The following is a 144179-nucleotide window of genomic DNA, read 5'->3' on the forward strand; positions in this document are numbered from 1 at the left end:
TTCCTCTTTTTGAAGTGAATACATATATGATAAGGAACAGTGTATTTTTCAGTGTAAGGAGTATATTGTTGGGGTATTGAAAGGGGGGGATATTAACTCTGGGGTAGGGTACATTTACTGAGAGCACTTTCCCCGCGTTGAATTCTGAATTTGGAATTGCTGCTTCAGGCAACTTGAGAGGTCTATCTCCACAAAAAGCCCATGCTTTCTCTATCAGTGCAATCTGTGCTTCCTTTGAGGGCCTTTGGAATTACTACTGTTGCTCATTTGGTGTTCAATACCCAGCAGGGGAACCAATGACAAAGTACACATATGAACTGACCACCATCATGTCCTCTTTTGTGTAACCTCAGGTCATTTCAGAAAGCACTGAAACTGGTATGTATTCTGGAATCAGTCTCTTGCTTAGCAAAAACTCTAAATAGTAAGGCTGATGGGGCAACCTTGCTGTCCTCAGTCCGGAGAGACACCCAGATTCCATGTTCCTGGGCCGTGGGAGTGTGTGAGATAGGGAGCTTTCCCAGGTGAGTAAATAGATGTATGTAACTACACTCTGAGGAAGTCAATGTATTCTCTGTGCGTGGAGTGAGTATGAGTGCAACAGGCTTCAGGGAGGTGACTTGTTGACTCCGTGCAGTGTGTGAGAGAGAGAGAGTGTGTGTGTGTGTGTGTGTGTGTGTGTGTGTGTCTGAGAGAGACAGAAAGAGGGAAAGCAAGACAGAGAGACAGAAAGAGAAGAAAGAGACCGATGCAGATGCAGAGAAATACAGAGTAAGTGAGAAGTAGAAAAAGTGAGGTATATTTACCAGTGGATGTCTCCCACTGACACCATAAGACAGACTCAGTAAACAGTCTCAAAAAAATCTCTCCCCACAGTACATTTTAGAGTCCTGAGATCATGGGTGGCCCAACAGGGCAGGTCAACCCATGATTGGTAACCAAGCTCCTCCATATTGTCTAGCCCTCCACTCATAATGAGCAATAGTCCCAAAGACACTCTATTTTCTTCAATCTTTTATTTATTTATTTGAGAGAAATGGAACAGAAGTCATGAGAGGGGGAGAGGTAGGGAGAGAGAAACGCACCATTTGCTGAGCAGGGAACCCCACCCTAGCCTCGATTCCAGGTCCCAGACAGCCTGACTTGAGGTGAAGGCAGACTCTTCAATGACTGAGCATTACCAGTACCCATACCTGAGTTATTTTGATGTGTTGACGGATTCTCTGTGTCCTTCTAGGTTTACCCCTGGATACGTTCATAATGAGAAGGTTCATAAAAAATATCAATGAGGAAGAACAAATATTGTTAAGGTGAGCTTGAGTATCATTAACTGAGGAGTGAATGTCGCTCTCTTGGTTTCTTTCCACACAAATTCTGATGAAAATCACACAGTGGCTATTTGAGGTGAAATACATAATCTTCCTGTTGGGAAAAGCAGTAGTCCTTGCCCCTTACCAACCATTACCTTATTTGAGAGCATCTTTGCCATTGGTGACACCAAACCTGGAAATAAACAGGGAGATGTGGTACATTCCCTCAGCAATGGTTTCTCCTGCTTGGTTGAGGGATCTTGTAGTTACCATCTGAATGAGCTGGAGAGATAAATCCCTCAGTAATTTCCTCCAGACATCCTGTCATTGATTTGGGCACCAATATGTCAAATATGATGATCCATTTGGATTGCTTAAGTCCTTCACAGCAGTAAAATCAGTGCAGACAGACTGTGTAAGAGGGAGCTAAGCCTCATGGTGTCCTATCTTCTGTACCTGCAGGTGGCCTCAGGAACTAGTGAAAGCAATACATATTCTGGAAGAAGTTTCTTCCTGTCTTTTGTCAGGAGCAATAACCTTATTCTGGGTTCTCACTGGAATGAGAATCAAAGATGTAGTGAAGAAAGCTAAAACAAAAACCAGAAAATGTGTCTTCTGTGTGGAGACCCATGGTCATGTTTTCACAAGCAGACAGTTAACATTCAGGTAAGGAGTTCATGTCCCTGGACATAGATGGATGTGGAGGGACATGGACTCCAGCACTCATTGAGCTCAGCAAAGGGATGGAGGCTGTTTACAGATTCAAGTGATCTTTGAAGCTCCCTTTTATTGCCCACAGAACATCAGTTTGATGGTTTCCCTGAAATGGCCTTAGATTCCTCATGTCCAAACTCTATCTGTGTCCTCATACTCAGGGTGACAGGAGTACTGACTCCGAGTGGTCAGTGCAAAGTTATCAGCAAAACCTCATTCTTTTTCCCTGCACTACTTAGCCCTGAACAGCCCCTGTTATAAAATCCATGGGTTAAGATCTAGTTCTGGGTTGTAAAAGTCCCTGCTAAGTTTGTCTGGGGTGTTGAGCTCCACATAAAACTGAGTACCTCCCCGGGCTCTAGCCTGCATCAGAAAAGCAAGGGCGAGGTCCTGAAGAGTGTGAAGTGTGCCCCCATCCACCTCATTCATCTGACTAAGACCAGCACACGTGTGTAGGTTATGGTCTCTGCTTTCAAGCAGCCACTCCTGGCATTACTCTAGGACCTGAGTATGGACTTTCTTCTCTGAGTGATACCAGGACCTCATGTAGTGCTGCCCCATGGATAGAAGCCCAGAGACAGGTGGAAATGAACAGTCATGTCAGGCCAGCAAATTCCATTGCAGGAGCGCCGAGAGCAAAGAGGTCACAGCTTCCTTAATTTTTCCCTTTTTTATTGGTGTTCAATTTTCCAACATATAGCATAACACCCAGTGGTCATCCCACCAAGTGACCCCTCATGCCCATCACCCAGTCACCCCAACACCTCGGCCACATCCTCTTCCACTACCCCTTGTTCATTTCCCAGAGTTAGGTGTCTCTCAAGTTTTGTCCCCCTCATTGATATTTTCACTCATTTCCCTCCTTTCTCTTTATTCCCTTTCACTAATTTTTCTATTCCCCAAATCAATGAGATGATATAATATTTGTCCTTTTCTGATTGACTTATTTCAATCAGCATAATACCCTCCAGGCCCCTCCACATTGAAGCAAATAGTGGGTATTTGTCGTTTCTAATGGCTGAGTAATATTCCATTGTATACATAGACCACAACTTCTTTATCCATTCCTCTTTTGAAGGACACGGAGGCTCCTTCCACAGTTTGGCGATTGTTGACATTGCCGCTGTAAACACCGGGGTGCAGGTGTACCGGCGTTTCGCTGCATCTGTATCTTTGGGGTAAATCCCCAGCAGTGCAATTGCTGGGTCGTAGGGAAGATCTATTTTTAACTCCTTGAGGAACCTCCACACAGTTTTCCAGAGTGCCTACCTCAGTTCAGATTCTCTCCAACAGTGCAAGAGGTTCCCCTTCTCCACATCCTTTTCAAAACTTGATGTTTCCTGTCTTGTTAATTTTCTCCATTCTCACTGGAGCCAGGTGTTATCTCATTGTGGTTCTGATTTGTATTTCTCTGGTGGCCAGAGATGTGGAGCATTTTCTCATGTACTTGTTGGCCATGTTTATGTCTTCCTCTGTGAGATTTCTGTTCAAGTCTTTTACCCATTTCATGATTGGATTGTTTATTTCTTTGCTGTTGAGTTTCATAAGTTCTTTATAGATCTTGGATACTAGCCAATTATCTGGTAGGTCTTTTGCAAATATCTTCTCCCATTCTGTTGTCTTTTCATTTTCTAAAAACTAAACGATTGTCTTTTAGTTTTGTTGACTGTTTCTTTTGCTACGCAGAAGCTTCTTATCTTGATGATGTCCCAATAATTCATTTTTGTTTTTGTTTCTCTTGCCTTCGTGGATGTATCTTGCAAGAAGTTGCTGTGGTCAAGTTCAAAAAAGGTGTTGCCTGTGCTCTCCTCTAGGATTTTGATGGAATCTTGTCTCACATTTAGATCTTTCATCCAATTTGTGTTTATCTTTGTGTATGGTGCAATAGAGTGGTCTAGTTTCATTCTTCTGCATGTGGGTGTCCAATTTTTCAAGCACCATTTAATGAAGAGAATGTCTTTTTTCCAGTGGATAGTCTTTCCTGTTTTGTTGAATATTAGTTGACCACAAAGTTGAGGGTCCACATCTGGATTCTCTATTGTGTTCCGTTGATCAATGTGTATGTTTTTCTGCCAGGACCACACTCTCTTGATGACCACAGCTTTGTAGTACAACCTGAAATCCGGCATTGTCGTGCCCCAGCTGTGGTTTTCTTTTTTAGTATTCCCCTTGCTGCTTGGGGTTTTTTGATTCCACACACATCTTAAGATGATTTGTTCCAACTGTCTGAAGAAAGTCCATGGTATTTTGATAGGGATTGCATTAAATGTGTAAATTGCCTTGGGTCGCATTGACATTTTTATAATATTAATTCTTCCAATCCATGGGCATGGAATATTTTTCCATCTCTCTTTGTCATCTTCGATTTCTTTCAGAAGAGTTCTGCCTCCTCATTTTTTGATCCTAGACCTGAGCAATCCAAAGTGGCAGCCGATAACCAGACATGCCTGCATATGTTGAAATTACTTGAAGTTCCTGCAGTTACACATTCCATCCTTCATCATACAACCACATTTCTGGTGCCCAGGGGAGCATGTTTAAAACACGGATCATTTCCACTATCACACATGGCTCTCCTGGGCAGCTGCTCTGAGTCTGGCACAGTGGCTGCACATGAAACCGTCTAACCTAGCTCTCACACATCAGGGGTATATCAGGTAATTCCATGTCCAAGTGAGAGCTATCATGATCTTGTGGAAATGGGAAATGCCAGTTGATGGGGAATCTTTCTCTCAAGGAAGATTTGCAAATGTGCTTCTTGTTGAAGGGCTCTAATGTAACAATCCCAAGGAAGGTCTGAGGATCCGGAGGAAGAGCAGATGTTGACAGGTGTTTGAAAAGTTGCCTCAGCTCGAGTAGCAGGAACAGGGGCCTCACTCTCTTCCACCTCACCCTCATGCTTTTGTCTTTAAAGACTGGGTAGTGGAGAATACTGAGGACAAAATTACTAATGATGAAGAATCCCCAGATAAGGAACTATAATGAGGTGGAAATCAACTGGAAAGGGTCCCTGGGAGCAGTTGGATTATACCTGATATTTGTAGACTGAGGTAGGGCGGGATGAAATAAAAAGGTGAAGCATAGAAATACAATTGTTTGGGTCTTTTTTTCTTTTACTTAAAGAGTTTTTATTTATTTATTTATTTATTTATTTATTCATTCATTCATTCATTCATTCATTCATTCATTTATTCACTTATTTCTTCTTTTTTGTTTATTTGACAGAGAGGGAAGGAGAAAATAAGTACAGGAAGGGTAGACAAACTGGGTTATTCAGACCCCGAAATGAACAGCAAGCCACACATGATCTTGGGATCACGATCTGAGCTGCCACTAGACACTTCACCTACTGAGCCAAGAAGGTGGTTTTCCTTGGTCTATTCTATCATAAATAGTATAGTATAAATAGTAGAAGCATTTCCTTGGTCTATTCTATCATAAATTGTATAGTATAAATAGTAGAAGCATTCTGTCCTGTGATTGGATTGCGCAGTTGGTCATATTATTATCTTATTTAATATATATCCTCCTGTCCCCTTTACTGTCCCCTATCCTTTCCCAAGACCACTACATACCTGTTCCTTGGTGCTGTACAAGGAAGATTTTCTTGGTGACTGTGAAGACTCATATCCTTAAATCAACATCCGGGGCAGCCCTGGTGACCCAGTGGTTTAGCACTGCCTTCGGCCCAGGGTGTGATCCTGGAGATCGGGGATCGAGTCCCACGTCAGGCTCCCTGCATGGAGCCTGCTTCTCCCTCTGCCTGTGTCTCTATCCTCTCTCTCTGTGTCTGTCATGAATAAATAAACAAATCTTTAAAAAAATCAACATCCATATGTAATTTATTTCCTCTCATGCATTTTATCCTAATTTGATTTTTAATAGTTATTTATTATATTTTGATAGAAAGAGAGCCTCTATGTGAGTGTGGAGGGGCAGAAGGAATGAGCAAATCCCATGGAGGCTGCCTGAAAAGACAGATATGGGACTCAAACTAGGACTCTGAGAGCAAGACCTGAGCCAAAATCTTTAATCGGACACTTACCCTAATGAGTCAAAAGGCACTACTATCCTTTCTCTTAATAACATGCTCCTTTTAGGACTGTTCTTGTGCAGTGTTTGCTCTTACCCAGGCACTTGAAGTCTTTGGTCTTTAAATGTATAATATCTCTCTTCAGCCCTGCTCAGCAACTTCCTTAGCATTCTCTTGGTTGGTGGTCCAGAGTCAACTTTGAAAATTGAAAGTATAGGTACACCATAGAGAGATAGTTCATTTAGAGAGATTTCTGACACACAGACAGTCCAGGAACCAATCCATTATCTTGCTGTCAGTCAAGGGAGAAGGCCTCATCTATATAAGACAGAGGGTAGGAAGTTTGGCGGCTGTATCTAGCACCTTTTGCATGGTTTACACAAGAACCCTTGGACCAACTGGATCAGGCTTCTGCCCCATAACCCTTATTCCACTCTAGCCTCAGGCCCAGGATTCTACACCATAACCACCATACCAGGATTCTACACCATAACCACCCTACCACCATAACTGAGAGCTTTCCTAAGTCTTTTCTGCATTAGCTACCTAGGACCCACTAGTCAGAAAACATCACACCTCACAATTTCATACAATGCCTCACTTATCAACAGCTCACTATAACCTCTCCGTGCAATAGCTTCTCATCAAAGCATAACCGAAGCCTTCAGTTTACCCCCTAGAATGAGTTTGCACCCTTCTGTCTGATGCTGGGGATCTGACCAACACCAACAAGACTGGCTAACTCCCTTGCTCTAACAAGTGCTGAGTTAATATTCTTTGCTTGTTTTTATTTGATTGGTCATTGTTCATTGTACAGGCAATCACAAAGGATCCAGAGGAAACAGACAGAGCATCATGATGCTTTGAGCAGGGGTAGTGCTCACAGAGGCCCCCTGTGCCTTGCTCCAGGCCAATATCCAGTCCATGATGACATGAAGAGGGAGCCCAGGATCTGAAATGTGTCCTCTGGGGCAGTTCCAAGGCAGTTTGTACTCAGTCTGGCATCGGTGTCCTGTTTGTGTTCCCACTTCTTTGGTCTCTTTGTTGGAATCAGAGTATTCCTTTCGGTACCCTTATACTGTCTTGTTTTGTTACCATTTCGTGCTGTGCTATGCTGTGTAAAAGTGGCGTGTGTCATAAGAAGTATCTGAGCTTAGAAGTAGTAGTGGTACCCTGTGAATCATCTGTGAGCCAGCCTCACAGAGCAGTGAGCTTCAGGATCTCACAGGACTGGTGTCCACCCCAAAGCAGAACTTTGCTGAGGCTCACCAACCAAATCAGTTGAGGTTCTACAAATTACCTCAGTTTTGTATCCTGAGAGTATTCACTCTGGGGTTCTGACTGCTGGAGTGGACAGATTGTTGGCTGTGTGTTCTGAGGTATTCAGTTGTCATTTTGGGGACTCAAGGAACCAGGTACACAAATATTATATTTCCATCAACTGTCATCAACCGTCCTGGTGTCATCTAAACCTAAACCCTCTCCTATGTCTGAAAAAATGTATGTTTCTCCTGTGTCTGCCTCTCAAAATCTTAATTATTGTTGTCCACCTCTTCACCAATGCTGATTTGGGTCCTCCAGGCTAACTCTGGATCACCAGATCTGAGAAAATTCATTCCCTAGAGAAATCTCTTAGAAAAGAAGAAAAATGAAGGGGCAGCACCATTGGTTGATATGCTGGGGCCTTGCAAAGGAACTCTGAATCAAAAGTTGTTTCATTTCCAAATTGTTTGGCCAAAGGTATTGAATAATTTGACAACACTAAGCAAGAATAAACTAGAGGCCACTCTTTAGTAAATGCTCCCTCTCTCCTTTCTGACGCTTTGTGTCTGCCCACACTTCTCCTCTTATTATCCTGGTGTCTCTCCCTCCTATACATTCTTCCCACTCTTCGCTTTCTCCAGATACCTCATTTTCCTCCGACAATGCACCTGAAGCACCAAAGTGCCATTTGCCTCTAAAAATAGACCCCATCCATAGCCAGGTGTGCAGGAAAGAACATACTATTGAATCCTTGAACCTGAGGTTAATGAAGAGATATAGTTATAGATTTTTCTAACCCAAGGAGAGCCAGGACAAACTCCTATGCTATTTAGAATTCTTTGAGGTGTATATATGACCTGGTGTTATGTGACCAATGTCGGCTTATGCACACACCTGGTTTGGTCCCCCATATGATCCATTTTGAATGACAATGCTGATTGGACTGATCTCGAAAGACACCTACAAGACCTCTTTTCTATAGTAAATTAACAGAGAAAGATATATGCTTTGACTAATAAAGTCTCTTGGGCAGAACCGGCTGTGCCTTAATAAAAACAAAACAAAACAAAACAAAAACTATTTAGCCTTCAGGTTCATTCCCATGGCTTCCAGGATTTGTTCTCTTGGTTTGGGTTGGGCAAATGGGGTTCCTTATTTTGAGGCACATTTTAGGGACTCTTAACGTGTTCTTTGTTTATTGGCTTTCATAGTGGTTGTAGTTCTGGTCCATTGCATCCTACCTGAAGCCTTAACTGCTCCATACATGAATAGTCAAGGATATCTTCCAATCAGTTTAATATGAAGATGACTAGACCATGTACAGCAGGAAAGCATGGGATCTCTAGTTTTCTCTGAATGTGTCAACCTCTCACAAGTGAAATAAGGACCAGAATGGGGGACTGTGAATCGAAGACAGAAATCAGCAACTCTGTGACTAGATAAACTTGAACTCTGGCATGAAGTCGTCAGCAACCTGCCAAGAAAACCAACCAATTATCCATACTTTCTTACCTGTGGGAAGTCAGAACAGTACCTTGGGCAAACAGGCCAGGGAGCTTAACAGTAACCCCTCTCATAATTGATTCCAAAGAACTGGGACACGGTTTGTCCATGATACACTCCCTGATTGTGCTCACTTGGCAGCAAACTACAAGCAGATAAAAGAGCACATACCATGACATGGGATGTCTGCAGGAAGTGTTGACAAGAATTTTTACACTGGGGAGCTGATAGGTGACACCTTCCTCCCATGACACAAGGGGAGGAGGCTGGGAAGATGAGGTGGAATTGTAGAGCTTGATGGAGGGAGAGGAAATGAGAGTGAGAAATGGAGGATAAGAAGGTCAACCACCATTTTTGCTATTTAGATTCCTAGTGTGGATGAGAAAGAGAGGTGATCTGGTCAGTCCCACATTTTTCAGAGAGTGTATGTAGAACAGAATATTTTCCAGAGATAGTTCACATAACCAAAGGTTCAAAAGGTCAAAAATAAGCACTCAACTTGCTCTGTTCCCAGATTAGCTACTTTAGCTCACACAGGATCTTGAACAGGTTGTAATGGGAACTCCATTCCCAAACTCCGATGCCAGTGACTTGACCACCACACTGACCCACTGTCCAAGGAAATTGCATTTACCGAAATCCTGGTGTGTATAGAAAATTCATGCTATCGGCACCTTCTCATGGGTCCTCTACACTGGTAAACTTTAGGATAGATCCAACATGGCATGATCATCTAATTGAGCATGGCACACAGTTGGATCATATTTGATGTGGGCTGAATAAATGCGTCCTCACCAACCCTTCCTTGATTTATTCCTTTAACTCCAAATTCTTCACATTTCTTCTTCTAGGATGTTTTTGCTCAAATCTGCTTTTTCTTCTCCTTCTCTTAAAGAGTTTATAACGGAATTCTTCATACCTGAAAAGAAGGAAGAATGAGGCATTTCAGAGCCCACCAGGGAAGGATAGCCCTCACGTGGAGGGAGCTCAGCAGAGCCTGAGTTTAGACGATAGCCCATGTCGCAGTGGTGACTGCAGAGGCCCTTCTGAATCCCAGCCCTCATCCCTGCCCACCACTCATGGCTTCAGCGACATTCATTTGTCCAAACTCATGTCAGGGTGATGCCAGTAGATCAGGTGAGTTGAGCAGGGTTGGATACAATATAGAAACTGGAGATGCAAGGTGCACCAGCAGCAGTTTGGGACTGCATTCTCCAGAATGATAATCATCCACGGGAGACCCACAGAGAGAGGCAGAGATACTGGCAGAGGCAAAAGTAGGTGCAAGGCCCTGATGTGGACTGGATCCCAGATCCTTTGATCACGCCCTGAGACAAAGGCAGACACTCAACCACTGAGCCACTCAGGTGTCCCCAGAATGAAAGTCATCCAACTTTAGAACAGGGTAGAGCCACAGAGGGAATTTATTTTTAAGCACGAAATAGAAGAAAGAAGTGCTAGAAGCAAGATGTAAGTGTCATGTATATGGCTGTGGCCTGTGTCCTAATCCTCAGTATTTGGAAGACAAGTCCATGTACATCGCAGCAGTGACAGAGACAGGATGACATTGGAAAACAGGGAATGGAGTCACAGGTGATGAAAGAACTTGGGTCACTCTTCCTGGGAGTGTGTCCCTGAACCTAGAGCACCGCTTCTGTCCTCAGCCCTGCATTCCCATAGAGACGAGGATCCCTTATCCTGGGAAGGGGAGGAGAGGATCCATATCTCTGGGCCCTTCCTGTCTCACATTTCATAACTGAGGTAAAAAAGAAGCCACTGAGCAATCCTGTCCATCCAAGAGTCAGTCACTGTCCCTGTGACATTGTGTTGGGCACTTGACTGCCTCCCTGCCCCCTCCCTGACAACTGATTCCTGTCTCCTGATTCCTGCCCATTTCTCTTCGTTAAGTTGGCCAACACATTTGTGTTTCTCTCCAAAATCATAAGAGCAGAGTGGAGTGATCATGGATATATTACCACACTCCCTTGCCAAACAATCATCAAGGAATGAATCCTGCCAAATCCAGGGACACCTTCATGGTTTGCAAGGGTCTTAGGAGAAGGAAAAAAACTGCATAACCTGTCAGCAGCCTATGGTTTCTCTGACCTCAGAGTCTCGGGATACAAGGGAGTTTCCCCCAGTCCCTTCCTCCACATGGCACCTCTGGACACTTTGAGAGGTGAATACGACATTAGAAGTAATCTGTCTTGTTCAACATCCCCAAATCTATAGGTGAAGTAAGGGAAATACACAGCCTTTTCTCCTACCCCTGGTCAAGGCCTACCAAACTAACCCAGCCTTAGAAGTATTGGAGAGACCCCTAGCAGGCAATAGGGAAGTTCAAAGGTGGGGCCATGAGCCGGATGTTGGAAAAAGATCCATCACTCACTAGATAGAGTAGCAGGATCACATGGGAGCAGAGAACTTGGCCCTTAGTCCCAGAGCCTTAATGTGGTTGATCCTAGAAAGCCAGCTCTTTGGGAACATGAGAGAATTTGTGGCTACATTAATAGGGGTCACACAGGCCTCTAGAATCCTAGAAGGAGGATCTTGGAGAGGCTACACTTGGGTCTGTCTAGAAAGCAAGATGGAAAGCTACTACATACCTAACAGGCTACAGTGTAGTGTAAACATAACTCTTCTATGCATTGGCAACAAAACATGAACCCATTTAACACAACTTATGGGGACATTTGGTTCATTATGTTAGTCTCAACAGAACCCACCTTCTCTCAGACATCTGCCTGTATCATTGTACAGACCACCATGGCAAGCCTTGAATGAAGATGCTGTACTCTTGACCTTAAAACCTTGGAATTGGTCATGGACCAATTGGTAATCCATGGTTTACAGTGCTTACTTGTAGGGATCAGGTGTGCACAGACTTCTCACCTATAGCATCCCCATTGCACAAGGAGGAGCACAGGTGTCTCCTGGACAATCAGCCACAACACACACACTCCAGAGCTACTGCAGTCACCGAATGTCCTCCCGACTCCACTGACACAACTTCCTTCCTTCCTTCCTTTCTTCCTTCCTTCCTTCCTTCCTTCCTTCCTTCCTTCCTTCCTTCCTTCCTTCTTGCCTTCCTGCCTTCCTTCTTTCCTTTCTCAAGACTGAGGCTGCAGCCTAGGGTTCCTCTCCTCAAGCCTCACAACGTCTGATGGTGACATCCATGGATTCAAATAGGCTAAAGCTTCTCTCTGAAATGGTTAGCCTTTCCCAGGACTAGCCCTGTACCCTACCACAGTCACAAAGTGGATGTAGGACTAGCCTGGCCACTGTATTAAATGCTGTAACCACCAGAAGACTGGTGCCCGCTCAAATCTCCTTCATTTCTATTTCTACCATGCTGAAGCATTGCCTCCACCCATGACCAAATGAGGCCAACTTTGATGTGCACCTGGCAGGTTCACAGGTGCTTTGAGTTTCAGTGGGATGGGAGTGGGTGCTTCTGCATGCTCTCTTGACTCACCTTATTGCTCCTATCAACAAATCCCCAAGTTAACCTGGCAAGTGACTTTACCAAACGATGTACCATTGGAGTTCCAGAAAATTAGCCACTTACCACTTAATTATTTTAACCAATTCCCTCCTGTTGCCAATAAAACTAAATTGTAAATAATGTGTCCAGAAGAGACAAATGTATTGTGACAGAAAGTAGATTAGTATTTGTCAGGGAGTGAGGCTTGGGGGGCACTAGGATTGGCAGCCAGATGGTACAGCACAATGAAAACTAGGGCAGTTCTCAGAACTCTATACTGATGAAGGGTTGGCTGGAGTCTCAGATAAGTCAGTTGTCATCACACAGTCACTTGCCAATTCCTTTCAGGTTTTCAACTTTATGATTAGAGTAATATTTTGCCATTAACAAAATCTATTTCTTATTATGTGACTTAAAATGTCATATGCTGTATATTTAGTTGGGCTTTCTTTATAATAGTAGGTAGCACTTATTGACCAGATGAAAGCGCTACCTTCACGTCACCACGAACTGCACTAAAAACCAGCCTCATCACTTGCTATGTGACCCTAAGGAGAGCTGTGTAAACTGGGACAAGAGATCCAAATCTGCCTCAGTTATTTGTTTATGTGTAAATTGGGAATATGGTAGCACTGATATCATCAGGCTTTTGTGCAGTGCTGAGAACAAGATTCATGTTTAGTATCAGCTATTTTTCTTTCTTTGCTAAGTGTGGCAAAATTTAGTCCTGCTTATTGTTAACCTCTCTGCCGCCAACAAACCAGTATATGGCCTAATTTATCAGTTCTATTTATTGTTTCATTAAAAATATATGTAATTTTAAAAAATTGTAATTAACGAGATTTCCTGGGATCCAAACCTAGGCCTCTCCCATCATTATCTCTTGGCCTAGATCCCTATAACTGGGTTGCAGTGATGTGTAAGTTTCTAGTTGGAAGTCATTTTTTTAAAATGATATTTGTTGTGTCAGTCTTTTCTGTTGATTGCTTCCAAGTTTCTGTCATCATTTGACATTTTTTAAAATCGTCAACTATTTAGTTTTTATGTTTGTATTACTTTGCATTTAAACCTTTGATGCACACACTGGATGGCCATTTCATTTTGTTTTTTAAGTGTTTTATTTTAATTCCAGTTAGCACACAGTGTTATAGTAGATTCTATTGGGCACTCACTTCAATTAAGAAACTTTTTCTCAAGTAATCCTAATACTGCCTGCTGCATTGAAGTCCTATCATGATTCTACAGGAATCTGGGTGCTCCCTTAGACATAATTCCAAACTCAGTTCTTCATTATCTGGTGTGCCCATAACACAATGTTTTGTGTGCTCTATCTCGAAAATATTCTAAAGACTGGAAAAGCCAAATGACTTAATGATTGCATTAAGTTCCAGAATATGATACATTCTATCGACCTGTTACTTTGTGGTTAGGTTGAATTTAGACAATGATTTACTTCTTCTGAGTTGCAGAGCCCTCCCTAAAATTTTCCTGGAAAATTCTTGTGCTCATAAGTGATTCCAAGGAAGATGTTTGAGGGTGTCCACGTTGCTGTGTAGATAGCACCATAGAAACTGGCCAAATTACCTGCTGGATAGTGGCCATAACTAGTGCATATTATGGTTTGCTTAAGATTTTGTTTTTTGGGGACACTTGGGTGGCTCAGCAGTTGATACACTGCCTTATGCTCAGGGCGTGATTCTTGTGTCCTGGGATCAAATACAGCATTGGGCTACATCACTGCTTATGCTTGGTGTTGACCAGCAGAATGTAAGGGGCTCGAGGAAAGTGACTTGGGTCTCTCCCTTCCCCGCTCTTTCTCCAGTAGATAGGATAGTGTTTGGCCAAAACTCTGTGCTTAAGTTACATGTCAAAACACAATGGATGGATGAATGGTTCAATTTTGTGATGAATCCAATGTGAAATGTGACTGATTTATAACTCATAACCATCCCAAAATGCCAGAGTGGATCTGATTATCATGAGGTTCCTGATGACTTAGAAGAATATCCCAGTGTTTTCTCTGGGGAAACAAAAAAACAGAGGGGAGGCGCACCTACCTGGCTCAGTTGGTCAAACCGTGGCCTCTTGGTTTGGGGCTCCTGTGACTGAGTGCTGCACCAGATTCCACAGTCCATATGGACTCCTTTGAGATTCCCTCTTCCTCCCATGCACTCTCTCTATCTCTCTGTAAGATAAATAAATAAACTTTTTTAAGGAAAATGAGGGGAGGACATTTGGAGAGAAGGTGGTAACTTTAAGTTGGATAATTGGGGATACAGAGGCAAAATGTGATAGATAACTAAATATAATGTGAAGAAATATTTTGTAAATATCTTGTATCTACACATACATTTATATGAATTTACATATGTATGTATTTACACTTGCATTGAGAAAACACAGTCACACATCAAAATAAACACTGAAAGCCAACCGATGGAAAAGATCAATGAATATAGAGGTGTACAAATTGCAGACTAAAGAGGTGGCTCTTTAAGATACCAAGGTAGTTGGTTTCCTGCCAAAGTACCCTCAGCCTAATTAAGACAGAAAGCTAAGAATCTTTGAAAAGAGGATGAAGAAATAATCACAGAGAGGGGAAAGGGATGTTGAGAACATAGTTAGCATGCCCCTTCACATTAATAGAGAAACCTGGGGAATGGTATTCTACATCACCCTGCATAAAATCACCTCGACTACTCTTTTCCTCCTGCCTTCATGTACCCTTCACTCACCTTGCACCCTACCTCTCTGCAGCCAGGAAGGTAGATCTCATGCTAGATGCTCCCACCCAAATAAGTAAGTAAATCACCACAAAGGAACACAAGGACATTTCTGGAGATGATGGATACTTTTAGTACACTGGATATAGTGATGGTATCACAGCTATGTGCATAGGACCAAATCCATCAAGATCAAGATGTATATATGAAATGTGTGCAATTTGTTGTAAAAAGGGAGAGAGAACATAAAGTGAATGCATTTCAGTGGAAAATATACCAGGATGCTTTTGTTGTGCTAAAGCAAAAAACTTACAGGGGTAAGTTTCAAAATATGTCAAAATTAAGTTACTTAAAATGTTTCAAGTGTCTACAGATGGCTCTTTGTATATATATTGTAACCACTCAGAGAAGAGGCAAAGCCAAAATTGTATCACAAGTAGGTAGTTGGTGTCTCAGAAATACAGTTTCCAGAGCAGAGATTTGGGCAGTAACCCAAAGAGTCTGGGTAAGAACAAATGGCAAAAGAAATGTAGTCTAAATCAAATCTCCTTACAGCTTGCAGCCCACTGATATGTGAGACATGCAGACCATAACATTCCTCAAGGAATTCATGGTAGCCTTAATGCCTTTATGTTTATATTTCATTATGTTATATTTCATTCAAGTATAATTTCATTATATTTCAACAGTAGAAGTGTCTTTATCTTGACAATAACCAAACCTTCAAGGTCCTATAAGACCCTGCTTTCAACATGCAGAAATTCCTTAGAAACCTACATTATGTCTACCACTGTGCCCTCGACAACACTTAAAATATGGTATCAGCCACCTGTCACACTTGCAGGTGCAGCTCTTTCTTCCTCAAGGATCTTGTCCCCGTTGTATAATAAAATCACCCTTTGCACATAAAAAATTTCTCAGGAATTATTTCTTAGTCATTTGCTCATGAACCCAAAACTTCAAATCATATCATTTACATCCCTCATCCCCAGGGAACAAAAGTAAAAGATTTAAAAAGAAAAGATTCTATGTAATTATTTGGGAGAGCAATGTAAGCCTGAAGAAGGGGAGAGGCAGAGGGAGAGGGAGAAGCAGACTGCCTGCTGAGGAAGGAGCCCCAAATAGGGCTCAAGATTCCAGGACCTGGGGATCATGACCTGAGCTAAGGGTCAGGCAGACCCTTAACTGACTGAACCAGCCAGGGGCCCCCAGAGTAAAAGGGCTTTACGGACAAAGGAAAAAAGGGAATTCTCACATACTTTGTTTACAAAGAATTCAGATACAAAGATTGGTGTTGGTAGCAGAGAACTAATCTTGGCTGCACATATCTGGTTTTGAAGGCTATCACTAAGCAAACTATCTACTATAGCAAGATAGCAAGTTCCAGGTGTTTGGGCTGAGTCCCCGGAATATTTGCAGTTTGGCCCAGTTCAGACATTCATGAATCTCCTACCAGTGAGGATGTACATGAGGCCTGTCTCCTGACTGGCCTCCTCTTCCATTTTAAAACAACTTGACATAAGTGATTATTTCATTTCACCAATGAGTGTAATATGTTGAAAAAGATAATACTATTAAGATGACAAAAATAAAGCTTGGGCTCATGTCTATGTTATGTTACAGCAACCAAGGTCCCTTTCAAAGAGGAAAGTAAAAAGGATGGACATGCACTGATGCTATCACCTGTACCTTGTAGTGTAAATATACATGATTTATAAGTGAAGCACTTGTTCCCACCAGCTCATAGCTGGATGATGGCAAAACCATCTTGTGTCCAGCTGAATTACCCATCATTAACAGGAGCTCTTTGGATTGTTGAACCCACCTGTGTAATAAATATTAAAGGGTTCTGTATCCCAAGAGATTGGTGGAAAACCTCAGGTCCAATTCAAAAGCTATGGGTGTGTTGGCAACTAAAACACCCTCAGACTGGAGTTTCTGAGACAATTCAGTGCAGCTCCCTATGACGATAGCTGAATATTTGGATTAGAATACTTCCTGATTCCAGGGCTGGATGGCTGGATGTGATCTCTTAGGCATGTATGTAATTGGCATAAAGGACCTCAGGTTATAGTGAAGCCTCAAGGAACTATTAGGCCTTGAGTGACATTGAAAAGTCATTCTAGAAAGATGTGTGTGACAAAATCAGCCTATCAAATGACATATTGCTAAGAGTGGTGGTATTTCTGGAAGAATGCAAGCAGATCAAGTCTCTTCCTCAAGGATTGGTAATAGAGCAACCTGAAGACCTACCTCCATTGTGGAGCCTAATGTTCTAGACCTTGTATCTTTCCCATACTGAAGCAAAGCAACACACTTAGCTCTGAGGGAGTTGTCATATGGCAGGATCTCATCTCAAATTTCGCTATTTGCTCTGTGGATGGTAGGACTAGTTGATATACATAAGATAAATCTGTGCAATGGACAAGGCCAAGAGCAGTATATATGGTAGTGAAGGAAGAACATGATTTTCCCCAAAAGGGTAACATTTGGGTAAGCAAAAATTCCTCAGTCCAATAAGGACCATACCACATGGTCAAACAACATATTGATAAATGTAGCTAAAAAATACTCTGGGGCAGCCTGGATGGCTCAGCAGTTTAGTGCTACCTTTGGCTCAGGGTGCGATTCTGGAGACATGGTATCAAGTCTCATGTTGGTTTCCCTGCGTGGACCCTGCTTCTCTCTCTGCCTGTGACTCTGCCTCTCCCTCTCTCTCTTCCTCCCTCTGTCGCTGTCTCTCTTTCTCTCATGAATAAATAAATAAAACCTTAAAAAATACTCTGGTGTAGGGACACTTGTGTGGGTCTGTAGTTGAGCATCTGCCTTCTGTGCAGGATGTGACTCCCTAGTCCCGGGATTGAGTTCAACATTATGCTTCCTGCATACAGCCTGCTTCTCCCTCTACCTATGTCTCTGCCTCTGTGTGTGTCTGTGTGTCTCTCAGAAATAAATAAATAAAATATTATTAAAAAATACTCTGGTGTGATATGGTTCCCATAAAACTTCTGAAATGCAGTGAATGTGGGCCACATAATTGCCCACCAGAATAATAGACCTCCCTGAGGCTAGGATGCCAAAGTGGGTGCCTTTGCTCAGCCTCTGAAGGTGATTGCTTATGTAAGTGAGATAAATAGGCATAGAGGCACCCAAGACCTCTAAGGACAAAGGGATCTACTCCTCAGAACCAGACAGTACATATTGACTGAAAGTGTGGAGAAATCAAAACCCCTGATTTATCTTGAGAAAGAGCACTCTGGATGAGGATGTGAAATGGTGCAGCAGCTGTGGAATACAGGATAGATATTGCTCAAGAATTTGAAACTAGAGTTACCATAGGATACCACAATCCTGCTTCTAGGAATATGTCCCAAAAACTGAAACCAGGATCTCAAAGAATTGGTATCTGCACACATGTTCCTTGAAGCATTATTATTCACAATTATCCAGAAGTTGGAAGCAAACTACACGTGTCTCAACAGATGAATGGAGAAAACAATGTGGTATACACGCGCAATGTGACCATCCTGATACTTATGAATTTATATTTTATTGTGGTTTTGATTCACCACTTCCACTAATGACTAGAGGTGTTAGGCTTCTTTTCATATGCTGCTGGCTGTTTGTATATCTTCTTTGGCTTTCCCTGCAGGGCTGTGGGCGGGCCTCAGTCAGAGTCTTGGACATCCAATGAGCCAACCTGAAAGCATCTCATGGTGATTCTTACAACGCAGAGCCCAGATCCTTGGACTTTTGTTCTTTGAAGCAAAAGCCCAAGGACAGGAGAACTTACCTCAGTGGGAAGGACCCAGTCAGGCATCTGCTTCAGGCCAGTGGGGATCATATGATTTTGATCCCAAGGGATTTATGACATTCTTTGAAAAATGACATGGTGAGTTGCCTGTGTTTGGGACTCCATTGTTTGGCATTCCCTGTTCTAGGCACCTGGTAACATCTCTTAAATTTTTTATTAAAAATTTGATTTACTGGGATCCCTGGGTGGCGCAGCAGTTTGGCGCCTGCCTTTGGCCCAGGGCGTGATCCTGGAGACCCGGGATCGAATCCCACATCGGGCTCCCGGTGCATGGAGCCTGCTTCTCCCTCTGCCTGTGTCTCTGCCTCTCTCTCTCTCTGTGACTATCATAAATAAATTTAAAAAATTAAAAAAAATTTGATTTACTGATTCATGAGAGACACACACAGAGAGAGGCAGAGACACACAGAGAGAGGCAGAGACACAGGCAGAGAGAGAAACAGGCTCTAGGCAGGGAAAAATGATGTGGGACTCAATCTCAAGACCCCGGATCACACCTTGGGCTGAAGGGAGACGACCAAACGCTGAGCCCCCCAGGTGTCCCTACATCTATCACTTGAATGATACACGTTTGACACATAATTACCTTCTCTTCTTCCAGTTCTAGGGCCCTTTGTTAGCATTACATTCTTCCACTTGAATTCTGGCTTTCATTATGTGGCTACAGAAGTTACACCATGGCTGGTGGAAGTGAACCAAATTGCAAAATCTGGGCCAACCCTCCTCCGGGCATTGACTTCCTACAGTCTCAGAATCTGATTCTGAGGAGGAGGCTCACCTGAGGGGTATCCTTCATCTCCAATCAACTGCACTCTGTGCAAACACTGTAAAAATTAGCCTAAAAGCCACCTCCCTATGAGGTCATGTGACCACAGACCTTGGCTCTTTAGGCATCTTGAGTGGTGATGTCCCAAGATCAAAAACACAGGGAACATTGTCTGAGGTATGGAAGTGTTGAATCACTATGCTGTACACCCAGAAGTACCTCAACATTGTTTGTTGACTATACTACAGTTTAAAAAAATAGGGATCCCTGGGTGGCGCAGCGGTTTATTGCCTGCCTTTGGCCCAGGGCGCGATCCTGGAGACCCGGGATTGAATCCCACATCAGGCTCCCTCTGCCTGTGTCTCTGCCTCTCTCTCTCTCTCTCTCTCTGTGTGTGTGTGTGACTATCATAAATTAAAAAAAAATAAATAAATAAAATAAAAAAAAATAATTAGGGAGGTGGGGAAGATGGCAGAAGTGTAGGGTCCCCAAGTCACCTGTCCCCAACAAATTACCTAGATAACTTTCAAATCATTCTCAAAATCTATGAATTCAACTTGAGATTTAAAGAGAGAAGAGCTGGAATGCTAAAGTGAGAAGAGTTCACGCTTCTATCAAGGTAAAAAGACGGGAAAAATGATAGAAACAAAAGGCACCCAAGGGGGAGGGGCCCCAGGAGGAGCCGAGCTAAGGCCGGGCAGCGAGTACCTCCAGGACGGGAAAGCCCCATCCAGGAGAAGCAGGAGCTTCACCAATCTTCCTGGAAGGTATGGGGCCAGCAGGGAGTTCAGGCAGGATCCCAGGAGGTGTGGGGATGACCTCAGGCTCACATGGACACTAAAAAAGGAGGGGTGCCCCAGGTGAGTGGGACACACTCTGTGGCTGTGCTCCGTAAGGGGTGCAGCACGTGCCTGGCTGGACACAGGAAAAGTCCTCTGCTTATATTGTTTCATTAATTTGGGGAATATAAATAATAGTGAAAGAGAATAGAGAGGAAGGGAAAAGAAATGGGTACGAAATATCAGAAAGGGACACAGAACATGGAAGAATCATAACTCTGGGAAATGAAATAGGTGTGGTGGAAGGGGAGCAGGGCTGGGGTGGGGGTGACTGGGTGGCAGGCACTGAAGGGGGCACTTGACGGGATGAGCACTGGGTGTTATTCCGTATGTTGGCAAATTGAATACCAATAAAAATAAATTTATTATATAAAAAAGAAGAAGAAGAAGAAACCATATGTATTCTACTAAAGCACTTTGGAAAGATAGAAAGAAATGGAATACTTCCAAACTCGTTCTATGAGGCTAGTATCAGCTTAATTCCAAAAGCAGACAAAGACCTAACCAAAAAAGAGAATTATAGACCAATATCTTTATGAACACGGATGCAAAAACTCTCTACAATGTACAGCCAATAAGATCCAACAACACATTAAGAAGATTATTCACCATAACAAAGTCTGACTTATCCCCGAGATGCAAGTCTGGTTCAGCACTCCTAAAACAATCAGTGTGATTCATCACATCAACAATAGAAAAAAACAATAACCAAAGGATCCTCTCGATACACGCAGAGAAAGCATTTGACAAAATTCAGCATCCATTCCTGATCAAAACTCTTCAGAGTGTAGGGAACATTCCTCAACATATTTTTTCCCTCATTCCTCAACATCTTAAAAGCCATCTACGAAGAGTCCACAGCAAATCTCATTCTCAGTGGGGAAACACGGGGAGCCTTTCCCCCTAAGATCGGGAAAAAGACAGGGATGTTGAGTCTCACCACTGCTATTCAACATAGTACTAGAAGTCTAGTCTTAGCAATTAAACAACAAAGAGGAATAAACACATTCAAATTGGCAAAGAAGTCAAACTCTCCTTCTTCGTTGATGGCATGATACTGTACGTAGAAAACGCAAAAGACTCATACAGCAATTTGACAGTGTGGCAGGATACAAAATCAATATCCATATCAGGGGCATTTCCATGCACTAACAATGAGAATGAAGAAAGAGAAATTAATGGGTCAATCCCATTACAATTGTACCCAAAACATTAGATACCTAGGAATAAACCTAACAAAAGACGTAAAGGATCTATACCCTAAAAACTACAGAACAGTTCTGAAAGTAATTGAGGAAGACACAAAGACATTGAAAAATATTCCATGCTCATGGCTTGGAAGAAATAATATTGTGAAAATATCAATGTTACCCAGGGCAATTTACACGTTTACTGCAATCCCTATAAAAAAAATACCATGGACTTTCTTCAGACAGTTGGAACAAATCATCTTAAGATATGTGTAGAATCAGAAAAGACCCCGAGTAGCCAGGGGAACTTTAAAAAGAAAACCATAGCTGGGGGCATCACAATTCCAGATTTAAGGTGGTACTACAAAGCTGTGGTCATCAAGACAGTGTGGTACTGGCACAAAAACAGACACATAGATCAATGGAACAGAATAGAGAATCCAGACATGGACCCTCAAAGTTATGGTCAACTAATATTCGACAAAGGAGGAAAGACTATACACTGGAAAAAAAGACAGTCTCTTCAGTCAGTGGTACTGGGAAAATTGGACATCCACAGGCAGAGGAATGAAACTAGACCATTCTCTTGCACCATACACAAAGATAAAATCAAAGTGGAAGAAAGATCTTAATGTAAGACAAGATTCCATCAAAATCCTAGAGGAGAACACAGGCAACACCCTTTGTGAACTTGGTCACGTAACATTTAGCAACATACATCCGTGAAGGCAAGAGAAACAAAAGCAAAAATAAACTATCGGGGCTTCATCAAGGTAAGAAACTTTTGGACAGCAAAATATACAGTCAACAAAACTAAAAGACAACCTACATAATGAGAGAAGATATTCGCAGATGACGTGTCAGATAAAAGACTAGTATCCAAGTTCTATACAGAACTTATTAAACTCAACATTAAAGAAAAAAACATGAACCAAAATCTCACAGAGGAAGACACAGACATGGCCTAAAAGCACATGAGCAAATGCTCCACATACTGACCACCAGAGAAATACAAATCAAAACCACAATGACACACCACCTTACACCAGTGAGAATTTGCAAAATTAACAAAGCAGGAAACCACAAATTTTGGAGAGGATGTGGAGAAGGGGGAACACTCCTGCACTCTTGGTGGGAAGGCGAACTGGTGCAGTCACTCTGGAAATCTGTGTGGACGTTCCTCAAATAGTTAAAAGTAGATCTTCCCTATGACCAGCAATTGCACTGCTGGGGATTTACCCCAAAGACACAGATGCAATGAAACACCGGGACACCTGCACCCCGATGTTTATAGCAGCAATGTCCACATAGCCAAACTGTGGAAGGAGCTTTGATGTCCATCAAAAGATGAATGGATTAAGAAGATGTGGTATATGTATACAAGGAATATCACTCAGCCACTAGAAATGACAAATACCAACCATTCCCTTTGACCTGGATGGAACTGAGGGTATTATGCTGAATGAAATAAGTCAGTCAAAGAAGGATAAATATTATATGGTCTCATCCATTGGGGGAATATAAAATAATGAAAGAGAGTAAAGGGGAAAGGGGAAAAATGAGTGGGAATTATCAGAAAGAGAGAAAGAACATGAAAGGCTCCTAATTCTGGGAAATGAACTAGGGGTGGTGGAAGTGGAGGTGGATAGGGCTGGGGGTGACTGGGTGACGGGCACTGAGTTGGGCACTTGAAGTGATGATCACTGGGTGTTATTCTATATGTTCGTAAATTGAACACAATAAAAATATATTTATAAAAAGAAACAAACAATCCAATCATGAATTGGGCAAAAGACATGAATGGAAATCTCAGAGGAAGTAATAGACATGTACAACAAGCACATGAGGAAATGTTCCACATCACTAGCCATCAGGCTAATACAAATCAAAAGCACAATGAGATACCACCTCACACCAGGGAGAATGGGGAAAAATAACAAGGCAGGAAACCACAGATATTTTTTTTATTTTTTTTTAAAGATTTTATTCATTTATTCATAAAGACACACACAGAGAGAGAGAGAGAGGCAGAGACACAGGCAGAGGGAGAAGCCGTCTCCACGCAGGAAGCCCGACGTGGGACTTGATCCCAGTTCTCCAGGACCAAGTCCTGGACGTAAGGCAGCGCTAAACTGCTGAGCCACCCAGGCTGCCTGGAAACCACAAATATTATAGAGAATGTGGAGAAAGTGGAACCCTCTTGCACTCTTGGTGGGAATGTGAACTGGTGCAGCCACTCTGGAAAACTGTGTGGAGGTTCCTCAGAGTTAAAAATAGATCCGCCCCATAACCCAGCAACTGTTTTGTTTTTAAAGTAGTTGATTACTATATTTTGAGAGATAGAGAGAGACTCTGTGGAGGCAGGGGCACGAGGTGAGAGAGATCCCCACAAAGATTTCCTGGAAATCTTGCTATGAGCTCAAACCAGCTCCCTGAGATCAGGAGCTGAGCCAAAATCTTGAATAAGACACTTAACTGGGTAGCCCCAGTGGCGCAGCGGTTTGGCGCCGCCTGCAGCCCAGGGCGTGATCCTGGAGACCCTGGATCCAGTCCCACGTCAGGCTCTCTGTATGATGCCTGCTTCTCCCTCTGCCTGTGTCTCTGCCTCTGTCTCTGTCTCTATGAATAAATAAATAAAATCTTAAAAAAAAGACACTTAACCTACTGAGTAACCAGAGACCACTATCCTCACCCTTAATGATATGCTCCTTGAAGGATTCTCATCTTGCAACATTTTCTCTCATCCAGGCACTTGACAACGTGGGATTTTTACATATATAATCTCTTTCTTCAGCCCTGCCTAACATTTCTTTATCCTTCTCTTGGTAGGTGGTCCCCTGTCTACATGGTAAATTGAAAGTATAGATCATTGCCAGATAGTTCATTCAGAGAGATTTCTGACCCACAGCCAGCCAATCCTTGAACCAGCTCATTATCTTGCAGGGAGTCAGGGTCAAGGGAGTCTATACAGTCAAGGGAGAAGGCCTTGTCTGTATAAGATAGAGGGTAGGATATTGGGCAGCAGCACCCGGTGCTTTACACCAGAACCTCTGGTCCAATTGGTTCAAGCTTCTACCAAATGAACCTTATAAACTCCAGCCACAGGCTTGGGATTCTACACCATAATTACTGTCCCACCTACACCTCTCTATAACTGAGAGCTTTCCTAACACTTGTCCAAATTTCCTAACTCAAACCCACCAATCAGAAAGGATCACCATTCAGAATCACATAGGGTGCCTCACTTCTGGACAGACCACTATAGCCTCTCCATACAATAGCTTCTCCTCAAGGCATAATTAAAGCTGTGGGTTGGATTCTTGCTCCCTCTGTGCAGCCACCTCTCCATGTAGCCTAGGCCCCTCCGAGCTGGTCCCAGAGCTGCACAGCCCCCTCTGCGGGGGACTCTTCCTCTACCGGAGCCGTTGCTGCCAAGCTGCTGCCGTGGCCACACAGCCCCCTCTGCGCAGAGCCACCACCCGAGCCCCTCCGAGCTTCTCCTGGGTCAATGCTAGGCGGCTGCAGCCTTAGGGAGCTCGGTGCACTGTCCTGGGTGCACAGGTGTTTGTTAGTGTCCCAGGGAGCCTGAGGGCATCCCTGCCCTCCTGGGGTCCTGGTGTAATTCCCTGTGGGTGCCTTTCTGCCCAGGAAGATTGGTGCAGCCCCTGATTCTCCGGGACGGGGCTCTCCTGTCCTGGGGACACTCACCTTGGCCTTAGCCCAGTTCCTCGTGGGGCCCCTCTCCCTTGAATACCCTTTGTTTCTTTATTTCTTTTTCCCCATCTTCCTACCTAGATAGAAGCGTGAACTCTTCTCAGTGTAGCATTCCATCTGGTCTCTCTTTAAATCTCAGGCCGAATTCATAGATTTTCAGGATGATTTGAAGGTTATCTAGGTAATTTGGTAGGGACAGGTGATTTGGGGACCCTACTCTTCCGCCATCTTGTCCCTCCTCTCAAGATCCCCTTTTCTACAGTAAATTAACGCTCAAAGATGTATACAGAGAACAAGGGAGTGGTCAGATCTTTGATTTTGCCTTGTTTCATGATCTCAGGCTCCTGGGCTCAAGCACCTCCTCAGGCTCCATGCAAGGATCTGGCTAAAGATTCCGTTCATCCTCCTCTACTCGCACCCCTATCCAGTCTTACACTCCTTCCCTCTATCAAGAAAAAAATAATAAAGCAAAATAATAAAACAAGAATGAAATAAAAATAAATGAGCTTTCAAGCCATTCAAAATACCTCAATAAATGCTACATGTACTCATCAAAATAAAAGAGGTGTGTATGAAAAAGCAATAAGGTTCACGATTCAAAGTATATGAAATATTCAAAAAAAGAAAGCTATAGAATGTGAAATATATCCGTGTGTTTGCCCTGAATCTTCACCAGAAGTAATATAGAGTTCAAAAGAAATTATAATTTTGCTAGAACACAGTTCATAGTTCATCTTATGAATACAAAATAGCCTATTTAAGGACAGGAAAATTGTTTTCAGTTTTACACTTAAATAGTAAAAAACTTTCAGAATCCTGTGAGTTCCCTTGGTGCAAGTAGACACTAGCAAGGATGGTTATCTAGTCCATTTCCTTCGGTATTACTTGTTATCTCACTGTAAATTCGGAGCTGGAATATTTGTGAATCTAGGAAATTCAGCACCCAGACTAGAGGACACTACTTTGTTACATGCAGAGATGGTAACATCTTAAAGACCCCAGGATATTACCCATGTTTTTCACCACCAAGGTAATGCAAATGCTCCTCAAATTTTCATAGCAGCCTTGTCCTCCACTTCAACTGGAGATGTTTCTGAAGGAAGAGACAAATGTGAAAAACTTCCCTGACACATCACTGAAAGGGGCCTTATGAGGCCTATGTAAAAAAGAGCAATGAAACTCTAGGAGGTTCAAGCTTTTTTTTTAAGATTTTATTTATTTATTCATGATAGTCACAGAGAGAGAGAGAGGCAGAGACACAGGCAGAGGGAGAAGCAGGCTCCATGTAGGGAGCCCGACGTGGGATTTGATCCCGAGTCTCCAGGATCGCGCCCTGGGCCAAAGGCAGGCGCCAAACCACTGCGCCACCCAGGGATCCCTAACTAACTTTTAAAACAGTCAGAAGTGGACAAAATAAGAAAGCTACTGAAACAGGCACCTCAGCCATCTTCTGGAAGCAATCAGTCATTGGAAAAAGGCATTGACCCAAGACTTTCAGCACAGACAAGTGATGGTAGATATTGAACAGCTTCCACCCAAGATAATGGGAAAAGTTTCTCATCTAATTCATTTCAATTTTCTCTTAGCTCAGTTAAAATAATTCTCTCTTTCCTCAGACCTCTTGTGGCCCTTCATCCAGAATGACACATTGTTCCCATTTTCTTCTTATTATTCTTGCTATACTAATAATCATTGCCAGATCAGAACATAGCCAAACAGGGTCCATGCCTCCCTGTTTTTCTGACTGCTGGATATGGCATTCATCACTGAAGCTCATGGTAAATCCCTCTGGGAAATGTGGATTTCATTCAATAAAATGAATCACCAAGGATGGAATTTCCAACTATGTGTGAATTTCCAAATAAGGCCACTTTTGTTTGTTCAGGCACAAGACTCGGAGGAATTTTTATTTATGTGAAAGATTAGAAAACTGCTCCCATGGTAAAAAAAAATTGCACCAATCAAGAAACCAGAAAAGGAGTGATCTCTAATTATGCAAATGCTACTGGTAATACAATGTATATCCCAGACGGAATACGGATCAGTTGAATCCTATTGGGATGAATAGAGAATGATGATCACATTGCCCTAGATATCCTGTTAGCTGGGTTTGGAGGAATCAGTGTCGTTGTTAACAACTTCTGTACTTGGACCAATAAAGTCGTGTAGGCTGAACAAGCTGTGAGGTGCATTAAGGAAGGATCTGTCTAGCTTTCAGGTTGATTCTCATGGCTTCCAGGATTTTTTCTCTTGATCTGGTTTGGGCAAATGTGGCTCCTCATTTTCAGGCACTTTTTAAAGGTATTCTTAACTTGTTCATTGTTCATTAGTTTGCTTTCATAGTAGTCATAGCCATGGTCTATTGCATTCTATCTGGAGCCTTAACGGCTTCTATCCAAATGATCTAGCGTGACATGAATGGTCAAGAAGATCTTCCAATTCAGCTGAATATGAAGATGACTAGACCATATGCAGCAGCACATGTGGATCTCTGTTTCCTCTGAGTGAGTCAGCCTCTCCCAAGTGAGACAAGGACCAAAATGGGAACTGCAAATAGAAGATACACACGGGCATTGCTGAACAAAGATAAATTTGAACACTGGCATGAACTCATCAGTAACCCGCCAAGGAAACCAGCCAATTCACTAGGCTTTCCTACTTACAGGAAGTCAGAACAGTATCTTGTGTAAGCAGCCCAGGGAGCTAACCAATAGCCTTTGTCATTATTGATCACATGATTTGTCCATGAGATAGTCCCTGATTGTTCTCCCTTGGCAACAATCCATCAGCAGAAGAAAGATCCCAAACCATGACAATGGAAGCCCTGCCATCAGACACCCAACCCAGTTCCCTGCATACCACGCATGGCTGATCAGTTGCATTCAGTAATACAAACGCAGCTCAGAAGTCAGGGGGACACCAGTAGATTAGGTGAGGTGATAAGCACTAGGTATACTATAGAAACTGGAGGTGCCAGGTGCAAAACATCAGGTTGGGACCGTGTCCTCCAGAATGATAATCATCCATGAGACACACACAGGGAGAAGCAGACATACAGGCAGATGGAGCGGCGTGCTCCAAGCAAGGTGCTCAATGTGGGAATCAATCATGGCTCCTAAGATTGTGCCCTAATGAAGGAAAATGCTCTACTGCTGAGCCACTGAGGTGTCCCTGGAATGATAATCATCCAAATGTAGGATGGAATAGAGGCACAGAGGTAAATTAGGGTTATGCAAGAAATAGAAAAAAAGAATGCTTGATGACAGATGTAAATGTCATTCATATGGCTGGGGTCTCTGTCCTAATCCTCAGGATTTGTAAGACAAACTTCTGTGTACATTGGGCCAGTAACAGACACAGGATGGCCTTGGGAAAGAGAGAATGGAGCCACAGGTGATGAGAGAACTTGGTTCACTGCTCCTAGTATTGTGTCTCTGAACCTGGAGTACTACTCTGTCCTCACCACTGCATTCCTCCAGGGACCAGGATCTGTTTCCCAGGAGGAGAGGAGAAGATCTATATCTCAGGATGATTTTCTCTGATTTCATAAGTGAGGCCAACAAGCAGCCTCTGAACTGCCCTGTCCCTCCAAGAAACAGTCCCACTGTCCTCAAGACATTATGTTGGCTTATTGACTGCCTCCATGCTCAACCCTCGCTCCACGAACTCATTCCTGTCACTTGATTCCTGCCCATTTCTCTTCTCTGAGTTGGCCTACACTTTGATGTTTCTCTCTAATATCAAAAAAGCAGAGAGGAGTGGTCATGGGTATGTTGACATACTCCCTTAACAAACAATTGATCAATTAATAAATCCTGCCAAATCCAGGGGCACCTTCATGGTTTGAATGCTGCTTGGAGAATGAATACAACTATGCACAACCTGTCACTAGCCTGTGCCTTCTCTTTCCGCCGCATCTTGGAAGACAAGGATCTTCACTCAACCCTTCCTGCCCATGGCACTTTAGCCACGGAGAGAGATGAATACATTAGCAGTAATACATCTTGTTCAAAATCCCCCAGTCTGCAGGTGAAGTGACAGAAATGTAAAGCCATTCCTCCTGCCCCTCGGAGGGCTACCAGTCCTTTGATATCCTTTTGACACTGTGTTTCTTTTTCCTCTTAAGGTGTAGCCCACAGCCTTACACTCCTTGATCACCCATGGAATCCATCGGGCATCTGTCTCTAGATACCTAGAACCCTCACTCTTCATATCACTCATTTAAAAAATCACATGCAGGGATCCCTGGGTGGCACAGCGGTTTGGCGCCTGCCTTTGGCCCAGGGAACGATCCTGGAGACCCGGGATCGAAAACCACGTCGGGCTCCTGGTGCATGGAGCCTGCTTCTCCCTCTGCCTGTGTCTCTGCCTCTCTCTCCCTCTCTCTGTGTGACTATCATAAATAAATAAAAATTTAAAAAAAATTTAAAAAATAAAAATAAAAATAAAAAATCACATGCAGCCTAGGTTTCCAGAAAGCACCACTGGGGAAACCACGATGTAGATATCAAGGATTTCTGGTAACAAGAAGTATGATTCTGAGGAAAGTAATTGCTGTTTTCAATGAGGCAGCATATCTCTCACTCCATGGGGAAATATCAACATCTGTATTGCAATCCAGTTCAATTGAAAGAGTATGTGTTTCATGCAGGAGTCATATTGCAGAAGGATCCTCAAATCATGATTGAGAAAATTAATTGATATTATTCTTAATTCAACTAAAACAACTACCCTGAATTGTTTCCTTGTAATGGTCTCCATGATAAGTCAAGAATCCAATTCTAATCGTAGGCCCTCCAGGATGTGAACGGCTATCCTGCTATCACGTACTGAGTGTCTGAGCCTTATACCATGCCACCTTCCATCTGCCCTCCTAGGTAGGAACCCAAATACCTACCCTGACACTTATATCATGGACAAGACCTTGTGCTTCTCTTCATCTGTTTCTTGTCCCATCACCCAGAGACAACAACTGGCTTGGTGATAGCAAGCAGCCTTTCCTTAAGGGAAACATTTTTCCGACTTTTGGCCACGTTTTCTGAGGCAAAATATTAGACCATGGTGGGTGAAATCTGGACAGAGATTGCTCCAACTCTGTCTAGATAGCCTTTCTCCTCTTTGGATCACTCCAGAGATGGGCATGGAATGTAGCTGCGACTGGAGCTGCATGAAAAAGCTCTCTGAAAAAGGTAGAGGATTCTTTCTCAAGATCCTTTAGTCAAAAGGTTTGGGAACAAGAGGAGGGACAGGAGGGAAGTATCAGGGGGAAATATCCATTCATCCTGAAGGAACTGATAAACCAAGTATCCTGGTATCAGTGTAGTTTCCAGTGTGCAGAGTCCCACATGTGGAGGATCAGGAACAAGGCTTAAAAGTATTACTGATACCAAACCTAACGTATAAGTTTAGAGTCTCCCCCACAGAACATAGAGATGTGGACAAGGTGCATTGGATTGTGTGTAAATGGTCTCGTCCCATCTACTGTCACATAGTTATGAAATTCTCAACATACTTCCAGATTTGGGCCAGCAAAACCATTATTTTGGAGATAACCAAGTATATACTATACAAATGATTCAATGGAAGATACCATGGAGATTCATTCACTGAGTTGATTGAGGATTAAATATTCTAGCAGTACCTGGGTGGCTTTCTCACTTAACTGTCAATGGCCTGGTTTCTGGCAATGTAATATCACAATGGTCACTTTCCTTCTGGCCTCATTTTAATGGGGGCACCACGACGAGGTGGAAATGTTCCAAGATGCAGACATGTTCATCTTCTGTAGTGAAACTGGCCAATTGTTTCCTGTTATATTTAGAATAAGACATAGTTGCCTCATTCTGGCCTCTGAGGGCCATAGCCTTCACAATGGATCCCACTAATCCTGACGGGTGGCATAAGTATCCCACTGTAACCCTGAGGTACTTAGTGACTGGCTACTTACCTATACGATATGGCCAACACAATGGCATGTCACATCCAAGTTCCAATTGGAACTATGCTTACGGTTGGCTTTAGGGTTAGGGTTCGGGTTAGGGTTACGGTTTAGTGTTAGGATTAGGCTTTGGGATAGGGTTAGGGTTTAGGCGGAGGGTTATTGTTAGTGTTTAGCGTTTAGGGTTATGATAAGGGTTAAGGTTTAGGGTTAAGTTTAGGTTGGGGTTAGGTTTCAGGTTCTGTTTCTGGCTCTGGGTCGGGATGGTTTAGGGTCAGGTTAGCGTTCATGTTCGGTTTAGGGTTAGAGTTGTGGTCAGGTTTCTGTTTCAGGTCTGGTTACGGTTCAGGTAATGGTTTGTGTTCAGTTTAGGATTAGTGTTCATTTTCGTGTTAGGGTTAGGTTTCGGGTTCTGGTTAGTGTTAGCGTTCATGTTACGTTTGGGGTTAAGTATTGGTTTTGGGTTGGGGTTCGGGTTTGGGTTAGGATTCGGGGTAGGTTTAGCGTTAGGTTTAGGAGTGTTAGGGTTCGGGGTCCAGTTAAGGGCAGAGTAAAGGTTCAGGTTATGGAATAAGGTCTGTTTAGGGTTAGGGTTTGAGTTCAGATTAAGGACCCCATCTGCTACTGCATATGACTCATTTGTCTCTTCACAGGAAGCCCCTAAAATGATGCCATCCCAATGGAAATCAAGAGACCTATGAGATCCAGGGCTCTTAGAGTTGCTCCCCAGTAACAGCCACAGGAGTCTCCCAACGTGCTCTGTGGAGGCATCTGTGGAGATGTGGAGGCATCAAGGTTCTCCTAATGGATCCAAAGACCGATCCGAGTTTTACTTGATATTTTACAATCATTTTGAAGGGAAATTATGAATTTCTTGGAGAGAGAAAAACAGGATAAACAGGATGACCTGCAGAGTGAGTGGAAGAAGCAGGCCTCCAACTGAGCAGGGCCCCAATGTAGGGTCAAAGCCACAGGCCTGGGATTATGACCTGACCTGAAGGTATAGGCCTTACTGACTGAACCACCCAGGGCCCTTAATCTCATCGTCCAAATGTGGGTGGATTCAGTATTCTCATGAGGCAGACATGATGATGTCACATCTATACAACTGGATATGCATTCCTACGATGGGTAGAGTGATTGACTCCCTGACACTGTGATTAGACTTGAGACTGAGTCATGTTATTTATTTAATGACTTCAATAACCTTAGTGACTAGAAATCTGTCTGTAATCATAGGTGCTTAAACTATATTATTGGATGAAGGATTCCCAACCTTCATCCCAACCCCAGCATTTTCGGTATATTGAGTGCACCTTGAGCTGTTCTGCATTCACCCAGTCCTCTCTACTGGGCGGATAAAGGACAAAAAACAGGGCCAGTTAGATGGAGTCCCAGAAGTCCTTTGCAAACAGGAAAACTGCCTGCTTTCCACAGGCTCCTGAGGGTTGATGTGGGAGCTTTCATGCTGGGCAGAGACAACTGCTACACATGAAGACGCCCAGCATCCCTTTTTACAAGGCCTGGCACCACATAAGCAGGAGAAGGACAAACAGTGTAGTTCTCATTCATTTGGGGAATATAAATAATTGTGAAAGGGAATATAAGGGAAGGGAGAAGAAATGTGTGGGAAATATCAGAAAGGGAGACAGAACACAAAGACTACTAACTCTGGGAAATGAACTAGGGGTCGTGGAAGGGGAGAAGGGCAGGGGGTGGAGGGGAATGGGTGATGGGCACTGAGGGGGCACTTGACAGGATGAGCACTAAGTGTTATTCTGTATGTTGGTAAATTGAACAGCCATAAAAAATAAATTTATTTAAAGAAAAACAAAAAAACAAGGGTCCTGAAAGGCTGAATCACTGTGGCATACACCCCATTGATGGAGTATTACGAAGATCTATAAAGACACACGTCATAACCTGTTGGGCCTACATTGATGTGGTGTGTTCTGACAGATGACACCTTATAGTCAAACATATAGAATGGCTTATTCCAATCCCTCTTTTGTGTTAAATCACCCTCTTTATTTTGATGACTTGTAAAGACTCGGAAATGTTGTGCAAGGACAGTGGAGCTGCGTTCTACACAGGATATCTTGGACACAAAGGTGAAATATCAAAAAATAGCAGTAAAATGCAAAGATACTCATTGCTCTGACTGAAACAAAGAAACCTCCCTACTCCTCTGAAACCTAAAATATATTCTGCAGCATTCCAGCATAAGTGAAGAGTGTCTTCCCACCTCATACATACCTGGAGTTTAGGAGTGGAGGTTCAGGGATCCCTGGGTGGCGCAGCGGTTTGGCGCCTCCTTTGACCCAGGGCGTGACCCTGGAGACCCAGGATCGAATCCCACATCGGGCTTCCGGTGTATGAAGCCTGCTTCTCCCTCTGCCTGTGTCTCTGCCTCTCTCTCTCTCTCTCTGTGACTATCATAAATTAAAAAATAAATAAAAATAAAAATAAAGGAGTGAAGGTTCAGATCTCTTTGCAGTTGGGCCTGTGGTGTACTCACATAGAAACACTATGGGAGAGCCCCAGGCTTCTCCCCATGTTTGTGTGGGGGGCCATATTTTGTTGAGATCCCTCATCCCATTCTCGCCTCAGAACAGTAGTGATCCTTGTTTCTCTGATGCACCTGAAAATTGTCTGGGAGGTAGAATAGTTGAGGCCACAGACCATCGCCTCCAAGAACTCCTGGGTGAAGCTTTGTAAATACAGTGCCCCGAATATATACAGGGCCAAGAGACATTGTGGTCCTCCCTCGACATCACCCCATGGGACAGGCAAGTAGTAATCATGTTCTCCAGTTCAGACCACAAAGGTAGCTGAAGAGACATGTGGCAAGGAGGAAGCCAGATGAAAAAGACTCTTGGGTTCATAACTAACACATTCAAAATTGTGCTTGGTCCTCAGCACTCACAATCACATCATGCCTGCTACATCCTGGGGTCTGAACACCAAAGATGTGTAGGCTTCCAACACCTGGCAATTGGTTTCTGTCCAGGAAGGTCATGTTACTCTTCTCTACCCACTCTACACAAGCACACACACACAAACACACACATACACACACACACACACAATGAGGAGTACAGAGGTCTGAGCCGCCTCAGCTGAGATCACAGTGTGTTCTGCTCTGCATGGGCTGCCACAAGTTGCCTTTTGCTCCCTGTTGAGGTCTCCACACGCTACCAGCAGCATTGGAGATGAGAGATGAGCTGACGTCAACAGCAATATGAACATTTTTCTGTCTGGACTCTCCTGAGCCCAGAGATCCTGAAAGCAAGACAACAGTAACAGAACATCATGTTCTCTTGACCATCTCCAGTTATGTGAGCTCGGAAGTGGGAATTTCTAGAATGCAACATCCTGGTTACCAGAGTTCCAAGACAGTTGTGGGTCTATCACCATGGAATTGAAGTCCCTTTTTCAAGATTCCAACCTCTGGGCCCCTTCCTTCAGTCAGACCTATCCAGGACCCCTTCTTGTCAGATGACTGCTTACCATTGCTATCGCCTTCACAGTACATCATGAGCCAAAAATGCCATAGCTACAACTCTCTATCCTAATATTGTGGTGATGGAGCTGAATTCAGAACTTTATTTTTCTACTTGCTTTCCCAGTTCTGTGTCCTCTCTAAGCCACGGTGTCTCTCACATAGTCCCCAGTTTCCCAACCTGCACGGTGGGAGAATCAGGCTATAGTCTACTTCCTAGAGACATCATCAGGGGTCTATTGATGATATTTATTTCGTGTGTGAGCTGGCATCCTGTGTATCTGAGGTGCAAATATAAGGATGGAAAATTGAAAAGAAGCACTCGTATGTGGCCTGGAGTGCCACTAGAATGTGGTTTGGGTTCCAACAATGTAATATGACAATGATCACTTTCCCTCTGTCCTCAGTTGAATCGGATCACCACGATGCGACCATATAGCTGCCCATAATATATTTTTAAAATCGTTTTTATTTCCTTGGTGTTGGTGGCGATCTCTCCTTTCTCATTCATGATTGTATTAATTTGAGTCTTTTCTCTTTTTCTTAAGGCTGACTAATGGTTTATCTATCTTATTAATTCTTTGAAAGAACCAACTCCTAGTTTTGTTGTCTTGTTCCACAGTTTCTGGTCTCTATTTCATTGAGTTATGCTCGAATATTTATTACCTTTCTTCTGCTGCTGGGTGTAGGATCTATTTGCTTTTTTTTTCTCTGCCCCTTTAGGCGCAAGTTTTGCTTTTGTATTTGAGTTCTTTCCAGTTGTTGGATGGATGCTTGTATTGTGATGTATTTCCCCCTCAGGAATGATTTTGCTGTATCTCAAAGATTTTGAATGGTTGTTTTCATTCTCGTTAGTTTCCATGAATCTCTTAAATTCTTCTCTAATTTCCTCATTGACCCATTCATCTTTTATCAGAATGGTCCTTAACCTCCACATGTGTGAAAACCATCCAAACTTCTTCTTGTGATTTAGTTCTAATTTCAAAGCATATGGTATGAAAATATGCAGGGCACCATCCCAATCTTTTGGTATCAGTTAAGACCTGATTTGTGGCCCAGTATGTGGTCTATGCTGGAGAAAGTTCCATGTACACTTGAGTAGAATGTGTATTCAGTTGCGTTTGGATGTAAAGTTCTGTAAATATCTGTGAAATCCATCTGGTCCAGTGTATCATTTAAAGCTCTGGTTTCATTGGAGAAGTTGCACGTAGAAGATCTGTCAATTGTAGAAAGTGCCACATTCAAATCACCAAGTTTAAGTGTATTATTATAATAGTATATCTTATCTTTGGTTAATAATTGATGACATACTTGGCAGCTCCCACATTCGGAGCATAAATATTGAAGATTGCTAAATCCTCTTGTTGGATAGGTCCTTTAAGTATGATATAGTGTCCCTCTTCATCTCTCACTATAGTCTTCAGGATAAACTTAATTTATCTGGTATAAAGATGGCTACCCCTGATTTCTTTTGAGGACCATTTGAATGGTACATGCTTCTCCAACCTTTTATTTTCAGGCTGTAGGTGTCCTTATGTCGAAAATGAGTCTCTTGTAGACAGAAAATAGATGGGTCTTACTTTTTTATCCACACTGAAACTCTGTGCCCTTTGATGGGGTCATTAAGCCCATTCACGTTCAGAGTTACTATTGAAAGATATGAATTTAGTGTCATCATGGACGAATCCAGTCCCTGTTTCTGTAGATTTTTTTTCCTTGCACTTTTTCTATTATAGAATCCCCCTTAGTATTTCTTACAGAACTGGCTTGGTGGTCACATATTATTTCAGTTTCTGCCTGTCTTGGAAGCTTTTTCTCTCTCCTTCTATTTTGTTTGTTTGTTTTTGTTTTCTTTTTTTAATAATACATTTATTTTTTACTGATGTTCAATTTACCAACATACAGATTATCACCCAGTGCTCATCCCGTCAAGTGTCCCCCTTGGTGCTATCACTCATTCACCCCCATCCCCCGCCCTCTTCCTCTTCCACCACCCCTAGTTCATTTCCCAGAGTTTGGAGTCTTTGTGTTCTGCCTCCCTTTCTGATATTTTCTACCCATTTCTTCTCCCTCCCCTTCTATTCCCTTTCATTATTATTTATATTCCCCAAATGAATGAGACCATATCATTTTGTCCGTCTCCAATTGACTTAATTCACTCATTATAATACCCTCCAGTTTCATCCACCTCGAAGCAAATGGTGGGTATTTGTCATTTCTAAAGGCTGAGTAATATTCCATTGTATACATAAACCACATCTTGTTTATCCATTCCTCCTTTGATGGACACCGAGGCTCCTTCCACAGTTTGGCTATTGTGGATATTGCTACTATAAACATTGGGGTGCAGGTGTCCCGGCGTTTCAATGCATCTGTATCTTTGGGGTAAATCCCCAGCAGTGCAATTGCTGGGTCGTATGGCAGGTCTATTATTAAGTCTGATGCTCTCAATTGACCAACCCAGTCCCTGTTTCTGTGGATTTTTTTCCTTGCACTTCTTCTAGTACAGAATCCCCCTTATTATTTCTCGCAGAACTGGCTTGGTGGTCAAAATTATTTCAGTTTCTGTCTTTCTTGGAAGCTTTTTATCTCTCCTTCTATTTTGAATGAGAGCCTTGCTGGATAAAGTATTCTTGGCTGCATATTTTTCTCATTAGGATCCTGAATATATCCTGTCAAACCCTCTGGCCTTCCAGGTCTCTGTGGAGATTTTTGCTCTTAATCTAATAATTCTCCCCATTAAATTTTGGGATTTCTTGTCTCTTGTTTCTTTCAGGATCTCTTCTTTATCTTTGGAAATTGCCAGCTTCACTATGAAAAGTCAAGGTTTTTAGTGGTTTTTATTGATTTTATGGTGGGATCTCTCTATTTCCTGGATCTAAATGCCTGTTTCCCTTCCCAGATTAGGAAAGTTTTCAGCTATGTTTGGTTCAAATACATATTCTGGCCCTCTGGCCCTTTCGGCGCCATTGGGAACCCCAATTAAACGTAGATTTTTCTTTCTGAGGCTGTCATTTTTTCCCGTAATGTATCCTCATGATCTTTCAATTGTTTTCTCTTTGCCATCAGCTTGTCTGTTATGTCACTCACTTGTTCTTCTACTTCATTAACTTTTGTCGTTAGGACCTCTAGTTTGGATCGTATCTTATTTAATTGATTTTTAATTTGTGTCTGATTAGATCTAAATTTGCAGTCATGAAGTGTCCTGATTCTTTCCTGCTTTTTTCTAGAGCCACCAGTAGCTTTATAATAATTCTTCTGAATTGGCTTTCTGACACTGAAGTATAATCCAAATTTTGTAACTCTGTAAGTGAGAGGACTGTTTCTGATTCTTTCCTTTGAGGTGAGGTTTTCCTTCTAGTCATTTTGTGCAGTGCAGGGTGACCAAAACAAGTTGTATTGGAAAAAGGAGAAAAAGAGAAGAGAAAAAGAAAGACAACAAAAAGAAAAAAAAAGAGAGGAAAAAATAATAGAAGAAAAGAAGAAAAAGGGCGGGGGAAGCAAACAAAACAAAAAACAAGGCGTGGTATCCTATGATTCTATATACTGTAAATCCTTTGACTTCTCCTGCGCTGCTTGCTCAATAACTTCGTTTTCCCCTACCCATGTAGCTGGTCTTCTGGGGGACGGTCCTGCTGTGAAGATTCTCAGGTGTAAGTACTGGGGGGAGCTGCTCAGCCCCCTGCCTGGTGTACTGGTCAGTAAAACTTGTTTATCCTGTTTATCCTGTGAAGCCACTGTGAGGCTAAGTGGGGGTCATTTATCCTTGAGGCCCCAGGAGGAACAACAGTCCAGATATCATCTCTCCAGGCCTGGAGTCAGTTCCTGCAGTAAATACTACAGCTCTTAGTCTGCAGGGGCCTGGATGCTATGGGGGTGGGGTCACTGATCTGAACACCTTGGGGCCACCCAGTGGCAGGAGCGTCCTTGCTGTCCTGTGCCTCCCGGCCTCCGCCTGTCCACAAGGAGTGCCAGATTCTGGGTTGTGTGCCCTGGCACCCTGGGCTCTGGGGCCTACACTGCTGGAATCGCACTCCAGGTGCTGCACAACCCCCTCCATGTTATCGCCACAGAGTTGCTCCCGTACCCAGTGGCCCCCATGCTGCAGCATTTTAGGGAGCTCAGCCACGGTGTGTGGTTCACTCTTCCCCAGGGTGCATGTTCTCCGATAGTGCTCCTGGGACCCTGAGGGTATCCCCACCCCTCCTGTGATCCTGCTCCAACTCCTTGTGAGCATATTTCCTTCCTGGAAGATTGGTGAAGCTCCTGCTTCTCCAGGATGGCGCTTTTCCATCCTGGGAGAATTTGCCTTGTGGCCTTAGCCCGGCTTCTCGCTGGGTCCCTTCCCCTTGGATGCCTTTTATTTCTTTATTTTCCTCTCTTCCTACCTTAATAGAAGTGTGAACTCTCCTCAATGTGGCATTCCAGCTGTTCTCTGTTTAAATCTCAAGCCGAATTTGTAGATTTTCAGAATGATTTGAAAGTTATCTAGGTAATTTGCTGGGGACAGGAGACTTGGGGACCCTACTTTTCTGCCTTCTTCCCCCTCCCTCCAATATAGATTCTTGATGAAGGAATCCCAACCAACATTTTCCATATACTTAGTGGAGCTTGAGCAGCTCTCCCTTTCCACAAGGACCTCTCCTCTGGGCACATAAAGTAAAAGAGCAGCAGTAGTTAAATGGTATCCCAGCAGTCCTTAGCAAACAGGAAAACGGCCTGCTTTCCATGTGCTTGTCTAAACCCACAGTGCCATAGGCCCATGAGAATTGATGTGGAGAGATTCTTCGCTGGGGAGAGACAACTGCTACACATGAAGATGCCCAGCAGCCCTTTCTAGGCAGGCACAGATAAGTCTCTGCCATGTTTTCTCCCAGGACTTCCTACAGTAGCCCCATGGGGTTCATCCTCTTGCCACAGCACTTTAAAGAGGAACAAAAGGAAGCTCAAAGATGTGAAGTGACAATCCCAAAATATACAGTTAGTAGAGGTGAACCTCAAACCCTGAGCTGTGTATAGGGTGGTTACTCACCTGTGGAACTGCTTGTCCAGGACATATTGGGGTCTGGTGAACACCTCGCAGAAACAGGAAATGATTGTGTTCTTTGAAAGGGGTCTCCCCTAGAAGGATGGCACCAGGGACTGCATAAAATTGTCCATTCTGCCTTCCTTGAGAATCAGCATGATCGAGGCCTCACCCAGGGACACAGTTGATGATACCTTTTCACACCAGAGGCACAGGAGGGACAAGGTAGTCAGTTTCCAAACCACAAAACACTGGGAAGATCAGGGTCTGGCGCTCAGGAAAAAGACAACCATCCCTTCGTGAAGTTGTACAGGACAAAGGACTTCAGTGCTGACACAGAAAAAGGTTCTAGGTTTCCAAGTAACATTGGTTTGAGGGGATACATGGAAAAAAGGTGGTAACTTCAACACACTCTGTTAGCTGAGCAACAACAGCATTTCTCTCAACTAAGAGCTTTTACACAGACCAATATGCCATGGAATCATCTGTAAACATCCTTAATCCAGATAGAACACAGAGGGTTAGAAATTCAAATGCTGCTGAAGATCACATATGTTGGGCTTGAGAAGAGACCAAAGCATGGGCCACATGGCATTTCCCCTAAGCTAACATAGCTTGGTCTGTTACTGACATAGAGAGGAAGGGTCAGGGGAGAACCACCTTCTTTGCAGGCCCCATTGGAGCCAACTGTTTCTAGGCTGGTTGATTGACTTGCCCTTATCAAATGGATCTTGACCTTGACTATGAATGTGACCTGTTTTCAGCCCAGACCCGCAACTGATTTAGTTGGTGGGCTGATGCACTTGTGCTTGTCTGTGGGAGATGAAATAATCTATCCCTTGGAGCAACTCATTAAAGATTTCCTGTGTGGATCTCTACAAAAAGTCAGAGCCAGCTACTTGGGTCAGGAGTAATCAGAGGCCTTTCACCTAATCTGCAGCTCCAGGATATGGCGGATATAGCAATATAACACTCTGGGCGTCACATAAGCTCTTTCTTGCAGCACTGCAGAAATGAAAGAGAATGGTATCAGGTAAAGTGCCAAGGACCTTGCAAGGCTGAACGACTTTTGCAGACTGCCCCATTAATGGAGTACTATGAAGATCTATAAGGGCATAGCTCATGACCTGCAGGGCCTACAAAGATCTGATGTGTTCTAACAGATGACAAAGGATAGAAAATATATTGAATGGTTTAATCCTACCAATCCTTTAGTGTTAAATCACCCTCTTTAGTGTGATGTTTATTATGGCTGGAGGCATTCTACAAGGATTGTGGAGCTGTGTTCTACACGGGATATCTGGGATGCGTAGGTCCCAGATATTAGTTTGTGTTCTTTTTTACTACTATAAAAATAGTAGTAAAACTCAAAGATACTCATTTCTCTGAGAGAAACAAACACACCACCCCACTCCTAAAAAACATGAAATATGTTCTGCACCATGCCAACATATGTAGAGTGTCTTCCCACTTCATACGTAGCTGGAAGTTAGGAGTGGAGTTTCAGATCTATTTGCAGTGGGGCCTGTGTTACACTCACATGGAAACACTACAGGAGTGCCCCAGGTTTCTCTCCATGTTTGTGTGGGCTTCATATTATTTGGAGACCCCTCTTCCCCTTCTCACCTTAGAATAGCACTGATCCTTGTTGGCTTGGTGCACCCGAACATTCTCTAGCAAGTTAGAATACTTGAAGCCACAGACTATCTCCTCCAAGAACTCCTGGGTACAGCCCTCAAAAGACAGTGCCCTGTATATACAGGGCCAAGAGACATTAGTGTCCTCTCTCAACATCACCCCAAGGGGACACCCGCATTAGAAATCGTGTTCTCACATTCAGACCACATGGGCAGTTGAAGAGACATCTGGCATGGAGTAAGCCAGATTACAGAGACTCTTGTGCTCATAACTAACATATTCGAAGTTGAGCTTGGTCCTCAGCACTCACCTTCTCACCTTGCCTGCTAAGTCCTGTGCTCTGAACACCAAGATGTGCCAAGTTTCCATCACCTTGTAGCTGGTTTCTGCCCAGGAAAGGTATGTTCCTCTCCACTGTGCCCCCTACACATGAACACACAAACACACAGAGAGACACAAAACACTCACAGACACACACAAAGACACCTACAATGAAGGGTAAAGTGGTGGGAGCCTGCTCAGTTGAGATCACAATGTGGTCTGCTCTTCAGTGGGCTGCCCCACTTTGCCTGTGTTACCTGTTGAGGTCTCCTGACACATAACCAGAACCTTCAGAGAAGGGGGCTGAGCTGACATCTACATCGAAATGAAAAACTCTCCATCTGGACTCTCCTGATCCCAGAGCGCCTGAAAGTAGGACAACAGCAACAGAACATCTTGTTTTCTTGACCGTCTCAAGTTAAGTGAGCTGAAAAGCAGTAAGTTCTAGAATGCAGCTTCCTGGTTGCCACAGTTATAAATCAGTTGTAGTCCTCTCACTAAGGAAGTGAAGTCTCTTTTTCAATATTACAGCCAGCCTTGGGCCACTTCTTTCAGTCAGACCTATCCAGAGCCCCTTCTGAGAAGATGACTGCTTAACCCATGTCATCTTAACTGTATATCATCAGCCAAAATGTCAGGCACAAGTCTCAGAAAATGCAAGTAACATCCTAACTTTGAGGAGATGGAGCTTAGTTGAGACCATTATTTCTCTGCTTGGTTTCCCAGTTTTGTGTCCTATCTAACCCACAGTGTCTCTCACATAGTCCCCAGTTTGCCAACCTGCATGGTTGGAGAACCAGGCTAGAATCTACTTCCTAGGGACATCTTCAAGAGTCTATGGATAATATTTATAATACATGTGAGTTGGTATCCTGTGTATCTGAAGAGCATATTTAAGGATGGAAGGTTGAGAAGAAGAGGGGAATGTGGCTTGGAGTACCACTTGAAAGTGGTCTGGGTTACAACAACTTATTATCACAATGGTCAGTTTTCCTCTATGGCAATTCAATGGGGGCACCACGATTGGATGGAAATGCTCCAAGATGCAGGTGTGGTCATCTTCTATAGTATACTGTCCAATCGTTTCCTGTTACATTTAGAATGAGACCCAATTGCCTTGTTTTTGCCTCTGAGGACATCAGCCTTCACAATGGCTCCAAGCGATCCTGAGTTGTGGCATAAGTATCCTGTGTAACCCGGAGGTGCTTAGTGACTGGCTCCTGAACAATACAATACAGTCAACACAATGGCATGTCACATCTAAGTTCCAATTGCTACTATGCTTAGGTTTAGTGTTAGGGTTAGGGTTAGGATTGTGATTTATGGTTAGCTTTACTGTTAGGATTAGGGTTAGGGTTTAGGGTGAGTGTTAGGGTTAGGGTTTAGGGTTAATACTTAGGTTTAGGGTTAGGGTTCGGTTTCCAGTTCAGGTTCAGGATTGGGTAAGGTTAGGATTCGGGTTAGGGTTTGTGTTCCCATAACAGTTGTGTTCGGGTTAGGGTTGTGTTAGGGTTAGAGTTATGTATAGTGGCATAGTGTGTTCTGGGTGGAGATTAAAGTTAGGGTTAGGTTTCAGGTTAGGGAATAGGGTGTGTTTAGTGTTAGGGTTCGCGTTTGGATTAGGGAACCCAACTACTGCTAACTTTGACTCATGCGTCTTTTCATAGGAAGCCCCAGAAAGGAGCACTCCCAGTGGAAATCAAGAGATCTGTGAGATCCAGGGCTCTGGGAGTCGCTCCCCAGCCACAACCCCTATAGGCTCCCAATGTGTTCTGTGGAGGCATCAAGGTTTTCCTTCTGGGTCCAAAAACCAATCCAAGTTTTACTTGATTTACTTGTGTTACTGCACCTCTCTAAGATTTATTTTCCTCCTCTGAATGTCACTGCACCTCTCTAAGGTTTCTTTTACTCCTCTGAATCTCAGTGCACCTTCTAATATTTCTTTTCCTCCTCTGAAAAGTTTTGTGCTAAGAGGATGAACCTCATGGGGCTACTGTGGGAAATTCTGGGAGAAAACCTGCATTAATCTTATCTGGAGCCTGGCCCTGTAGAAAGGGCTGCTGGGCATATTCATCTGTAGCAGTTATCCCGTCCCAGGAAGGAAACTCTCCACATCAACCCTCATGGGCCTGAGGCACTCTGGTTTACAGAAGCACGTGGAAATCAGGCCGTTTTCCTCTTTGCAAAGTTTTTCTTGGATTCCATCTAGCTGGTCCTGCCACTTGTCCTTTATGTGCCCAGAGTAGAGGTCCCTAGTGCAGGGCAGAGAAGCTCTGGTTCTCTCAGTATATGGAAAGGGCTGGTTGGGATTCCATTATCCAAGACAATAGTTTAAGCACCCAGGATTTCATACACATTTCTAGTCACTAAAGTCATTGATGGAATAAAGTAGATACAGTGTCTCAGTCTCAAGGTTAATCAGAGTGTCACACAATCACTCTACCCATTGGAGGCACGCATGTTCCCAGTTTGTTCTATGTGACATTTTCATGGCCGCCTCATGGAATGAGTGGAACACCCACATTTGTACCATTAGGATGGACGAAAAGATCAAGTAAGAGCATTCTGTGCCTCAGTGAGGCCTCTGACTTCATGTCAGGTCATGATCCCTGACCTTCAGGTCAGGTCATGATCAGGACCTGGGTTTGAGACCTACATTGGACACCCTGCTCAGTGGGGAGCCTGCATCTCTCACTTCCATTGCAGCTCCCACAACTTTTCCTCTCTCTTTCTCCAAGAAATCAGCAAATTTCCTTGACAATTTTTGGAAAATATGAAGTAAAACTTAGATTGGTCTTTGGATCCAGAAGGGGAGCCTTGATGTCTCCACATAGTACATTGGGAGACTACCATAGTTGTTGCAGTGAGTGACTGTCAGAGACCTGGATGTTATAGATTTCTTGATTTCCATTGGCAGGGCTTCAGTTTGGGGGCTTCCTGTGATGAGCATATGGGGTCCCTAACCCAAACCCGAACACTCACCCTCAACAAACCCTATTCCCTAACATGAAACCTAACCGTTAACTTAACCCAAACCCGAACCCTAACCCTACACCTAAACCTAACACTACACCTAACCCAACCTCTATCGGAACACAAACCCTAACCAGAACACAAACCATAACCTGACACTTTCCTGTCCCAAACCTGAACCTCATCCCTATCCCGAACCCTAACTCTCACCCTAACCCTAACCCCAACCCAATCCGTAACCCTAAACCCTAACCATAAACCCTAATCCCCAACCCTACACTCACCCTAAAAACTAACACTAATGCTAAACCTAAACCTAAACCGTAATCCTAACCCTAACCCTAACCATAAAACACACTAACCTTATCCTTAAAACAAAAGCTAACAAGAACACAAACAACCCACCCCAACTGGTCCCATAATGGAACACGAAACCGAACTCTAACCCAAACCCTAAACCTAACCCTAAAACGAACCCTAACCCTCATGTGAACGCAAAACCTAACCCGGCCTTAACCTGTCCCAAACATGAACAGAAACCCGAACACTAACCCTAAACCTATCCCTAAAAAATAACCTTAAACCCTGTCCTGAAACCATAAACCCTAACCTTAATACTCAACCTAAACCCTAACCCTCACTCTACCCATAACCCTAAACTGTAATCCAAACCCTAAACCTAACTCTAGCTCAAACTATAACGCTAACCCTAAGCAGAGTTCCAATTGGAACTTAGATGTGACATGCCATTCTGTTGGTCAAGAGTCAGTTGCTTAGCACCCCGGGGTTACCCAGGGATTCTTATGTCACAGCTCAGGATTGCTGGGAGCCATTGCGAAGCCTACAGTCCTTGAGGCCAGAACGGGGAATCATTCTAAATACAACAGGAAACATTTGGACAGTTGGACTACAGAAGATGAATATGTCTGCATCTTGGAGCATTTCCACACCATCGTTGTGCTCCCATTGAAAGGAGGCCAGTGGAAAAGTGAACATTATAATATTATGTTGCTAGAACAAAAGCCACATTCAACTGTTACTCTGCGCCACATCCAACCCCTTCTTGTCAAAATTCCATCCTTAAATTTGAGCCTCAGATATACATAGGATACAGCTCACATGCGTTATAAATGTCATCCAAGGACAGTGATGATATCTCTAGGAAGTAGAATCTAGTTGATTCTCCCACCATGCAGGTTGGCAAACTGGAGACTCTGTGAGAGACACCATGGGTTAGGTAGGTCACAGAACTGGGAAACCAAGCAGAGAAATAATAGTCTCAATTCAGCTCCATGTCCTCAATGGTAGAACTTACTTGCATTTTCAGACTTGGGACTATGGCATTTTTGGCTCGGGATGTACAGTTAAAGAAATGACATGGTGTAAGCAGTCATCTACCAAGAAGGGGCTCTGGATAGGTCTGACTGAAGGAAGGTGTCCAGCGGCTGGAATCTTGAAAGTGAATTCACTTCCTCCTAGGTTAGAGACCCACAACTGATTTAGAACTGTGGTAACCAGGAAGCTGTGTTCCAGAACTTCCCACTTTTCAGCTCAATTAACTGGAGACGGTCAAGAAAACAAGATGTTCTGTTGCTGTTTTCCTACTTTCAGGCGCTCTGGGCACAGGAGAGTCCAGACAGAGAGATGTTCGTGTCACTGTCGATGACAGCTCGTCCCTGTTCTTTGAAGCTTCTGGTTATGTGTCAGGAGACCTCAACAGGTACCACAAGGCACCTTGGGGTAGCCCACTGGAGAGCAGTCCATCCGGTGATCTCTGCTGAGCCGGCCCACACTTCTTTACCCTGCATTGTGTGTGTATCTGTATGTGTATGTGTGAGAGTGTGTGTGTGTGTGTGTATGCGTTTGTGTGTTAGCATGTGAATGTGTAGATGTTATAGAGGAGAGGAACATGCCCTTTCTGGATAGAAACCTGCTGCAAGGTGTTGGAAGCCTGACACATCTTTGGGATTCAGACCCCAGGTCATAGCATGCAAGTAGAAAAGTTGAGTGCTGAGTACCATCTCAACCATGAATATGTTAGTCTTGAGGAAGAGTCTCTTTCACTTGGCTTCTTCCATGCCAGACATCTCTTCAGGTGCCCTTGTGGTCTGGACTGGATAACATGATTACTAATGAGGGTGTCCACTTGGGGTGATTTCATGGGAGGACCATAATGTCTCTTGGCCCTGTATATATAGGACACTACATTTACAGAGCTGCACCCAGGACATCTTGGATGAGACGGTCTGTGGCTTCAATTGTTCTAACTCCCTTGATAATTCTTGGGTGCAAGAGACAAAGAAGGATCAGTGCTATTCTGAGGCGAGAATGGCATAAGGGTTCTCCATACAAATACGGCCTCCACATAAACATGGAGAGAACCTGGGACCTTCCCGTAGTGTTTCCACATGAGTGCCTCACAGGTCCAACCTCAAAGAGATCTGAACCTCCACTCCTAACTTCCAGCTATGTATGAGGTGGGAAGACACTCTTCACCTATGTTAGGATTGTCCAGAATATATTTAATGTTTTTTAAGGAGTTGATATTATTTGTTACATTCAGAGCAATGAGTATCTTTGCATTTCACAACCATATTTTAAAATTTCACCCACGCTTCCCAGATATCCTCTGTAGAACACAGCTACACTGTCCCTGCAGAACTTCTCCAGGAACTTGCAAATTATCACAATAAAAAGGGCGAATTAACACAAAAATAGGGGTGGGAGGAAGCCATTCTGTATGTTGATCTAGCAGGTGTCATCTGTCAGCAAACATCAGATAATTGTAGGTCCAACAGGTCATGAGCTGTGTCCTTATAGATCTTCATAGTGCTCCATCAATGGGGACGTCTGTAACAGTGATTCAGGCTTTCAAGACCCTTGGCACTTGACCTGATACCATTGTCTTGCCATTTCTGCAGTGCTGCAAGGAACATTTTATGTATCCCAACGTAAAATGCTAGATCTGCCATAACCTGGAATCCCACATTAGGTGGAAGGCCTCTGATGCCTCCGGACCCAACTAGATGGCTCAGTCTTTTTTGTAGGAATCCACACAGGAAATCTGGGATGAGTTGTTCTAAGGGTTCAAATAGTCCATCTACCTCTGACAAGCACAGGTGCATCAGGACACACAAATAATATCAATTGCCAGTCTGGGCTGAGACGCGGTTACTTTCATGGTCAAAGTCAGGACACTGAGGTGATCATGGCCAGCCAAAAACTCAGACTAGAAACAATTGACTCCCCTGGGGCCTGCAGAAGAAGGTGATTCTCCCCTGAACCTTCCTCCCTATGTCAGGAACAGACCAAGGTACATCAGCTTAGGGGAAATGCCATGCAGCCCATGCTTTGGTCTCTTCTCAGGCCCAACATATGTAATCTTTAGCATCATTTGAGGTTCTAACCCTCTGTATTCTATCTGCAGTGGGAATGTTTATGGATTACTCCATGACGTTCTGGTCTTTGTCAAAGCTCTTAGTTGAGAGAAATGCTGTTGTTGCTGCTAAAGAACGTGTTGAAGCTACCAATGGTTTACCATGTCTCTCCTAAAACCAATGTTACTTTGAAACCTAGAACCCTTTTCTGTGTCAGCACTGAAGTCCTTTGTCCTGTACCACCTCACGAGGGGATGGGTGTCTCTGGTCTGAGCACCAGACCCTGAACATCCATTGGTTCATTGTTTGGAAGCTGACTACAGTGCCCCTCCTGTGTCTCTGGTGTGAAAAGGAATCATCAACCATGTCCCTGGTGAGGCTGGGACCATGTTGATACTCAAGGAAGGCAGAATGGATTCTTTTGTACATCCCTGGTGCCATCCTTCTGGGATAGAAGCCTCTCAAAGAACCCAATCATTTCCTGTCTCTATGAGGTGTTCATCATAGCCCAACATGTCCTGGGCCTGCAGTTGCACAGGTGAGTGACCACCCCATACACAGCACAGGGACTGAGTCTCACCTCTACTACCGGTATGCTTAGGAAATATCACTGTACCCCTCTGAGCTTTATTTTCCTCCTTTGAAACTTGCTGTGCTAAGAGGATGAAGCTAATGGAGCTACTGTAGGAAATCCTGGGGGAAAACATGACACAGACTTATCTGGTGCCTAGACGTGTAGAAAGTGCTACTAGGCATATTCCTGTGTAGCAGTTTTCTCTCACCAGTGAAGAAGCTTCCACATCAACCCTCATGGACCAGTGGCACTCTAGGTTTACTGAAGCACCTGGAAAGCAGGCCGTTTTCCTGTTTGCATAGGACTTCTTGGATTCCATCTCACTCTTCCTGCTACTTGTCCTTTATGTGCCCAGAGTAGAGTTTACTGGGGGAAGGCAGAGCAGCTCAAGGTCCACTCAGTATATTTAAAGTGCCGGTTGGGATTTCTTCAACCCACAATATAGATCAATCATCTAGGATTGCAGACACATTTTTAGTCACTAATGTCTTTGAAGGTATACAGTAGATACAGTGTCTCGGTCTCAAGACTAATCAGAGTGACTGTCAATCCCTCTACCCATGGTAGGCACGCAAGTCCATAGTTGGTTTCATGTGACATCTTCATGTCCGCCTCATCAGATGAGTGCATCCACCCACTTTAGAATCATTACCTGGACGATAAGATCTAAGAAGAGCATTGGGTGGTTCAGGTAGTGAGGCTTCTGCCTTTAGGTCAGGTGATGCCAGGGTCCTGACTTTGAGCCCTTCATTGGGCTCCCTGCTCAGTGGGGAGCCTGCTTCTCCTGCTCCCTCTGCAGCTCACCTGCTTATTCTTTCTCTCTCCAATAAATTTCCTGAAAACTTCTTATAAAATACCAAATAAAACTTGGATTGGTCTTTGTTTTTTTGTTTGTTTGTTTGTTTTGTTAATAATAAATTATTTTTTAATTGGTGTTCAATTTGCCAACATACAGAATAACACCCCATGTTCACCCGCACAACCAGCCCTCATCCCCTTCCACCACCCCTAGGTCATTTCCCAGAGTTAGGAGTCTCTCATGTTTTGTCTCCCTTTTGATATTTCCTACCAATTTCTTTTCTCTTCCCCTCTAATCCCTTTCACTATCATTTATATTCCCCAAATGAATGAGATCATATAATGTTTGTCCTTCTCTGATTGACTTATTTCACACAGCCCTTCAGTTCCATCCATGTCGAAGCAAATGGTGGGTATTTTTCATTCATAATTGCTGAGTAATATTCCATTGTATACATAAACAACATCTTCTTTATCCATTCATCTTTTGATGGATGCCAAGGCGCCTTACACAGTCATGGACATTGCTGCTAGAAACATTGGGGTACAGGTGTCCCGGGGTTTCATTGCATCTGTATCTTTGGAGTAAATCCCCAGCAGTGCAATTGCTGGGACATAGGACTGATTTATTTTTAAGTATTTGAGGAACCTCCACACAGTTTTCCAGAGTGGCTGCACCAGTTCACATTCCCACCAACAGTGCAGAAAGGTTCCCCTTTCTCCACATCCTCTCCAACATTTTTGGTTTCCTGCCATGTTAATCTTCCCCATTCCCACTGTTGTGATGTGGTATGTCATTGTGATTTTGATTTGTATTTCCCTGATGGCAAGTGATGCAGAGCATTTTCTCATGTGCCTTCTGGCCATGTGTATATCTTCCTCTGTGAGATTTCTGTTCATGTCTTTTGCCCATTTCATGATTGGATTGTTTGTTTCTTTGGTGTTGAGTTGAATAAGTTCTTTATAGATCTTGGAAACTAGCCTTTTATCTGATATGTAATTTGCAAATATCTTCTGCCATTTTGTAGGTTGTCTTTTAGTTTTGTCGACTGTATCCTTTGCTGTGCCAAAGCTTCTTATCTTGATGAAGTCCCAATAGTTCATTTTTGCTTTTGTTTCTCTAGCTTTAATGGATGATTCTTGCAATAAGTTACTGTGGCTGAGTTCAGAAAGGGTGTTGCCTGTGTTCTCCTCTAGGATTTTGATGGAATCTTGTCTCACATTTAGATATTTCATCCATTTTGAGTTTATCTTTGTGTGTGTTGCAAGAGAGTGGTCTAGTTTCATTCTTCTGCATGTGGATGTCCAATTTTCCCAGCACCGTTGTTTGAAGAGACTGTCTTTTTTCCAGTGGATATTCTTTCCTCCTTTATCGAATATTAGTTGACCATAAATTTGAGGGACCACTTCTGAATTCTCTATTGTGTTCCATTGATCTATGTGTCCGTTTTTGTGTCAGTACCACACTGTCTTGATGACCACAGCTTTGTAGTGCAACCTGAAATCTGGCATTGTGATGCCCCCAGATATGGTTTTCTTTTTAAAAATTCCCGTGGCTATTTAGGGTTTTTATGATTCCGCACAAATCTTAAAATGATTTGTTCCAACTCTCTGAAGAAAGTCCATGGTATTTTGATAGAGTTGCATTAAAAGTGTAAATTACCCTGGGTAACATTGAAATTTTCAGAATATTAATTCTGCCAATCCATGAGCATGGAATATTTTTCCATCTCTTTGTGTCTTCCTCAATTTATTTCAGTAGTGTTCTATAGTTTTTACGTTGTAGATCCTTTACCTCTTTGGTTAGGTTTATTCCTAGGTATCTCATCCTTTTGGGTGTAATTTTAAATGAGATTCACTGCTTAATTTCTCTTTCTTCAGTCTAATTAAACGTGTATAGAAATGCTATTAACTTTTGGGCATTGATTTTGTATCCTACAATACTGGCAAATTGCTCTAAGAGTTCTAGCAATCTTGGGATGGAGTCCTTAAGGTTTTCACTCTAGTGTATCATGTTATCTGTGAGAAGGGAGAGTTTGACTCTTCTTTGCCAATTTGAATGCCTTTTATGTCTTTTTGTGGCCTGTGCTGAGGCTAGGAATTCTAGTACTGTATTCAATATCAGCCTTGAGAGTGGACATCCATATCTTGTTCCTGATCTTAGGGGAAAGGCTCCCAGTGCTTTGCCATTGAGAATGATATTTGCAGAAGAGGGGCAAGATGGCAGAGAAATAGGGTCCCCAAGTCACCTGTCCCCACAAAACTACATAGATAAACTTCAAATCATCCTGAAAATCTATGAATTCGACCTTAGATTTAAAGAGAGAACAGCTGGATTGCTACAGTGAGAAGAGTTCACACTTCTATCAAGGTAGGAAGACTGGGAAAAATAAATAAAGAAACATAAGGCATCCAAGAGGGAGGGGCCCCATGAGGAGCCAGGCTAAGGTTGGGGTCGGTGTCTCCAGAACAGGAGCTGCACCAATCTTCTCGGGCAGAAAGGCACTCACAGGGAGTTAGACCAGGACCTCAGGAGGGGTGGGGATGCCCTCAGGCTCCCAGGGACAATAACAGTCACCTGTACCCCAGGGAGAGTGCTCTGAGCTTCCTAAAGGGTGGCACCATGGGCATGGCTGGAAGCAGGAGCAGCTTGGAGGGGCTCGGGCAGAGGCTCAGTGCAGAGGGGGCTGTGCGGCCTGGGAGCAGCTCCGTGGGCCCAGGCGCTGGCTGCACACAAGGGCGCTGCGTGGCCTGAGCAGCTGGGAGGGGCACAGGCAGTGGCCTCAAGTAGAGGGGACTGCCGGGCTGGGAGCAAGAATCCAACAGTGCAGGCCCTGGAGCACAGGGCGCCAGAGACACAGCCCAGGATCTGACCTCCCCCCAGGACAGACAGAGGACAGGAGGGCCCAGGACAGCAAGGACACTCCTGCCTCGAGCTGAGCAGATCAGAGGCCCTGCCCCTGGATCATGCAGTCCCCTGCAGATGGAGAGCTCTGTAGTTACTGTGGGAGGTGAATCCAGGGCTCCCGAGCTGGCCACCACCACCGTGATATTTCCTCCTGGGGCCTCATGGGGTGAAAAACTCCCACTGAGCCCTGCACAAGGCAGGGGGCAGAGCAGTTCCCCCAGTGCTAACACCTGAAAAACAGTACAACAGGGCCCCCCCCCAGAAGCGCAGCTAGATGGGCAAGTTCCAGGGGGAAGTAAAGGGACGTGAAGTATACAGAATCAGAAGATACTCCCTCGTGTTTTTTCTTTTTGTGTGTGTGTGTTTTTTCTTCTTGATTTCTGTTTGCTTCATCCAAACTTTTTTCCTTTCTTTCTTTTTCTTTCTCTTTTTCTTCTCTTTTTCTCTCTTTTATCTTCTTTTTTTTTCTTTTTTTCTTTATCTCTTTTCTTTGCTTCTTCTTTCTCTCCACTCCTTTTCTAGTTTTCCAAATACACCTTGTTTTTGGACACTCTGCACTGAGCAAAATGACTAGAAGGAAAACCTCACCTCAAAAAAAAAAAAATCAGAAACAGTCCTCTCTCCCACAGAGTTACAAAATCTGGATTACACTTCAATGTCAGAAAGCCAATTTAGAAGCATTATTATAAAGCTACTGGTGGCTCTAGAAAAAAGAATAAAGCACTCAAGAGACTTCATGACTGCAGAATTTAGATCTAATCAGGCAGAAATTAAAAATCATTTGAATTAGATGCAATCTAAACTGGAAGTCCTAACGATGAGGGATAACGAGGTGGAAGAACGAGTGAGTCACATAGAAGACAAGTTGATTGCAAAGAGGGAAACTGAAGAAAACAGAGACAAACAATAAAAAGACCATGAGGATAGTTTAAGGGAAATAAACGACAGCCTGAGGAAGAAAAACCTATGTTTAATTGGAGTTTCTAAGGGCGCCGCAAGGGACAGAAGTCCAGAATATGTATTTGAACAAATCATAGCAGAAAACTTTCATAATCTGGAAAGGAAAACAGGTATGCAGATCCAGTAAATAGAGAGATTCCCCCCTAAAATCTATAAAAACTTCTCAACACCTCGATATTTAACAGTGAAGCTTGCAATTCCAAAGATAAGGAGAAGATCCTTAAAGCAACAAGAGAGAAGAAATCCCTGACTTTTATGGGGAGGAGTATTAGGGTACCAGAAGACCCCTCCACAGATACCTGGCAGGCCAGAAAGGGCATGCAGGATATATTCAGGGTTCTAAAAGAATAACATGCAACCAAGAATACTTTATCCAGCAAGCCTCTCATAAGAATGGAAGGAGAGATAAAGAGCTTCCAGACAGGCAGGAACTGAAAGAATATGTGACCTACAAACCAGCTTAAGGGGGACTCTTAAAATTTCCTTTTAAGAAGAAGTCCAGTGGAACAATCCACAAAAACAAAGACTGAATAGATATCATGATGACACTAAATTCATATCTTTCAATAGTAACTCTGAATGTGAAAGGGCTTAACTACCCCATCAAAAGGCACAGGGTTTCAGACTGGAAAAAAAGGAGGACTCATCTATTTGCTGTCTGCAGGAGACTCATTTTAGACAGAAGGACACCTACAGCCTGAAAATAAAAGGTTGGAGAACCATTTACCATTCAAATGGTCCTCAACAGAAAACAGGGGTAGCCATCCTTATATCAGATAAACTAAAATTTACCCCGAAGACTGTTGTGAGAGATGAAGAGGGATGCTATATCATACTTAAAGGATCTATCCAACAAGAGGACTTAACAATCCTCAATATATATATACCCCAAATGTGGGAGCTGCCAAATATATCAATCAATTAATAACCAAATTAAGGCATACTTAGATAATAATACACCTATATTTGGCGACATCAATCTAGCATTTCTACACTTGATAGGTCTGAATGCAACATCTCCAAATAAATGAGAGCTTTAAATGATACACTGAACCAGATGGATTTCACAGATATCTACAGAACTTTACATCCAAATTCAACTGAATACACATTCTTCTCAAGTGCACATGGAACTTTATCCAGAATAGACCACATAGTGGGTCACAAATCGGGTCTGAACCGATACCAAAGGATTAGGCTCGTCCCCTGCAATTTCCCAGACCATAGTACCTTGAAATTAGAATTAAAACACAACAAAAAGATTGGAAGGACTTCATAAACATGGAGGTTAAGGACCATCCTGCTAATAGATGAAAGAGTCAACCAGGAAATTATGGAAGAATTTAAAAGATTCATGGAAACTAATGAGAATGAAGACACAACCAGTCAAAATCTTTGGGATCCAGCAAAAGGAGTTCGGAGAGGAAAATACATTGCAATACAAGCATCCATCCAAAAACTGGAAAGAACTCAAATACAAAAGCGAACCTTACACAAAAGAGCTAGAGAAAAAACAGCAAATAGATCCTACACCCAGCAGAAGAAAAGAGTTAATAAAGATTCAAGCAGAAATCAATGAAATCGAGACCAGAAGAACTGTGGAACAGATCAATAAAACCAGGGTTGGTTTTTTGAAAGAATTAAAAAGATAGATAAGCCATTAGCAGCCTTATTAAAAAGAAGAGTGAGAAGACTCAAATTAATAAAATCATGAAAGAGAAGGGAGAGATACGACCAACACCAAGGAAATACAAAGGATTTTAAACATATTATGGGGATCCCTTGGTGGTGCAGCCGTTTGGCGCCTGCCTTTGGACCAGGGTGAGATCCTGGAGATGCGGGATTGAGTCCCATGTCGAGCTACCAGTGCATGGAGTCTATGCAGCATGCTTCTCCCTCTGCCTGTGTCTTTGCCTCTCTCTCACTCCCTCTCTCTCTCTCTCTGTGTGTGACTATCATAAAAAATATAATAAAAAATAAAAAAAATATTATGAACAGCTATATGCCAATAAATTAGTCAATCTAGGAGAAATGGATGCATTTCTGGAAAGCCACAAACTACCAAAACTGGAAGAGGAAGAAATAGAAAACCTAAACAGGCCAATATCCAGGGAGGAAATTGAAACAGTCATCAAAAACCACCCAAGACACAAAAGTCCAGGGCTAGATGGCTTCCCAGGGGATTCTATCAAACGTTTAAAGCAGAAACCATACCTATACTACTAAAGCTGTTTGGAAAGACATAAAGAGATAGAGGACTTCCAAATTCGTTCAATGAGGCCAGCATCACCTTAATTCCAAAACCAGACAAAGAACCCATGAAAAAGAATTATAGACCAATATCCCTGATGAACATGGATGCAAAAATTCTCAACAAGATTCTAGCCAATAGGATCCAACAGTACATTAAGAAAATTATTCACCATGAACAAGTAGGCTTTATTCCCAGGACACAAGGCTGGTTCACCACTCATTAAACATTCAATGCGATTCCTCATATCAGCAAGTGAAAAACCAAAAACCATATGATCTTCTCATTCGATGCAGAGAAAGCTTTTGACAAAATACAGCACCCATTCCTGATCAAAACTCTTGCACAGCAAATATTCTTTTTTTTTAAATAATAAGTTTATTTTTTATTGGTGTTCAATTTGCCAACATACAGAATAACACCCAGTGCTCAACTTTCAATAGTTCATTTTTGCTTTTGTTTCTCTTGCCTTCGTGGATGTATCTTGTAAGAAGTTACTGTGGATAAATTCAAAAGGGTGTTGCCTGTGTTCTCCTCTAGGATTTTGATGGAATCTTGTCTCACATTTAGATCTTTCATCCATTTTGAGTTTATCCTTGTGTATGGTGCAAGAGAGTGGTCTAGTTTCATTTTTCTGCATGTGAATGTCCGATTTTCCAACCACTTTTGATTGAAGAAGTTGTCTTTCTTCCAGTGGATAGTCTTTCCTCCTTTATCGAATACTAGTTGCCCATAAAACTCTTTTTTAAAGAATTATTTATTTATTTATTCATGAGAAACACACGGGGGGGGCAGAGATATAGGCAGAGTGAGAAGCAGGCTCCATGCAAGGAGCCCGATGCGGGACACAATCCCGGGTCTCCAGGATCACATCCTGGGCTGCAGAGAGCGCTAAACCGCTGCACCACTGGGGCAGCCCTGAATATTAGTTGTCCATAAAGTTGAGGGTCCTCTTCTGGGTTCTCTATCCTGTTCCATTGATCCATGTGTCTCTTTTTGTGCATGGACCATACTGTCTTGATGACCACAGCTTTGTCATACAACCTGAAATCTGGCATTGTGATGCCCCCAGCTATTTTCTTTTTTAAAATTCCGCTGGCTATTCAGAGTATTTTATGATTCCACACAAATCTTAAAATATTTTTTTCACAACTCTCTGAAGAACATCCATGGTATTTTGATAGGTATTCCATTAAACGTTTAAATTGCCCTGGGCAACATTGACATTTTCACAATATTAATTCTGCCAACCCATGAGCATGGAATATTTTGCCATCTCTTTGTGTCTTCCTCAATTTCTTTCAGAAGTGTTCTATAGTTTTTAGGATATAGACCCTTTACCTCTTTGGTTAGGTTTATTCCTAGGTATCTTATGCTTTTGTGTGCAATTATTAATGGGATTGACTCCTTTGTCAGTCTCATTGTTAGTGTATGGAAATGCCACTGACTTCTAGGCATTGATTTTGTATCATTCTACACTGCCAAAACGCTGTATGAGTTCTAAAAATCTTGGGGTGGAAGCTTTTGGGTTTTCTACGTAGAGTATCATGTCATAGGTGAAGAGGGAGAGTTTGACTTCTTCTTTGCCAATTTGAATGCCTTTAATGTCTTTTTGTTGTCTGATTCCTGAGGCTAGGACTTCCGGAACTCAGTTGAATAGCAGTGGTGAGAGTGGACATCCCTGTCTTGTTCCTGATCTTAGGGGAAAGTCTCCCAGTGCTTCCCCATTGAGAATGATATTTTCTGTGGGCTTCTCGTAGATAGCTTTTAAGATGTTGAAGAATGTTCCCTCTATCCCTACACTCTGAAGAGTTTTGATCAGGAATGGATGCTGTATTATGTCAAATGATTTCTCTGCATCTATTGAGAGAATCATGTGGTCCTTGATTTTTCTCTTGCTGATGTGATGAATCACATTGATTGTTTACGAATGCTCAACAAGCCTTGCATATCAGGGATAAGTCACACTTGGTTATGGTGAATAATCTTCTTAATGAGTTGTTGGATCCTATTGGCTAGTATCTGATTGAGAATTTTTGCATCCATGTTGATCAAGGATAAGGTTCTCTAAAAGTTTCCCACACAGTTCTCCAGAGTGGCTGCACAAGTTCACATTCCCAACAACAGTGTAAGAGGGTACTCTTTTGTCCACATCCTCTCCAACATTTGTGGTTTCCTGCCTTGTTAATTCTCCCCATTCTCAGTGGTGTGATGTGGTATCCCTTTGTGGTTTTCGTTTGTATTTCCCTGATGGCAAGTGATGCAGAACATTTTCTCATGTCCCTATTGGCCATGTCTATGTCTTCCTCTGTGAGATTTCTGTTCATGTCTTTAGCCAATTTCCGGATTGGATTGTTTGTTTCTTTGATGTTGAGTTGAATAAGTTCTTTACAGATCTTGGAAACTAGCCTTTTATATGATATATCATTTGCAAATATCATTTGCAATTCCTTCTCCAATTCTGTAGGTTGTCTTTTAGTTTTGTTGACTGTATCTTTTGCTGTGCAAAAGCTTCTTATATTGAAGAAGGCCCAATTGTTCATTTATGCTTTTGTTTCTTTTGCCTTCATGGATATACCTTGTAAGAAGTTGCTGTGGCCGAGTTCAAAAAGGGTGTTGGCTGTGTTCTCCTCTAGGATTTTGATGGACTCTTGTCTCACATTTAGATCTTTCATCCATTTTGAGTTTATCTTTGTGTATGGTGCAAGAGATTGGTCTAGTTTCATTCTTCTGCATGTGAATGTCCAATTTTCCCAGCACCATCTATTGAAGAGACTGTCTTTCTTCCAATAGATAGTCTTTCTCCTTTATCGAGTATTAGTTGACCATAAAGTTCAGGGACAACTTCTGGGTTTTCTATTTTGTTCCATTGATCCATGTGTCTGTTTTTCGCCAGTACCTCACTGTCGTGATGACCAACTCTTTCTAGTACAACCTGAAATCTGGCATTGTGATGCCCTCAGATATGGTTTTATTTTTTAAAATTCCGCTGGCTATTTGGGGTATTTTCTGATTCCACGCAAATCTTAAAATGATTTGTTCCAACTCTCTGAAGAACGTCCATGGTATTTTGATAGGTATTGCATTAAACGTGTAAATTGCCCTGGGTAATATTGACATTTTCACAATATTAAATCTGCCAATCCATGAGCATGGAATATTTAGCCATCTCTTTGTGTCTTCCTCAATTTCTTTCAGAAGTGTTCTATAGTTTTTATGATATAGATCCTTTACCTCTTTGGTTAGGTTTATTCCTAGGTATCTTATGCTTTTGTGTGCAATTGTAAATGGGATTGACTCCTTAATTTCTCTTTGTTCAGTCTCATTGTTAGTGTATAGAATTGCCTCTGTTTTCTGGGCATTGATTTTGTATCCTTCCATGCTACCAAATTGCTGTATGAGTTCTAGCAATCTTGGGGTTGAAGCTTTTGTGTTTTCTAGGTAGAGTATCATGTCATTGGCAAAGAGGGAGAGTTTGACTTCTTCTTTGCCAATTTGAATGCCTTTAATGTCTTTTTGTTGTCTGATTCCTGAGGCTAGGACTTCCAGTACTATGTTGAATAGCAGTGGTGAGAGTGGACATCCCTGTCTTGTTCCTGATCTTAGGGGAAAGTCTCCCAGTGCTTCCCCATTGAGAATGATATTTTCTGTGGGCTTCTCGTAGATGGCTTTTAAGATGTTGAGGAATGTTCCCTCTATCCCTACATCCTGAAGAGTTTTGATCAGGAATGGGTGCTGTATTTTGTCAAATGCTTTTGCTGCATCGAATGAGAGGATCATATAGTTCTTGGTTTTTCTATTGCTGATATGAGGAATCACATTGATTGTTTAATGAGTCGTGAACCAGCCTTGTGTCCGGGAATAAATCCTACTTGTTCATGGTGAATAATTTTCTTAATGTACTGTTGGATCCTATTGGCTAGAATCTTGTTGAGAATTTCTGTATCCATGTTCATCATGGATATTTGTCTGTAATTCTCTGTTTTGGTGGGTTCTTTGTCTGGTTTTGGAATTAAGGTGATGCTGGCCTCATGGAACGAATTTGGAAGTACTCCATCTCTTTCTATCTTTCCAAACAGCTTTAGTAGAATAGGTATGATTTCTTCTTTAAACGTTGATAGAATCCCCCTGGGAAGCCATGTGGCCCTGGACTCTTGTGTCTTGGGAGGTTTTTGATGACTGCTTCAATTTCTTCTCTGGTTATTGGCCTGTTCAGGTTTTTTATTTCTTCCTGTTCCAGTTTTGGTAGATTGTGGCTTTCCAGGAATGCGTCTATTTTTTTCTAGATTGCCTAATTTATTGGCATATAGCTGTTCATAATATGTTTTTAAAATCGTTTGTATTTCCTTGGTGTTGGTAGTGATCTCTCCTTTCTCATTCATGATTTTATTAATTCGAGTCTTCTCTCTCTTCTTTTTAATAAGGTTGGCTAATGGTTTAACTATCTTATTAATTCTTTCCAAGAACCAACTCCTGGTTTTGTTGATCTGTTCCACAGTTCTTCTCGTCTCTATTTCGTTGAGTTCTGCTCGAATCTTAAGTAACTCTCTTCTTCTGCTGGGTGTAGGATCTGTCTGCTGTTTTTTCTCTGGGATTTTTGGGTGTAAGGTTAGCTTTTGTATTTGAATTCTTTCCAGTTTTTGAATGGATGCTTGTATTGCAATGTATTTCCCCCTTAGGACAGCTTTTGCTGAATCCCAAAGAATTTTAACAGTTCTATCTTCATTTCATTAGTTGCCATGAATCTTTTTAATGCTTTCTTAATTTCCTAGTTGACCCTTTCATCTTTAGCTGGATGGTCCTTAACCTCCACGTGTTTGAAGTCCTTCCAAACTTTGTCTTGCGATTTAGTTCTAATTTCAAGGCATTATGGTCTGGGAATATACAGGGGACGATTCGAATCTTTTGGTATTGGTTCAGACCTATTTGTGATCCACTATGTGGTCTATTCTGGAGAAAGTTCCATGTGCACTTGAGAAGAATGTTTATTCATTTGAGTTTGGATGTAAAGTTCTGTAGATGTCTGTGAAATCCACCAGGTACAGTGTATCATTTAAATGTCTCATTTCTTTGGAGATGTTGTGTTTAGAAGACCTCATGAGTGTAGAAAGCACTATATTGAAGTCATCAAGTATATATGTATTATTTTCTAAGTATGTCTTAACTTTGGTTATTAATTGATTGATATACTTGGCAGCTCCCACATTCGGGGCATATATATTGAGGACTGTTAAGTCCTCTTGTTGGATACATCTTTTAAATATGAAATAGTGTCCCCCTTGATCTCTCACTACAGTCTCTGGGGTAAATTTTAGTTTATCTGAAATAAGAATGGCTACCTCTGCTTTCTTTTGAGCACCATTTGAATGGTAATGGTTCTCCAACCTTTTAATTTCAAGCTGGAGGTGTCCTTCTTTCTAAAATGAGTCTCTTGCAGACAGCAAATCGATGGGTCCTGCTTTTTTATCCAATCTGAACCCTGTGCCTCTTGATGGGGTCATTAAGTTCATTCATGTTCAGAGTTACTATTGAAAGATATGAGTTTAGTGTCATCATGATATCATCTATTCAGTCCTTGTTTTTGTGGATTGATCCACCGGACTTCTTCTTAAAGGGGAATTTTAAGAGTTCCCCTTAAAATTTCTTGAAAATCTGGTTTGGAGGTCACATATTCTTTCAGTTCATGCCTGTCTGGAAACTCTTTATCTCTCCTTCCATTCTGAATTAGAGCCTTGCTGGATAAGGTATTGTTGGTTGCATGTTCTTCTCATTTATGACCCTGAATATATCCTGCCAGCCCTTTCTGACCTGTCAGGTATCTGTGGAGAGGTCTGCTGCCACCCTAATACTCCTTCCCATAAAAGTCAGGGATTTCTTGTCTCTTGGTGTTTTAAGGATCTTCTCTTTATCTTTGGAATTTGCAAGCTTAACTGTTCAATGTTGAGGTGTTGAAAGGTTTTTATTGATTTTGGGGGGGGGATCTCTCTATTTCCTGGATCCGAATGCCTGTTTCCCTTTCCAGATTAAGAATGTTTTATGCTATGAATTGTTCAAATACATATTCTGGTCCTCTGTCCCTTTTGGCGCCCTCAGGAACCCCAATTAAATGTAAGTTTTCCTTCCTCAGGCTGTCGTTTATTTCCATTAACCTAACCTCATGGTCTTTTATTGTTTGTCTCTTTTTAATCAGTTTCCCTCTTTGCCATCAACTTGTCTCCTATGCCACTCACTCATTCTTCCACATAATTAACCATCATCATTAGGTCTTCTAGTTTGGATTGCATCTCATTCAAATGATTTTTAATTTCTGCCTGATTAGATCTAAGTTCTATAGTCATGAAGTCTCTTGCCTCCTTTATGCTTTTTTCTAGAGCCACCAGTAGCTTTATAATAGTGCTTCTGAATTGGCTTTCTGACATTGAACTGTAATCCAACTTTTCTAACTCTGTGGGTGAGAGGACTGTTTTTGATTCTTTTGAGGTGAGGTTTTCCTTCTACTCATTTTGCTCAGTGCAGAGTGGTCAAAAATGTATTGGGAATCGATAAAAAGAGAGGAGAATAAAAAGAACAGAAAGAGATAAAGAAAAAAGGAAGGATAAAGAAAAAAGAGAAAGAAAAAGAAAGACAGCAAAAAGAAAAGGGTGGGGGAAGCAAACAGAAATCAAAAAGTTTGTTCATTAAACATATTCCTGTGATGTGATGGTATTATTTTCCTTGAATTTCTGTGGTGGACCTGGTAGACAGTATAGTGTACTTAATTAAACTCTACAACAAGATGAATTGTGACGTATGTGCCTTCAGTGTAATGGATATTCAGTTTCGTCTGTCACTTTGGTTACTTGCCCATTGATTCAAATGCCTATGGGTCTACTACATGATCAATTTGCCCAAGCTATGTCAGCGAGGTGTCTTGTCCTGGGCCTCTAAGTGAAAGACCAAGTGTAGGAAGAGGTGGTTGTGACATGAGTCCACTGACCTGCAAAGAAAAGAGGGATTGTAAACCTTCTCAGGGCACACCTGGGTGTGTCTTTGTAATACAATTGATATTGTAAATATAGCACTTTCCTTAGTTCCATAAATTAGTTCTGAAAATTACTGAAACTGAGTGCCTCTGAGAACCCCTGAATATACAGCCAGCCTGTAAGAGAGTGTGGGTTGCCTAGGCATTGCCAAAATGCATCTGGTGTCTTTTATAAAGACAGTCTTGTTGGATCTTTTCCCTTATCTTCTGAGGTTTCATGCTGACAGAATGCTCATCAGAAACTACTGGAATATCCACAATCAGGGGGAGACAACAAAATACTTCATGTCAGAAATCGGGTATGCTCAAGGCCTGGCTCACTGAGGCATGTGGATTGGGAGTAGAAGTGATGAGACTGTGTGTAGGAGATTCGTTTGATTCCTGTGTATTCTGAAGGTCTTAGATGCTACTGACAAGCGGCTTTGTCTCATTCATTTACATACAACCAAAGTTAAAATGAAAAGTAAAGGAATTTGGAAATGATGGGTCCAAGTCCTAGGGAGCTGGCATAGTGGAAAAGTGTAAGAAAGGTTGAATAATAAGGAAATACTTAAGTATGCACTCCCTTGCTCATGATTATCAATAGGAGCTAAAGGACCCAGAGTCGTGTCAGATCTCAAGGTCAGACGAAGCTCTGACTTTCCTCATTCTTAAACCTCCACTCAAGGAAATAATAAACTTGGCCAACAAAGAGCACTTCTGAGATCTCTGGGCTGCTAAAGGCATTCCAGGTTGTGGGGATGATCAAACCAAGAAATTACGGAAAGGAAGAGGTAGAGTGTGATGAAGATGTCCCATTTTAAGCATGCGTATCCTCAGCTCCCTGATATTTATTAAAAAGGAAAGTGAGGGTGACTCATTTGGGGGCTGTGTCCTTGGTTTGGAAGGCTACAGATTGGAAGGGAATATTTGCCTCCATTCATTGCCCACATTCAGTACAGAACAATCACAGATGCTGTACAAGGTCCATACATACTGCAGGTAACTGCTAAGGACACCAAGCAGCCCAGGGACTGGACAAAAGGCCCTGTTGGTTTTTTGTCCTCGGGGAGTTATGGGCTTCTCAGTGCACCAGAGCAGACAAAAGAGAACTATCTTCCCTTCCCTCTGGGACACGTGAAACCTGGAAGGGCTCAAGGCAGTTAAACCTCTCCTCTTGCTAGGTACCCTTCAGTTTGAAATATCAGTGCCCCACGCTGGCCTCAGGAAGGTCTTTACTTGGAGCCCACAGTTGGGAACACATGGAGATCACCTCCATGTGGAAATGTCACCACAGCCATCCTTTTCTTTCATCTGTGAGAGTCACAGCCTCTCAAGAACGAAGGTGTCATGGGACAAACTGCTCTATGTGGAATCTGCCACCTGGCAAGAGACTGGGCATCTCCCCACAGGCACAAACACATGAGAGTCACTGCAGCAGGCCCCTCCCAATATGGGCCACAAGAAGAACATGGGAACAGTAGTTTTACTGAGCAGCACTGGAAAACACCTAGGCTGAGCCAAAATAGTATAGAGCTCAAAGATTTTTCCTTATAATTCAATTACCTGTCAGATTAAAACTTTCCAATATTGTTTCTATTTTCCTGCCTTACCTACAACACGATAACAACTGTTTGTTTTGAGATTTTTTTCCTTTTTGATTTTCACATTTCTACACTTACCTGTCTGAGATATATTCTTCATTTTCCAAATCCTCCCAATATACCGAATGGAATTTCGTAGATATATGGGTTATCAGTTTTGGACAGGTTATCTTTTTTCATTTCATAATTGTGGAAGTGAGCATCTTCTAAAATACTGACCAAAATACATTCAGAACCATGTGTAGCCTTGTGTTTATTATTCTACAGGATTATATTATCTCTTCCTTTTGATTCCACCCCTCTATTTTATCTTGGTAGTGCCTTTGTGATTGCTGATTAGTCTCTATGTAGGTTTTGCTGGTTTATATAAATTTGGATTTAGCACCTATTATAATACAGAACATCATACACTGAGAATGGAAAGGATCAACCTCTGGGTCCATTCTGTGATATTATATTCTCTCCCCTGCATCACAGCCTCTTCGCCCTTTCTTTTTAAGTTATACTCTCTTCTAAATTTGTTTTTCCCTTTTGTTGTCTTTCTGTTTTCTCTGGGTTTGTTTCTCTTTTTTCCATTATTTTCCAGTCCTAGACATCTTTGGAATTATCTGGGTGTATTTTGCTTAAGTCCTGGTTGATATTTTTGACTCCGCTCACTCATGAAGCGATTCTGCACTATACAAAAAGAGCAGAATTGACAACAGAAAGAACCAGAAATAATGGTCTTAAGTTTCTGCCTAAAACATAAGGAATATCAATTTCAGTAGCATCTTTGAGGTAAAATTCAGAGACAGAATGTAAATCTAATGATGGCTCTTGAAGAAAGCAAAAGGACTCCAGCGATTTCCATACTGCAGAATTGGGAAAATCAGGCTGAAATAAAAGTCATTCCATGATGTTCAATTTAAACTGGATGCCACCACTTAGGGATAAAGACGTGGCAGAGACAGTGAGTGATGTGGAATACATGTTTGTGGAAAGGAAGGGAGCTGGAAGAAAGAGAAAGACAATTCAGAAATCTCGAGGGCAGATATCAGGATACAAGTGATATTTTGAGGAGGAATAATATTCATCTTACTGGGATTCCAGAAGTTATGTAGTCAGAGACAGAAGAACACAAAGCATATTGGAATGAATTATACCTGAGATCTTCCCTGAACAGGCATTCATAACCACGAGACAGATAGGAACCCCTCCCGAAAATCACACAAATATGATCAACACCCCAATATATAATATTGGAGCTTGAAATTTCAAGGATCAATAGAAAGTCCTAAAAGAAGATGGAGACAAGATATTATGAACTTCTATGGAGAGAAATGTTGATTAAAGGCACACCTATTCAACACGTTCTGGCCTGTCAGAAAAGTCCTGCAAGTTATATTCGGGTACAAATGAGAATAACATGCAGCCAACAAGCATTTATCCAGCAATGCTGCAATTGGGTAGAAGACATGAACAGACTTTTCAGTGAAGAAGACTTACTGTTGGCTCAAAGCACATGACAAAATGCTCCATAACCATTGCCATCAGGTTCATATACATCTAAACCACAATGACATACCAGCTCTCACCACTGAGTATGGTATCATTGACAGGACAGGAAACAACTAATGCTGGGAAGGATGTGGAGGAAGGGACCACTTTTGCACTTTTGGTGGGAATGCAAGCAGGTGCAACACTCTGGAAAAGAGTGGAGTCTCATAAGGAAGATAAAAATAGAGCTAATCTATGGCCTAGCATACACTATTGAGTATTTGTCCCAAAGATACAGATGTGATGAAGTGACAGGACACCTGCCTCCCATGTTTATTTTATTTTATTTATTTTCTTTTATTTCTCTTTACCGGCAGCACTAGGATTTATTAAATGGGTAGTAAAGGCGCTGGGTTTTGCTCATGGTGTTCTTATGTACAAAGCCTGGATGTTCTGCCAATTCTTCTTGAGTGTGGACACCAGGAAATTGACAGTTAAGTGGATGTGTTACACGAGCTCATCGTGCAACATCTCTACATGGCCAACAGCCATTGCCAGACATAGCACATTCTTCATCTGGAATTTGATGGTGGACTACACTTCATCTACTTTGGCCACCATGTTCTCATTGTGGCTCAGGAAGGAAGGGAATTTGCCAGCTTTATTCAGGTCTGGATCCAGGATCCATGGGATTTGCTTGATCAGAGATTTGAAGCCAAAAAGGCATCATACTTCTTGACTAAATTCTTAGCTAGTTTTTTTCTTCTTGTTGAGTTTCTTCAGGCCTCAATGTCCATGTGGGGAATATCCACTGCCTTGGCCTCATCACAATGCTGCTAGTCCCCCAAAACACACATGGAGAACTTGGGGCAGGGGGTGGACTAAAGTCTGATGGTGTCTGAGAAGCATTTGTCCTTCTGAAGGTCATAGTTCCTCAGTCTCATCTGTAGCTCTATAGATATCCAGTGCTTGTGCTGCTTCCCATGCAGGGCCTCCCACACAGCCTTATACAGGTGTCATGGGAGACTTTGCTGCTCATGGTAGCTCATGCCCAGTAACCGGAAAAGAGAACCCAACATTTGTTTTATAGCACAAATGTTTACAACAGCCAAACCATGGAAGGAACCATCATGTCCTTCAACAGATGAAGGGATAAATAAGATGTGGTCCTGTAACACATCGTAAGAACTGATTATTTCTCATGGGTGGAAAAAAAAGTATACCTGTCATTTTCTCAATATGAAAGTATCTGTAGAGTATTCTGGTGAGTTGAATAAGTAAATCAGAAAAAAGTCAATCATTGTGGGGATCCTGGCTCAGGATTCAATCTCCAGGCTTGAAATCATGTCCTGTGCTGAGGTTATCACTCAACTGCTGAGCTACCCAGGTGTCCCAATAAAGACAGAATATAGAAACTTCTTTATTCAGTTACATCAGATTAGGGATAGGTGAAAATGACAGACAGAAATGTATGGTACACTTGATATATTTACACTGCTCAGATAGGCAAAGAAATGGAATATGTACTGCAGACCGGGTGGCTCAGCTGTTTAGTGTCTCCTCCAGCCCAGGCTGTGATCCTGGAGACCAGGATCAAGTCCCATGTCGAGCGCCCTGCTTGGAACCTGATTCCCCCTCTGCCTCTGTCTTTTCCTCTCTCTCCCTCTGTGTCTCTTATGAATAAATCAATAAACTGTTTTTTAAAAAGTAATGGAATATGTAAATAAATTAGGGAAAGAATGTGAAACCTGAACTAGAAGGTTGTATGAACTAAATTTCCTCCAAGAACAAAATATGGAGAATGGAAGAGAGAAAGTATTAGAAGACAGAACAGTGGAGCATTTCCTTGTTCACAACCATGTATATTTTCTCAGGATTATGGGACATTTTTTGGATGAACATTTTGGAAACCTATATGAGGAAAAGCCTAGTGAAAAAGAAACACAACTGAGGCATTTAAATAAATAGTAAGCCAGATAAACATGGAGTCCTAAACCGCCTTCTGTCTTTAGAAGTTCAATGCCACATAACAGTTGACCCACATAAAGGGAAGGATTCTGATTCTCACCTCCACCAGCAACTAGATGTGTGGATTCAGACAAATCACTTGCCTTCTCTGGACATTGTTTTCCAGATCTGTCTTTGGGAATAATAACACCACCTATCACTTGGTATGGTGAGACCTAAAGGAGAGTCCACATAGCAAGCCCTTGTAGCAAGTCCACCATAATAATGAGTTATGTGAATTGACATGAGATCTCCCTCTGCTACGTGACACCAGTGCATTGCTCTGTGCCAGGAGGAAGTAGGTGCTCAGATTGCTGAAGGCACCAAATCCATTTCTGTTGGGCTCTGGGCCCAGGGATCTGGAGCATCTCCCAGAATTCCATCCTTGCTGGGCTGGCTCTGAGGTTTTTCTCCATTACACTTCCCAAGGAGGTGCAAATGAAACCATGACCCTATCACAGCCTCTGTGCTGAGCCTTTAGGAGATGGGCCAGTAACCTCACCTCCAGGGATAACCTCTCCACAGGGCCTAGAAAGGAAGTAGGGAAATTTGAATGTGAGTGGAAGTACCTCCAGTGAGAGAACTGTTAACCAATGGAAGGAAGCTACACAGATCACTATTCTTCACTTGGTGCCTGTGGACATGTCACTACACCTCTCTGAGCAATGGTTCTTGGACCAGGGGCTTTCTATAGCACTGGTGCCCCTGAAATTGTTGAGAAGACAATGAAAGCTGGATCATACAGTTTGCACTGGATGAATAGACCAAGCACTGCTGTCTCCATTTTGGCAGTGAAGCTTCTGCCAAAGAAGAAGATGCACAATTTCAGCCTCAGGGAGGCCAGGGACATGTCCAATTTCTCACAGGATGAATCTTGCTGGATCCATGTGTGACCATAGCTATTCTCGTTGTTCTGCCCAAAAACAACCAGCAAGGCTGTCCTTCTGATTACACCAGATAGGGGTCTCCTAAGCCTGAGGAGGAACTTGGGAGGGGTGGGAAAAGCAATAGTTATAGGTCATTACCCAGTGCCTTGTTTTCTCATTTAATCCTAAGAACTTCAATGAGTGCTATTGTCCCCATTTAGCAGCAGAGGGACCCTGGGCACAGAAAGGTGACTCTCACTTACCAAGAATACATTGGAAAAGGGAAGTTCATACTCCCTGCCCCAGGAGGCCCTTGCCCACAGACCCAAGTAAGCTTTTGGAAGAATGTAATGAGAGGGTACAATACAGGGACATACAGTGAGTCCTTAGGCTTCAAGAGATCAATAGGCCTTCCTCAATCTGGAGAAGATAAGAGGTCAAAATGCCAGCATATCTAGGCCCTGGGAGTCTTTATAAGACTCAAAGCTCCAGAGCGGCAAGCCTCATGCCACCTACCCAACCAAACCACCTCTGGTTGACAAAATCCTTCCATGCCTTCCTTCAGGAGGAGTACCTTGGCTTCAGGATGCCAAAAGATTTCCAGGGGCAGGTTGAACCTGCATAACCTTTCTTCCACTCACTCCACAAGGCAGCACATAGGGGCTCACCAGGCTTTCTCCCACAGGCTACCAGGTTGGCTCCAGCCATCCACACAGGGATGTAGAGACTTAGCAGTCCATGTGGCCTTTGAGGGTCCTCTCCTCCCTGCCTGGAGGAGAGTGTGTCTCTCCCTTCTTTGTGTCTCCTGCACCCTGTGGCTCCAGGGTGAGGGTTTAGTCTTTGGGCCCTGTGTGCCTGCCACCCTCTAAGTGCAATGTTACCATTGTGCCCCCAAGGGAACACTGGGAGGCTCTTAAGCCCCCATTCCCCCAGGGAGGACCCCTATTCCCAAGATCCAACAGGAAGATCCACCTCTTCATTGGAAAGACAGATTCCAGGGAACAATATCTTTGGGTGGAAAATTCATTTTCCTACTGCTCATGTCTCCTCTGACCCTCTCTGAACCTCGGTTTCTTTAACTCTGCCACGGGTGATTGGACTTTCTCCTTCCACCCCTAAAGCTCAAAGATCTCAGTCACATACTTGGAATTTTCAGTCATTTTGCCCCCATACCTTCTTCTACACCAACTGTTTGTTCCTGTAGGAACTCCATGCTGTGGAAAGGAAGTGGATCTATGTGGATACAAACCTGGACCAAACAACTTTATGGTTGGAGAAACACAAAATACAGTGAGTAAAAACTTGTTGGTAGGTTGGGCTACATGTTGAGGGTGGAGCATCCTTAATATTCTCTTTCCCCTTTCCTCTACCCCTCTCCCCTTACACTTTTCCTTTTGCTATTGCAACAAAAAAATCATTCTTCTATTCTAATCAGGATACCATACTGAAAAAAAATCACCCTAAGCCATATTATTTATGTTTCATTTGTGAAATTCATAACTTAAGTGGTCAGTCATGAGTTAATACCCAAAATAATAAAGCTGCTTTTACCAATCAAATTTGGTCAGATTAAAAGGAAGGTGTTGTAAAGCTAACATTTGGACACTATTGTGAGTAAAATATTAACAACATAAAATCTCTGATTATGTTTCATTAGTCCTTATTACTAGATTAGGGTCAAATTGATGTCATAACGCAGAATATAAGTTGAAAATTCCCTTATCACCCTATCTCTTGGCACACAATTCCCATAATCATGCATGCCTACTTTAGCATGGAAATTTTATCACAAACAAGAAACTAGTGTAGAGTCACTATTATTATTGAAGTTGACCACATATATTAATGACTGCTCCATTTTATGCATTCGTGTGGGTTTTGACAACTGCATAATATTATGTATCCAAGGGCCCTGGGATCATGATATGATCCAAAGTAGGTGCCCAACCAAAGGAACCAGCCTAGTGCCCACATTTTCACTGTTTTCCTTGAAGTTGATATGGCACACAGGTTTATATCAGTTTCAGGTGTACACATAGGGATTCGATAGTTATATAAGTTCATACTGTGCACATCACAAGTGTAGATACCACGTGTTCTCATAGAGCACTGTTACAATTCCATTGATCATATCCCCTATGTAGTACTTTTGATCTCTTTGACTTCTTTAATGCATAATGGGAAGCCCGTCCATCCCACTCCTTTTCACAGCTATCACTATTGGCAAATGGTATAGTTCCAGTAGTTAAATCGCCCCCGGATGGAATATTTTCATCCAAACTGAATAGTGGCGTACCTGGTTTTCTCACTGGTTTTGTATCTGCCTTTGGCTCAGGTCATGATCCTGTGGGCCTAGGGTCATTCCCTGCATCATACTCCATGGGGGGGAGCCTGCTTCACCCTCTTCCTATGTCTCTGCCTCTCTCTCTCTGTCTCTTGTGAATGAGTGAATGAATGAATGAATGAATAAATAAATAAATAAATAAAATATTTAAAAAAAACCTGATTAGTGAATAAATACATTAGAGTACTATACTAAATAGAAATAGCATATGTCCATGCTTCTACAACACTAGGAAGCTAGTGTGTTCCCCTTGTGTTGTGGTTGTGAGTACATGAAGTTCAGGGTTGAGTGATTGATTTATACCTGTGCAGTGTGACAGAGTTGTGAATGCTTGTGTTTGTGACACTGAATCAGTGAATTGAGAGAAAGGGAGAATAAGACTCAGATATAGACACAGAAATACAGAGAAAGAGAGGAGAAAGAATAAGAGAGTTCTCCAGGACATATATCCCAGTGACACTGCATGATGGTTTCTCTCATTATTCTCAAAAATAAAAAGATGTCATAACTCAGGATATTTTATAGTCGTAACACCATGAGTGGCTATACAATGCAGGTTTAGCCCATGATTGGTAACCAAATGCCATCATGTTCAGCAGCCCTCTACTCATAGTGATGCACAATCCCAGAAGTACTCTTTTATTTTATTAAAATCATTATTTATGTATTTGAGAGTGAGCAGGAGAGGTGAGAGAGGTAATTGGACAGAGGAAAAAGAAACCTCACTGATAAAGGATACCCACATTAGGCTTGATTTCAGGTCCCAGAAAGGCTGAGATGAACCAAAGGGAGACTCTTAACTGACCAAATCACACACCCCTGCCTGAGTTATTTCTTATCTGTATGACCAATGTGCTGATGGGTACTGTGTACTTCTGCTAGAAGCACCCTATCATCCCTTCTTGTTTTAAAATAATTTTTAAATTTTATTTATTTATTTATTTATTTATTTATTTATTTATTTATTTATTTATTTATTTATTTATGTGTCACAGAGAGAGAGGCAGAGACACAAGAGAGGGAGAAGGAGGCTCTCCGCAAGAAGCCTGACACAGGACTCAATCCCCAGACCCTAGATCAGGCCCTGAGGTGAAAGAAGATGCTCAATCACTGAGCCACCCAGGCTTCCTCCTATGATTCCTTCTTAAAAAAAGTGTTCATCAAGAGCATCCCAGAAGGAGATCAGATAAATATTGTCAAAGTGATCTTGAGTATCTTTGACCGAGGAATGAATGTCATTTTCTTGGTTGCTTTCCACACAGATTCTGATGAAAATCAGACAATGTCCATTTAGGAAGAGTGCTGAGTGGTTGTCTCTTGCCAAGATTTCCTTATTTAAGAGGATGTTTGCCATTGGACAGCGAAGCTTGTTATAGATTGTGATGGGGTACTTTCCCTCAACAACAGTTTCTCCTGCTTGGTTGAGGAATATTGTAGTCACCATCCTGAATGGACTGGAGAGTCACATCCTTCGGGAAAAACACCTTCTTCCAGGTGTCCTTTCACTGACTTTGTGAGGCATTATCTCAAACACAGTTCCATCTGGGTTCCTAAAGTCATTCAGAGTAGTAAAGATCACTTTTATTCTAGGTAATACCATTTATTGATTAAAGACAATAAGAGACATATATTTGCTAACGTTTTACAGTAGATTAACATCCAAATATTAGATTCACAATAAGTACTATTAGATGACCATATTTGATTTGTAGGGACTAGTGGAAACAGCCACTTAATTGTCAAACCTACAGAAAGGGCATGATCTCATGTTAAGGATTCACTCCATGTTGTGCTCCCTCCTCATGAGTAGCTTACTTCTTCTAACCCTCTCCCCACTCACGTTCTCTCTCTCTTCCATTCTCTCCCTCTAATAAATAAAGAAATCTCTTCCATTCTCTCTCTCTCTAATAAATAAATAAATAAATAGATAAATAAGTAAATTAATTAATTAATTAATTAAATCATTACTAAAATTTACTGAACTTTATTTGTAAGGGAATCAAATTAAGAAAGAAAGTAAATCTTAAACATCTTGAAGAGTAGAAAGAGTTTATTCCTGGTTTCTCAAAATCAAGACAATGGAAAACTCTTTACAAAACTCTTTACATTGAAAAACTAATTAATGTCTGACCTTCCTTCAGAGTATTAAAAATTAATCAGTTCACAAAGAAAACTCAAAATATCCAGATTATGGATATTACTGACCAGAAGCTCAGTAAATTCTGTCCTACATATGACAAAAATCTCAAAAATTTAGATACTGTCACCCCTGAAGTCACGTGACACATTCCTTTCTAAACTATGGCTAAGAAAGAACCAATTTCACTCTTCTGCGTTAGAAGGAAGACTGATGTCTATTTTACTTGTTGAATAGAACTTATTAGAGGGATGCCTGGGTGGCTCAGCAGTTGGGCTTCTGCTTTTGGGTTAAGGGCATGATCCCAGGATCCAGGATCAAATTCCACATCAGGAGCTCTGCGAGGAGGAGGAGCCTGCTTCTCCCTCTGCCGGTGTCTCTGCCTCTCTCTCTCTCTCTCCCTCTGTCTTTGATAAATAAATAAATATCTCTTTTTAAAAAAGGATTATATTAGATAAAGCACTCTTGTGGGGTGCTTAGGTAGATTAAACATCTGACTCTTGATTTCTGCTCAGGTCATGATCTTTAAGGTCATCTGTTGAAGCCCTATGTTAGGCTTTGTGTCAGGGGGGAGTCTGCTTGTTCCCCTCCCTCCCCCTCTTCTGCTCCCTAACACTCCCCAGACACTGCTTGTTCTCTGTTAAATAAATAAAACATTTGTGTGAGAAGTGATCTATGGAGAAGTGATCAAAGACCAAGCCATCAAAATAAGTAAATAAATAATTCAGAAAGAAAAAAAAATAATTCAGAAAGAGGTGGTACACAGATGGGAGTCAATACACAAAAATGTTATTTTCTGAGTTTTGTGATGCCATCAATATTTCAAAGTTTCTTAATTCTGCAGATTGCCACTTTTGAACCAACACTTGTTTTTGAAGTTTTAATTTTTTCCTTAAAGAAGTCAAAAAAGAGGATCCCTGGGTGGTGCAGCGGTTTGGCCCCTGCCTTTGTCCGAGGGTGTGGTCCTGGAGACCCGGGATTGAGTCCCACATTGAGCTCCTGGTGCATGGAGCCTGCTTCTCCCTCTGCCTATGTCTCTGCCTCTCTCTCTCTCTCTCTGTGTGACTATCATAAAAAAAAGAAGTCAAAAAAACCTGGGGAAGATTCAGACCCTGAAAAATGAGGATTGGCACTTGGGAGCCAGACATTACTTCATTGGGGGGCCCACCCCATGTCTCAGCCAAACATGTGTTCTTGTTCACCCCGCAGGCCCAGGGGCCCCACAGTGTTCCATACCTATGTGCCCAACGAATAACTAAACTTTTGTTATTATTGGCTGTTATTATTCTTATTAGCAGCAAAAATGAGAGGAAGAGGTTTTTGACATTCTGCTGAGGAAGTTAGGATGAGGGTTGTTTTGAACTTGTAACACAAACAGCAGCTGAGTTTGCATGTCTCTAGGATATACTCTGGAGCAGAAGTACTAAGGAACCTAAGAGTCATCCATGCTTATCTTGGATATGCCTGCTACAGAAGACTCTAATTGAGAGGCCTGGAGGGAGAAAAGCCCAGGCACCCCCAGGGAGGTGAGAATCTACAGAAGCCCCAGAACCCAGTCTGAGGCTGTGGTCTGAGAGCCCAGGTGTTACTCCTACTTCCCTGGCCTCCTAACTCGCCTGGATATTGCAGCTGTCCCTTGTGGTCCCCAGCACCTGGTGTGATGCACAGCACATGGCACCAATTTATAAGACTTTGCTGATTGAATAACCCTCCCCTTCCCTTTAGGAAGTGATTCTGTTGTCTTGAGACGTCTGCAGCCTCCAAGAATCCTCTTCAGCAGAGACACTTAATTTCAGGTTTAAGAAGGCCTGGAAATGGGATGCAAAAGGTAGGTTGAAATGTATTTTTCATGGGAAGGCATCTAGAGAACTTAACATATTCTGCACAGGGTTAAAGGCTCCAAAGAAACCTAAGAACATGGAGAAAATGAAGAAACATGTGCCACTGGAAAAATCCTCATAAAACACCATTTTATAAAGAGTAGTACTCCAGTACTGGAAGGGACAGTTGGAATGGCCCAGTGGGGTTGAGCCAAATGGCCCAAAAGAAAGGACTCAAAAAGATGCCTGGATAGGACAAATATGAAATCCCCTGACATTCTCAGTGCTCTACAATCCCTGGAATGAACCACAGAATGTCTGACAGGGTCACCTGAGTGGCTCGCTGCTTGAGCATCTATCTCCAGCTCAGGTCATGATCCTGGGAGTCTTGGGATCCAGTCCCACATCTGGCTTCCCTCAGGAAGCCTGCTTCTCCCACTTTCTCTTTCTGTGTGTCTCGCATGAATAAATAAATACAATCTTATTTAAAAGAAGAAAGTCTCTGACAGAAGTGCAAATCATTTTTTTCCCATAGAAACTGAGGCCTTACTCTGTGCCAAGCTGTGTGCTAGATCATGGAGAGAAATGGGGACATGTTTCCCAGGAGAGTGGACCCAGCACAAACCATTCAGAGTGTGACTCTGTCACATTTATCTCTGTATTCTCCAGCACATCATAGAAACTCAATAATTAGCAACTGCCTTGGGGAATGGGTCAGGAGAGTTGTTAAGTCTATGGCATTTGTAATCTGGGGACCTCAATTCAAATCACGACTTCTCTACCTATGGGCAGTGTGACTCTGGAGAGGTCATGTCATCTCCCTGATATTCTATTTCTCAGCATGTAGGGTGAGAACAAACTTCAAGGATCCTGGGGTCAGTTAAGAAACTAATTGGTGAAGGAGTGCCTGGGTGCTTCCGCTGGTTGAGTGTTGGACTCTTGGTTTCAGCTCAGGTCAGGATCTCAGGGTATTGAAATTGCACCAAGTCAGGCTCCCTGCTCACCAAGGAATCAGCTGGAAATCCTTCCCCCTGGCTCCTCCCCCCATCTCTGCCTCAGACTCTCCACACAACCTACACTTGTGCACACGGTCTTCTCTCTCTGAAGTAAATAAATAAAATCTTTTTTAAAAGTGAGGGGATCCCTGGGTGGCGCAGCGGTTTAGCACCTGCCCTTGGCCCAGGGCATGATCCTGGAGACCCGGGATCAAATCCCACATATGCCTCCTAGTGCATGGAGCCTGCTTCTCCCTCTGCCTGTGTCCTGTCTCTCTCTCTCTCTGTGTGACTATCATAAATAAAATAAATAAATAAAGTGAGAAAGCTACTTGGTAAAATGAGCCTGACACACGCTGAGTGCTCCACAAGATATAGCTGTTTAATACTGTCACCTTAACGTCAATGAGCTCAGGTAAACACTCAGAACTACATTTGGCTTCTGGAGAATGAGGAGGGCTCACCAGACCTTCTCTCTGCCTTGTCCACAGTGGGACTGAGGAATCAGAAATGTGGGTTGTTGAAGTGGCTGTAGAGCAGCATCTAGGGGAAGGAAAGGAAAGTGACAGCATCACAGGGACATTTGGTATAGAAAGTTCTAAACACAGGGACAAAGGTTGGCAGAGATGCCAGGGAAATGACCCATACATGCAGGGGAGGTCAGGCATGATCTCCTTGACAGGATCCAGGACTCAGGGCCAATGGAGGAGAGACACTCTCCCTCCCTCTCTGACCTTATTGAAGCTGGTTCTCCTGATTTGTTGGCTCAGAGGCCCTTCTTTCATGTTATGCTCCATCTGTGCTGTGTTCTGCTAAGGATGCTGCCTCCACTGCCCCAAGTATCCACAATCACGTTACCAAGGAAGTAGAGGGCTCGATGCAGGGCACAACCAGGGCATCTCCATGGTTCCAGGCCACTCATCTGCAGCTGGGCCTGTGTCCCTCTGACTCCAGGTCCTTGGGTTTCTGGCTCTGCAGGATAGTCATCATACTGTCACTTCCCTCTTGCCTCATCCTCCTGCCTTTCCTGGTGCTTCTGCCCACAGCTCAACCCCCTCCAACTTTGGGTGAAATAATCCAGAACAAACCGGCTTTCTCCCCGGTCCTTGTCTGCCGCCAAGAGCAGGGATTCAGGCACACCAACACCCCAGGTGACTGCCACAGTGGTGGCAGGTAGCAGGCTCCCTGTCCAGCGATGATGCTGACTCTCCCTCCCCCTCGGCTGCTCCCCCTATTTGTTCTCTGGCTTAGAAAAGAATAGTTTTCAAAGAAGTGTAAAACAAACATGACTGAATTGTTTGTAGTTAAATCTCCCTCCCACTCACTAGACCCACCAACAAAGAGGAGAAACGCTACACATGTACAGCTAGGACATCAACAGCCCTCACGAAGCCCAGTCAAAACTCTCAGGATGCTGTCTGACCTGCTTTTTCTATCAATTCCCTCCATATGTTGGCATCAACTTCAAGGTCTCAGAGGGAGTGACTTTTCTGTCCCCAGAGACTCTGTTGTGATCAGTCTATGGCTGCCCAATTGAAGAGTTTCACCACTTCTTCAGCCAATGAAAAATTTTACCCATTTACATGAGGTTTACACCGGGAATCCACCTACGCTCAACGCCAATAGAGGCCCATCTTCACAGATGCACCAGAAGACAGATCACCAGAATTGCCATCGCTGCCATTTTGCAGATGTGAAAACCAAGACATGAAGTTAGGTAAGGAAGGCTGTTCAGTGGACAATGACAATGGAACCAGGAGCACATCATTAAGGACACATGGGGCTCACATGGATCCCCAGAAAGAAATATTTTTTTCATGTGCTCTCTTGGCCTCCCAAGGGAGACACCCACAGCTATGGACTCATTCAAGGGGGCCTCCCTCCAGCAGTCTTGGGAACAGCAATGACCACAGAAGCAGGTAAACTCTGCCCTCTGGCTGCAGTTTATTGGAGCAGATGTGGTCACGTGACCCAGGGCAGCCTCAACTCTTTGGCTGGGCTAGGCCATTCAGAATTGTGAGGTCCGCATTCTAGAGGGTCCTATTTCTGGAGCATTTTCTAAATTTTGGGAATGACACCAAGGTTGATCATTGTTGTCCCCATTTATATACAAGCAACAAGGCCAGGAATCATAAGGGTCAAGATGAAGGTGACACAGCGAGGAAGTAGCAGGGATGAGGTTCAGTTATATGTATGTCTGACCAGAGTCTGTGATCCTAACCACCACGTGGTGTTACCTTTCTTACTGGGCTCCACATCTCCCTAGGCCACCCCAGTATCCCACACCCCAATATTCAAGTCTTTCCACAACATGCAATTTTCCAAATGCATCATGCTGGTGGTTGCTTCTGAGGCCCTCGTGTGTTTTTCCTTCTGTTTTGTGTCCTCCCTGACTCTGTGACCTCAGAAATATCAGTTCTTACTCCATGTCATGGACCTCAGTTTCCTTGTGTACAGAGTGAGAAACACACTGATGGTCATGCTTACCTAATAAGGTCCACATGAGGTGCAATTGATGACTGTGACAGCAGTTGGTAGACTTTCCATTCTTGTAGCGCATCAGTGAGTGCAGTACAAAACTGGACAACTAAGGTCCCAGACAGGAAAGATAAAATGGGCTGCTGTGTTGAAGTAGTAGCACGGTACTTACCTATAGTGTAGTGTCAGAAACAAGCTTTATAAAACTACAAATAAAAAAAGAGCAAGGGATGCCTGGGTTGCTCAGCAGTTTTGCGTCTTTGACTCAGGGTATGACCCTGGAGTTCCGGTATTGAGTCCCACATCAGTAAATTATTTTCTGTCCTATTTAGTCTATTACTCTATTGTATTTATTCTCTAATCTATTGTTACAAAGTCATCCAGTATGTGAGAGATTTTAAAGCTGAATGTATATCATTTACAAATAGTCATAGTTGTGAAGAAGAGTACAGGGTACAGGCATCCACATATCCATTAAAAAAGTGAGAGGGTTAAAGGTACAGCATAGAGAATATGATCAATGGAATGGTAATAGTGCTCTATGGGGACACATGGTATCTGTGTCCAGTGAATGCATTTCAATAAACATAAGTGACAATTATAGGTGGTATACCTAAAACTAATGTAACCTAGTGGGTCATCTTGACCTTAATTAAAATCAGTAATATGTGGTAAATAGGGTGGCTCCTTTGGACCAGCAAATACTTTTGGCTCAGCTCATGTTCCCAGAATTCTTTTTTTTTTTTGTTCCCAGAATTCTGAGTTACATACTACTATGCATATGTCAAACATTCCCTAATGCAAAGCAGTCCTTAAAATAAGTGGTCAATGTCAATGTTGATAGTATCTTTACACCAGTTTGTTAAATGTGATAAATGTTTCACACTGATGTAGGTGTGAATAATTGTGGAGATTATGTGCCAAGGGATAGGGTGATAGGGTGTTTTTAATATATGCTGCATTATGACATCACCCTAACCCCAATGTCAGTAATATGGTCCATTTACTAAAACATAATGAGAGGTTTATTTGCTAACATTTAAAACAGACTAAATATGCAAATGTTAGCTTTACAACACCTACCATTACCTCTGATCAACATAGAGTTCTGAATGCCATTTTACTATTTTGGGTATAAACTAATGACTGACCATTAAATTAAGATTTTCAAACAAGAAATATAAAGTATATGGCTTAGTATATATGTCTCCAGAATGGCACCCTAAGCAAAATTGCATAATAATTTTTTTTTGTAGACAGAGTAAAAGAGAAAGTGTGAGGAGGAGAGGGGCAGAGGGAAAGGAATAGAGCATTCTAGGTAGGCTCCATGCTGAATATGGGTTAATATGATAACCTTGAGATCATGACCAGAGCTGAAAACCAGGAGGTGGAAACTTAACTGACAAAAACACTTAGGAACCCCTACGACAATATTTCTTGAGTCAATTTAACGAATGAATTTTCATTGTATCTTCCATTGACAACTTTGATGGGTGAATTTTTCTGTTTCTGAAAACTTGAAATATTTTCGCTCACTTCTCAGTTCTGATGTACCCAGCTGGTTTCATAAATCGTTTTTGTTTTGGGTTTTTAACTCTATATCCTGGGAAATGGATGACCATAGAAAGAGCTGTTGACATCTTTGTATTAGAAAAGCATCCAAGATGAGTGATAAGTTTATCAGAGTTTAAAATTTGATTCCATTACTGGTCATTTGCCTTGCAGAGAAACCCGAGTCACAGTGGGGTGAAGATAGGCCTATGAGAAGCCATATTTTTAAAGTATCCAACTGAGAGTCTAAACAGATAAAGTCACGATGAAAAAAAACATGGAGACCCCCCTCCAATATTTAAAACGATCTGTCATATAATCTAGTAATCTGATTTTTGACAAATATGTAGCAAAGAGTTGAAATCTGAAACACACAGAGTTATCTGCACATGATCTGCAGCACCATTCATAACACGCAAGAAAAAAAGAAAGGACTTCACTTCCATTGATGAAAAAAAAGGATAAAAAATTTAGTCTATCTCTCCAAGGAAATATTATCTCACTTTAAAAGGAAGGAAATTACAATAATAGTGATAACATGGATGGGCCAAGAGGCCCGTATGTTAAGAGAAATAAGCAGGTAATGTGAGACAAATACTGCATTATACTTATGTGTGGAACTCACAAAAGTCAATACACAGCATCAGAGAATAGAGTAGGAGCCTGAAGGAGGGACAGAGAAGAAATGTTGCAGGTAGGGTACAAAGCTTTAGTGATACAAATTCAATGTGTTCTGGAATTCTATCTGCAGACAAGGGGTTGTGATAAGCAATGCTTTATTATATGTTTGAAAATCATGAAGAGATTAGATGATATCAACTGCACATAATGTCATAAAACAAGAAAACAGCTAGTAGAGGATCCCTGGGTGGTGCAGCAGTTTGATGCCTGCCTTTGGCCCGGGGCACGATCCTGGAGACCCGGGATCAAATCCCACATCGGGCTCCCAGTGCATAGAGCGTGCATCTCCCTCTGCCTGTGTCTCTGCCTCTCTGTCTCTCTCTGTGTGACTATCATGAATAAATAAATAAAATCTTTGAAAAAAAGAAAACAGCTAGTAGGCACTATGTGGGGACATACCTTTCTTTAGGGGAGACAATATAGAAAGAACAACACAGTCATTAGAGCACAAGACATGGTGTGATTACTTGCCAATAGTTACAAAAGTGATGAGGCAGGGGACTGAGACATGATGTGAGTTAGATAGCAGTGGAGAGAGATCCATGAACACAGAATTGCATAATGTCCCAGAGATCATGCTCCTCCACCCCCCAACCAAGGACTGCCTCAGTCTCTTTCTCAAATCCTCCTGCCTAAGTTCCCTGGGCATGACATTTCATATCATGGAGACTACCTGAGAGAATAGTAAAATACACATCCTATCTGAACCATTCAATCTGGTTTCAATCCCTGACCCAAAACACAAAGCAGTTGCCCCCAAGTCAAGCTCTGGAACGGCAATGGGAACCTAAAATGTGATCATCTCCCTAAGCGTTCACACTGCCAGTTGTCTCAAATGGAGCATTCCTGGGCACCCGGGAACCAACCTCAATTACAAGTGGACTGCTCTCAAGTTGATTCAGAACCCAGGAGCATCCAAGCATACTGTACCATGAGGGCTCTGCCAAGACATAGCTTCCCTTAAACTAACCAACCATGATGAACACTTATTGTGAATTAATGCCATTCAAGCATGTTTTAGGTCTCAGGGTGAATGTATTTTCAAACATATTACCACATGTGTTTGATACTTTTGTTTTCTTAAGAAGTCTCCATGCCCAACATAGACAAGGGCTCATGACTCTAGATCAAGAGTCGCATTCCACATCAATGAACCATCCACACTCACCACTCTGCTTCCAATTCTTAGTATTTTAATATTTTTGTGCGATGTCCTGAAGTCAGACCATGCCATGACACTGAGTGGCCAGGCATTGATCAGCATTGTATCTCTGCTGTACAAGTGAATAACAAAGGGGTGTGGATACCAAGCTAACCATAAACTGCCCCATTTTCTATCTTTCATTGTCCCAGGGGTATGCTCCCAGGATTTCATCCTTACTAGTGTTCACCATACAGAAAAAGCCATCATGAAAGAAATTCCTTGATTCTCAGCAGATCGAGATCACATGCTGAGGAAGAGCTCAACAATGGTGAAGACATCCTCAGGCTCCCTGGGACACTAACAGAGCACATGCACCACTGGGAGAGCATGCCACACCCTGCAGTCTAGCTCCCCAAAGGGCTGCAGCTCATGCATGGCTGGACCCAGGAGCAGCTCAGGAGATGGCTCTGGTAGAGACTCCAAGCAGAGGGAGCTGCAAGGCTCTGGGAGCAGCTCGGAGGTGGCTTCAGTGCCTGCTCCACGTGGAGGGGGCTGCGCAGCCGCAGGAACAGCTCAGAGGAAGCTCGGGAAGATGCTCTGCACAGTGGAAGCTGCACAGCGTGGATCCCGATTCCAACAGTGCAGCCCAGGAGCACAGGGCGCCAGGGACACAGCCCAAGATCCCGCGCTCCCCCTGGACAGGCAGAATCCAGGAGGGCACAGGACAGCAAGGACGTTTCAGCCTACATGTGGCCCCAAGCTGAGCAGATCAGTGGCCCTGCTCCCAGTGCATCCACACCACTGTGGACTAAGAGCTCAGTAGTTACTGTAAGAGCTGACTCCAGGGCTCAAGAGTGCTGGCCACTGCTATTATTGTTATTTCTCCTCTGACCTCACAGGATAAACAACCCCCACTGAGACTCACAGTGGCCTCACAGGATAAACAAGTTAAACATCTTTCACTGAGCCGTGTACAGCTGAGCAGCTCCCCTAAGTGCTAACACCTGAAAATCAGCACAGCAGGGCCCTCCCCCAGAAGACATGCTAGATGGACAGTGAAAAACAAATTATTGACCAAGCAGCACTGGTTGGACAAAGCAATGAAAGTTCTAGGGGAGGTCGACAGATTTACAGTATACAGAATCAGAGAATACTCCCCATTGTATTTTGTTTTTTTGATTTCTGTTTACTTCCCTCCCCCCCTTTTCTATTCTTCTCTTCTCTTTTTTCTTTTTTTCCTCCTTTTTTTCCTTTCTCTTCTCTCATTTTCTCCTTTTCCCAATACAACTTGCTTTTGGCCACTCTGAACTGAGCAAAATGACTAGAAGGAAAAACCTAAAAGAAAGAATCAGAAACATGCCTCTCTCTCACAGAGTCAAAAACTTTGGATTAAAATTCAATGTCAGAAAGCCAATTCAGAAGCACTATTATAACGCTATTGGTGGCTCTAGAAAAAACGTGTAAAGTACTCAAGAGACTTAATGACTACAGAATTTAGATCCAGTCAGGCAGATATTAAAAATCAATTAAATGAGATTCAATTAAAGCTAGATATCCTAAGGATGATGGTTAATGAGGTAGAATAATGAGTGAGTGACATAGAAGACAAGTTGATGGCAAAGAGGGTAATTGGAGAAAAAACAAACAAAAGAAGATCATGAGGATAGATTAAGGGAACTAAGTGACAGCCTGAGGAAGACAAAACTACGTTTAATTGGGGTACCCAACAACGCTGAAAGGGACAGAAGTGCAGAATACATATTTGAACAAATAATAGCTGAAAACTTTCCTAATCTGGGAAGAGAAACGAACATTCAGACACCAGAAGTAGAGAGATCCCCCCATAATCAATAAAACCCGATCAACACCTCGATATTTAATAGTGAAGCTTACAAATTCCAAAGATAAAGGGAAGATACTTAAAGCAGCAAGAGACAAGAAATCTCCAAGATTTTGGGGGAGAAATATTAGAATAACGGCAGACCTCTGCACAGAGACATGGCAGGCCAGAAAAGGCTGGCAGGATCTATTCAGGCCCTAAATGAGAGGAACATGCAGCCAAGAATACTTTATCCAGCAAGGCTCTCATTCAGAATAGAAGGAGAGAAAAACATCTTCCATGATAGGCAGGAACTGAAAGAATATGTGACCACCAAACCAGCCCTGCAAGAAATTTTAAGGGGACTGTTAAAATTCCTCTTTAAGAAGAAGTCCAGGGATCCCTGGGTGGCGCAGCGGTTTGGCGCCTGCCTTTGGCCCAGGGCGCGATCCTGGAGACCCGGGATCGAATCCCACATCAGGCTCCTGGTGCGTGGAGCCTGCTTCTCCCTCTGCCTGTGTCTCTGCCTCTCTCTCTCTCTCTCTGTGACTATCATAAATAAATAAAAATTAAAAAAAAAAAAGAAGAAGTCCAATGGAACAATCCACAAAAACAGGGACTGAATAGGTATCATGATGAAACTAAACTCATATCTTTCCATAGTAGCTCTGAATGTGAATGGGCTTAATGATCCCATCAAAAGGCACAGGGTTTCAGACTGGGTAAAAAAGCAGGACCCAGACATGTACTGTCTACAAGAGACTCATTTTAGACATAAAGACACCTCTAGCCTGAAAATAAAAGCTTGGAGAACAATTTACCATTCAAATGGTCCTCTAAAGAAACCAGGGGTAGGGATCCCTGGGTGGCGCAGTGGTTTAGCGCCTGCCTTTGGCCCAGGGCGCGATCCTGGAGACCCGGGATCGAATCCCACGTCGGGCTCCCGGTGCATGGAGCCTGCTTCTCCCTCTGCCTGTGTCTCTGCCTCTCTCTCTCTCTCTCTCTGTGACTATCATAAATAAATAAAAATTTAAAAAAAATCTTTAAAAAAAAGAAACCAGGGGTAGCCATCCTTATATCAGATAAACTAAGTTTATCCCAAAGGCTATAGTGAGAGATGAAGAGGGACACCATATCATACTTAAAGGATCTTTCCAAGAAGAGGACTTAATAATCCTCAAAATATGTGCCCTGAATGTGAGAGCTGCCAAATATATCAATCAATTGATAACCAAACAAGACACACTTAAATAATAATACACTTATACTTAGTGAATTCAATGTAGTGCTTTCTACAGTTGATCAGTCTTCTAACCACAACATCCCCAAAGAAACAAGTGCTTTAAATGATACACTAGAACAGAGGGATTTCAAAGATATCTACAGAATTTTACCTCCAAATGCAACTGAATACATTTTTTCTCAAGTGCACATGGAACTTTCTCCAGAATAGACCACATACTGGGTCACATATTGGGTCTTAACCGATACCAAAAATTGGTATCATCCCCTGCATATTTTCAGACTATAATGCTCTGAAATTAGAACCTAATCAGGATTTAGTTTGGAAGGATTTCAAACACTTGGAGGTTAAGGATCATCCTGCTAAAAGATGAAACGGTCAACCAGGAAATTAAGAAAGAATTAAAAAGATTCATGGAAACTAATGAGAATGAAGATACAACTATTCAAAATCTTTGGGATACAGCAAAAACAGTCATGAGACAGAAATACATCGCAATACAGGCAGCCATCCAAAATATGGAAATAACTCAAATACAAAAGCTAACCTTACACCTAAAAAACCCAGACAAAACAGCAAATAGATCCTACATCCAGCAGAAGAGGAGAGTTAATTAAGATTTGAGCAGAAACCCATGAAATCGAGACCAGAAGAACTGTGGAACTTTCCATCAGGGAAGCTGATTTGTAAATACAAATCAAAACCACAATGAGATACCACCTCACAAAAAGTGAGAATGGTAAAAATTAACAAGGCAGGAAACCACAAATGTTGGAGAGGATGTGGAGAAAAGGGAACCCTCTTACACTGTTGGTGGGAATGTAAACTGGTGCAGCCACTTTGGAAAACTGTGTGGAGGTTCCTCAAAGAGTTAAAAATATACTTGCCCTACGACCCAGCAATTGCACTGTTGGGGATTTACCCCAAGGATACAGATGCAGTGAAACCCTGGAACACCTGCATCCTGATGTTTATATCAACAATGTTCACAATAGCCAAACTGTGGAAGGAGCCTCAGTGTCCATCGAAAGATGAATGGATAAAGAAGATGTGGTTTATGTATACAATGGAATATTACTCAGCCATTAAAAATGACAAATACCCGCCATTGGCTTCAATGTGGTTGGTACTGGAGGGTATTATGCTGAGTGAAGTAAGTCAATCGGAGAAGGACAAACATTATATGTTCTCATTCATTTGGGGAATATAATAGTGAAAGGGAATATAAGAGAAGGGAGAAGAAGTTTGTGGGAAATATCAGAAAGGGAAAACACACATAAAGACTACGTAACTCTTGGAAAGGAACTAGGGATGGTGGTAGGGGAGGAGGGCTGAGGGGTGGGGGTGAATTGGTGATGGGCACTGAAGGTGGCACTTGACATAATGAGCACTGGTTGTTATTTTGTATGTTGACAATTTGAACACCAATAAAAAATAAATTTATTATTAAAAAATTTACGTGGTTGACTTCAATGATAATAATGTCTCTACACTGGTTTTCTTTGTGATAAAATTTTCACACTAAAATAGGCATGTAGAATTATCAGAATTTTGTGCCAAGAAATAGGGTAATAAGTGAATATTTAACTTATATTCTGCATTATGACTTCAATTTAACCCTAATCCCAGTAATAAGGACTATTAAAACATAATCAGGGATTTTATGTTTTTAAGATTTTACTCACACTAGGGTCCAAATGTTAGCTTCACAACACCTCCCTTTTAATCTGACTAAATTTGAATGGTAACAGTGGTTTTATAATTTGGGGTATTCCACCATTTGCTTCATCATGGATGGAAGTGGAGGGTATTATGCTGAGTGAAATAAGACCATTGGAGAAGGACAAACAGTATATGGTCTCATTCATTTGGGGAACATAAATAATATTGAAAGGGAATAAAGGGGAAAGGAGAAAAATGAGTGGGAAATGTCAGAAAGGGAGACTGAACATGAGAGACACCTAACTATGGGAAAAGAACTGGAGGTGATAGAAAGGGAGGTGGGCAGGGGGTGGGGGTGACTGGGTGACGAGCACTGAGGGGGCACTTGGTGGGATAAGCCCTGGTTGTTATACTATACCTTGGCAAACTGAACACCAATAAAAAATAAATTTATAAAAAGATAATATAATTTTGGGTTAACTAATGACTGACTATTTAAATTATGGATTTCACAAATGAAACATAAATAATATGGCTTAGTGTGATCTTTTTGGTATAGTATCCTGATCACAGTCAAATATTTTTTTTGTTACAAGAGCAAAAGAAAAAGTGTAAGGATGAGAGGAGTAGAGGAAAGAGAAAGAGAATATTAAGGAGACTCCACCCTCAATATGTAGTCCAACCTAGGATAATCTGATGACCTGAGGTCATGACCTGAGATGAAACCAGGGGCACACACATACCTGAATGAACCAACTTGATGCCCTTAGAATAAGTTTTCTTGAATCAACTTAAGGAATGAATTTCCATGCTACTTTCAATTGAGTCTTTTACTCATATTTTGTTTTTTCTCTAAGCATGCAGTCGTTTGGTTCAGGTTTGTATCCACAGAAATCCACTTCCTTTCCACAGCATGGAGTTCCTACAGGAACATGCACTTGGTGTAGAACAAGGTATGGGGGCAAAATGGCTGACAATTTTACAAGTATGTAACTCAGATCTACAAAACTCAGAAAACACTCACGTTGACACATTTTAATAAATCTGCTAACAAAGGGGAAGAAAAATCTTGAAAGTAGAGGAAAGAGACACATTCACCATAATAGAATATGAGTTCAAAGGACCATGAGTTCTCAGAAAACAGAGGTAAAAAGATACTGCAATGGTGACACAAAGTGTAGAAAGAAAACACCTCTGAACCCAGGACATTATGTTCAAGATAGCTTTAAAGAATGAAGGCAAAAGGAAAATGAAAATGGGAACAAAAAGTCTGCAAACAGGTGGTAAATAACTGGAAGAAACTATCATTGGTGCATATTTACATATTTTTTTTCTTTTTTTAACAGATATATTTTTATTGAAGTTCATATGTATTATTTTTAATGTAGTTTCATTGAAGGAATGGAATTTGGTTATGAATGTGCTGAGGAACCTCAATATTTATAGAAGCAATGTCCACAATAGCCAAACTGTGGAGGGAGCCTCAGTGTCCATCAAAAGATGAATGGATAAAGAAGCTGTGGTCTATGTATACAGTGGAATATTACACAGCCATTAGAAACAACAAATATGAGGCGGAACAAAATGATGGAAGAGTAGGGTCCCCAAGTCACCTGTCTCCTTCATGTTACCTAAATAACCTAAAAATCATCCTGAAAACCTATGAATCTGGCATGAGATTTAAAGAGAGAACTGCTGAAATGCTACAGTGAGAAGAGTTCATGCTTCTACCAAGGTAGGAAGACAGGGGAAAAAAGAAATAAAAAACAAAAGACATCAAGGGGGAAGGGCCTCCAGAGAAGCCAGGCTAAGGCTGGAGCAAGTGCCCCCAGGACAGGAAAGCCCCGTCCTGGTGAAGCAGGAGTTCCACCAATCTTCCTGGATGGAAAGGCACTCGCAGGGAGTTGGAGTAGGATCCCAGGAGGGGCAGAGATGCCCTCAGGCCCCCTGTGACACTAACAGAGCACCTGTGTTGTGGGAAGAGTGTGCCATACCCTGCAGCTGAGCTCCCTAAAGGGCTGCAATGCACGCCTGGCTGGACCCGAAAGCAGCTCGGAAGCAGCTCAGGCAGCAGCTCTGCAGGGAGGGGACTGCACAGCCCCAGGAGCAGCTCAAAATTGGCTCAGGTGGCGGCTCCATGTGGAGTGGGCTATGCAGCCTGGGAGCAGCTCAGAAGCAGCTTCCTGGAAACAGCTCAGAAGTGGCTTTGACAGAGGCTCTGTGGGGAGTGAACTGTATGGCCCAGGAGCAGCTCAGAGGCAGCTCTGGCAGAGGCTCCGTGCAGTGGAAGCCAGGAGTGCAATTTCAACAGCACAGGCCTGGTACCACAGGGTGCTGGGGACACACCCAAAATCCAGCGCTCTCCCAGGAATGGCAGAAGCCAGGAGTGCACAAGATAGCAAGGATGCTCCAGCCTCCGGGTGACCCTAAGCTGAGCAGATCAACAGCCCCAGCCCACGGAGCATCCAGGCCCCTGTGGACTGAGAGCTCCATAGTTACTGCAGGAGCTGAATCCAGGGCTCCAGAGCTGGCTGCTTCGACAGTTGTTCCCCCTGGAATGTCACAGGATAAACATCCCCCCTGAGTTTCACAGTGGATTCACAGGATAAACAGGTTAAACAACTTTTACAGAGCCCTGCACCAGGCAGGGACCTGAGCAGCTCCCCAAAGTGGTAACACCTGACAATCAGCACAGCAGTCCCCTCCCACAAAAGACCAGCTAGACGGACAGGGGAAAAACATATTATTGACCAAGGAACACTGGAAATTTCCAGGGTAAGTTGAGGGATCTACAGTATACAAATTCAGAGGACACCCCCCTTGTTTTTTGTTTTTTTTATTTCTCTTTGCTTACCCCCCTTTTTTTCTTTTCTTCTCATCTCTTTTTTTCCTTCTTTTTTTCCTTTTCTTTTCTTCTTTCTCTTCTCTCTTTTTCTGCTTTTCACAATAAAACTTGTTTTTGGCTACTCTGCACTGAGCAAAATGGCTAGAAGGAAAAACTCAACTCAAAAAAAGAAACGGTCCTCTCTCCCACAGAGTTACAAAATTTGGATTACAATTCAATGTCAGAAAGCCAATTCAGAAGCACTATTATAGAGCTACTGGTGACTAGAAAAAAACATAAAGGACTCAAGTGACATCATTACTGTAGAATTTAGGTCAACTCAGGCAGAAATTAAAAATCAATTGAATGAGATGCAATCCAAACTAGAGATCCTAACAACAAGGGTTAATGAGCTGGAAGAACGAGAGAGTGACATAGAAGACAAGTTGATGGCAGAGAGGGAAATTGGGGAAAAAAGAAACAAACAAAAGAATATCTATAGGGATAGATGAAAGGGAAATAAGTGACAGCCTGAGGAAGACAAATCCATGTTTAATTGGGGTACCTGAGGATGCTGAAAGGGACAGAGGTTCAGAATATGTTTTGAACAAATAATAGATGAAAACCTTCCTAATCTTAGAAGGGAAACAGGCATTCAGATACCAGAAATAGAGAGATCCTCTGCTAAAGTCAATAAAAACCGTTCCACACCTCAATATTTAATAGTGAAGCTTGCAAGTTCCAAAGATAAAGAGAAGATCCTTAAAGCAGCAAGAGATAAGAAATCTCTAACTTTTATGGGGAGAAAAATTAGATTAACAGAGTACATCTCCACAGACCTGACAGGCCAGAAAGGGCTGGCAGGATATATTCATGGTCCTAAATCAGAAGAACATGCAGCCAAGAATACTTTATCCAGCAAGGCTCTCATTCAGAATAGAAGGAGAGAAAATGAGCTTCCAAGATAGGCAGGAACTCAAAGAATATGTGACCACCAAACCAGCTCTGCAAGAAATTTTAAGGGGGACTTTTAAAATTTCTCTTTAAGAGGAAGTCCAATGGAACAATCACAAAAACAGGGACTGAATAGGTATCATGATGACACTAAACTCATATCTTTCCATAGTAACTCTGAATGTGAATGGGCTTAATGACCCCATCAAAACACACAGAATCTCAGATTGGTAAAAAAGCAGACGCAACTATTTGCTGTCTACAAGAGACTCATTTTAGACATAAGGACACCTACAGCCTGAAAATAAAAGGTTGGAGAACCATTTACCATTCAAATAGTCCTCAAAAGAAAACAGGGTAGCCATACTTATATCAGATAAACTTAAACTTATCCCAAAGACTGTAGTGAGAGTTTAAGAGGGACATTATATCATACATAGAGGATCTATTCAACAAGAGGACTTAACAATCATGAATATATTTGCCCCAAATGTGGGAGCTGTCAAATATATCAATCAATTAATAATATAAGTTGACATATTTAGATAATAATACACTTATACTTGGTGACATCAATGTAGCCCTTTCTACACTCGATAGGTCTTCTAAGCACAACATCTCCAAAGAAACAAGAGCTTTAAATGATACACTGGACCAGATGAATTTCACAGATATATACAGAACTTTATATCCAATCACAACTGAATACCCATTCTTCTCAAGTGCACATGGAACTTTCTACAGAATAGACCTCATATTGGGTCACAAATCAGGTCTTAACCATACCAAAAGATTGGAATCATCCCCTGCATATTCTCAGACCATAATGCTTGGAATTAGAACTAAATAAGAGCAAGAAGTTTGGAAGGACTTCAAACACTTGGAGGTTAAGTACCATTCTGCTAAAAGATGAAAGGGTCAACCAGGAAATTAAAGAAGAATTAAAAAGCTTAATGGAAACTAATGAGAATGAAGATACAAGCATTCAAATCTTTGGGACACAGCAAAAGCAGTCCGGAGTGGGAAATATATCGCAATACAAACATCCATCAAAAAACTGGAAATAACTCCAATACAAAAGCTAACCTTACACCTCAAGGAGCTGGAGAAAAAACAGCAAATAAACCCTACACCCAGCAGAAGTAGAGAGTTAATAATGATTCTAGCAGACTTCAATGAAATAGAGACCAGAAGAACTGTGGAACAGTTAAAAAAAAAAAAAAACAGCAGCTCGTTCTTTGAAAGAATTCATAAGATAGATAAACCATTAGCCAGCCTTATTAAAAAGAAGAGAGAGAAGACTCAAATTAATAAAATCAGGAATGAAATAGGAAAGATCACTATCAACACCACGGAAATACAAATGATTTTAAAAACATATTATGCGGGATCCCTGGGTGGCGCAGCAGTTTGGCACCTGCCTTTGGCCTAGGGCGTGATCCTGGAGACCCAGGATCGATTCCAACGTCGGGCTCCCGGTGCATGGAGCCTGCTTCTCTCTGCCTGTGTCTCTGCCTCTCTTTCTTTCTCTGTGACTATCATAAATAAATAAATTTTTTTAAAATAAAAAAATAACATATTATGAACAGCTATCGCCAATAAATTAGGCAATCCAGAAGAAATGGACACATTTCTTGAAAAACACAAACTACCAAAACTGGAACTGGAAGAAATAGAAAACCTGAACAGGCCAATAACCAGGGAGGAAATTGAAGCTGACATCAAAAACTTCTCAAGACACAACCATCCAAGGCTAGATGGTTTCCCTGGGGAATTCTATCAAACGTTTACAGTAGAAACCATACCTTTTCTACTAAAGCTGTTTGGAAAGATAGGAAGCAATGGAATACTTCCAAACTCGCTCTATGAGGCCATCATCACCTTAATTCCAAAACAAAAGACCCCACTAAAAAGGAGAATTATAGACCAATGTCCCTAATGAACATGGATGCAAAAATTCTCAACAAGATACTAGCCAATAGTATACAACAATATATTAAGGTAATTCAACATGACGAAGTGGAATTTATCCCCAGGATGCAAGGCTGGTTAAATACTTGTTAAATAATCAATGTGACTAAAGAGGACCTACACTTGGCCAAAAGGCATGTGAAAAAAAAAGGCATGTGAATGTTCCACATAACTTGTGAACAGGAAAATACAAATCAAAACCACAATGGGGTGGACACTCATCTATGGTACTGCTGCCTCAGGACCTGTTTGGTTGTGGTGAACACCTGGTAAATACAGGAAATTATTGGGTTGTTTGAGAGGATTCTATTCTGGAAGGATAGCACCATGGACTGTACAAAAGTATCCATTCTGCCTTAATTGACATCAGCATGGTCCAGGCCTCACCCACAGACAGAGTTGGGGATTATTTTTCACACCAGAGACACATGGAAGGGTAGTGTAGTCAGCTTCCAAACCACAAGCCATGGGAAGATCAGGGTCTGGCACTCAGACAAGAGACACCCATCCCCTCAGGAGATTGTACAGGACTTCAGTGCCCACACAGTAAAATGTTCTAGGCTTCAAAGTACAACTGGTTTGAGGGGAGACATGGTAAACCACTGGTAACCTCAACATATCCTGTTACCTGAACAATGACAGCATTTCTCTCAACTCAGAACTTTTATGAGGACCAGTATGCCTTGGAGTCATCCCTGGACATCTCCACTGCAGATAGGACACAGAGGGTGAGAACCTCAAATGGTGCTCAAGATCACATAAATTGGGCCTGAGAAGAGACAAGCAAGGGCTTCATGGCATTTCCCCTAAGCTGATGTAGCTTGATCTGTTGCTGACATAGGGAGGAAAGGTCAGGAAAGAATGACCTTCTTCTGCAGGGCCCTGGAGAGCCAATTGTTTCTAGTGTGGGTTCTTGACTTGCCCTGATTATCTCTGTGTCTTGGCGTTGGCCATGAATGTGATCTGTTCTCAGTCCAGACCAGCAATTGATGTAGTTGGTCTCCTCATGGACCTGGACATGTCAGGGGGAGATTAAGTAATTGAACCTTTGGAGAACCTCAACCAAGATTTTCTGTGTGGATCTCTACAAAAAAGACAGAACCAGCTTCTTGGATCAGGAGGCATCATAGGCTTTCCAACTAATCTGGTGTTCCAGGTTATGGCAGATTTAGCAACTAAAATAGTCTGTGGGGACACATAAGGTGTTCCTTGCAGCACTGCAGAAATGGCAAGGAAATGGCATTATGTCAAGTTCTAAGGGCCTTGAAAGCCTGAATTGCTGTGTCAGACTGGCCCATTGATGGAGTACTATGAAGATCTCTAAGGACACAACTCATGATCCTTTGGGCCTACAATAACCTGATGTTTGTTGAGAGACAACACCTTAGAGATAAGCATATAGAATGTCTTCATCCCAACCCTCCTTTTGTGTTAAATCACCCTCTTTAGTGTGATGATTTATAAGGGCTTGGAGACTTTCTGTAAGTGCAGTGGAGCTGGGTCCTACACAGGATATCTGGGATGCATAGGTGAAATAATAAAAATAATAGTAGAACGCAAAGATACTCAATGCTCTGTGAAACAAACGAAACACCCCCACTCCTCAAAACATGAAATATATTCAGCACCATTCGAGTTCTCTAGTTCAAATCACAGGGGCAGCTGAGGAGACATGTGGCAAGGAGGAAACCAAGTGAAGACTTGGGCTCATGACTAGCATATTCGAAGTTGAGCTTGGTCCTCAGAGCTCACCTCATCTTGCCTGCAATGACCTCGGTGTGAACATGAAGATGTGTCAGGCTTCCAACACCTGGTAGCTGGTTTATATTCAGGAAGGTCATGTTCCTCTACTCTGTCCACTCTACATACATACACACACAGACACACACGGACACAAACACACAAACTCACACTCACACACACAGAAAACAAACAATGAAGGGTAAAGATGTGCGAGCCTGCTCAGCTGGTATCATAGTGTGGTCTGCTCTCCAGTGTGCTGTCCCAAGTTACCTTGTGGCACCTGTTGAGGTCTCCCGACACATATGCAGAACCTTCGGAGAAGAGGGCTGAACTGACATCGATAGCAACATGAAAATCTCTCCGTCTGGACTCTCCTGTGCCCAGAGCGCCTGAAAGTAGGACAACAGCAACAGAACATCTTGTTCTCTTGATGGTCTCCAGTTAAGTGAGCTGGAAAGTGGGAAGTTGTAGAAAGCAGTTTCCTGGTTACCAGAGTTCTAAGTCAGATGTGGGCCTGTCACCAAGGAAGTGAAGTCACTTTTTCAAGATTCTAGCCCCTGGGCTCCCTCCTTCAGTCAGACCTATCCAGAGCCCCTTCGTGGTAGAAGAATGCTTACCCCATGTCATCTCCTTAATTATCCATCATGATCCAAAACTGCCATAGCCAAAACTATGAAAATGCAAGTAAGGTCCTATTTTGAGGACACAGGGCTGAATTCAGATATTTATTCCTGCTTGCTTTCCCAGTTCTGTGTCCTATATAACTCACGGTGTCTCTCACATAGTCCCCAGTTTCCCAACCTGCACGGTGGGAGAATCAGGCAGAATCTACTTCCTACGGACATCATCAAGTTCTATGGATGATATCTAAAAACGTGTGTTCACTGGTGTCCTGTGTATCTGTGGTGCAAATTTAAGGATGGATATTGACAAGAAGGAGTGGGATGTGTCTTGGAGTACAATTTGAAAGTGTCCTGGGTTCCTACAATGTAATATCATGATGGTCACTTTCCCTCTGGCCTCATTTCAATGGGAGCCCCACGATGGGGAGGAAATGCTCCAAAATGCACACATCAACATCTTCTGTAGTCAAACTGTCCAATTGTTTCCTGTTCTATTTAGAATGAGACCCAGTTGCCTCGTTCTGGCCTCTGAGGTCCGCACCCTTCACAATGGCTCCCAGCGATCCTGACCTTTGGTATAAGTATCCCTGTGTAAATGCAAGGTGCTTAGTGACTGGCTCCTCGATAATACAATACAGCCAGAACAATGGCATGTCACATCTAAGTTCCAATAGCAACTACGTATATGGTTAGGGTTAGGTTTCTGGTTTGGGTGAGGTTTAGGGTTAGGATTATGGTTTAGGGTTAGCATTAGAGTTAGGTTTAGTGTCAGGGTGAGTGTTAGGGTTAGGGTATAGCGTTTAGGGTTAGGGTTTAAAGTAAGGGTTCAGGGTTAGGGGTAAGGTTCTGGTTCTGGTTCATGTTCAGTTTTGGGAGAGGTTAGGGTCAGGTTAGGGTTCATTTTCAGGATAGGTTTAGCATTGGGTTAGGGTTCCGGTTAAGGTTAGCATTAGGTTTAGGGTTAGGGAATCGGGTTTGTTTAGAGTAAAGGTTCAGCTTTGGAATAGGGGGACCATCTGCTGCTCCCTTTTACTCATTTGTCTCTTGACAGGTAGCCCCAAATATGAAGCCCTTCAAATGGAAATCAAGAGGTCCCTGAGATCCTGGGCTTTGTGAGTAGCTACCCAGCCAAAACCCCTGTATATTCCAAAAATGCTCTGTAGAGGCATCAACGTTCTCCTGCTGGATCAAAAGACCAATCCAAGTATAACTTGATATTTTACAAGAGTTTTTAAGAAAATTTATTAATTTCTCAGTGAGAGAGGGAGAAAAAGTAGCATGAGCTGCAAGGGAGAAGCAGGTTCCCTACTGAACAGGGAACCCAGTGTAGGGCTCAAAGTCAGGACCCTGCCATCATGACCTGACCTGAAAGCTGAGGTCTCACTGACTGAGCCACCCAGAGACCTTACTTGATCTTATTGCCCACCCTAATTGTCCAAATGAGAGTGGATCCATTCATCCCATGAGTCGGCCATGAAAATATCACATGGAACCAACTATAGACATGCATGCCTACAACAGATACAGTGATTGTCTGACACTCTGATTAGACTTGAGACAGAGACACTGTATCTACTGTATTCCTTCAATGACTGGAATGAATAGAAATGTGTCTCCAATCCTAGATGCTTAATGTATATTCTGAGATGAGAAAGCCCAACCTGTAATTTCCAGGTACTGAGTGGACCTTGTGCTAATCTGACTTCCCACAGTGACCTCTACTCTGGGCAAATAAAGGACAAGTAGCAGGACCACTTAGAATGAATCCTAGATGTCCTTTGAAAACAGGAAATCTGCCTGGTTTCCACATGCTTCTGTAAACCAAGAGTACCACAAGCCCCTGAGGGTTGAAGAGGAAAGTTTTCACTGGGGAGTGGCAACTGTTACACAGGAAGATGCCTAGCAGCTTTTTCTACAGGGCCAGATACCAGATAGAACTATATCATGTTTTTACCCAGGATTACCTACAGTAGCCCCATAAGGTTCATTCTCTTAACACAGCCCTTTTCAGAGGAGGAAAAGGAAGCTCAGAGAGGTACAGTGACATTCCCAAAACATACCAGTAGTAGAGACAAGCCTCAGCCCAATGATGCATATGAGGTGGTCACTCACCTGTGGAACAATTGTCCCAGGACCTGTTGGGCTGTGGTGAACACCTTATAGGTACACTATATGATTGGTTGTTAGAGAGGCTTGTATCCTGAAAGGATGGCACCAGGGACAAAACAAAAGTGTTGAGTCTGCCTTCCAAAAGTGTCATCATGGTCCAGGCCTCACCCAGGGACAGGGTTGATTATTCCTTTTCACAGCAGAGATACAAGGAGGAGCACTGTAGTCAGCTTCCAAACCACGAACAACTGGAAAGATTAGGGTCTGGCACTCAGGCCGGAGATACCAATTCCCTCAGGAAGATCGTCAGGACAACGGAGTTTAGTGTCCATACAGAAAAATGTTCTAGGCTTTAAAGTACCACTGGCTTGAGGGGAGATATGGTAAACCATTGGTAACTTCCACACATTCTGTTAGCTGAGCAACAATAGCATTTCTTTCAACTGAGAGCTTTTACAAAGAACAGTATGCAATGGGTCATCTGTAAACGCCCCACTGCAGATAGGACACAGAGGGTTAGAACCTCAAATGCTGCTCAAGATCACATATATTGGGCCTGAGAAGAAATCAAAACATGGGCTGCATGATATTTCCCCTGAGCTTATGTAGATTGTTCTGTTCCTGACATAGGGAGGAAAGGTCAGGGGGAAAACCACCTTTTTCTGCAGGCCCCAGGAGAGCTAATTATTTCCAGTCTGTGTTCATGGCTTTCCCTGATCATCTCTGGGTCCTGACCTTGACCATGAATGTGACCTGTTCTCAGCCTAGACTGGCAATTGATGTAGTTGATGGCCTGCTTCACCTGTGCTTGTCAGGAGGAAATGGAATAATTGCATCCTTGGAGCAACTCCTCCAAGATTTCCTGTGTGGATATCTACAGAAAAGACAGAGCCAGCAGGTTGGCTCAAGAGGCATCAGAGGCCCTCCATGTAGACTGTGATTTCAGGTTATGGCAGATCTAGAAACTAAAGCAGTTTTGGGGGACAGAAAAGGTGTTCCTTGCATCACTGCAGAAATGGCAAGATAATGGTATCAGGTCAATTGTCAAGGGACTTGAAAGACTGAATCACTGTGGCAGACAGCTCTTTTGGTGGAGTACTACAAATAGGACACAGCTATACAAATAGGACACAGCTCATGACCATTTGGGCCTACAATGATATGATGTGTTCTGACAGATGACACCGTATACATAAAAATATAGAATGGATTTATCCCACGCTTCCTTTTTTGAAAAACACCCTCTTTAATGTGATGATTTGTAAGGGCTAAGAGACGTTCTGCAGGGAGAGTGGAGCTGCATTCTACAGAAGATATCTGGGATGCATAGGTGAAATAATAAAAGTAGTAGTAGACTGCAAACATACTCATTGCTGAGTGACACAAACAAAACACCCCCACTCCTCAAAAACATGAAATGTATTCTGCACCATTCCAGCCTAGGGGAAGAGTGTCTTCCCACCTCATACAATGCTGTAGGTTAAAAGTGAAGGTTCGGAGATCTTTGAGGTTGGGCCTGTGGGGCACTCATGTGGAAACACTACGGGAAGGCCCCAGGTTTCTCTCCATGTTTGTGTGGTGGCCATATTTGTGTGGAGAGCCCTCTGTCCATTCTCACCTCAGAACAGCACTGATCTTTGTTTGCCTGTTGCACTCTATAATTGTCTAGAGAGTTAGAGTAGTTAAGCCACAGACCATCTCTTCCAAGATCTCCTGGGTGCAAATCTGCAAATACAGTGCCTTGTAGATACAGGGCCAAGAGATATTAGGGTCCTCTCTCGACATCACCCCAAGGAGTCATCCCCATTAGATATCGTTTTCTCCAGTTCAAACCACAGTGGCAGATGAAGATACATCTGGCAAGGAGGAAGCCAGATGAAAGAGACTCTTAGGCACATGACTAACATATTCAAAGTTGAGTTTGGTCCTCAGCACTCACCTTCTCATCCTGCCTTCTCATCTTGTGACCTGGTCCGAACACCAAGGTGTGTCAGGCTTCTAACACCTGGCAGGTGGTTTCTGCCCATGAAGGACATGTTCCTCTCTTCTGTTTCATCTAACATGCACACATATACATACATACAGAGATACACACACAATGAGGGATAAAGTGGTGTGAGCCTGCTCAGCTGAGATCGCAGTCTGGTTTGGTCTCCAGGGGGCTGCCCCAAGTTGCCTTGTGATACCTGTTGAGGTCTCCCGACACATAACTAGAAGCTTTGGAGAATAGGGCTGAACTGACATTGACACCCATGAAAATTTCTCTATCTGGACTCTCCTGAGCCCAGAGCACCTGAAAGTAGGAAAACAGCAACAGAACATCTTGTTTTCTTGGCATTGTCCAGTAAAGTGAGTTGGAAACCCAGAAGTTCTAGAATGTAGCTTCCTGGTTACCAGAGGTCTAAATGAGTTATGGGCCTGTCACCAAGGAAATTAAGTCACTTTTTCAAGATTCCAGGCCCTGGTCCTTCCTTCTGTCACACTGATCCAGAGTGCCTTCTTGGCCGATGACTACTTACCCCATGTCATCTCATTAACTATATATCATGAGCCTAAAATGCCATAGCCACAACTCTCTGAAAATTCAAGTAAGGTCCTACCTTTGGTAAAAGACAGAGTTGAATTGAGAACTTTCTCTGCTTGCTTTCCCAGTTCTCTGTCCTATCTAAACCATGGTGTCTCTCACATAGTCCCATTTCCCAACCTGCACGGTGGGAGTATCAGTTTAGAATCCACTTCTTAGGGACATAATCAGTAGTCTATGCGTGATATATATAACATGTGTGAGCTGGTATCCTGTGTATCTGAGGCGCAAAGTTAAGGATGGAGATTGACAAGAAGGTGGGATGTGGCATGGAGTACCACTTGAAAGTGTCCTTTTATACTAGCAAAGTAATTTCACACTGGTCAGTTGCCCCTTTGCCTCATTTCAAATGGAGCTCCATGATGGGGAGGAAATGCTCCAAGATGCAGACATGGTCATCTTCTGTAGACCAAGTGTCCATTTGTTTCCTGTTCTATTTAGAATGAGACCCAGTTGCCTTGTTCTGGCCTCTGAGGCCTGTAGCCTTCACAATGGCTCCCAGCGATCCTGACCTGTGGCATAAGTATCCCTGTGTAACCCCGAGGTGCTTAGTGACTGGCTTCTGACCAATTAAATGCACCCAACACAATGGCATGTCACATCTAACTCTTTTCAATTGGAATTAAGTTTAGGGTTCTTGTTACGGTTAGGATTATGGTTTAGGTTTAGTGTTAGGGTAGGGTTAAGGTTAGGGTGAGTGTTAGGGTTTAGTGGACTGTGAGGATTAGGGTTTAGGGCTTAGGGTTAAGTTTTAGTGTTATGGTTTAATGTTAGGTTCAGGATGATCCGGGTTCATGACACGTTAGTGTTGGGTTAGGGTTCACATACCAGTTAGGAGTAAGGTTCAGCTTAGGATTAGAGTTAGGGTTAGGGTTATGTTTAGTGTTAAGGATAGGGCTCGGGTTAGGTTATGGGTTAGGTTTAGGGTTTTGATTTAGGGTTTGGGTTATGTTTAGGGTATGGTTAGTTTTAGAGTGAGTTTTATGTTTAGGGTTGAGGGTTGAGGGTTAGTCATTAGGGTCATGGTTTAGGTTTAGGATTAATGTTACGGGTTGGGTTCTGGTTCGGATTCAGGACATGTTACGGTCAGGTTAAGGTCTGTGATTGGGTTAGGGTTAGGGTTCCTGTTAGGGTTAGAGTTAGAGTTAGGAAATATGGTTTGGGTTAATGTTTAGGATTATGGTTAGGGTTTAGGGTGAGTGTTAGGTTTCAGATTTAGGGTTTAGGGTTAGGATTTTGGGCATGGTTTAGGAGTAGGGTAAAGGGTAAGTTCGAGTTCAGGTTCAAGTTTGGAACAGGTTAGTGTCAGATTAGTGTTTGAGTTCTGGTTTGTTTAGGGTTCTGATGAGGATTCAGGTTTGGGTTATTGTTTTTTTAGGTTTAGGGTTACTGTTTGGATTCAGGTTAAGGTTAAGGTTATGTTTCAGGTTAGGGAATAGGGTTTGTTTAGGATTAGAGTTCTGCTTCAGGTTAGAGACCCCACCTTTGACTCATTTTTCTCTTTATAGGAAGCGCCAGAAATGAAGCACTCAAAATGGAAATCAAGAGATCTATGAGATGCTGGGCTCTGAGAGTTGCTCACCAGCCACAGCCTCTATAGTCTCTCAATGTGCTCTGTGGAAGCATCAATGTTCTCCTTCTGGATCCAAAAACCAATCCAAGTTTTACTTGATATTTTACAAAAAAAATTAAGGAACTTTATTAATTTGTGGAGAGAGTGAGAGAGAAAGAGAACAGCAGAGGGAGTGGGAGAAGCAGGCTCCCCACTGAGCAGGGAGCCCAATGTAGGGCTCAAACGCAGGACCTTGGGATCATGACCAGACTAGAAGGCAGAGGGCTCACTGCCTGAGAACCCCAGTGTGCTTACTTGATCTTATAATCCACCATAATGGTCAAAATGTGGGTAGATCTTTTCATCCCATGAGGTGGCCATGAAGATGTCACATCTAACGAATGATGGACATGTGTGCCTATGATGGTAGATTGATGGGTTGTCTGACACTCTGATTAGACTTGAGACCAAAACACTGTATCTACTGCATTCTTTCAATGGCCTTAGTGACTAGATGTGTCTTCTATCCTAGGTGCTTAATATATATTCTGGGATGAATGAAATAAACCAGCACTTTCCATTTACTGAGTGGACCTTGGGCTGCTCTGCCTTCTCCCAGTGACCTCTAATCTGGGCACATAAAGGACAAGTAGCAGGACCAGTTAGATGGAATCCCAGAAGTCCTTTGCAAAGAGGAATACTCCCTGATTTCCACGTGTTCTGTAAACCCAGAGTGCCACAGGTTCCTGAGGGTTGACATGGAGAGCTTCTTCGCTGGCGATAGACAACTGCTACACATGAAGATGCCAGCAGCCATTTCTACAGGCCCAGGTACTAGATAAGTCTATGCCATGTTTCCTCCCTGGATTTCCCACAGAAGCCACCTGAGGTTCATACTCCTAGCACAGCACTTTTCAGAGAAGGAAAAGGAAGCTCACAGAGTGACATTGCCAAAACCTACCGGTAGTAGAGTCCAGCCTCAACCCCTGTGCTGTATATGAGATGGTCACTCACCTGAGTAAATTCTGGCCCAGGACCTTTTGGGCTGTGATGAACATCTGGTAAATACAGGAAATGATAGGGTTGTTTGAGAGGCTTCTATCCTGGAAGGATGGCACCAGGGCCTGAACAAAAATATCCATTCTGCCTTCCTTGTGCATCAGCATGTTCCATGCCTCACTCAGGGACAGGGTTGAGTTCCTTTAAACATCAGAGACAAAAGGAGGGGCACTGTAGTCAGCTTCCAAAACACAAACCACTGGGAGAATAGGGTCTGGCGCTTAGTCTAGAGTCACCCATCCCCTCAGGAAGTTGTACAGGACAAACGACTTCACTGCCCACACAGAAAATGTTCTAGTCTCAAAGTACCATTGATTTGAGGGGAGACATGGTAAACTATTGGGAATCTCAACACATTCTTTTGGCTGAGCAACCACAGCATTTCTCTTAACTCAGAGCTTTTACGAAGACCAGTATGCCATAGAGCCATCTGTAAACATATCCACTGTAGCTAGAACACAGAGGGTTAGAACCTCAAATGCTACTCAAGATCACGTAAGTTGGGCCTGAGAAGAGGTCAAAGCACAGGCTGCATGGCATTTCCCCTAAGATGGTGTAGCTTACTCTGTTCCTAGCATAGGGAGGAGGGGTCAGGGGAGAAAGACCTCATTCTGCAGGCCCCAGGGGAACAGTTACTAGTCTGTGTTCCTCACTTGCCCTGATGATCTCTGGGTCCAGACTTTGACCATGAATGTGACCTTTTCTCAGCCTAGCCTGGCAATTAATGTATTTGGTGGCCTGATGCACCTGTGCTCATCAGGGGGATATGGCATAATTGAACCCTTGGAGCAACTCTTCCAAGATTTCCTGTGTGGATCTCTACAAAAAATACAGAGCCAGCAACTTGAATCAGGAGGCCTCAGAGGCCTTCCACCTAATCTTGGCTTCCAGATTGTGTAGATCTAGCAAATAAAACAGTCTGTGGGGATACAGAAAGTGTTCCTTGCAGCACTGCAGAAATGGCAAGAGAATGGCAGCAGGTCAAGTGCCAAGGGCCTTGAAAGACTGAATCCCTGTGACAGACAGCCCCATTGATGGACTACTACAAAATCTATAAGGACACAGCTCGTGATCATACATGATCTGATATGTTCTGACAGACAACACCTTATGCATTTAAATATAGAATGGCTTCATTCCACCCTTCCTGTTGTGTAAAATTAGCCTCTTAGTATGATAATGTGTAATCACTCAGAGACGTTCTGCAGGGAAATTGGAGCTGTGTTCTACACAGGATATCTGGGACATGAAGGTGAAATAAAAATAGTAGTAAAACACAAAAATACTCATTGCTCTGAGTGAAGCAAACAAAACACACCCACTCCTCAAAAGCATGAAATTTTTTTCTGGACCATTACATCTGCACCAGATGAAGAGTGTCTTCCCACCTTCTACATACATGGAGGTTAGGAGTGGAGGTTCAGATCTCTTTGCAGTTGGGCCTGTGGGGCACTCATGTGGAAAAACTATAGGAGGGTGAAAATGTCTCTCCATGTTGGTGTGGGGGCCATATTTGTGTGTAGAACCCTCTTCCCTTTCTCAACTCACAACAGCACTGATCATTGTTTGCCTGTTATACCCGATCATTGTCTAGAGAGCTAGAGTAGTAAAGCCACAGACCATCTCCTCCAAGATCTCCATGGTGCAGGTCTGCAAATACATTGCCTCATATATACAGGGCCAAGAGACATTAGGGTCCCCCCTCGAATCACATCAAGTGTATACTTGCAGTAGAAATCATGTTATCCATTTCAGACCACAGGAGCACCTGAAGGCACATCAGGAAAGGCAGAATCCAGATGAAAGAGATTCTTGGGCTCATGCCTAACATATTCAAAGTTGAACTTGGTCTTAGCACTCACCTTCTCATCTTGCCTGCTATGATGTTGTCTGAACAACAAAGATGTGTCAGGTTTCCAACACCTGGCAGCTGGTTTCTGCCCAGGAAGGCCACGTTCCTCTCCTCTGTAACCTAAACACATGCGTGCGCACACACACACATACACACACGCACACACAATGAGGGATAAATAGGTGCAAGCTCACTCAGCTGAGATCACACTGTGTTCTAAACTCCTGTGGACTGCCTCAAGCTGCCTTGTGGTACCTGTTGAAGTCTCCCAACATATAAACAGAAGCTTTGGAGAAGAGTGCCGAGCTGACATCAACAGGGACAAGAAAATCTCTCTGACTGGACTTTCCTGAGTCCAGAGTGCCTGAAATTAGGACAATAGCAACAGAACATCTTGTTCTCTTGACCATATCCAGTTAAGTGAGCTGGAAAGCAGGAAGTTCTAGAACACAGCTTCCTAGTAACCATATTTCTGAATCAACTGTGGGCCTGTCACCAAGGAATCAAAGTCACTTTTTCAAGTTTCCAGCCCATAGCCACTTTCTTTCAATCAGGCCTATCCAGAGCCCCATACCATTTCCTTCATTTCCTTAACTGTACATTCAGATACAAAAATGCCATAGCCACAACTCTCTGAAAATGTAAGTAGGCACCTACCTTGGAGGACACGGAGCTGAATTCAGACATTTATTTCTCAGCTTACTATCCCAGTTCTGTGTCCTATCTAACTCATGGTGTCTCTGACAGAGTCCTGATTTTGCCAACCTGCACATTGGGAGAATCAGGCAAAAATCTACTTCCTAGGGATATCATCAGGGCTCTATGAATGATATTTATAACACGTGTGAGCTGGTATCCTGTGTATCTAATGCTCGAATTTAAGGATGGAAAATTGACAAGAAGGGGCATGAAGTACCACCTGAATGTGACTGGGGTTCACTTTACCTCTGGCTTCATTACAATGAGGGCACCACGATGCCATGGAAATGATCCAAGATGGATACATGGTCATCTTCTGTAGTTAAACTGTCCGAATCTTTCCTATTATACTGAGAATGAGACCCAGATTCCTTGTTCTGGCCTCTGAGGCCACAGCCTTCACAATGTCTCCCAGCGATCCTTACCTGTGGCATAAGTATCATTGTGTAACCACAAGGTGCTTTTAACTGACTCCTGACCAATATGATACAGCCAACACAATGAAATATCACATCTAAGTTCAGATTTGAACTCTGTTTAGGCTCTCAGTTAGGATTCGGGTTTGGGTTAGGGTTAGTTTTAGGATTGTGTTTTAGGTTTATTTTTAGTGTTAGGGTTAAGGTTAGTGTTAGGGTTAGGGTTAGCCTTATGGTTAGCATTAGGTTTAGGAGTAGGGTTAGGTTTGGTGTTTGTCTTAAAGTAAGAGTTAGGTTTTGGGTTGGGGAATAGGTTTTGCTTAGAGTAAGGGATCAGCTTCGGGTTAGGGAACCCATCTGCTCTTCCCTTTGACTCATTTGTCTTTTCAAGGGAAACCCCCAAAAAGTAGCCCTCCAATTGGAAATCAAGAGATCTATGAGATCCAGGGCTCTGAAAGTCGCTGCCCAGCCACACCCCTGTAGTCTCCCAATGTGCTCTGTGGCAGTATCAAGGTTCTCCTTATGGATCCAAAGACTAATATAAATTTTACTTGATATTTTACAAAAATATTTAAAGAAATTTATTAATTTATTGGAGATGGAGAGAGAGAATAAGTAGAGTGAGCTGCAATGGAAGCGGGAGAAGCAGGCTCCCCACAGAATAGGAAGCCGAATATAGAGCTCAAAGCCAGGACCCTGGGACCATGACCTGACCTGATGGCAGAAACCTGACACATAGAGCCACCCAGTGCACTTACTTGATCTTATCATCCACCATAATGGTCCAAATGTCGGTGGAATTATTCATCACATCAGGCTGCAATGAAAATGTCACATCTAAACAACTATTGATATGCATACCAACTGATTGTCTGACATTCTGATTAGACTTGAGGTTAAGACACTGTGTCTACTGTATTCCATGAATGGCCTTAGTGAATATAAATGTGCCTGTAGTACTGAGTGATTAATCTATATTCTTGGATGAAGGAATCCCAACCAGCACTTTCCATATACTGAGTGGACCTTGAGCTGTTAGCTTTCCCCAATGACCTCTGCTCTGTGCATATAAAGGAAACGCAGCAGGACCAGTTAGATGGAATCCCAGAAGTCCTTTGCAAAAGGGAAATGGCCTGTTTCCACCTGCTTCTGTAAACCCAGAGTGCCACAGGCCCATGGGAGTTGATGTGGAGATCTTCTTTGCTGGCGAGAGACAACTGTTACACAAGAAGATTCCCAGAAGCCTTTTCTACAGGGCTAGGCACCATATAAGTCTATGCCATGTTTTCTTCCAGGATTTCTCACAGTAGCCCCATGAGGTTCATCCTATTAGCACAGCACTTTTCAGAGGAGGAAAAGGAAGCTCAGAGATGTATAGAATATTCCCAAAATATAAAGGTAGTAGAGGCAAGCCTCAGCCCTTGTGCTGTGTATGGGATGATCACTCACCTGTGGAACTGCTGGCTCAGGACCTGTTGGGCTGTGGTGAACACCTGGTAGAGATTGGAAATGATTGGGTTGTTTGAGAGGCTTTTATTCTGGAAGGATGGCCTGAGGGACTGTACAAAAATATCCATTATGCCTTCCTTGAGCGTCAGTGTGGTCCAGGCCACACCCAGGCCACACCCATGGCTTTAGGGGAGCCATGGTAAAACACTGGAAACTTCAACACATTCTGTTAGCTGAGGAAAAACAACATTTCTCTCAGCCAAGAGCTTTTACAAAAATTGGTATGCCATGTAGTCACCATAAACATACCCACTGCAGATAAAGCACACAGGGTTAGAACATCAAATACTGCTCATGATCACCTATGTTGGGCTGAAAGTAGACCAAAGCATGGGCTGCATGGCATTTTCCTTAAGCTTCTGTAGCTTGGTCTGTTTCTGACATAGCAGGAAGTGTTAGGGGAGAACCACTTTCTTCTGCAGGCCACAGGGGAGCCAATTGTTTCTCGTCTGGGTTCTTGGCTTGTCCTGATCATCTCTAGGTCCTGACTTTGACCATGAATGTGACCTGTTCTGAGCCCAGACTGGCAATTTATGTGGTTGATGGCTTAATGCATCTGTGCTTGTTAGGGGGAGAGGGAGTAATTGAACCCTTGGAGCAACTCATCCAAGATTTCCTGTGTGGATCTCTACAAAAAACATAGATCCAGCTACTTGGCTCAGGAGATATCAGAGGCCTTCCATGTAATCTGTGTTTCCAGGTCATGGCAGATCTAGCAACAAGAACAGTCTGTGGGACATATAAGATGTTCCTTGCAGCACTGCAGAAGTGACAAGAAAATGGCATCAGGTCAAGTGCCAAAGGCCTTGAAAGGCTGAATAACGGTGGCAGATGACCCATTTGATGGAGTACTACGAAGATCTCTAAGGACACAGCTCATGACCTGTTGAGCCTACAATGATCTGATGTGTTCTGACACACGACACCTTATAAATAAACATATAGAATGGCTTCCTTCCACCCTTCCTTTTGTATTAAATCACCCTCTTTAGTGTGATGTTTTGTAAGGGTGTGGGGACTTACTGTATGGATGGTCGAGCTGTGTTCTACACAGGATACCTGGGACGTATAGGTGAAATAATAATCATAGTAGTAAAACGCAAAGATACTCATTGCTTGAAGTGAAACAAACCACCGCCACTCCTCAAAAATAATAAATTTATTTTTCACCAATCCAACATAGATGAAGAGTGTCTTCCCACCTCATAGGTAGCTGGAGGTTAGGAGTGGAGGTTCAGATCCCTTTGTGGTTAGGCTGGTGGGGCACTCATGCAGATATACCATGGGAGGGCTTCAGGTGTCTCTCCATGTTTCTGTGGGGGCCATGTATGTGTGGAGAATCCTCTTTCAATTCTCACCACAGAACAGCACTTATCGTTGATTGCCTGGTGCACCCTTTAATTCTCTAGGGATTTAGAATAGTTGAATTCACAGACCATCTCCTCCAAAATCTTCTGGATGTAGGTCTGCAAATAGAGTGCTTCAAATATACAGGGCCAAAAGACTTTAGTCTCCTCCCTCAACATCACCCCAAGGGGACAACACAATTACAAATCATGTTATCCAGTTCAGGCCACAGGGACAGCTGAAGAGACCTCTGGCAATTAGATAGTCAGATGAGGAGACTCTTGGGCTCATGACTAATATATTCGAAGTTGATCTTGGTCCTCAGCACTCACCTTCTCATGTTGCCTGCAATGACCTGGGGTCTGAACATCAGAGATGTGTCAGGTTTCCAACACCTAGAACCTGGTTTCTACCCTGGAAGGGCATGTTACTCTACTCTGTCCCCTCTACAAACGCTCACACACACACTCACACAGACAGACACTCACACACATACACACAAACACAATGAGAGATAAAGAGGTGCGAGGACGCTCAGCTGAGATAGCAGTATGGTCTTCTCCAGTCGTTGACCCAAGTGGCCTGTGGTACCTATTGAGGTCTCCCAAAACATAACAGAAAGCTTTGGAGAAGTGGGCGGTGGTGACATCAATAGCCACATGAACATCTTTCAGTCTGGACTCTCCTGAGCCCAGAGCACATGAAAGTAGGACAACAGCCAGAAAACATCTTGTTCTCTTGACCATCTCCAGGTAAGTGAGCTGGAAAGCAGAAAGTTCTAGAATGCAGTTTCCTGTATAAAGGTTCTAAATCAGTTGTGGGCCTGTCAACAAGGAAGAGAAATCACTTTTTAAAGATCCCAGGTCCTGGGTCCATTCCTTCAGTCAGACCTATCCAGAGGCCCTTCCTGACAGATGACTACTTAACCCATGTCATCTCCTTAACTGTATATCATGAGCCAAAAATACCATCCCACAAATCCGAAAATTCAACTAAGATATTACCTTTGAGGGATCCCTGGGTGGCGCAGCGGTTTAGCGCCTGCCTTTGGCCCAGGGCGCGATCCTGGAGACCCAGGATCAAATCCCACGTCAGGCTCCCGGTGCATGGAGCCTGCTTCTCCCTCTGCCTGTGTCTCTGCCTCTCTCTCTCTCTCTCACTGTGTGCCTATCATAAATAAATAAAAATTAAAAAAAATTAAAAAAAAAGATATTACCTTTGAGGAAACAGAGCTGAATTCAGAACTTTATTTCTCTGCTTACTTTCCCAGTTTGGTGTGGTAACTAAACCACGGTGTCTGTCACACTGTTGGGGTTATGGTTTAGGGTTAGGGTTAGGGTTAGTTTCAGGTTTGGGTTCAGGACAAGATAGGGTCGGGTTAGGGTTTGTGGATCCAGATCCGAGGTTATGTGTCAGGAGACCTCACGGGTACCACAAGGCAACTGGGGGCAGCCCATTAGGGAAAAGACCACACCGTGATCTCAGCTGAGCAGGTGGACATCCCTTTACCTCTCATTGTGTGTCGGTTTCTGTGTGTGTGTATATGTGTGAGTGTGTGTGTGTGTGTGTGTGTGTGTGTGTGTGAATGTGCGTGTATTGTAGAGGGGACAGAGGAGAGGAACATGCCCTTCATGGGTAGAAAGCAACTGCCAAGAGTTGAAAGCCATACGTATTTTCAGTATTGGGAAACCTGGATCATAGCAGGCAAGATGAGAAGGTGAGTGCTGAGGAATGATCTTAACTTCGAATATGTTAGTCAAAGTTTTTATTAGTATTAATAAATAGTTTAACATTTTATTTTTTAATAAATTTATTATTATTGGTGTTCAATTTGCCAACATATAGAATACCACTCAGTGCTCATCCCATCAAATGCCCCCCTCAGTGCCCTTCACGACCCACCTCCCATTCCACTACCCTAGTTCATTTCCGAGAGTTAGGAGTCTCTCATGTTCTGTGTCCCTCTCTGCGTTTCGCAACCAATTTTCTCCTTTCCCCTTTATTTCCTTTCACCATTTTATATATTTCCCAAATGAATGAGACCACATAATGTTTGTCCTTCTCCGATTGACTTATTTCACTCAGCATAATACCCTCCAGTTCCATCCATGATGAAGCAAATGGTGGGAATATGTCATTTCTAATAGCTGAGTAATATTCCATTGTATACATAAACCACATCTTCTTCATCCATTCATTGTTTCATTGTTCGATGGACACTGAGGCTCCTTCCACAGTTTGGCTATTGTGGACATTGTTGCTATAAACATTGGGGTGTGGGTGTCCTGGCATTTTACTGCATCTGTATCTTTGTGGTAAATCCCCAGCAGTGCAATTGCTAAGTCATAGGGCAGATCTATTTTTAACACTTTGAGGAAACTCTACAAACTCCACAGTGTGGCTGCACCAGTTCACATTCCCACCAGCAGCGAAAGAGTGTTCCCTGTTCTACACATCCTCTCCAACATTAGTGGTTTCCTGCCTTGTTAATTTTCCCCAATTCCAATGGTGTGAGGTGTTATCTCATTGTGGTTTTGATTTGTAATTCCCTGATGGCAAAATGATGTGGATGATTTTCTCATGGGCTTGTTGGCCATATCTATGTCTTCCTCTGTGAGATTTCTGTTCGTGTCTTTTTCCCATTTCATGATTGGATTGTTTATTTCTTTGCTGTTCAGTTTAATAATTCTTTATAGATCTTGGATACTAGCCCTTTATCTGGTATGTCATTTGCATGTCTTCTCCCATACCATTCAGTAGGTTGTCTTTTAGTTTTGTTGACTGAATCTTTTGCTGTGCAAATGCTTCTTATCTTGATGAAGTCCTAATAGTTCATTTTTGCTTTTGTTTCTCTTGCCTTCATGGATGTATTTTGAAAAAAGTTACTGTGGCCGAGTTCAAAAAAGGTGCTTCCTGTGTTCTCTAGGATTTTGATGGAATCTTGTCTCACATTTATATCTGTCATCCATTTTGAGTTTATCTTTGTGTCTGGTGCAAGAGAGTGGTCTAGTTTCATTCTTCTACATGTGCATGTCCAATTTTCCCAACACCATTTACTGAAGAGACTGTCTTTCTTCCAGTAGATAGTCTTTCCTCCTTTGTCATATATTACTTCACCAAAAAGTTGAGGGTCTACTTCTGGATTCTCTATTCTGTTCCATTGACCTATGTGTCTGTTTTTGTGCCAGGACCACACTGTCTTGATGACCACAGCTTTGTAGTACAACCTGAAATCTGGCATTGTGATGCCCCCAGATATGGCTTTATTTTTAAAATTCCCCTGGCTATTCAGGGTCTTTTCTGATTCCACACAAATCTTAAAGTAATTTTTTCCAACTCTCTGAAGAAAGCTCATGGTATTTTGATAGGGATTGCATTAAACATGTAAATTTCCCTGGGTAACATTGACATTTTCTCAATAGTAATTCTTCCAATCCATGAGCATGGAATGTTTTTCCATCTCTTCGTGTCTTCCTCAATTTCTTTCAGAAGTGTTCTGTAGTTCTTAGGGTATAAATCCTTTATCTCTTTTGTTAGGTTTATTCCTAGGCATCTTATGCTTTTGGGTGCAATTGTAAATGTGATTGATTCCTTAATTTTTCTTTCTTCAGTTTCATTGTTAGTGTATAGAAATGCCACTGACTTCTGGGCATTGATTTTGTATTCTGCCACACTGCCAAATTGCTGTATGAGTTTAGCAATCTTGGGGTAGAGGCTTTTGGGTTTTCTATATAAAGTATCATGTCATCTGTGAAGAGGGAGAGTTTGACTTCTTCTTTGCCATTTTGAATGCTCTTTATTTGTTTTTGTTGCCTGATTGCTGAGGCTAAGATTTCTAGTACTGTGTTTAATATCAGTGTTGAGAGTGGACATCCCTGTCTTGTTCCTGATCTTAAGGGAAGGGCTCCCTGTGCTTCCACATTGTGAATGATTTTGCTGTGTGCTTTTTGTAGATGGCTTTTTTTTTTAGTTTTTATTTATTTACTTATGATAGTCACAGAGAGAGAGAGAGAGGCAGAGACACAGGCAGAGGGAGAAGCAGGCTCCATGCATCGGGAGCCTGATATGGGATTCGATCCCAGGTCTCCAGGATCGCGCCCTGGGCCAAAGGCAGGCGCCAAACCGCTGCGCCACCCAGGGATCCCGATAGATGGCTTTTAAGATTTTGAGGAATGTTCCTTCTATCCCTACACTCTGAAGAGTTTTGATCAGGAATGGATGCTGTATTTTGTCAAATGCTTTCTCTTCATCTATTGAGAGGATCATATGATCCTTGTTTTTTCTTTTGCTGATATGAGGAATCACATTGACTGTTTTATGAGTGTTGAACCAGCCTTGCATTCTAGGGATAAATCCTATTTGTTCATAGTGAATAATCTTCTTAATGTATTGTTGTATCCTACTAGCTAGTATCTTGTTGAGAATTTTTGCATCCATATTCATCAGGGATATTGGTTTATAATGAGTCTTTTTCATCTGGCTTCCTCCTTGCCAGATGTCACTTCAGCTTCCCCTGTTGTCTTAACTAGTGAACATGATTTCTAATGGATGTCAATGGGATCCTCTTGGGGTGATGTCGACAGAGGATCCTAATGTCTCTTGGCCCTCTCCTTACAGGGTACTGTATTTGCAGAGATGCACCCAGGTGATCTTGGAAGAGGTGGTCTGTGGCTTCAACCATTCTAACTCCCTAGACTATTATCATGTTCACCAGGCAAATAAGGATCAGTGCTGTCCTGAGGTGAGAATTTAAAGAGTGTTTTCCACACAAATATGACCATCCCACAAACATGGATAGAAACCTGTGGTCCTCCTATAGTTTTCCACATGAATGCACCACAGTCCCAACAAAGAGATCTGTACCTCTGTTCCTAAACTCCAGTGACATATGAGTTGAGAAGACACTCTGCACCTCTGTTGGAATGGTGCATAATATGTTTCATGTTTTAGAGGAGTGGTGGTGGTTGGGTTGTTTCACTCAGAGCAATGAGTGTCTTTGCGTTTTACTACTATTTTTATTAATTTACCTACCTGTCCCTCATATCCCGTATAGAACCCTGCTCCAGGATCCCTGCAGAACATCTCACAGCCCTCACAAATCATCACACTAAAGAGGGTGATTTAATAAAAAAGGAAGTGTGTCATGAAATAATACTTTATGTTTATGTTTATGGTGTCATATATCAGAACACATCAGATAATTGTAATTCCACCGGTCATGAGCTGTGTCCTTATAGATCTTTAGAGTACTCCATCAATGGGGCCATCAACCATAGTGATTCAGGCTTTCAAGTCCCTTGGCACTTGAACTGTTGCCATTCTCTTGCAATTTCTTTTCTTTAATATAAATTTATTTATTTTTTATTGGTATTCAATTTGGCAACATATAGAATAACACCCATTGCTCATCCCATCAAGCGCCCCCCTCAGTGCCCATCACCCAGTCACTCTCAAACCCCTCCCACCTCCCCTTCCACCACCCCTAGTTCATTTCCCAGTTAGGAGTCTTTGATGTTCTGTCTCCCTTTCTGATATTTCCCACTCATTTTTTTCTCCTTTCCCCTTTATTCCCTTTCACTATTTTTTATATTTCCCAAATGAATGAGGCCATACAATGTTTGCTCTTCTCCGATTGACTTATTTCACTCAGCAAAATACCCACCAGTTCCATCCACGTCAAAGTAAATGATGGGTATTTGTTGTTTCTAATGGCTGAGTAATATTCCATTGTATACATAAACCACATCTTTATCCATTCATCTTTTGATGGACACTGAGGTTCCTTCCACAGTCCTATTGGCTATTGTGGATATTGCTGCTAGAAACATCAGGCTGCAGGTGTCCCAGCTTTCATTGCATCTGTATCTTTGGGGTAAATCCCCAGCAGCACAACTGCTGGCTCATAGGTTAGATCTATTTTTAACTCTTTGAGGAACCTGATGCCATTCACTTGTCATTCCTGCAGTGCTGCAAGAAACAACTTATGTGTCCCCACATACTGTTTTATTTGCTAGATCTGTTATAACTTGGAACACCACATTAGGAGGAAGGCTTTTGGTGCCTCCTGACCCAAATTGCTGGCTCTGCATTTTTGTAGTGATCCACACAGGAATTATTGGATGAGTTGCTCCAAGGGTTCAATTACTCTATCTCCCCTTGACAGGCACAGGTACTACAGGTCACCAAATGCATCAATTGCTGGTCAGGGCTGAGAACTGGTCTCATTCATTGTCAAGTCAGAACCCACAAATGATCAGTATAAGCCAAGAATCCAGACTCGAGAGAAATGGCTCCCCTGGGGCCTGCAGAAGAAGGTGGTTCTCCCCTGACCATAGGGTTCTCCCTATGTCAGGAACAGACCAAGCTACATCAGCTTAGGGAAATGACATGCAGTCCATGCTTTGGTCTCCTCAGGCCCAACATATGTGATCTTGAGCAACATTTGAGGTTCTAACTCTCTGTGTTCTATCTGCAGCGGAAATGTTTAGGAATGTCTCCATGGATTATTGGTCTTTGTAAAAACTCTTAGTTGAGAGAAATGCTGTGACTGCTCAGCTAACAGGATGTGTGGAAGTTACTAATGGTTTACCATGCCTCCCCTAACAATGGTACTTTGAAATCAGAACATTTTTCTGTGTGGGCACTGAAGTCCTTTGTCCTGTACAACATCCTGTGGGTATGGGTGTCTCTGGTCTGATTGCCAGACCCTGATCTTCCCAGCGGTTTGTAGTTTGGAATCTGACTACAGTGCCTCTCCTGATGTATCTGTTGTGAAAAGGATTCATCAACACTGTCCCTGCGTGTAGCCTGGACCATGCTGTCTTTGAAAGAAGGCAGAATGGATAATTTTCTACAGTCCCTGGTGCCATCCATCCAGGATAGAAACCTGTCAAACACCCCAAACACTTCCTGTCTCTACCAGGTGTTCATAACTGTATATCTCTGTGCTTCCTTTTCCTCCTCTGAAAAGGACTGTGCTAAGAGGATAAACCTCATAGGGCTACCTTAGAAAATCCTTGGAGAAAATATGGCATAAACTTATCTGGTTCCTGGCCCTGTAGAAAGGGCTCCTGGTCATTTTCATGTGTAACAGTGGTCTCTCCCCAATGAAGAAAATCTCCACATCCACCCTCATGGTCCAGTGGCACTCTGAGCTTACAGAAGCACTAGAAAAGCAGGGAGTTTTCCTGTTGTTGTTTTTTTTAATAATTAATTTATTTTTTATTGGTGTTCAATTTGTCAACATAAAGAATAACACCCAGTGCTCATCCCGTCAAGTGCCCCCCTCAGTGCCCATCATGCATTCACTCCCACCCCCCACCCTCCTCCCCTGCCACCACCTAGTTCATTTCCCAGAGTTAGGAGTCTTCATGTTCTGTTTCCACCCAGTTCGTTTCCCAGAGTTAGGAGTCTTCATGTTCTCTCTCCCTTTCTGATATTTCCTACCCATTTCTTCTCCCTTCCCTTCTATTCCATTCCACTATTATTTACATTCCCCAAATGAATGAGACCATATAATGTTTGTCCTTCTCCGATTGATTTATTTCACTCAGCAAATACCCTAAAGGACTTCTTGGATTCCATCAAACTGGTCCTGCGACTTGTCCTTTATGTGTCCAGAATAGAGGTCCCTGGGGGAGGGCAGAGCAGCTCAAGGTCCACTCAATATATGGAAAGTGATGGTTAGGATTCCTTCATTAAAGAATATAGATTAAGCACCTGATTGTAGACACATTTCTAGTCACTAAGGTCATTGAAGGAATATAATAGATATAATGTCTTGGTCTCAAGTCTAATCAGAGTGTCAGACAATCACTCTACCCATCATAGGCACACATGTTAATACTTGGTTAGATGTGACATCTTCATGGCCATCTCATGGGATGAAAGGATCCACACACATTTGGACCATTACGGTGGGGTATAAGATCAAGAAAGGGCACTGGGTGGCTCAGTCAGTGAGGTTTCTGCCTTCTGGTCAGGTCTTGATCCCAGGGTCCTGGCTTTGAGCCCGACTTTGGGATCCCTGCTCAGTGAAGATCTTGCTTCTCCAACTCCCCCTCCAGCTCATCCTGCTTATTCTCTCTCTCTCTCTCTTTCTCTCAGAGATTAGTAAATTTCCTTAAAATTTTTGGACAATATCAAGTAAAACTTGGATTGGTCTTAGGATCCAGGAGAACCTTGATGCCTCCACAGAACAGGTTGGGAGACTATGGGTATTGTCGCTGGAGATCGACCCTCAGCCCAGGATCTCATAGATGTCTTTATTTCCATTAGGAGGGCTTCATTTTGGGGGATTCATGTGTAGAGACAAATTGGTCAAAAGGAGTAGTGGATGGGGTCCCTAACCTGAACCTGAACCTAACTGTAAACAAACCCATACCGCAACTCAAAAACTAACTCTAACTTTAACCCAAATTGAACCCTAACCCTAACCCTAAACCTAACACTAACCTTAACCCGTACCCAAACCCAAACCCTAAACCTGAAATGAACACCAACACTAACCCGAACCATAAGACCTAACCCGAACCAAAAACCATACCTGACCCCAACTCTAACCTGAACATGAACACGAACCCTAACCTGACCCTAACCCATCCCTACCTGGAGCCTGACCCAAACCCTAAAAATAACCCTAAACCTTAACCTTATGTTATGTTTAATAATAAGGTTAATCATAACCTATGTTATGATTACATAGCACTAAACCATAAACTCTAACCTTAACCCTCATCCTAAATCCTAACCTTATCCCTAAACCTATTCCTTACCCTAAACCGTAACCCTAAGCTGAACCCTAATTCTAACCCTAACCCTCTCCATAACCCTAACCATAACCATAACCATAACCATAATTCCATTTGGAACTTAGATGTAACATGCCATTGTGTTTGCTGTATAGCATTGGTCAGGAGCCAGTCACTAAGCACCTCAGTGTTACACAGGTATACTTAGGCACAGGTCAGGATCTGGGAGCTATTGTGAAGGGTGCGGCTGACACAGGTCAGAATAAGGCAACTGGGTCTCATTCTAAATAGAACAGGAAACAATTAGAAAGTCTTACTACAGAAGATAAACATATCTGCATCTTGGAGCATTTCCACCCCATAGTGGTGCCCCGATTGAAATTAAGCCAGAGAGAAAATGACCATTGTGCTATTAGGTTGCTGAAACCCAGGTCTTTCTAGTGGTACTCCATGTCCCATCCCACTCTTCTTTTCAATCTTCCATTCTTAAATTTGCACTTCAGATACACAGGACACCAGCCCACACGCATCATAAATATCATTCCATAGTCCTCTGGTGATATTCTTAAGGATTCCAGCCTGACTCTCCTAACGTGCAGGTTCTAAAACTGGGGATTATGTGAGAGACACCGTGGATTAGATATGAGACAGAACTCAGAAAGCAAGCAGAGAAACAAAGGTCTGAATTCAATTCTGTCTCTTCAAAGGTAGGACATTATTTGCATTTTCAGAGAGTTGTGGCTATACCATTTTTGGCTTATGATGTACAATTAAGGAGATGTCATATGGTAAGCAGTCATCTGCCAAGAAGGGGCTCTGGATAGGTCTGACTGAAAGAAGGTGCCCAGGGGCTGGAATCTTGAAAAAGTGACTTCACTTCCTTGGTCACAGGCCCAAAACTGATTTATTACTCTGGTAACCAGGAAGCTGCGTTGTAGAACTCCCCACTTTCCAGCTCACTTAACTGGAGACAGTCAAGAGAATAAGATGTTCTGTTGCTGTTGTCCTACTTTCAGGCACTCAGGAGAGCATCTAGGCTCAGGAGAGTCCAGAAGGAGAGATTTTCATGTCGCTGTCGACATCAGCTTGGCTCACTTCTCCGAAGCTTCTAATTATGTGTTGGGAGACCACAACAGGTACCACAAGGCAACTTGGTGCAGCCCACTGGAGAGCAACCACAGTGTGATCTGAGCAGAGTGGGCTCGCACCTATTTACCCCTCATTGTATGTATGTTTCTGTGTGTGAGTGTGAGTGTATTTGTGTGTGTGTGTGTGTATGTGCATGTGTAGATGGGACAGAAGAGAGGAACATGACCTTCCTGGACAGAAAAGAGCTCCAGGTGTTGGAAGCCTGACATATTTTGGTGTACAGACCCCAGGTCATAACAGACAAGATGAGAAGGTGAGTGGCGAGGGCCAAGCTCAACTTTGAATATGTTAGTCATGACACCAAAAATCTCATCTGGGTTCCTTTTTGTTACATGTCTTTTCAGTTGCCTTTGTGGTCTGAACTGAAGAACACGATTCCTAATGGGGACGTCCCCTTGGGATGATGGCGAGGGAGAACCTTAATGTCTCTTGGCCCTGTATGTACAGAGCACTTATTTGTAGAGCTGCACTCAGGAGATTTTGGAGGAGTTGGGCTGTGGCTTCAACTATTATAACTCCCTAGAATATTATCTGTGCACCAGGCAAACAAAGATCAATGTTGTTCAGAGGCGAGAACGGGATGAGGTTTCGCCACACTTATATGGACCCCACACAAACATGGAGAGTTCCTGTTGTCTTCCTGTAGTGTTTCCACATGAGTGCCCCACAGGCCCAACCACAAGAGATCTGAACCTCTACTCCTAAACTCCAGCTACGTATGAGGTGGGAAGACACTCCACCTATGTTGGAATGGTGCAGAATATATTTCATGTTTTTGAGGAGTGGGTTTTTTTGTTTCATTCACAGCAATGAGAATTTTTGCGTTCTACTACCATTTTTATTATTTCCCCTACCCGTCCCAGATATTCTGTGTAGAACACAGCTCCATTGTCCTTGCAGACCATCTTCGAGCTCTTACAAATCATACACTAAAGAGGGTGATTTAACACAAAAGGAGGGGTCGGATGGAGCCATTCTGTACGTTTTCTATCAGGTGTCATCTGTCAGAACACATCAGATCATTGTAGGTCCAACAGATGTGCCCTTAAAGATCTTCATAGTACTCCATCAATGGAGCATTCTGCCACAGGGATTCAGCCTGTCAAGGCCCTTGGCACTTGAACTGCTGCCATTCTCTTGCCATTTCTGCAGTGCTGCAAGGAATACCTTCTGTGTCCCCACAGAATGTTTTAGTTATTAGATCTGCCATAATCTGGAAGCCCAGATTAAGTGGAAGGCCTCTGAGGCCTCCTGATCCAAGTAGCTGGCTCTGTCTTTTTTGTAGAGATCCACACAGGAAATCTTGGATGAGTTGCTCCAAGAGTTCAATTTTGCCATCTCCCCCTGACAAGCACAGGTGCATCAGGCCACCAACCCCATCAATTGCTGGTCTGGGCTCAGAACAGGTCACATTCATGGTCAAAGTCAGAACCCAGAAATTACCAGTGTAAGACACGAAACCAATGTAGGAACAATTGTCTCCCCTGGGGCCTGCTGAAGAAGTTGTTTCTCCCCTAACCCTTCCACCCAAAGTCAGGAACAGACCAAGCTACATGAGCTTAGGGGAAATGCCTTGCAGCTTATGCTTTTGTCTCTTCTCAGGCCCAGCACATGTGATCTTGAGCAGCATTTGAGTTTCTAACTCTGTGTTCTATCTGCAGTGAGGATGTTTACGGATGACTCCATGGCATACTGGTCTTTGTAAAATCTCTTAGTTGACAGAAATGCTGTTCCTCAGGTAACAGAATGTGTTGAAGTTACCAATGTTTTACAATGTCTCCCCTCAAACTAAAGGTACTTTGAAACCTAGATCCGTTTTCTGTGTGAGCACTGAAGTCCCTTGTCCTGTACAACTGCCCAAGGAGATGGGTGTATCTGTTCTGAGCGCCATACCCCAATCTCCCCAGTGGTTCATGGTTTGGAAGCTAACTACTGTTCCTTTCCATGTGTCTCTGGTGTGAACAGGTTTCATCAACCCTGTTCCTGGGTGAGGCCTAGACCATGCTGATGATCAAGGAAGACAGAATGAATACTTTTGTACAATTCATGGTGCCATCCTTCCAGGATAGAAGCCTCGCAAACAACCTAATCATTTACTGTATCTACCATGGTTCACCACAGCCTAAAAGACCCTGGGCCAAAAAAAAAAAAAAAGACCCTGGGCCATCAGTTCCACAGGTGAGTGACCACCCATACACAGTACAGGAGCTGAGGCTTACCTCTACTACCAGTAGGTTTTGGCAATGTCACTGACCCTCTCTGAGATTCCTTTTCCTCCTCTGAAAAGTGTTGTGCTAAGAGAATGAATCTCATGAGGCTACTGTGAGAAATCCTGGGAGAAATCATGGCATAGACTTTTCTGACTCCTGGCCCTGTAGATAGTGCTTATGTACATCTTCATGTGTATCAGCTGTCTCTCTCCAGTGAAGTAGATCTCCACATCAACCCTCATGGGCCTCTGGTACTCTAGGTTTACAGAAGCACGTGGAAAGTAGGCAGTTTTCCTGTTCGCAAAGGACTTCTGGAATTCCATCTAACTGGTCCCTTATTTGTCCTTTATGTACCCAGACTAGAGGTCACTGGGGGAAGGTAGAGCTGTTCAAGGTCCACTCAGTATATGGAAAGTATTGGTTGGGATTCCTTCATCCAAGAATATGATTAAGCACCTAGGATTATAGACACATTTCTAGTCACTAAGATCATTGAAGGAATACAGTAAATATAGTGTCTCAGTCTCAAGTCTAATCAGAGTGTCAGAGAGTCAATAACTCTACCCATCATAGGCATGCATGTTCACAGTTGGGTACATATGATATCTTCATGGTCGCCTAATGGGATGAATGGATCTGTCTACATTTGGACCATTATGGTGGATGATAAGATCAAGAAAGGGCACTGGGTGGCTCAGCAGTGAGGCCTCTGCCTTCACTAAGAACATGATCTCAGGGTCTTGGATTTGAGCCCTATATTGCAGTCCCTGTTAATTGGGGAGCCTGCTTCTCCCACACCCTCTGTAGCTCACCTTACTTATTCTCTCCCCTCTCTCCAGGAAATTAATAAATTTCATTAAAAATGTTTTAAAATATCAAGTAAAACTTGGATTGGTCTTTTGATTCACAAAGAGAACCTTATTACCTCCACAGAGCACATGAGAGACAATAGGAGTTGTGGCAGGGAATGACTCTCAGAGCCCAAGATCTCATAGATCTCTTGATTTCTATTGAGAGGGTTTCATCTGTGGGCTTCCTGTGAAGAGGCAAATGAGTCAAAGGGAGCAACAGATGGGATCCCTAACCCAAAGTGAACCCTACCCCTAAAAAACCCTATTCTCTAACCAGAAACCTAACCCTAACCTGAACCTGAACCTGGAACTTAAGCCTAAACCTAAACATAAGGCTAACCCTAACCCAAATCCTAACCTGAACCTAAACAAAACTTATTCCCTAACCCGAAACATAACCCTAATCTTAACCAGAACCCTAACTCTAATCCTAAACCTAATGTTAACCCAAAACTGAACCCTAGTCCAATCCCTAATCCTACCTAGAACACTAACCCTAACCCAACCCTAACCTGTCCCGAACTTGAACTCGAACCTGAATCCGAAGCCTAATCCTAACCCTAAACCCTAATCCAAAACCCTATACCATAACCCTAACACTCACTCTAAACCCTAACCTTAACCCTAACCCTAACTCTAAACTGTAATCCTAAGCCTAACCCGAACCCAAACCCTAAAACTAAACCTAAGTGTAGTTCCAACTGGAACTAAAAAGTGGCATGCCATTGTGTTGGTTGTATCGTATTGGTCAGGAGCCAGTCACTAAGCACCTCGGGGTTACCCAGGGATACTTATGCCACAGGTTAGGATCACTCAGAGCCATTGTGGAGTCTGTGGCCCTCAGAGGCCAGAATGAGGCAACTGGGTTTCAATCTAAATATATAAGGAAACAACTGGACAGGTTAAGTACAGAAGATGACCGTGTCTGCATCTTGGAGCATTTCCATGCCATCGTGGTGCCCCCATTAAAATGAGGCCAGAGGGAAAGTGATCATTGTGATATTTCGTTGCTGGAACCCAGGCCAATTTCACATGGTACACAGGCCACATCCCAACCTTTCTTATCAATCTTCCATCCTTAAAATTGCGCCTCAGTTACACAGGATACCAGCTCACACGCATTATAAATGTCACCCATAATAAATAAATAAATAAATAAATAAATAAATAAATAAATAAATGTCACCCATAGACTCCTGATAATGTTCCTAGGAAGTAGATTCTAGCCTGATTCTCCCACCGTGCAGGTTGGGAAACTGGGAAATATGTGAAAGACACCATGGGTTAGATAGGACACAGAATAAGGAAAACAAGTAGAGAAATAACGTTCAGAATTCAGCTCTGTCTCCTCAATGGGAGGACTTAACTTGCATATTCAGAGAGTTGTGGCTATGGCAGTTTTGGCTCATGATGTACAACTAAGAGATGGCATGCGGTAAGCAGTCATCTGCAAAGAAGAGTAGAGGAATTTTTATTATCCAGAGGTAGACCTCTGGATAGGTCTGACTGAAAGAAGAGACCCAGGGGCTGGAATCTTGAAAAAGTGTCTTACATCCTTGGTGACAGTCCCATAACTGATTTAGAACTCTGGTAACCAGGAAGCTGCATTCTAGAACTTCCCGCTTTCCAGCTCACATAATTGGAGACAGTCAAGAGAACAAGGTGTTCTGTTGCTCTTGTCCTACTTTCAGGCACTCTGGGCTCAGGAAAGTCCAGACATAGAGGACATAGAGATGTTAATATTGTTGTAGACATCAGATCAGCAGTCTTCTCCAAAGTTTCTGCTTATGTGTCAGGAGACTTCAACAGGTACCACAAGGCAACTTGGGGTAGCCCACTGGAGATCAGATCACACTGTGATTTTAGCTGAGTGGGCTCACACCTATTTATCCCTCATTGTGTGTGTGTCCGTCTGTGTATGAGTGTGAGTGTGTGTGTGTGTGTGTGTGTGCGAATGCATGTGTAGAGTGGACAGAGGAGATGAACATGCCCTTCCTGGGCAGAAACCAGCTGCCAAGTGTTGGAAGCCTGACACATATTTGATGTTCAGACCCCAGATCATTACAGGCAACATGAGAAGTTGAGTGCTGAGGATGAAGCTCAACTTCAAATATGTCAGTCATGAGCCTAAGTCTCCTTCACCTGGCTTCTTCCTTGCCAGATGTGTCTTCAGCTGCCCCTGTTTTCTGAACTGGAGAACACCATTTCTAATGGGGTGTCACCTTGGAGTAATATCAAGGGAGGACCATAATTTCTCTTGGCCTGTGTAAACGGGGAACTGTATTTTCAGAGCGGAGCTCAGGGAGCTTGGGGGGGGGGTGATGGTCTGTGTTTTCAACTAGTGTAACTCCCTAGACAATTATTGGGTGCACCAATGTACTATTTATGTACTATTTTATTACTTGTTCAGTTATTCCAACTTAATCTAGGTAATAAAGTATATGCATTCAAAAGTTATGAGATCAATTTTTGATGTTTAACAACAAGCTAATACTCAAATGCTAGCATCATAATATCTACCATTGAATGAGATCAAACTTGAGTTGAAAATTATTTTTTCTATTGTGGTTGTAAATCAAAAACCCAGCAGAAACTTAAAATGTACACGTGAAACAAAAATAACTTGCTTTAATATGTTTGTCTTCAGTATACCACACTGAGTAAACTATAATAATCATCCTTTTATTATTTTTAAGGCAGAAAGTGAAAGTACAAGTGAGGAGGGGCAGAGGGAAAATGATACTGTCTTCTGCATGCTACATAGCCAATATGGAATCCCAAATGGGGCTCAGTTTCAGGACACGGATCATGACCTGAGTAAGAATCAAGAAATAGACACTTAACTGACAAAGCCACCCCGGTGCCGCTAGAATATTTAATCTTGAATCAACTCAGTGAATGAATCTCCATGGTATTTTCAAATGAATCATTTGTATAGTATATACTTAATTGTCTCCAAAATATGGGTTTTGCTGGCCCAATCCACAAGGATGATGAAAATTTCACAACTATGTGCCAGCAGATGTGGAGTCAGTCTCTGGGATGAGGCCATTTACACACAATCCAATGCACCTTGTCCAAGTCTCTACATTCTGTGGGGGAGACTCTTAACTTCTACCTTATGTTTGGTATCAGTAATACTTTTAAGCCTTGTTCCTGATCCTCCACATGTGGGACTCTGCACACTGGAAACTACACTGATCCCAGGATACTTTCTTCATCAATTCCTTCAGGATGAAAGGGGTATTTCCCCCACTGACACTTCCCTCCTGCCCACCTGTTGTTTCCAAACCCTTTTGATTAAAGGATCCCGAGAAAGAAACTTCTCCCTTTGCCAGAGGACTGTTGCATAAGACCCATTTGCAGCTAAATTCCATGCCTATCTCTGGAGTGATCAGAAGAGAAGAAAGGCTATCTAGGCAGAGTTGGAGAATCTCTATCCAGATTTCACCCACCACTGTCTAATATTCCCCTTCAGCAAACTTGGCCAAAAGTCGGAAATGGCTTCACTTGAGGAAAAACTGCTTGCTATCACCAAGCCAGTTGTGGTCTCTGGGTGATGGGACAACAAACACTCTGTCAGATGAAGCGAAGTACAACGTCTTGTCCATGGTCTGAGTGTCAGGATAGGCAGTTGTATTCCCACAGGAGGGCAGATGGAAGGCGGCATGGTGAAAGGCCCAGAAACATTCAGTACATGATAGCAGGATAGCCATTCACGTCCTGGAAGACCTATGGTTTGAATTGGATTCTTGGCTTATCGTGGAGACCATTACAAGAAAGAATTCAGGGTAGTTGTTTAAGTTGAATTAACAATAATATCAATTAATTTTCTCAATCATGATTTGAGGATCCTTTTGCAATATGACGCCTGCATGAAACACATACTCTTTAAATTGAATTGGGTTGCACTAAAGATGTTGATATTTCCCCCATGGATAGAGAGATGGGATGCTTCATTAAAAAAAAGCAATTAGTTTCCTTGGAATCATAATTCTTATTACCAGAGACCTTTAATATATACATCCTAGTTTCCCAGTGGTTCTTTCTGGGGACCTAGGCTGAATGTGGTTTTTAAAATGAGTGATACCAAGAGCGAGGGCTCTAGAGATCCAGAGACAGATGTCCTGTGGATTCCAGGGTGACCAAGGCTGTGGGTTAAATTTTAAGAGGAAAAAAAAAAAACAGAGGGGCAAAGGACACCAAAGAGACCAAGCAGGCCATATGCGGGTTGGGGGTGAACACTTCCAAGGTTTCAAGGTCAAGAGGACAGAATCTTCACTCTAGGCCAGACATGATGATCTGTACAATGACAGGGGCACAGGTCAGATAGCCTGTGGGTTCTGTTGAGAATAACATAATAAATCAAATATCCCCATACAGTGGGTCAAATGAGTTTTGGGTTTGTTTCCATTGCACACAAGAGTTACATTTACACTACACTGTAACCTATTAAGTATGCAGTAGCTTTACATCTTGCTTTCTAGACAGACCTGAGTGTAGCCTCTCAATATCATCCTTGGCCTTGAAATTCTAGAGGACTGTGTGACCCTGGTCATGGAGCCACAAGCTCTCTCTCTCTCTCTTTCATGTTCCCATAGAGCCGGTTTCCTAGAGTCGACCACATTGAGGACTCAGGCTCTGGGCCGAAGGGCCAGTTTCTCTGCTCCCATATGATTCTGCTATACTAGCTACAGAGTCATAAGTCTGTTCCTAACATCAGGGTCATGGCCCAAAACTGGGGTCTTCCCTTCAGCCTGCTAGGGGTCACTCCAATTCTTCAATACTGGGATCTAAGGCTGGTAGTCTTTCAAGAAGTAGGAGAAAAGGCTTTACTTTTCCCTCACTTCACCTACAGATTGGGGGATTTTGAACAAGATAGATTCCTTCTAATGATGTATTCACCAGTCTGCATGGACAAAGATGACATGGACAGGAAGGGCTGGGTGAAGCTCTTTGTCTCCCAAGACGTTGAAGACAGAGAAGGCACAGACTAGTGATATGTTGTGCAGAGTTGTTTTTATTCTCCAAGGAGCATTCAAACCATGAAGGTGCCCCTGGGTATGACAGGATTCATTAATTGATCGATTGTTTGGTAAGGGAGTGTGTCAACATACCCATGACCATTCCTCTCTGCTTTCTTTGATATTAGAGAGAAACACCAAGGTGTAGGCCAACTCAGAGAATAGAAATGGGCCAGATCAACTGACAGGAATGTGTTTGTGGATGGGGGGTTGAGTACCAAGGCAGTTAATATGCGCAGCATAATGTCATGGGTATAGTGACTGCTTCTTTGAGGGACAGGACGGTTCAGAGGCTGCTTGCTGGCCTCAATTATGAAACCTGAGAGAGAAAATCACCCAGAGATATAGATATTCTGCACTATTCCTGGGAAACAGATCCTGGTACCTGGATGAATGCAGTGGTGAGGGTAGAGTAGTACTCCAGGTTCAGGGACACAATCCCAGGCAGTGATCCAAGTTCTCTCATCACCTGTGACTCCATTTTCTCTTTCCCAAGGCCACCCTGTCTCTGTCACTGCCCCAATGTACATAGAAGTCTGTCTTACAAGTCCTGAGAATTAGGACACAGGCCCAGCTATATGAATGATACTTACATCTGTCCTCTAGCAATCCTTGTTTTCTATTTCTTGCTTAACCATAAGTTATATCTGTCCCTCTATCCCATCCTACGTTTGGATGATTATCTTTCTGGGGACACCTGATTGGCTCAGCAGTAGAGCATCTTCCTTCATCTCAGGGCACAATCTTAGGAGCCGTGATCAAGTCCCACATTTAGCACCTTGCATGGAGCATACTTCCCCATCTGCCTGTATCTCTGCTTTTCCTTGTGTCTCTTATGGATGATTATCATTCTGGAGGACACAGTCCCAAACTGACGCTTTGTGTCTGGCATCTCCAATTTCTATAGTATGTCTGATGATGATTACCTCACCTAATCTACTGGTGTCACCCTGCCTCCTGACCTGTTTGGAACACTTAATGCCATTGATCAGCCATGAATTGTGCGCAGGGAGCAGGGTTGGGAGTCTGATAACTGAGCATCCATTGTCATGGTTTGGGCTCTTTTGTCTGCTTGTGGTTTGTTGCCAAGGAAGAAGAATCTGTGACTATCTCAAGGACAAAATATGTGACCAATTATGACAAGGGTTATTGAATAGCACCCTGGGCATCTTACCCGAGATGCTGTTCTGACTTCCTGTAAGTAGGAAAACCTAGAGAATTGGCTGGTTTCCTTGATGGGTTACTGAGGAGTTCATGACAATGTTCAAATTTATCTTCATTAGGCCACTGCCCATGTGTATTTTCTATTCGCAGTCTCCATTTTGGTCCTTGTCTCACTTGAGAGTGGTTTACCCACTCAGAGAAAACAGAGATCCCACATGTGCTGCTGCATATTGTCTAGTCATCTTCATGTTCAGCTGAATTGGGATATCTTCCTGACCATCCATGTAATGCTTGGTCATCTGGATGGAAGTGGTTAAGGCTCCAGATAAAATGCAATGGACCAGGGCTATGAATACTACTATGAAAGTGAACAAACGAACAAAGAACAAGTTAAGAATACATTAAAAAGTGCCTGAAAATGAGGAACCCCATTTGCCCAAACCAGATCAAGAGAACAAATCCTGGAAGCCATGAGAATCAACCTGAAAGCTAGACAGATTTTTTCTTAATGCACCTCACAGCTTGTTCAGCCTACATGACTTTATTGGTCCAAGTACAGAAGTTGTTAGGAATGTCAATGATTCCACCAAACCCAGCCAACAGGAAATCTAAGGCAATGTGAACATCTATCAATATTCATCCCACTAGGATTGGACTGATCCACATGCCATCTGAGATATACATTGTATTACCGGTAACATTTGCCAAAATTAGAGATCGCTATTTTCTCTGGCTTCATGATTTGTGCAATTTTCACCCTTGGGAGCAGTTTTCTTTCTTTTTTTATTTTTTTAATTTTTATTTACTTATGATAGTCACAGAGAGAGAGAGGCAGAGACACAGGCAGAGGGAGAAGCAGGCTCCATGCACTGGGAGCCCGATGTGGGATTTGATCCCCGGTCTCCAGGATTGCGCTGGAGACCAAAGGCAGGCGCCAAACCGCTGCACCCAGGGATCCCTGGGAGCAGTTTTCTAAACTTTCACATAAATTGTAATTCCTCCGAGTTCTGTGCCTGAACAAACAAAAGTGCTCTTATTTGGAAATTAACACATAAGTTGGAAATTCCAGCCTTGCTGATTTATTTCATTGGATGAAATCCACATTTCCCAGAGGGATTTACCATGAGCTTCTGGGATGCATGGCATATCCAGCAGTCAAAAAAAAAGGGGGGGGGGAGTCATGGACCCTGTTTGGCTATGTTCTGGTCTGGCAATGATTATTATTAGTATAGCAATTATAAGAAGAAGAAAAGGGGGGCAATGGGTCATTCTGGATGAAGACCCCAATGGATCTGTGGAAATTGAGAATTATTTTAACTGAGCTAATAGAAAATAGAAATAAATTAGATGAGAATCTTGGCCCCTTATCTTGGGTGGAAGCTGCCCAATATCTACCATAGTCTGTGCTGAAAGTCTTGTGTCAATGCCTTTTTCCAATGACTGACAGCTTCCAGACGTCAGAGGTGCCTGTTTATGCAACATTCCTATTTTGTCAAAATCTGAATTTTTTTTATGTAGTTACAGTTTGACCTCCTAGAGTTTCACTGATCTTTTTACATAGACCTGATAAGGTCCCTTTCAGTGACGTGTCAGGGGAGTTTTTCACATTTGTCTCTTCCTTCAGAAACATCTCCAGTTGAAGAGAAGGACAAGGATGCTAGGAAAATTTGAGGAACAGTTGCCTTACATTGGTGGTGAAAAACTTGGATAATATCCTCAGAGTTATTTAAGAAGTTACCATCTCTCCATGTAGTACATTAGTGCCCTCTTCTCTGGGTGCTGAAATTCCTAGATTTATGGATATTTCCAGCTCCTAATTTATAGTGAAAGGACCAGTATTATTGAAAAGAATGGACTGGATAACCATCCTTGCTAGTGTCTACTTGCACCAAGGGAACTCACAGGATTCTGAAAATTTTTCCCATTTAAATGGACAGCTGAAAACATTTTCCCCTTGTTATTAGGTTATGTCTTAAATAATGAATTGTGTTCTAGCAAAATTATAATTTCTTTTGAACTCTATATTACTTCTTGTGAGGTCTGGGAGCAAATACCTGGATCCATTTCACATTCTACAGCTTTCTTTTTTTGAATATGTGATGTATTTTTGAATCATGAGCCATATTGTTTTTCAGACTCACCTCTTTCATTTTAATGAATACAATGAATTCATTGTAAGTCTTTTCATGGTTTGACAGCTCCATTATTTTTTTATTTCATTCTTGTTTTATTATTTTCTTCTTGAGAGACAAAAGAGTGTAATTCTTGATAAGGGTGCAGGTAGATGAGGAGGAAGGGAATCTTTTTTTTTCCACTTCAATTTTTTATTTTAAGTAGGAGCTTTACTCCTAAAATGGAGAATGCAGTGCCTGGATTAATCATCCTGTGCACACTGTATGATGTGGCCTTCATTGCCTTCTCAACCATTTCATGGCCACCAGTGCCATAGGGAGGCCCTGGTCCTGGAACCTCTCCTCAGAGGAGTGGAGTGATATGTCCACCAGTACAAACCGAGGTGTATTATTGCCATCCTGAACCTCACTCTCCTCTCTGTGTGGTTTCCTTCCATTGGATAACAGCCCTCACACTGGAGTTACTTCCATTCCCACTCAAATTTCCCTACTTCCTTTTTAGCCTCTGTGGAGAGGTGACCCTGGAGGAGCAGTTACTAGCCCACTGCCTTGAAGCTCAGTCTGTGACGGGGTCATAGCTCCATTTTCACCTTCTTGGGAAGTGGAATGGAGAAACACCCCACAGCATGCACAGGTAGGGATGGAGTTCTGGGAGATGTTTCTGCTTCCTGGACACAGAGCCCAGAAGAAATGGATTTGGTGCCCTCAGCAATCTGAGCACCTACTTCCTCCTGGCACAGAGTAACACACTGAGGTTGCGTAGCACAGGGAGACCTCATGTCAATTCGCATGGCCCATCATTATGGAGGACTTACTATGAGTACTTGCTATGTGGAATCTCCTTTAGGCCCTACCATACCAAATGCTAGTTGGTGTTATTATTCCCAATGAGAAATCTGGAAAATAAGGTCTGGAGAAGGCAAGTGGTTTGTCTGAGTCCACACAGCCAGTTGCTCTTGGAGGTGAGAATCAGAATTATTCTCTTTATGCGAACAATTTCTAAAGACAGACAATGGTTTAGGACTTCAAGTATATCTGGCATAGCATTTAAATGTGTCGATTGTGTTTCTTCTTCACTAGACTTTTCCTAGTATAGGTTTCCAAAATATTTTTTTATTTATTTTTTATTTTTTTTTTTTTTAGGTTTCCAAAATATTAATCCAAAAAATGTTCCATAATCCTGAGAAAACATACATGGTTGTGAAAAAAAGGAAATGTTCCACTGTTCTGTCTTCAAATACTCTGTCTGTTCTATTCTCCATATTTTCTTCTTGGAGCAAAGTTAGATCTTTCAACCTTCTAATTCAGGCTTCATGTTATATAACTACTTTATTTACATATTGTATTTCTTTGTATATCTGAGCTGAATAAATATATCAGGTGTACTTTCCATTTCTATCTGTCGTTTTCAACTATCCCTAATCTGACATAACTGAATAAAAAAGTACTTATATTCTGTCTTTTTTTGAAACATCTGTGTGGCTCAGCAGTTGAATTATTTGCTCAGCACAGGACATGATTTCATGTCTGGGGATTGAGTCCCAGGCTAAGTTCCCCATGAAGATTTTTTTGAATGACTTATTTCACTCAGCAGCATACCCTCTAGATCCTTTCATGTCGAGCGAATGACAAGTATACATTGTTTCTGGTGCCTGAGTAATAATCAAGGGTTAGTGTGTGTATATATACACCACATCTTATTTATCCCTTCAGATGTTGAAGGACATCATAGCTCCCTCCATGGTTTGGCTATTGTACACATTGACGCTATAAAATAATCATTGGGATGCAGGTATCCTATCTTGTCACCACATCTATACCTTCAGGATACATACCCAATAAGGCAATTACTGGGTCATAGATTAGCTCTATTTTTATCTTCCCGAGGAACCTCCACTATGTTTTACAGAGTGATTGCACCTGCCTACATTCCCACCAGAAGTGCAAAAATGTTCCCTTTCTCCACATCCTCTCCAGCAGTAGTGGGTTCCATCTTGAGAATGATACTATTCTAAGGCTGAGAGCTGGTATGTCCTTGTGGTCTAGATTTGTATGTACCTGATGGCAAGGGTTGTGGAGCATTTTGTCTTGTGCTTGTCAGCCAACAGTAAGTCTTCACTGAATTCCCTTCATGAATTTCATGAACTTCATGAACATATCTGTTCATCTTCTGCCCAACTCCCGAGTTGCTGGATAAAGGATTCATGGCTGCATGCTGCATGTTTTTCTCATTTATTCCATGAATATAACTCGCCTTCCCTTTCTAGTAGGCCAGATAACTTTGAATATATTTGCTTTTAATTGTCATTTCTCTCCATAGAAGTTTTTTTTTTAATTTTTATTTATTTACTTATGATAGTCACAGAGAGAGAGAGAGACAGAGACACAGGCAGAGGGAGAAGTAGGCTCCATGCACCGGGAGCCTGATATAGGATTCGATCCCGGGTCTCCAGGATCGTGCCCTGGGCCAAAGGCAGGCTCCAAACCGCTGCGTCACCCAGGGATCCCTTTCCATAGAAGTTTTTAATCACTTGTCTCTCCCCCCTTTTTAAGGAATTTCTATTCATCCTTGAAATTTCAAGCTCCAATATTATGTGTCTAGGTGTTGATCACAATTGTGTGATTTTTGGGGGATTCCTCTCTGTGTATTGGATATGAATAGCTGTTCAGGGAAGTTGTCAGCCATGATTCATTCCAATGTGATTTGTTTTCTTCTTTCTTTCCCTCCATAACTTCTGGAGTCCCAGTAAGGTGAATATTATTCCTTTTCAAAATATGACTTGTATCCTGATATCTGCCCTCAAGATTTCTGAATTGTCTTTCTCTTTCTTCCAGCTTCTTTCCTTTCCATGAACTTGTCTTCCACATCACTCACTATCTCTGCTACCTGTTTATCCCTAAGTGGTAGCATCCAGTTTAAACTGCAAATCAGGGAATGTACTATTAGTTTCGGTCTGATTTTCCCAATTCTGCAGTATGGGAATACGAGGAGTCCTCTTCCCTGTTATGAAGAGCCACCATTAGATTTAGCATTGTGTCTCTGAATTTGACTTCTGACATGCTACTGAAATAGATATTCCTTAGGTTGTGGCAGACAGTTTTACTTCTGATTCTTTCTGTTTTAGTCAATTCTTCTTTTCCTATTTTTGTGTAGGGCAGAATGACTATATGAGTGAGCAGAGTAAAAAATATCAACCAGGACCTAAGGAAAATACAGCCAGATAATCGTAAAGATGTCTAGGACTGGAAAATAATGGAAAAAAAGCACATAGGGGAGGCAAGATGGCTGAAGAGTAGGGTCCCCAGTCACCTGTCCCCACCGAATAATCTAGATAACTTTCAAATTATGTTGAAAACCTACACATTAGGCTTGAGATTTAAAGAAAGAATAACTGGGTTGCTACAGTGAGAAGAGTTCATGCTTCTATCAAGGTAGGAAGATGGGGGGAAGAAAGAAATAAAGAAGCAAAAGACATCCAAGGGGGAGGGGCCCACAAGGAGCCAGGCTAAGACCACAAGATGAGTACCCCAGGAAGGAAAGCATAATCCCCGGAGAAGCAGGAGCTTCAAAATTCTTCCCTGATTGAAAGGAACTCTCAGAGAGTTCGAGCAGGATCACAGGAGGGTGATGCCTCCAGGCTCCCAGGGCACTAACGGAGGACCTGTGCCCCAAGGGAGAGCACATCACACCCCGTGGCCGAGCTCCCTAATGGGTTGCTGCACATGCCTGGTGGGGCCTGGAAGCAGCTTGGAGGTGGCTTGGGCAGAGGCTCCACATGGACCGTGCTGCATGGCCCTGGGAGTGTGATTCCAGCAGTGCAGGCCCAGAAGCCCAGGTCACTGGGGGAAAAACCCAGGATCCGGCGCTTCCCCAGGGACAGGCAGAGGCCAGGAGGTCACAGAGAACCCTGAACTGTGCAGACCAGTGGACTGTCTCCAGAGATTCCAGGTCCATGCAGACAGAGCTCCAGTAGTTACTGCAGGAGCTGACTCCAGGGCTGGAGAGCTTGCCTCTGCCAATGTTGTTTCTCCTGTGGCCTCATAGGATAAAAAACACCAACTGAGCTTCTCAGTGGCCTCACAGATTAAACAGGTTAAACAACTTTCAATGAGCCATGCACCAGGCAGGGGGTTGACCAGCTCCCACAAGTGCTCACACATAAGGATCAGCAGTGCAGGGCTCCCCAAGAAGACCAGCTAGAGGGACAGGGGAAAAACAAATTATGGACCAAGCAGGACTGGAAAGTTCCAGGGGAAGACAAGGAATTTACATTATATAAAATCAGATGATACTCCCCCTTGTTTTTTGTTTTCTATTTGCTTCCCCCTCTTTTTAATTTTCTTCTGTTCTCTTTTTCTTCTTCTTTTTTCCTTTCCTTTTCTTCTTTCATTCTCTCTTTTTCTCCTTTTCCCAATACAACTTATTCTTATCACACAGCACTGAGCAAAATGACTAGAGGGAAAACCTCACCTCAAAAGAAAGAATCAGAAACAGTTCACTCTCCCACAGAGTTAAAAAATTTAGATTAGAATTCAATGTCAGAAAGCCGATTCAGAATGACAACTATAAAGCTAATGGTGGCTCTATAAAAAAAACATAAAGGACTCAAGATACTCCATGACTGCAGAATTTAGTTCTAATCAGGCAGAAATTAAAAATGAATTAAATGAGATGCATTCCAAACTAGAGGTCCTAATGACGAGGGTTAACAAGGTAGAAGGAGTGAGTGACATAGAAGACAAGTAGATGGCAAAGAGGGAAATTTAGGAAAAAAGAGACAAACAAAAGATCATGAGGATAGATTAAGGGAAAAAAATGACATCCACAGAAAGAAAAGTCTACGTTAAATTTGGGTTCCCGAGAGCACTGAAAGGGACAGAGGTCGAGACTATGTATTTGAACAAATCATAGCTGAAAATTTTCCTAATCTGGGAAGGGAAACAGGCATTCAGATCCAGGAAATGGAGAGATCTGCCCCATAAAATAAAAACAGCTCAACACCTCGATATTTAATAGTGAATTTTGCAAATTCTAAAGATAAAGAGCAGATTCTTAATGCAGTAAGAGGCAAGAAATCTCTAACTTTTGGTGGGAGAAATGTAAGGTTAACAGCAGACCTCACCACAGAGACCTGCAGGCCAGAAAGGGCTGTCAGGATATATTCAGGGTCCTAAATGAGAACAGCCAAGAATACTTACGTTATCCAGCAAGGCTCTCATTCAGAATAGAAGGAGAGATAAAGAGCTTCCAAGATAGGCAGAAACTGAAAGATTATGTGACCACCAAACAGGTTCTCCAAAAATATTAAGGGGGAGTCTGTAAAAGAAAGAGGAAGCCCAAGGCAACAATCCACAAAAATGGGGACTGAATATATATCATGATTACACTAAACTCATATCTTTCAATAGTAACTTGGAACATGAACTGGCTTAATGACCCCATGAAAAGGCACAGGGTTTCAGACTGGATAAAAAGGCAAGACCCATTTTAAACATAAGGACACCTACAGGACACCTTGAAAATAAAAGTTTGGAGAACCATGTACCATTCAAATGGTCCTCAAAAGAAAACAGGGGTAGCCATCCTTATATCAGATAAGCTAAAGTTTATCCTGAAGACTATAGTGAGAGATGAAGAGGGACACTATATCACACTTAAAGGATCTATCCAACAAGAAGACTTAACAATCATCAATATATTTTCCCCGAATGTGGTAGCTGCCAAGTATAGCAATCAAATAAAAACCAAAGTTAAGATATTCTTAGATAATAATACACTTACACTTGGTGACTTCAAAGTAGCGCTTTCAACAATCTACAGTTATAAGCACATCTACAAAAAAACAAGGATTTAAATGATACACTCAACCAGTTGAACTTCACAGATATCTACAGAACTTTACATCCAAATTCCACTGAAAACACATTCTTCTCAAGTGCACATGGAACTTTCTGCAGAATAGACCATATACTGGTTCACAAATCAGATCATAACCCATACCAAAAGAATGGGATCATCCCCTGTGTATTTTCAGACCATAATGCTTTGAAATTAGAACTAAATCACAAGAAGAAGTTTGGAGGAATTTCAAACACGTGGAGGTTAAGGATCATCCTACTAAAAGATGAAACTGTCAACCAGGAAATTAGAGAAGAATTAAAAAGACAAAAGCAGTCCTGAGGGGAAAATGCATCACAATACAAGCATCAATCCAAAAACTGTAAATAATTCAAATACAAAATCTAACCTTATACCTAAAGGAGAAAAAAAACCCAGCAAAATATCATACAATCAGAAGAAGAGAGTTAATAAAGATTCGAGCAGAACTCAAGGAAATAGAGATCAGAAGAACTGTGGAACAGATCAACAATCCAGCAGTGGGTTCTTTGAAAGAATTAATAAGATAGACAAATCATTGGCCACCCTTATTAAACAGAAGAGAGAAAATACACAAATTAATAAAATCATGAATGATAAAGGAGAGATCACTACCACCACCAAGGAAATAAAAATGATTTTAAAAACATTATGGGAAGCTATGTGCCAATAAGTTGGGCAATCTAGAAGAGCTGGACACTCTTCTAGAAAACCACAAACAATGAAAACTGGAACAAGAAAAAATAGAAAATCCGAACAGGCCAATAACCAGGGAGGAAATTGAAGCAGTCATTAAAAATCTCCAAAGACACAAAAGTCCAGCGCCAGATGGCTTCCCTGGGGAATTCTATCAAACATTTATTTATTTATTTTTTAATAATAAATTTATTTTTTATTGGTGTTCAATTTACCAACATACAGAATAGCACCCAGTGCTCATACCGTCAAGTGCCCCCTCAGTGCCCCTCACCCATTCACGCCCAACCCCCACCCTCCTCCCCTTCCACAACCCCTAGTTCGTTTCCCAGAGCTAGGAGTCTTTATGTTCTGTCTCTCTTTCTGATATTTCCCACACATATCTTCTCCCTACCCTTATATTTCCTTTCACTATTTTGTTTTATTCCCCAAATGAATAAGAACATACAATGTTTGTCTTTCTCTGATTGACTTATTTCACTCAGCATAATACCTTCCAGTTCCATCCATGTTGAAGCAAATGGTGGGTATTTGTCGTTTCTAATGGCTGAGGAATATTCCATTCTTTACATAAACCACATCTTCTTTATCCATTCATCTTTCGTTGGACACCAAGGCTCCTTCCACAGTTTGGCTATTGTGGACATTGCTGCTAGAAACATCGGGGTGCAGGTGTCCCGCCATTTCATTGCATCTGAATCATTGGGGTAAATCCCCAACAGTGCAATTGCTGGGTCATAGGGCAGGTCTATTTTTAACTCTTTAAGGTACCCCCACACAGTTTTCCAGAGTGACTGCACCAGGTCACATTCCCACCAAAAGTGTAAGAGGGTTCCCTTTTCTCCGCATCCTCTCCAACATTTGTGGTTTCCTGCCTTATTAATTTTCTCATTCTCATGGGTGTGAGGTGGTATCTCATTGTGGATTTGATTTGTATTTCCCTGATGGCAAGTGATGCAGAGCATTTCTTCATGTGCATGTTGGCCATGTCTATGTCTTCCTCTGTGAGATTTCTGTTCATGTCTTTTTCCCATTTCATGATTGGATTGTTTGTTTCTTTGGTGTTGAGTTTAATAATTCTTTATAGATCTTGAAAACTAGCCCTTTATCTGATAGGTCATTTGCAATAACTTCTCCCATTATGTAGGTTGTCTTTTAGTTTTTTTGACTGTATCCTTTTCTCTGCAAAAGCTTCTTATCTTGATGAAGTCCCAATAGTTCATTTTAGCTTTTGTTTCTTTTGTCTTCATGAATTTATCTTGCAAGAAGTTACTGTGGCAGAGTTCAAAAAGGGTGTTGCCTGTGTTCTCCTCGAGGATTTTGATGGAATCTTGTCTCACATTTAGATCTTTCATCCATCTTGAGTTTATTTTTGTGTCTGGTGCAAGAGAGTGGTCTAATTTCATTCTTCTGCATGTGGATGTCCAATTTTCCCAGCACCATCTATTGAAGAGACTGTGTTTCTTTGAGTGGATAGTCTTTCCTTCTTTATCAAATATTAGTTGACCATAAAGTTGAGGGTCCACTTCTGGGTTCTCTATTGTATTCCATTGATCTATATGTCTGTTTTTGTGCCAGTACCACACTGTCTTGATGACCACAGCTTTGTAGTACAACCTGAACTCTGGCATTGTGATGACCCCAAATATGGTTTTCTTTTTTAAAATTCCCCTGGCTATTTGGGGTCTTTTATGATTCCACACAAATCTTAAAATAATTGGTTCTAACTCTCTGAAGAAAGTCCATGGTATTTTCATAAGGATTGCATTAAATATGTAAATGGCCCTGGGTAACATTGACATTTTCACAATATTAATTCTGCCAATCCATGAGCATGGAATATTTTTCCATCTCTTTCTGTCTTCCTCAATTTCTTTCACAAGTGTTCTATAGTTTTTAGGGTATAGATCCTTTACCTCTTTGGTTAGGTTTATTCCTAGGTATCTTATGCTTTTGGGTGCAATTGTAAATGGGATTGACTCCTTAATTTCTCTGTCTTCAGTCTTGTTGTTAGTGTATAGAAATGCCATTTTTTTCCTGGGCATTGATTTTGTATCCTACCACGCTACCAAATTGCTGTATGAGTTCTAGCGATCTTCGGGTGGAGGGTTTTGGGTATTCTATGTAGAGAATAATGTCATCAGCGAAGAGGGAGACTTTGACTACTTTTTTGCCAATTTGAGTACCTTTAATGTCTTTTTGTTGTCTGATTGCTGAGGCTAGGACTTCCAGTATTATGTTGAATAGCAGTGGTGAGAGTGGATATCCCTGTCCTGTTCCTGATCTTAGGGTAAAGTCTCCCAGTGCTTCTCCATTGAGAATGATATTTGCTTTGGGCTTTATGTAGATGTTGAGGAATGTTCCTTCTATCCCTACACTCTGAAGAGTTTTGATCAGGAATTGATGCTGTATTTTGTCAAATGTTTTCTCTGCATCTAATGAGAGGATCATATGTTTCTTGGATTTTCTCTTGCTGATATGGTGAATCACATTGATTGTTTTACAGTGTTGAACGAGCCTTCTGTCCCAGATATAAATCCTACCTGGTCATGGTGAATAATTTTCTTAATGTACTTTTGGTTCCTATTGGTTAGTATCTTGTTGAGAATTTTTGCATCCATTTTCATCAGGTATACTGGTCTGTAATTCTCCTTTTTGCTGGGGTCTTTGTCTGGTTTTGGAATTAAGGTGATGTTGGCCTCATAGAATGAGTGTGGAAGTACTCCATCTCTTTTTATCTTTCCAAACAGCTTTAGTAGAATAGGTATGGTTTCTTCTATAAACGTTTGATAGAATTCCCCTGGGAAGCCATCTGGCCCTGGACTTTTGTGTCTTGGGAGGGTATTGATGACTGCTTCAATTTCCTCCCTTGTTACTGGCCTGTTCAGGTTTTTTATTGCTTCCTGTTCCAGTTTTGGTAGTTTGTGGCTTTTCAGGAATGTGTCCATTTCTTCTAGATTGCCTAATTTATTTGCGTATAGTTGTTCAAAATATATTTTTAAAATTGTTTGTATTTCCTTGGTGTTGGTAGTGATCAATCCTTTCTCATTCATGATTTTATTAATTTGAGTGTTCTTTCTCTTCTTTTCAATAAGGCTGGCTAATGGTTTATCTATACTATTAATTCTTTCAAAGAACCAACACCTGGTTTTGTTGATCTGTTCCACAATTCTTCTGGTCTTGATTTCGTTGAGTTCTGCTCAAATCTTAATTAACTCTCTTCTTCTGCTTGGTGTAGGATCTATCTGTTGTTTTTCCTCTAGCTCCTTTATGTGTAAGGTTAGCTTTTGTATTTGCGTTCTTTCCAGTTTTCGAACGGATGCTTGTATTGCGATGTTTTTCCCCCTCAGTACTGCTTTTGCTGCATCCTAAAGATTTTGAATGCTTGTATCTTCATTCTCATTAGTTTCCATGAATCTTTTTAATTCTTCCTTAATTTTCTGGTTTACCCCTTCATCTTTTAACAGGATGGTCCTTAACCTCCATGTGTTTGAGGTCCTTCCAAACTTCTTGTTGTGACTTAGTTGTAATTTCAAGGCATTATGGTCTGAGAATATGCAGGGGATGATCCCAATGTTTTGGTATTCGTTCAGACCTGATTTGTGAGCCACTATGTGTTCTATTCTGGGGGAAAGTTCCATGTGCACTTGAGAAGACTGTATATTCAGTTAAATTTGGATGTAAAGTTCTATAGGTATCTGTGAAATCCATCTGGTCCAGTCTATCATGTAAAGCTCTCATTTCTTTGGATATGTTGTGCTAGAAGACCTATCTAGAATAGAAAGTGCTAGATTGAAGTCACCAAGTATAAGTGTATTATTATCTAAGTATTTCTTCACTTTGGGTTTTACTTGATTTAAATATTTGGGAGCTCCTACATTCAGGGCATATATATGGAGGATTGTTAAGTCCTCTTGTTGGATAGATCCTTTAAGTATGATATATTGTCCCTCTTCATCTCTCACTACAGGCTTCGGGGTAAATTTTAGTTCATCTGATATGAGGATGGCTACCCCTGCTTTGTTTTGAGGACCATTTGAATTCTATATTGTTCTCCAACCCTTTATTTTCAGGCTGGAGGTGTCCTTCTGTCTAAAATGAGTCTCTGGTAGACAGCAAATAGATGGGTCCTGCTTTTTTATCCAGTCTGAAACCCTGCATCTTTTGATGGCATCATTAAGTTCGTTCATGTTCAGAGTTACTATTGAAAGATATGAGTTTAGTGTCATCATGGTATCTATTCAGTCATTGTTTCTGTGGATTGTTCCACTGAACTTATTCTTAAAGGGAAATTTTAAGAGTCCCCGTTAAAATTGCTTGCAGAGGTGATTTGAACGTCACATATTCTTTCACTTCCTGCCTGTTTGGAAGCTCTTTATCTCTCCTTCCATTTTGAATGAGAGCCTAGCTGGATAAAGTATTCTTGGTTGCATGTTCTTCTCATTTAGGATCCTGAATATATCCTGTCAGCCCTTGCTGGCCTGCCAGGTCTCTGTGGAGAGGTCTGTTACCCTAATATTTCTCCCCATAAAGGTCAGGGATTTCTTATCTCTTGCTGCTTTTAGAATCTTCTCTTTATCTTTGGAATTTGCAAGCTTAACTATTAGATGTCGAGGTGTTGAACGGCTTTTATTGATTATACGGAGGGGATCTATTTCCTGCATCTGAATGCCTCTTTCCCTTCCCAGATTAGGAAAGTTTTCAGCCATGATTTGTTCAAATACATATTATGGCTCTCTGTCCCTTTCGGCGCCCTCGGGAACCACTATTAAATGTAGGTTTTTCTTCCACAGGCTGTCGTTTATTTCCCTTAATCTATCCTCATGGTTGTTTAATTGTTTGTCTCTTTTTTCCTCAGTTTCCCTCTTTGCCATCAACTTGTCTTCTATGTCACACACTTGTTTTTCCACCTCGTTAACCCTCATCATTAGGACTTCTAGTTTGGATTGCATCTCATTCAAATGATTTTTAATTTCTGCCTGATTAGATCTAAATTCTTCAATCATGAAGTCTCTTGAGTCCTTTATGCTTTATTTCTAGAGCCACCAGTAGGTGTATAATAGTGTTTTTGAATTGACTTTGACATTGAATTGTAATCCAGATTTTGTAACTCTGTGGGAGAGGACTCTTTCTGATTCTTTCTTTTGAGGTGAGGTTTTCCTTCTAGTCATTTTGCTCAGTGCAGAATGGTCAAAAACAAGTTGTATTGGGATAAGAAGAAAAAGAGAGGAGAAAAAGAAGGAAATAAAAGAGAAAAAAGAAAAAGAAAAAAGAAAGAAAAAATAAAAAAGAGAAGAAAAAGAGAAAGAAAAAGAAAGAAAGGAAAAAACGGGTGGGGGAAACAAAAAGAAATCAAAAAGAAAAACAAAACAAACAAACAAACAAAAACACGGGGATAAATAAAAACACGGGGATGTATCTTCTGATTCTGTATACTTTAAGTCCCTTGAATTCCCTTGGAACTTTCCATCTAGCTGGCCTTCTGGGGGGAGGAGCCTCTTGTGCTGATTTCCGGGTGTTAGCACTTGGGGGAGCTGCTTTGACCCCTGCCTGGTGCAGGGCTCTGTGGGTATTGTTTACCCCGTGAGGTCCCAGGAGGAACAACCGCAGTGGGGGGATTTGCTCTGGAGCCCTGGATTCAGCCCCTGCAGTAACTACAGTGCTCTCCATCTGCAGGGCTTGAATGCTCTGGGCGCTGGGCTGCTGATCTGTTCAGCTCCGGGCAGGAGCGTCCTTGCTGTCCTGGGCCCTCCTGGCCTTTGCCTGTCCTGGGGGTAGGCCGGATCCTGGGCTGTGTCCCAGCACCCTGTGCTCTGAGCCTGCGCTATTGGATTCACACTCCGGCCAGGCAGCCCCCTTCGGGGAGCTGCCACTTGAGCCCCTCTGAGCTGCTCCCAGAGCCGTGCAGCCCCCCCATGGAGCCGCCACCGGAGTCCCTCCGAGGTGCTCCTGGAGCCATGCAGCCATCTCTGTACGGAGCCTCTTCCTCTGCCAGAGCCGCCTCTGAGATGATCCCGGGCCACACAGCCCCCTCTGTGGAGCCACCACCCGAGCCCCTCCAAAGCTGCTCTTGTCCCCCGCCGTGTGTGTGCTGCAGCCCTTAGGGAGCTCGGCACACTCTCCTGGGTGCGCAGGTGTGTGTTAGTGTCCCAGGGAGCCTGAGGACATCCCCGCTTTCCTGGGGTCTTGCTCCAACTCCCTGTGAGGCCTTTCCCTCCGGGAAGATTGGTGCAGCCCCTGATTCTCCGGACGGAGCTCTCCTGTTCTGGGAACACTCGCCCTGGCCTTAGCCCAGCTCCTTGCAGGTCCCCTCCTCCTTGGATGTCTTTTGTTCCTTTATTTCTTTTTTCCCATCTTCCTAACTTGATAGAAGCACAAACTCTTCTCACTGTAACATTCCAGCTGTTCTCTCTTTAAATCTCAGGCCGAATTTGTAGATTTTCAGGATGATTTGAAGGTTATTTAGGTAATTTCGTGGGGACAGGTGAATTGGGCACCCTACTCTTCCACCATCTTGCCCCTCCCCCATCAAACATTTAAAGAAGAAAATGTACCTATTCCTCTAAAGCTGTTCTGAAACAGAGAAAGAGATGGAATACTTCCAAACTCGTACTACAAGGCAAGCATCACCTAAAATCCCAAACCAGACCAAGACCCCACAAAAAAATTATACTCCAAGATCTCTGAGAAACATGGATTCAAAAATTCTCAACAAGATAACAGCCAATAGGATCCAAGAATACACTAAGAAGATAATTCATCATACCAAGTGAGATTTACCTCCAGGTGCAAACCTGCTTCAACCCTCATAAAGCAATCAATGTGATTGATCATATCAGAAAGAGAAAAAACAGGAAACATTAGATCCTCTAAATAGATGCAGAGAAAGCATTTGAAAAAATACAGCATCCATTCCTGATCAAAACTCTTCAGAGTGTTGGGATAGGGGGAACATTCTTCAACATCTTAAATGCCATCTACGATAAGCCCACAGCAAAAATAATTCTCTGTGGGGAAATACTGAGAGGCTTTTCCCTAAGACCAGGAACAAGATAGGGATGTCCACTCTCACCACTGCTATTCAACATAGTATTGGAAGTTCTAGTCTCAGCAATCAGACAACAACAACAACAAAAAAAATAAAAGGCATACAAATTGGCAAAGAAGAAGTCAAACTCTCCCTCTTCACTGATGACATGATACTGTATATAGAAAACCCAAAAGACTCCACCCCAAGATTTCTAGAATGCATACAGCAATTTGGCAGTGTGGCAGGATACAAAATAAATTCCCATAAATCAGTGGCATTGCTATACACTAACAATGAGACTGAAGAAAAATAAATTAAGGAGGCGAACTCATTTAAAGTTGTACCCAAATTTATAAGATATCTAAGAATAACCCTAGCCAAAGAGGTGAAGCATCTATACCCTAAAAACTACAGAACACTTCTAAAAGAAATTTATGAAGACACAAAAAATGGAAAAATATTCCATTCTCATGGATTGGAAGAATGCATATTATGAAAATGTCAATGTTACCCAGGGCAATTTACACATTTAATGCAATACTTATCAAAATACCATGGACTTTCTTCAGAGAGTTGGAACAAATTATTTTAAGATTTGTGTGGAATCAGAAAGGACCCCAAATAGCTACAGGAATATTAAAAAAGAAAACCACAGCTGGGGACATCACAATACCAGATTTAAGGTTGTACTACAAAGCTGTGGTCATCAAGACAGTGTGGTCCTGGCACAAAAATGGACACACAGATCAATGACACAGAATAGAGGATCCAGAAGTGGACCCTCAACTTTATGGTGAACTAATATTCGACAAAGGAGGAAAGACTATCCACTGGAAGAAAGACAGCCTCTTCAATCAATGGTGCTGGGAAAATTGGACATCCACATATAGAAGAATAAAACTAGACCACTCTCTTGCACCATACACAAGATAAACTCAAAATGGAAGAAACATCTAAATGTGGTATGAAATTCCATCAAAATCCTAGAGGAGAACACAGGCAACACCTTTTTTGAACTTGGCCACCGTAACTTCTTGCAAGATACATCCATGAAGGCAAGGGAAACAAAAGCAAAAATGAACTATTGGGATTCCCTCAAGATAAGAAGATTTTGCACAGCAAAGGAAACAGTCAGGAAAACTGAAAGACAACCTACAGTATGGGAGAAGTGATTTGCAAATGATGTATCAGATAAAGGAGTACTATCCAAGAATAAAAATTTATTAATAAAGAATTTATTAAACTCCACAGCAAAGAAACTAACAATCCATTATGAAATGGGCAAAAGACATGAACAGAAATCTCACAAAGGAGGACATAGACATGGCCAACAGGCACATGAGAAAATGCTCTGCATCACTTTGTCATCAGGGAAATACAAATCAAAACCACAATGAGATACCAATCATACCAGTGAGAATGGGGGAAATTAACAAGGCAGGAAACTACAAATGTTGGATAGGATGCGGAGAAAAGGGAACCCTCTTGCACTCTTGTTGGGAATGTGAACTGATGCAGCCACTCTGGAAAATTGAAGGTTTCTCAAAGAGTTAAAAATAGACCTGCCATATGACTCAGCAATTGCACTGCTGGCGATTTACCCCCAA

This window comes from Canis lupus, chromosome Y, assembly GCF_048164855.1.
Source record: "Canis lupus baileyi chromosome Y, mCanLup2.hap1, whole genome shotgun sequence".
Classification (NCBI taxonomy): domain Eukaryota; kingdom Metazoa; phylum Chordata; class Mammalia; order Carnivora; family Canidae; genus Canis; species Canis lupus.